This window comes from Tinamus guttatus, unplaced genomic scaffold (genome assembly GCF_059628265.1).
Source record: "Tinamus guttatus ecotype Peru unplaced genomic scaffold, ASM5962826v1 Tinamus_guttatus_pri_ptg000376l, whole genome shotgun sequence".
Lineage (NCBI taxonomy): Eukaryota > Metazoa > Chordata > Aves > Tinamiformes > Tinamidae > Tinamus > Tinamus guttatus.
The window spans coordinates 1020535-1162587 of NW_028288910.1; the positions used below are offsets into that span (position 1 = coordinate 1020535).

Consider the following 142053-nt stretch of genomic DNA (forward strand, 5'->3'; position numbering starts at 1 on the left):
TTTTATTTATTTATTTACTATTAGTGGTGTGGAGGTTGGGATTTTTATAAATAGCCTAAATTAAAGTGACTTCAGCCTGGCTGAAATTAATAGAGCTATCAAAAAAAAAAAAAAAAAACCCCAAACCCACTGTCATTATACAACAACTGTTAATTATTTACAAGCAAACTTCTGCAAGAGCAGTATTGTAGCTGTCAGCATTGTCATTATTAAAATTAAAATGCTTTGAGTAGAAGATAACATGACTCATTTAGGCTAAATGCCATGAATACTGAATATTTTTCTCCTTAGCAATTAGTCAGAGAGAACAATAGCATCTCTCTTTTCTACCACGATGTGTATTCCAAGTCTAACAACTATCTAACAAAATATTTATTTTCGGGGCTTTGTTTAAAATGGACACAAATTCATTGTAGATATTGAAATAAATTTTAAAGCTATTTTTTGTTTTGTTTTTCCCTCTACCATGAGGACGGGTGAAAAAATATTTGTAGTGAGTAAATTTGCAGGTAATGAAATATATGTGAAAATCTTTCGTACTCATGATATTGTTGGGCATGAGCATTATGTGCTTTAGAGTCAGGAGCACTCACTGCTGGCTCTGGTTCAATTTGTCTTTCCAAACATGTCCAGCTCTAGTGGTGGTTTCTTGTGGTCTTTGTGTGGTTGATTGTGATTCTTTTTTATAACGAGAAGTGGAATGTCAGAAGACTGTGCAGGGTGGCTAGAGGCAGTCTGTGGCTGTGTCTTTGTTTGCATGCGAACTTGCATCAGCTATTTCCTTGTTTTAGTGTCATTAATGGTGCATATCCATGGATCCATGAATGGGAACGCACAAGACACGAGGCACTGGCTGTGTCAAGGCTCGCAGCCGTGAGCAGGGCCAGTCTGATGATGCCGAGGGGTTGGTGTCTGGCCACGACAGCACCGTGTCACCCTCTCTTGCTTCAGGGTAAACCCTCCCTGTTCTCAAACTGCCAGGGTCTTTCCTGCGTGATTCTTCCTTTGCTGCTGTTTATTCTGCTGCTGTCTTTGCTGCTTTTCTTTAGGGATGCCCTGAGGATTCAGGGTAAGAGCAGGGAAGAACAGTAAGTACTGGGACCGCTCTCCACCTCGTGGCTCTAAGAGTTGTCTGAGAAGACAGTCCAGACCCACCTTTTTCAGCGTAGTTCTCAGAAGATGGCTCCTCTGCAAGTCCTGAGGACTCTGCTTAGCTATGGCTGTAGTTGGGCTTGAATGTGGAGGCGTGCTTCAATCCATACAAGAAATGTCCTATGAAAAACTAAGATTGTCAAACCCTTGGCGGGGATGTTGCTCGGGTGCTATCGCAAGTGAAAGGTTGGCTTGCGGGGAGGGAATCGATCTGTTAATTACTATTGTAGTTGCAGAAATAAAACCCAAGATCCTTGGTTATGCTCTCCTAGGCCAATGATTAGGTCATGCTTCCTCTTGAAACAACTTACCTATAGATAAGTTCTATAGATATCTAAATCTATAGATTTAGAATTTTTGTGTTCTTCTAATGGCTTCAAAGTTTTCAGTAATCTCATGGAGGTGGGAGAAAAGCAAGCTATATGTTTCATATACATATTATATGATAGTATACTATCTTCCTTGAAAGGGATACAGAGGACCCATAATTATGTTTTATTTAAAATATCTTTTTTAGCAGTACTGCAAGTCTTTGCTCATCCACCATTAACTTGGGGTTTGGTTATACAGGCTGTGCTGGAATGAACAGGAGCCAAACAGCTATTCCAAGTTTTACTATTAAAGTGGAGGATACGTGTGCCTGAATATGGATTCTGTGGAGCAGATTTTTAAAAAATACAATTTTAAATCCTTCCTGTGTTGTGAAAGGACAAAAGCACTAATGGGAATGGTACAAGCTATGCCTGGGCAAGCAGCCTTTCTGGTTTTCCAGCAGCTGCCTAGGAGAGGTTGACCTTCCAATGTGCTTTTCTGAGAGCTGATTCATTTGATCTGACTTTGCCTGTTGTTAGAAAAATGTCAGGGCTGCAACACCCCAGCATGGGGATGCTCAGGTGCATTGGTACCTGTGGCAAAGGGAGCCCAGCATCTAAAGGCCAGATCATGCACATCCACATTTAGGGTGGTCTTCAGTCAGAGTCTATTCACTGGGAGTCTGGAATTGGCTGATTAAAGGCAAAGTAAGAAGAATTTATGGATGTCCTCAAAGGAGGAGGAAGGGATGCCCAGCTTGTGTGCAGAATGCCTCGGGAATGGCTTTTCCATTGCAGCTGCCAAGCGCGGGGTGTTCTGCTGGCGGTACCAGCTCCTGGGCACGGGGTGTCCTGGGGCACCTGCACTTCTCCAAGCCTGTCTGAACCTCTGCAGTTCGTGAGCTACCCTGTGGGAGGACGGATTTCTTCTAAAGTGTCCCGTTCTTTTCTAATTTTTGTTTCGGCTAATCTGCCCCCAAAGACACTGCAGGGCTCCAACCTTCTACCTGGTTTCTGAGAAGAGGCCCCTTCTTCAGTTATATTAACTTCTGCAATTTCCTCGTTACTCTTAAACAAGTTATTAATTAACTGAATGTAACCACTGACTGTTGATAAATCCTTTTTAACTCATTCAAATTCCATATCAAGCTTTCCAAGTATTTTCACTTAAGCTGCCGGCGAAGTTGAGCTTTGTGAAGAATTAGTTCTGATCTGGTTTTTGAGTGCTGGAGCTGGGGAGTGACTGGAGAGAGGATATTTGTTTGCTTGATTCCACATGACAAGGCCAGGGGAGCTGAATAGGCTGCACGGTTGGGTTGAGGGCTGCGCACTGAGCGGTGGCGGGGGCTGTGAGGGGACTGCCACTTGGAATGGATTTTATCCGAATTTCTCTAGAGACCGACAGTTTGCCTTCAATTATTAATGTTTTTCAGAGGTTTCCCTTCTGAGAGGTATGAATAACTGACTTAAATATGCGTTCGTGTAGCATTTTCAATAATGAATACGTTACTACATCGAAAGCAGTTAAGTAGCACATCCAAATATTAAATAATGGAAGAGAGTTTTACGAGTGTGGGAAATGTAGCCTTTAAGTAGTGTAACTTTTTGCAGTTTTTTTATGTGTTTGCAGGTAGTACTGTTGTTACATGTATAAATGTATTAAAATGATGCTTTTCTGAAAAGCACATGGTAAATTAGCTTGAAAAAGCAGTGCCTGTGTGTCTTGGTGTACTGTAGCGTGTGTGCTGATCCTGCAGTGCTCCCCGTTCTGCTTTGGGCTCAGCAGCATTGCCTGTTCTTCCCCATGCTCAAAAAGCACTTTGTGCTGGCAGGATATTGTTGCCTTATGTTTGAAGAAAACGCAGAGTAGAGAAGGCACTGGCTCCATTAAAGCATTTATTAAAAATAAGCTGGAGTGGGTGGCCAGGGACCTTAGTGTGTTCAGCAACTGCTCGGCACTTGATATCAGAGACAGTGACTTTGTATTTACCATTGTAGCTCAATTTTTGCCTTGAGTTAAATTCCAGAAGACCTATTCCTGTAGTCTCCCCTGAATGCTCCCTCTTTTTTCTTTTTTTTTTTTTTAATATAAATTTTTATACGGTTTACACATTTTTATTGCAAGTCCTTTTCCTCTAACAACACTGTAGTGTTCAAAATTCATCACAAAGATGAAATATCATTGAAAAAACACTCAAACACAAACTTTTGAGAGCATCACTATGACAATGAACGTGTTGGTATTCGCTCCATTATATAATTTATAATATGTTAGCAATATGTTGTTTAGGAATAATATTTCAACATCAAGCTATTTAGAAATAGAAATCTACAGATCTATCTTGCTGATACTTAAAAAATGGAGAGCTTTATGAGGTGTTTTGTGTGGCATCAATGTGTTCTAAAGCACAGCGGTCAAATTTAAACCTTTCCAATTTCTTTAATATGCTGAGAATTGCACAAAACTGTCTCCACAGTGTATGGGTTGTAAAGCAGATCCTTGTTTTTAAAAATAGCCTTTTTGTATTAAGATATAAACTGTTTTCAAAAGCAACATGTGGGAAGCGTATAGGTGCATTCTTCTTCTACTTTGGCATGAATTGTGCCTCCAAAATCATCTCGGGGATCCAGGGAATCCGGTTTACTTACAGCAACATCTGACTTCTAAACCCTAGGAATTAAACCAGTTTATCATAGGAGGAAATATTGGTCTGCACGCCAGCTTGTATTTCTAGGAAGAATACTGAACTCTTTTTCAGAATGGGAAAAGCAAGGGAGCCTTGTAGTTTTTAATAAAGAGCTACATCTTAACAGAGGCTGCTTAATTTCTGCTGTGGACATTTTGCACTTGTTTGCAGCACAGGTACCATTTCCTTCGTACGAGAACTGGATGTTGAGAGCAAGTCAGTTCACAGCTCCTGTGACTGTAGCAAGGTGTTTCATTAGGGAAAAAAAAAAAACCCTATTCCCTAATTAGTAGACTTCATAATTCATTGTTTCGGCATCCTCGGGATTTTTAGACGACATGAAGTGTGGAAACCTGTCATGACAGAAAAAACGGAGAGGCACGTAGGAAACAATGGTTGTCTTGTGGGAAGAGCTTAAATATATGCAGCTGATCCCATGGGAACTGCTGTGGTCTATTCACCGTGTGAAAATGATGCTCTTTCAAAATAATCTTTAATCCTTTTCTTTCACTGAAAAATGTGAGAACTTTATTTGGAAATTTTAAAAGAGTATTTTAATAAGTAAATACTCTTCAAACCTAAAAATAAAGTTAGTAGCATAACATGGGGGAAAAGTTGTCCAAAATATTTCGTGACATTCTGTGGCGATCTTCATAAATCATGTCTGTGAATGTTCCTGGAAAATGTTCAGAGCAAAACTAAACAACCAGTGTATCCATGCTTGCTTTTCCCTGGTTGGCTACATGTAGGAAAGGAAGAATCCAGCAGTCTTGGAGATGATGCAAACGTACGTAACTGATCAAGGCATATCCTTTTCCCACAAAACTTTTTTTTTTTTCTCCTAAGATAGGAAATACACATTTCAAGAGAAGAGAATCCTGTCTCGTACACAAAGTAAGTTTGCTTTGAAGATAGTCCTAACCTTCCTTCTGTTCGTAAGTAAGTAAAATAAAACTAAATATTTCAAAGTTGTTGAAAACATTCACCCTCGCCCCAGACAGAATGTAAATCTAAACCTCTCTTTGTTCAATCCGTGCACGTGTGAATAACTTCACAAACTCCCGCAGGGTTTAGTAGAGCTGCTCTCCTATTTGCTTTTTTTCGTAGGACCATGTCCTAAATATTAAAGTCTGTATGGTGAAATGCACAGTCTGATTCCTGGCTCTATCATGCAGCTGTATTTTATAGTCTGCATACAGAGTGCTGAAAAGGCAAAGAATTACTGATATTGTTTTGCTTTCCCATAGCTTCTTTCATCCAGGGCATCCAAAGCACTTCATACAGCCCAGCACATTAAGCATGGCAGCATGTCCGTGAGGTAAGGAAATTGATTTTTTTTTTCTCTCTTTTTTTGTAGATAGGATAATCAAAACGTTGAGGCTGTGATTTGACCAAGGTCGCCATGGCAAAGCAAGGCCACCAGCCTCCCACTCCTTTAATGCAAGTCCCTTAATTTAAGTGGAATTCTCTGTGACATCTTTGTGTTCTGTGTCATTTACTTCAGGCCTAAATTGCTACTTAGAACTGGATCCTGTATAGTTTTCTGAGGTGGTTGGGGTGCTTTTTTGCTCTGTTCTCACAAAGTTGAAGTTTCCTTTTGCTTATCAAAGAATTGTTGGCTCATGAGGCAACTTGGTCCCTGAGTAAAGACAAGAAAGAGCAAGTGGGAGGTGCAGCTGCACCGCAGCGGTGCAGGGTGCCCTGCGTGGCCCGCGCCGCTGCCTCCGAGCAGAAGGGGCTGTGAGGAGCCCAGTGCATCGAGCAGCACCACCAGGCTCCTCCTGGAGCGCTGGAATTCCACTGGTTTTGGAGTCACCAGAGGGGCCTGTGGTTTGCACTTGGCAGCCTCTTGTCTCTGGATGCAGGGAATGTTGCTTGTGGCGCTTCTTGGTATTTGGGTTTTAGCAAGGGGGTGCATTAGCTCAGAATTTGGTTCTGTGCATTTAAGCTCCTCCAGAATAAAACTGTAAATTGGTGTGCAGTATTATGGTAATTCTCTTAGAAGCATGGTTCAACGGTTTATCAACCTTTAGGTGACTCTTACTTTGCAGTAAGTGATGTGGGACATACTGTAAAATTCATTTAACACTAAATGCAGGTGGCCTACACTTGAAATTTCTTACATTTGATGTGAGGATGTTCTCATACTTACGTTACTTAGATGTTGTGAGTATATTCTCATACTTATGTTACAGCTAAATGAGCAATATTGTGGCACTGGTCTACAGGGCTTCCCCAAAGCTTCAGTGGGATAGCACCATCTGGGTAAAACCTCCCAGCCGTTCCTTCGGTATGAATCCTTTGAAAATTGAGGAGGTGATTCTAATTTATTGCACAGTATGCTTCACTATAAATAAACTTTTTTTGATCTCCCACTTTCTTAATTTCAAAGGATTGAAATTTCAGCAGAACTGGAGTCCTTCCTAAAACTGTAGGACTGGGCTTATTATTTCAGAGTTCCACTAGCTCGTGGATGGTCTTAGGTCCACATGCCCTTTTACATGGAATTTTTATTGTTTCTCTGCTGTTACTGGAGGAATTATTTTGCAAACAGGCCAATTCACCTGCTCTAGCTCTGAAACCTGTCAGGCTAGCTTTATTCTGATTGCTCCTGATAAGGAGCTTTGGTAACAGCACTGCGAGAGACTCGCCTTGGAGGGCAACAGCTCCAAGGTCCCAGGGAAGGAAGGACTTCTGCAGTTTTCCATGAAATGGGAAACCAAGTGCTGAAATGAGAACCTGAGCTTTGAATTAGATGCAGCAACACACCGGGAAGCAGTGGGGATGGTCTGTGTTATACGCTGGGTCTGCGTGGCCATGGCTTGGAGTCTGTGACAAGCTCGAGGTGCTGCTTTGCTTCCACGTTTTGCCCATCCGGATCCCTGCCGCTCGGTCCCACGAGTGATGCGGCCGCGTGGAGCCGAGTGGGAGCCACAACCACTGCCGAGACCTTTCGCCTCCCTTCTGTCGCTGGCCGGTGCAGGACCCACCTGCACATCTGATCTCTGCTGATCTGGCAGATTCCATAATCTCCAGGCTATCCCAACAAGAAGTCACCGATAGATGATTTGAAATCTGATGAGGCATTTCAGGAAAATGACTCTGAAGCAGTTTTATTGTCCAGCCTGACCCTACTGTGGAGTGATGGAGGAGAGAAGAGTTAAAGGAAACTTTTTATAAGATATATATTGTGTTTCTCCTTAGTACCAGCTGCCTGCTAGTAGGAAACAGAATGAGCCTGTAGTGAGCAAGGAGGAGATACTTAAAGGACAATTTCTTCCTCAGAAGAGCTATACAAGATAAATCTTTTCAGCACTGTTATGTAACGTAAGTATTAAGAAGATTTGCTATAATTCCATTTCAGAGAGCTTATGGTAAGTAAATGTTTTTTAGTATTGTCCCTAATGTTGTCCATAAAAATTGCATTGGAAGAATCTGCTCGTAAGATAGAGAGGAGCCTTTGTGAGGAGCTGTGGTTGTAGGAGGGCGCTGAGCCGGGCACCCCTCGGGCCTGGGAAGCGGCGCCGCGTCGCGGAACGGCCCGTCCCAGCGACGGCTCCAGCAGAACTTCCTTCCCAAAGAGCTTCTGCACAGTTCGTGTGTGGATTTTGTAGCCCTGGTCATGAAGGGGGTTGTTAAAAGCCAAAATAAATTTCAGACCCTCTTTTGTGTTCATGTAAAGTGTTGCAGAATGACCACATTCATTCTTTTGGATAGAAACTGTGTTCTATGCTAGGTTTGCTCACCTGTTCTTCTCCTTTCAAACAGATTTCTGAGGGTTTTTCTTTTTTTTTCCCTTGCATTCTTCCCGAGGAAGGATAGCTTTCCACTAACACAGAGAGTTCTGTTTTCTCTGTTAAAAACAACTGCACTCAAGTGGAGTAGGCTTTGTATTTTGTCCTAGGAAACAGAGTGTTTCATTGAAAGATAAGGCCTCTGCATTTAAGTTCATTCTAGTCACCTGACTGAGTCACTGGTAACTTTTAGGCTGCTTTAGTCTGCGTTCCTGGCATTCCTCACTCCTGGCACTGTAATTAACAGCTTCAGGTTCACTGCGTGGAGTGGATTCCATAACTTTCCACTTGTAATGCCCTTGGATATTGCCTGTGGTAGCGCAAGAGCAAAGCAAATATTCTGCCTGTCTCAAAGAGCACAAACTATTCGTCTGTAAACGTCATTAGGAATGTCACTGTGGAGTCGCGAGCAGGTAACAAAAATCAGTTTGTGTCTAGCTGTTTCGAAGTTTTGCTTTCAAATTTGAGAATTGCTGAATGAGTGCGGTGGGCCCAATCTCCTCTGAATTTGCCCCATTACCTTCCGTTCAGTAACGGGTGTTTCATATCCTAATGATTGTTGGGAGAATCTAGCCTGTTATGCTTTGGGTTTGGGGGTTTTCTTAGCTCATATCTGCTTTTTTCTTTTTGTAAATTGAGCAAAAATCTGCCATAATGATACTAATAGATTTAGAGAAATTAAAAGAACTTAAAAGTAGACTTATGACAGATCAAACGCGGAGTGCCAACTATGCTGTTAAAATAGAGACCGTTTCAGTGAAAGATTTCCAGAAAGCTCTCGCGTTTTACATCGGTTTTGCCCTTTATTTGACTTTTATATTTTGTTTCTGAAAAATAGCATAAAATTAGAGTAACAGGCATTGAAAATGCACTATATCTCAAATAACAAGTATAACTGATCTGGTATGCTACAGCTCAGAGCTTTGTTCAGGACATTCAAAATGAACACGGATGAGCTGGGCACGGCAGTGAAGCCACATGGGCCAGCTGGAGGACCTGCTTGTTAGATCCCTGGCTGTCCTATGAAAATCAGTAAATATTCTCTATGATGTGTGTGAATGAGTAGAGAGAGAAGAGGGTAAGACTGTCTTTTTGATAGTGTGCTCTAGGTAACGTTTAGATTCATGCGAGATGTGCATATGTAGAGAGAACTCCCTGACCACCCCTGCAGACAGACGCAGGCAAGAGCTGCTTGAACCTGCTTCAATTTGGCTTCATGTGGCTGTGCCCACGTACGGCAGTGTCATCTGATGCAGACGCGTGTGGAAAACCTGATGTTCAGTGCCTTAATTCAGTTTTAATTTACATTTGTGCTGCCCCTTCATTGCTCTGTGTAGATTATGAATAGCTTTTTGGCTCTACATTCTCCTGAATTTTATATTGGCTAACATATGTCAAATCGCAAACGTCTCTCTCTTTCTTATGTAAAGCTACAGGGAAGTTCTACTCACTAGAAATGCGGAGTGTCATTTAGGCAATGTGAGCAAACAGAGGCAAACTGATCCTATTTTAGCCACTGCTTTTTGTGTATAACATTTGAAACTATCTCTTACTCTTGAAAAACCATGAATATCATGTATTTAGCATATGTCTCCCTTAATGTTATAATTTTATGTCAAATATCTGTTTTATATGTGTTATTTTATATTAGTACTCCTACACAGACACATACCAGTAGCTAAGTGGAAACTTCTTCGTTTAGAATATTAAATATTTGCATATCATATATATATATATATATATATAATGTGTGTTTATGTATGCATATCCATATAAAGGATGAAGTAAGATACATTTATCTCTTAACTTGGAAGGAACTTTTGACTAACAAAACAGCAGATAACCTTCTTCAGAGATCTATGAATTTATCTCCTCACCATTATAGGGGAAACAGTGATAAAATGGAATATACCTGTTGGCATAGCCTACAGTAGAGGCACCGCCAAGGAGGATACAAGATAGTGGCACTGGAGTGAGCAGGGGAGCTGCAGCAGCAGGAGGAAACCCTCGGGCATCCCCGAGCACCAAACTGCATTTCCCTGAAAGTGGGAAAAATAAATCCCCCTTAAGGCAAACATCTCCTCGGGGCTGCTGCCGTCACCAGCGCTGCTGCTGTCTCTGGCTTCTTTCACAAGTGTCGCTGCCACTAAGGTGACCTCCATCCTGCTGCTGCTCTGCTGCTGTGGAACTGCCCGGGGAAAAGGCGTAGTGCAGAGTTCCAGCTCCAGTGTGTGTTTTTGTGTGCCTCTGAAATGCACTATTTTATTTCTGCCCAACTGGAGGGCGACAGTACTTACAGGACTTCCCTAATAACTGCGGTTTTTCCCCCTTTAGATCATGACGAAGGAAATCTGAAGCAAAGACCTATTCCTCCAGCTCAGCTGATCAGTAGCCCCCTGGACCATTCCCATGCTGTGCTCCCTGGATCCCTTCCTGCACGCGGCGGATGCGACGTGAGCCATGCACCACCTCTTTGGGCTGGTTCTGGCCCAGAAGGACCTCTCGCGTGCGGGGGATCTCTTCTCCTTAGATGATACTGAAATCGAAGGAAGCATCTCAGAAGCTCTCGAACAAATAAGAATAATTAGTTCCTCTGTGGTAAGTAGAACCCTGTCCTTAATTATTTTGTATGATATTATGTGCAGGGGCATATACAAGCTAAATCTTTAAGATCCTAAATCTTACCTTTTGATTGGCATTCTTCAGTGTAAAATTAAAAATGTGGCTACCAAATTCAGTTCCTACTAGCTGATTCAACGTAAAAGCATTTTAAGTTGATCTTTGTCATAAGCTTTAAAACACTCTTTAGTAAAACTTCTTAAAGATGAGTAGTTTAACAGGTACACTGTGTGTGAGGTGTGCATTTGCTGTAAGTACTTCAGCAAAAAGTGTTCTGAATGAAAGGCTTACCATCTTTACTACCTTCTTTAAGTGCCATCCGGGGAAAAATAAAATGAAAAAGCCTTTTCTGCTCATATTCCCTATCTTTGCTCAGTCTGTGATGTTCTTTGAAGTGAGCTGGTCGTACAGCCTCTCAATTGGGTCCTTTGTGGTGAACGTTAGGAGTGTGTGTTTTCTCTTGGCTGTTAAAAATGTTGTACAGATTTGTGCAGGAGGACGTGGCGATAACAGGTTATATCATCAGTAAGTTATATCATCACCAAACAGTCCCAGGCCAGAGCAGTCCAGCAGCTGCTCTCAACTGACCTCCCCTGTCACCTCTTTGCCCCTGTGTTTTGCCTTTGACTTAAGATTAACTACAGTTTAACTTGGGCATAGTCCTTGGATCAGCCTTCGTTGCGTTGCAGAGACTCGAGCCTGCTGAGCCGTTTCAAAGGCCTGAAATCCACCTTTGACTGCAGAATGTAGCGCTTTGCAGGAGGGAACTGGAAGCTTTTACGAGCCTTGAGATAGTCACTAGCAGCCTGGCTGTGTTCTAAGAACAGCACTTTTCTGGCACGTTATAGCATGTGATTTTAAAATCAGTTTTGGCAACATACAAACCTCTGGCTTCCAGAGCTTTGATCACTGTGTTGCTGGTTGCCACAGGAGCTCTAAATCATCCATTAGGAAGGTCACTGTGCAGAGGCTATTCTTTTCTTTGGTAATTTCTTTGACAGCAATTCAATTTGCACAATCTTTCAGAACATTAATCAAGTTATTTTGGTTGTGGTTGCTGCTGTTTCGAATGTACTTCTACTAATCTAGCTGCAGACTCTCAGATGATGCAGAAATTCCTTCTAATGTATTTATTTGAGAGAAAACTACTGAATTTGTTACCAAATTTTTACAGACATACCAGTTTGGGTAAAACAGCTACTGCAGTCCTACTGCAGTCCGTACTGCAGTCCAAAGGCAATTATTTTTCTGCACTTTTAAGTTCCCTAAAGGTAATTCCCACTAGAGGGCATCAATGATCAATGAAATACATTATACTTTTTGTGTGTGTGTTCTTTTTTTTTTAACCAATGTAGGGCTGTTTGTTGCAATGTTAATATTCTCATATTAGAATTTGACAGGGAGCGCACATATTTTCCCCAAATGTGAGGAATTTCAGAGAAGTGTAGAGAGGACCATCCCACTTTCTGTATCCAGACAGCACCAGTCGCTGAATATGAACAGGACTTGGAACTTCCCTCACTTGCTTCTGGTTGGCTGCTTCCAACTTGTCCCAGCCAGCAACAGACTGGGAGCATTAACCCATTTGCCTGTTTATCAATACGTAATCCAAGAAGAAAATGTGTAAATGCTCTTCAACAAGTACAGGCATTTTTGGGCATACCAAGCAAAGCTCCTTGAGTGTGTCAGTCATGTATAAAGCCAGAGAGTTGCTCATGAGACAGGCCAAAATGTCTCATCTTCAGTGTCTCGCATAATGTCCTGTGAAACGGCAGCTCACACCTCAGCAGGAGCTACTCTAGCTCCGCTTCTGCGAGCTAGTGCGGAGTTTGGCACAGCCAGTTAAAATCATCTGTGCTTTACCTAGAAAAAATAAGTAATGACTCCTTCCGCCTGCCCCTTATGGTCATTGCTTTTTAGAGGAGCATAGTGTAGGTTAATCTATAGGGGTCTGTCTGTTCTGCGCCCCGTTCTCAGGGGAGAGGACTAGAATCTCTCACCCTGATGCCGTTTCTGTCACAGTGATAGTATTTCATAGCCACATGGCGTACGTGTAAATAGTTATGGGGGATTACAGGATTTTGTGATAATGCCTATTTAATCAGTTCTTATTCATTGTTGCATTAATACTAATTGAACCTAATTGTGTTTGCGTCAGGGACTCTGCGTGATGTGAAACATTTGGGGCCCTGTGTTTGGCTCGGTGGATATAACAGTTTCCCTTTGAATTGGGAGTGATGGGAGAAGAGGCCTGTGCAAGTGGGTCTTAGGTCTTGACTGTCTGGAAGCAAAAGGCCATGATTCCCACCAGAGACCACTAAAAACCATGTGATAACATAATACGATTATGGAAAAACAGCTTGTTTCATTTTAAAATTATTTTTTAATATTTATATTGAGATTTAAAGCTTGAAATGGTGAATTGTCTACAACACGATCAGCCTTTCTTTTTAATCATCCCAAACTTTTTGAAGAAAGGTGGATGTGAAGAAAACAGTTGCAGGAACTGAATCACTGTCTTAATTTCCGGGGTCTCTTTAAATGCTGTAGATTCAGTGGCCGTTGTCCTGTGTTTGCCCCAGGACTACCAGAGCAATGACAACGACCAGGCGGTGGTGGAGATCTGCGTCACTCGCATCACCAGCGCCATCCGGGAGACGGAGTCCATCGAGAAGCACGGCAAGGCGCTCGTGGCTCTCTGGGAGTCGTGCCTGGAGCACAACCTGCAGCCCTCGGGGAGGGACGAGGACACGCCGCACGCCAAAATAGCGTCCGACATCATGAGCTGCATCTTGCAGGTGGGGCGGAGTTGGCAGCGGTGCAGTATAACACACCCTGCAGCGTTCAGCACTGGCTTGCTTTTTTAAAGCAGCTGTACTTTGTTTCCTAATCATAGAATCATAGAATGCTTAGGGTTGGAAGGGACCTCTAGAGATCATCTAGTCCAACCCCCTGCACACGCAGGGTCACCTAGAGCACGTGGCACAGGACTGTGTCCAGGCGGGTTTTGAAGATCTCCAGAGAAGGAGACTCTACAACGTCTCTGGGCAGCCTGAGTGGTTGCATTGGTTTAACCACATCAACCAGTGGTTGCATTGGTTTAAAACCAAGAGGCTGACCCCAAATATTAATGTGTGTTATTCCATGTATGCAGAATCCGTTGTGGTGAATCTAAAGTTCTGGCAACTTTCTTATCTTTGGGAACATCTTGGCTGCTTACTGCCAGGTCTCATTATACCAATGTCCCATTAATTCTAAGCAATTTGCACTTCATGTAAGAATTAGTGGGAGGAAAAGAACTGTAATTTCCTGTAGTTACAGAAGGTTTTATTTGAAAACACTTAATATCAAGTCGTAGAGTATTCTTTGGCATCTTTAATGACATGAAATTTAGGTTGTCAGAAATCATGAGAGTAAGGAAAGTCTCCCTTAAAATTTTGATTGCAAATGTTGAGTCCAGATACAACACACACAACTAGCTTCCAAACTAAAATCTAATCTTGACCGTAAAACTCAATCTTTTGGCCTTAGCCAGTTAAAGAAGATTTACTTCTTAAAATATTGCTTTTAAATTGTCATCCATGTTTAACTAAAGCAGGTTTCTAAATGCAATTCCCCCTGCGATTATAAAGTTCTTTGGATGTCATCTGGAGAGAAGTTCCTTTGCCAAAGAAATGTTGGTTTGTTCACTGCAGTAAGGGAGGGAGGGAAAATGGTTTTTATTTTGGGGGCCTGATAGTCAGTTTTCAGTTCCCTCGTTCCAAAGCTCAGTTGTCTCCTTTATCTCATTGAGTGAGAGGTACCTCTCAGTCAGATCTTTTTAAGAATTGCTTTGCACTATGGATTATGTCAAAGGTGCTTCCTTAAAAGAAGTGAGGACATTATAAATGTGCATTTGCTTCTCTCAAAGGCAGCTTTATCAGCAAGCTCCTTTGCGTTTAAAAAAAAGGAAGAAAACGTAAGCTGAGTTTTTATATAATACGTGCGGAATAGTTGAAGTAATGAATATCTTACAGCTGGGTTGAATCTCACAGCATGTTGCTGTTGATACTAGCAGCAGGGAAGTCCCCTAGGTTTGCAAACTTCACAATACCGTATTTTTGAAATCTGTTTTTCATTGTCACCTTCACATTTTCCTAAGTGTGCTGACATGCCCTGATATTTACAGTGGAACAACTGAAGCCATACTCATCCTTCCATCTGAATTAATATCTTCCCTTACCTAAGTACTCTATCATCTTTATCGTGGGGGAAAAAAAATCCCATTCTTTGCAATTTTCTTAGAGCTTTTAAACCCCAGTCAGAGGGCCAGGCCTTATTTTCCTGTCCTTCCTATGTGGATTTCTAGAATATGACTTGGAGGCAGAAACTCTCTCCTACTCAGTAGTGCTTCTTAGTCAAAAGTAATGAGGCAGTATGTTGCTGTAAGCATGCTGCTACATAAAACTATTAATTTTTAGGCTTTTTCTCATTAAAGCGACAGTCCCTGGTTATGTAACACTTGCTGCAGCGAGCTGTCCTACGTGCAGGACTTGCCGGAGCGCGTTCCCGCTCGGGGCCGGTGCCGGCGCCGCGGCGGCCTCCGTCGCTGACAGGTCTCTGCGCTGGGAAGTCCTCGTTGCCACCTCTCCTTGGCTCCTGCCCTGCTTGACCAGCACAAACGCAGCCCTAATGAGGCTCCATCCTGCTCTCCGGGAGGCTGGTGGGAGAGAGGGGCAGCTGCTGCCGACGGAGGCAAAGGGCCTCGTGAGCTGGATGGGGAACAAGAGGATTTGGGGGATTTGGGCTCACCCTCCCCCCAGATCTAAATTTATTTTTTCAAGGCCGCTCCAGATAAGCATGTGTTAAGTGAGCGCTGCCTTTTTTTCCGCTGTTTTGTTGCTTTCTGTAACATCTGGGTCCCAGTGGTTGACTGTGATTTCAGATGCTAATTAAATACAATCATATAGCAGGATTATTTTCAAAAACAATGATGTAATCCACTTTCAAAGAGCTGGTCGAAGGCGACTGAAGATGAGAGGAAAGCAGCGGCTGAGGAGGTCGGGTCCTCAGTTACACACAGCCCATCTGCACGCGCCCATGGCGAGGGCAGCGAGGCCGACGCCGCAGCCGTGCTCGGCGCAGGGTCCCGCACGCGGAACTGCAGGAGGAACCAAGGGAACGTGAAGACGCTCCCTGGGTCACTGAAGACCGAATTTATCTGTGCTCAGTGCCACCCATAGAAAATTTCAGCTGACCCTGGAGTTCAGTGAAATGGGCTGGGATTTAAGAAAGGAAATCTTAATTAGCAGAGGAAAATTGATGATCGTGTAGTGAAGTGATTACCTTATGAGCAAGTCTGCTAAAGAGACCTCCCTGGATAGGTTTGATTTCAAAGTTAATGACATCTTTTTTTCTCTCTCTTCTGTCCTTCCAAAAAAAAAAAAAGGCTTTGTTTTTATTTACTTCACAAAAACATCATGAACCTGCAGTTTGGAAAGAGTTGTTTGCATTCAATGAGCAATGCTATAGGGTTTTAGTTTTGATTTATGGCCTTGGACTCTTGTTGTTCTTTGCAGCCATTCTCTTGCCTTGCTCTGAGTTTCTAAAAACCAACAAACAAATGAAACGAGAAAGAAACCTCAGTGCTAGGCTGAATGGAAGGGAGATCCTGTACGGAAAGGGTCCCCACAAGAAGTATCTGCTCTGTGTGAATGGTGGGTAAGGTTTCTGCCACCACAGGGTCACAGAAGGGTTGAGGTGGGAAAGGACTTGTGGAGATCGTCTAGTCCAACTCCCTGCACAAGCAGCGCACTAGGGCGCGTTGCCCAGCGCCACATCCAGACGGGTTTGAACATCTCCAGAAGGAGGGTCCACAGCCTCCCTGGGCAGCCTGTGCCAGGGCTCTGTCACCCTCACATCCATCTTCTCTGATAACGACAAACACAGAACGTGTTGTTGGAAACATTCCCACACTTCGCATCCCCACGCTTGCTGCTCCTCGGGCCGAAGGCAAGGCTAGCCATGTCATTAGCATATCCCAATGGAGTAGTTTTAAATTTCTTTGCTCTTTCCTTGCAGCCTAACTGCAGTGGTGTTACCAACATATAACCTCTCTCGATCTGTTTTTTGCCTTTTTCTTCTTTGATATATATATTTTTTCAATTCTCATCAGCATGAGACTTTTTTAATGATTTTTTTTTTCAGACACTTACTTTTCCATGTGCTTTCTTCTTCTTGCAGAATTACAATCGACCTCCAGTAATGGCCTTAGCTGTCCCAGTGGCCGTGAAATTTCTTCAGAGGGGAAATAAGGAACTGTGTAGAAACATGTCAAGTTATCTGTCGCTGGCTGCAATTGCCAAAGTGGATCTGCTGGCTGATCACACAGATGCCATTGTCAAAAGTGTCCTTCAAGGTATGAGTAAGTGAGATTTTTGCATTTTGTCCTGCAGTAACCATTAGGTTGGTTAGGTAGGCTGTAGTAGGATATATACAGACATACAAATACATATTGTTCATAAAATATGATATATGTGTTTTATACGGCCATATAAAATGTCCATAAAGACTTATCTATAAAATGTATCAGGCACAATCTAATAACAGAGCATACCAAGGAAGAATCTTCAGGAATATGAGTTCAATAAACCCTAATGACTGTGAAGTTTCATTCCAGACTAGATGATCTGAGGAGCAGGAAATCTATCTGTATGTGTTAATGCATGGTACTAATGGACTTCAAATTAGAAGCTATTATATGAGACACTAGTTACTGGGCTCTTATCCTTTCTATTCTTATCACTGGCAATATTCCAGAATTTAAATGGGATACAATAAAGCCAATTCTGTAGCAAAGCAGTCGGAGGTAAAATTTAAAAGCTTTGTTGTTTGTACTTTGTTCTTGTCTGTGTGATTAGCTTTAAGTGGAATTTGTTGCTAGATTCTGTAGACTTGCTCTTACAGTTTTTAAAATAAAAGCAGTTTTGCATAATTCTACAAAAGGAAGTCAAGTGTATTTGAAGCAGTAAGTTTACAAGACTTGTTAGGGTCCTATTACGGTAGCAAAGTTACAGCTTGTTAATTTTTTGGAGTAGGTGTGATGACTGTAAGTGTAGTAATAGCTGTGTAGTTTTTTCAAGAATGTCATTCTCAAGATATTAAGCCTTCAAATCAAATGTGTGCATTCTATATTTCCTCAATTTTTCTTTTTGGGAAATATTTTTATGGCATTTTATGGAGAGATTGCCAAATCCAAAAGTAATTTGTTGCTTAAGACATTGCGGTAAGGGTTTTTTTCTGTCTACTTTGTTTAAGGACAGACATGTGATAAATATGTATGAGCTATGCGATAATAGTGAGGGAGTAGAATCCAAGGAAAGAATTTTGCTAATAACTTACTAACCACACAGATAATTCTTTTAAGACTCATGACATTGCTATTTAATTTTTAACATTTTGTATTACCTTTGGGAATACGGTGCTTTCAGTGGGAAGAAGTGAAACAAGTTTGATATAGTCATAGGTCTAGGAAAAAAAGCAACAGAACCCCACAACTGTTTGAAGGTTTCATTAGGCCTCTGCTTGCTCTTTTTATGTATTTATATTATTCTACCAGCAGATGTTGCTATGGACATCAGAGATGGAAATTGCAGATTAGGAAAGGGCACTCTAAAAAGGCAAAATGCTCAGTTTTGCATACTGGGTTAATTGCACTGTGCATAATTCGTATTTCGGTCATGAAAAGGTTGGTTTCCAGCAAGCTAAGAACCATGGTTAAAGCCTAAAAGTGCTTGCTGAAGGGAGAAGGGAAGCAAGAGGATAATCTGCTAAATGTGGATTTGCAGAGCAGTGTGCAGACAAAGGGCCTTATTCTGCTGCTGTGCACGCTGGGCTCCCTCTAATGGCACTAGTGAAGCTGATAGCGGAATTTGGCCCCTTGCCTGAGAGCTAACTGGATTTTTGACTACCTGGGGCAACTGCTCAGCTGCATAATCAATTTCTTATCTTATTAGCCAAAAAAGAGCTCTTTAGGGAGGCTGCTTAACTACTCTGTTCCGTTTAGTGCGAACTCGGCTTCTGAGCACGTGGCTCTGGGTCCCGCGTGCGGCACCGACAAGTTCATCGGGAGACGGGATCGGGCAGATCCGTCCCTGTTTCCAGGGGAGAGCTGCAAAACTGCCCTATGGTCGTTGCTATAATCCAGGGGTGCCCTGGCTCCCCCATCTCCTCAAGAACATGGTTCTTGTTCTTCGCCCTTGTTCCTTCTCCGTGCTCTAGTTGGGCTGTGCCGCCTCTTCCGTGTTCAGAGCCCAAACTCCCTCAAAATACTAGCACTACTGTTTACTTCCAAACATCCCAAGCTGTGATGGCCAAAGAGTACCTAAATGGGGAAAGGAGGACGTGCTCAGTGAAGAAGAGACATTTATGCAAGCAGGTGTCACTCTTGTGCTTGGTTGGAGAGTCACGACGTGGGTCTATAGAGGTGCCTTAACCCTGCTCGTGTGCTTGACTTGTGGTGCTGGAGAGGAGGAGGCCAAACTGTGGGAAAGGTTTGCTTGGGATAAAGGGAAAAACAAAAGTGCCTGGAAGGAAACTGGCAGTTGAATGCGGAGAAGGGAAGAGCAGGAATTGTGCTTGGTGCCCTGCCAAACCAGGACGGAGATACCAGAGGCCGCTTCAAAGAGGAAGCGCTTCAGCTACGAGGTACCGCAAGAAGAGCCGGTAGGAAGGGCTCGCAGGAATCTTGTTGAGGATTTTGCTTGTTCTGCTGTATTTCACATAGATTTGTTTTCATTTAATAGAGGGCAGTGTACGGACTAAGAGGATCTGAGAGCATTGTTGCCCTTGCACAATGTTTGTCAGTATTTTTCTTAGTGCTGAAGATGCCTCTTCCGCTGGCAGCAGATGAGCAGAGGTTGTCTTTCATAGTTGCAAATTATTTGCAGATATTACTAAGTGTTTATTTATTTATTTTAATAATGCTAAACACTTAAATTGACGTGTGTGCCTATTGCATGGTAGCAGCAAATAGATCTGCTATTTTTACCTGGGATATTTTTACCTGAACTAAGCAGTATTGCCACCATGTCAGAACAGATCATAGCGCTGTAACTGTGCAGCATGAGCCTCCAGGATGGCAGAGCAGTGGAAGGTCCCTTGTCGTGACTTTCTCTTACTGCTTTCGTGTCAAGGGAGGAAGGATGCGGTAGCTGCGTGGTGCTTGGGGATGGGTGTAACGGCAACGGGGCAGGAAACTTCAGAGTGTGGTTGTAGAGAAATAAGAATTGCTTTGAATAAGACATTCACCGTGATTATTTGTTCAGCAGCTTCGAGGTGTGGTGAAGAATCGTTCCCATGTAAATTGCTACAAATTCAGCTCGTTATTCATTGCGCTCTGCAGGCAGTTTGCAGCCAGTGTCTGCTCTCTGAGTGTGCTTCTTACGTATACCGCATCCAGCCCTTCTTTTTTGCCTGGATGTTAGATAAGCTTGTGTACCCCGGGCTGAGAACTTCTGCTCCTGCTTGGTCTGTGAATGGCTTTGCCACTCCATGTTCATCACTTCTGTCTTGTGCAGCCCTCCTGGGAGTATCAAAAGCTGATTCCTTTGGACATCCAAACATCTGTTGAAGCTGAATATGCTCTTCTAGGATAGGCACGCTGAATTTTCAATGCGTGGAAGGCCAACATTACCTACTCGGTACTGATGGAGTTTGCCTGGGGATACCTCAGAAACAGCCTTTCCTTTGTCCCCGGGCCCTGTGCTTGTGCAGCCTTGGGCTGACACGTCATCTCTTTAGGAGCAGCTCTGTCCATACGGGAAAAGCCTGGGAGCGGGAGATTCTCCCATAGGGCAGCATTCACAACAGGGAAGAGTGCTTAGATTTCAGTCTTCTAGTGGTCTCTCCAGTTGTATGAGATATTGATATTTATATTCTTTACATTCTTTTTCTATTAGTAAGTAGAAACAATTGTGATTTTTTAAAAAAAACAAGGAAAGGAAAAGCTCCAAGCTCGTACTTATTTTCAGAGTTCTACTTCATGAAAAGGGCAGAAAGTATTACTTTAGTAAAGTATCTTTATTTACAGAACAACTTTACAAAAATAATTTCAATAAAATTATTACCAAGTGCATTTACAATATAATACAGCTGCCTTCTTTTTCTCAAAATGTAACATCAGATTATTATGGAGGATATTACTTTTATATGTTAGATCACCCCATGGCATAAATAAAGTTTCAAACAAGGAACTAGTTTTGTTATAGCCTACGAATTGCTACTGGTAATAAACAACGCGCTCCTGGGCTACAGGGTTCCTCTGTACAGTCTCTCTACACTATAGAAACGGGTGACGGGAGGCAGGAGCTGCCGTGCGGGGGGAGCTCGGCCCTGCACCCGCCGGGTTCATCCCAGCACAGATCCAAGGAGCCAAAACTCTGCTCTCAACTGGCCGCGGTGGCACTCGCTTCTATAAATCTGAAAGCGCTAAGCTAGGGAGACAGCAGTTGTCTGACCTCAAGAACAGCTTTTCCAATGTCATTCCTTGATGTGGTTTTTCAGTGTTTTGCCAAAACAGCAGGCAGAGATCAAATTCCATCTCCACGGTACCTCCTTTGGTAAACTTACAATGCTAATCTTCCTTGGGAATTTGAGGCTCGGGCTCCTAAGGCTCTGTGTACTTATACATATTGGTATTCTTCTCGGAGTTAACTATGTTTTTTGGTTCAGAATCTACTTTGTCAGTTTTTAAGAAACATACTGAGCTCCTCCGTATGGCAAAACTTCCGTGACTCCCCACCCGATGATGTTGCCCCTGATGCTGCAAGCATCTTCTCCGCTCTGCACGGCTACTTCTTCATTGCTCAGGACTCGGTCCCACATATTAAAGCCAGTTAATTTCCCTGAGAAGGCCAATGCTTCATCAAATCCCCCTCCAACACAGCAACCGTTCTTTTCCTGGCCGAGCTGCAGAATTCCTCCGTCTGGGACCGTGTGAGCGTCGGCGATTTCGGAGGTGGTGGCCACGAGCTCCCCGTTTACCCACAGCGTTGCAGTTCCATTTCCTGAGCTCCAGGCGCCACAAAGATGGATCCACTTCCCAGCAAAAATCACGTTTTGGGCCGTCAGCCTGTGCTGGTTACTACCTACAGCAAGCACCGCAGATCCCCGGCTGAGATAAAGCTGAATTTCGTATGGATTCATCTTTGTTCCATAGGAGAATACAATAGTTTTGTCCAAAATCTCAGTCGCTTTGAGCCAAATACAGGCCGTGAAGGAGCGGAGTGTCATGGCCGCAGTTGGGTGAACACTCCCAAATATCTTTTTGGAACGCATTGGGAATAAAATTGCTGTTTCGCACCCTGAAAAAGTTAGAGAGGAGAAAGATTATCTTATGTAAATGAAAAATCTTACATATAAAAAATATATAAATCTCATATAAATGAAAAACTGCGTATTTTCACATGCACAATGAGGACCTTGAGTTACGCTCGCTTCCTTTCAAAGGGAGCTGTGAACTGAGCTCCTCTGCTGGGTGTTTTGTAGCATGTGAAGCTCTCTCAGCTGCCGGCTGAATTTGCTCACTGCTCTGCATGGGAATGGGAATGACAACGCTCCTTCAGCAGGACAGGCCTTTCCTGCTGCTGCTGAAGGGTGTTGCTGGCTGGGACCATGAAAAGCTACAGCGAGGCTTGATGCTGCCTGTCTGCCTTGGTGGCCCCTCCTGCAGAGTGTGCAGAAGGCAGTGCCCTGGGCTCTGGAGACCTCGTTGAAGAGGTTCCCTCATTTCTGGGTCGCCTAGGGAAATCGGCGCTCTGCTCTAGGCCGTTTTGTTGGGAAGTTGAAGGTAAGTGGAGTAATACCTCGCTGTTCCGTGCGTGTCTTTAGCCTCTGTGTTTTTGCAGTGTGGTGGTAGGAGAACAGCAGTATTGTGGTAAGGGGTTGGATTCAGTGGTCTATGAAGCTGGAGATTTTGGGCAGTCCAGTGCACCTGTGATAACATGAGCTTGCAGATGAGGCTTGTGGAAGAGGGACACTGGGTAGTTACGTGATAGCTGCATAACACTTTGCTGTACTAGATACCTGAGCATCGTTCTAAGAGCGCCAGAGGGACCTGGGGCACATCCACCCGGTGCAGTGGAGTCTGGTGGAGCGAAGAAGTGCCCGGACTAGCAGGATTACCTAGGAGCTAGGTAAAGGGGGGAATGATGAAGCGACTTCCCCAGCCTTCCGCTCCATAGCGGGGCAGCAGAGGCCGGGACAGGCCCTGAGGGCAGCGGGAGAGCACGGATATGCGCGTGGATCCGGATATGCACGTGGGTTGCCGAGAGGTATTTAGGTGCCTATGTTTAGACTCCCTTTTGAAAGTCAAGCCCTAATCTTTTGTGTCTTGCTGTTGGTCCATCCGCTATCTGGAACGCAGGATGTGACAAGACAAGCGCTGTCAGCTCCGAGGAGCTGAAATGGCCCAGGCCACTCTTGGTGCTTGCGCGCTGGGAGCTGCATGTCAGGACCTGTTCTGGTCACATCGATGGGGATCCCTAACCCTTGTGCAGGTTTATCCTAGGTTAACTAGCACCTAGCACAAAGCAAGCTGCATTGTCTGCAGTTGAGACTGCTCAAGAGCAGTTTCAAACCCTGCCTAGTTCCCTGTCCTCTGTGAACATCTGCCCTGATGTTTTCTTGCAGCTGGTCCCAAGAGGCACCTCCAGCAGAGGAGGGTGGGACGGGCCCTGTTGGAAGGTGTGAGTGAGAAGTCAGGACAGTTGCTTTCTTTAGCAACTGATGGTCATTAACTTTCACATGCACTGGTTGAACGTGGAAATAAAATGAGTGATATTTTTAGAGCAGTTTGTCTGCCATCTTCAGTTAGTTAATATGCTGATAGTAGAAATTAGGTTAGTAAACCACTAGCAAAAATTCATGAAGCTTAGAAAAGTCATTGGGCATTTTGAAATGCCACTTACTGCTCTCTCATTGCTGTGTAGAACTGAATGTTGTAAGTGACATAGGGAAAAGGCAGCCCCCTGCTACAGTTAATCTGATTGATTTCCTGTTTAAGCAAGCTGCAGGATCAAAAATGTCTAGAAATATTTGCTTTCATGAATGAAGGGCTGTTTGTGTCTGTCAGGATTATGCTGATGCATTTTTTCACAGACTGCTTCCTTTGGACTTTGAGCAAAGTTTACACTCTATCATTCTCACTTTTGAGAGGGAGAGAGTGAGTGGGGGACAGTAAGTAACTGTAGGGGATACTCCTTAAAATGCTACTTAGAAACACTGTTGTGAAACAGCTTTTTAATTAGCAAGCTTTCTGGCCTTGTTATCAAGGACTAAATAAAATTAAAAACAGCCTCGCTGAAGAACAAATAGTGTGATTAGAAAATCCCTCTGGAGTACGTCTGGCAATAGTTCAAGATGTGAGAAATTAAAGGCAATTTATAACAGTTGCCTTGGAGAGAGAGAGAGAGAAAAAAAAAGTCTGGGGAGACCCTGGAAGTACTTAAAAATGAATCTTTAAGAAGAAAAAATAATACAGAAATATATATTCCTTATAGACTATAGAGTGACAGATGCTGATCTTTCTTCTGTAGTGTAAATTGGGACTAAATTCAGTAAAAGCAGAGGAATTAATCTGGATTTCCACTGATGAGACTGAGGTCAGAGCTGGTCAGGTTTGCTCTCACCTTGCACATACTGACTGGGAGGTGGAGGAGGAGAGAGTGCCTTTTGGAAGGCAAGATTGTTGTCTGTCAAAAGAACGTGCTGCATGGTCTACTCCCAGTACCCCAAAATGACCAAAATTTTATAGTAAACAAGGCAGTAAAAGCATTTTTTTTTCTTGCTTATAATGCTGAGGTCTTGCTCTACCACTGGATAGATTTTTGCCTTAGCTTGCAGAATACTTTGACATTAACTGTTGCTGCATTTGTGTTTTAACAGGCATTTGCAAGTCACTGCTTTTACTCTTTTCCATGGTAAGAAGCGCCTTAAGGAGTCAGTCAGTGCTGCCCGGGTGGCTGACAAGCCTGGTGTAACTGCTCGCCCAACTGTGTCTCTGCACACACAGCTGCACGGCCTGTGAGTGTAGGGGTTTTCCACTTCCTACTCTTCAGAAAACGTGCAGAGTTATCCAGTAGATAGAATTATATACAGCATAGTTATATTGTTCATGTAGCAATTTGCATCTATGCTTTTACACAGAGAGGGGTCTGTTCCGTCATCCCCAAGTTTCTGGGGGAAACGATATGTTGGGTATCGTATTACAGGGCATAGGAAAAATGAAACGAAACTTGAGATATGAGCTCATCCTTCTGCAGCCACCTCACTTGCTGACCAATAGAAACACTACAGAAGGGAAAAAAAAGTCATGCAATGTAACAGTTTTTTCCTGCTTGGGGAAAGCTATTCCGTCCTGATCCTTGCATGCAATGGAAGTGTCCTCCTGGACACGGGAACATGATGAGCTGCTGCGGGCTGGCAGCACCATCAGTCCTTGGATCTAGAGAGGAGAAGGCAGGAGCTAGTGTAGGAGGAAGCAGTTGCTACGTACGTGGAGAGACGAAGAGGCTTCAGTGACTAGTGAGAATGTGTGGAATGACCAGCCGCAAAGGTAAAAGGTGAGAGGATGTGTTTTGTAAGTTAGTCTGCGTAAAATATTTGCTGCTCTTTGGCAACAGTGTGAATGTGGGAGAGGTCCAGGAGGCACCTGGCTGGTGTACCCTGCGTCAGGACTTTGGTTAGACCCTTCTGGGACCCCACACTTGCAAAGCTCAGTGGTTCTCTTTAGAGAAAATTCAGCAGGTCTCCTGCTTGTGAATATACAGACTGCTCACAACTACCGTGTTGTTCGCGGGGTCCCTCTGGAGCGAGGTGCAAAGGAAGGCGCGTTCAGCAGGGCTGTCCTAGTGCCTGTTGGGACAAGCCCAGAAGAGCTCTCGGGAGCACGTGAGGCGCTGCACTTACCTGCTGGCAGGAGGTGCTGAGCTGCCCACTTCTGGGATGCCTTCAGGTCAGCTCTGGTCTGCTGTAGCTCTTTCCACAGCGCGTTCAGAACGAAGTCATCTCCGCTGCCGTGACCGAGCTTGTCCTGCTGCTGGAGCGCCGTCTCCTGGAGCTCCTCCTCGGGGCCGCGGCGCCAGGCGCTCTCCAGCCGGCCCAGCCTGCTGGACACGTTGCGGCTCAGCTGCAGGATGTGCTCGAGGACCTTGCTCTGCTCGGCCTCGTGCAGCCTCCTGCCTTGCTGAGCTTGCTCGTCGCTCCTCGCCAGCGCCTGCTCCGCCTGGGCCGCGGCGAGGGAGGTGGCCTTCTCCGCGGCCGCGGTGACCGCGCTGGCCACGCTGCCCGTGAGCCGGCGCAGCTCCGCCTGCAGCGCCTGCACTTCCACCTTGAGGATCTCGTCGATGGCCTGCAGCATCATGTTCTCCTTCATCTGCGAGTTCTCAAGCATGATGAAGAGCTTGTCCCACTCTGTGTGTTCCCGCTGGCAGTCGCACGAAGCTGCTGGAACGCAAGATACAGATGTTTGCTATTTCTTTGTACTTACGTTTACAGACAGAAGAGTTATTTAGCAAAGTCTGCCTCTCTGCAGCACTTATGTGCTCCAGCTGCCAGTGTGTCTATATTGAAACAGAGGTAAAGCAGCGTGCATGAGGTAAATTTAAAATGTAGTGCCATCCCCAGTATTTCCTGGGAAAACTGAAAAATAAAGAGTATAAAGGAAATTCCGAGGGACATTGTTCAAGTACTCCAACATTTGCTATCCATAATAATCTCCTTGTACAAGCGCATGCTTTTCCTTTTAAAAAACACAATGCTTGTAATAACTGTTATGAGAGCTAAGCAACAAAGAATGCAATTCCGCACTGGGGAAGAGAGAGCCAGTTTAAATCTACTTACTTTCCTCGGGACCAAGAACCGGACCTTCAATTTCATTATCCAGGTTCACATACATGAGATCATAGTCATCATCTCCGTGCAGAGCAGAAACAGAAGCCCTGAAAACACAAAACAGCATAAGCAGGGAAAGCATGTCTTGAGGCAGCATTCTCCAGCTGTTTCCTAAAAGTATCGGAGCCGCCTGGAGCTAAAGGTCCCGAGCGGAGACAAGACGCGGAGCGAGCGGCGGAGAGCCCCTAATAAATGCTCCGAGTGCCTCGGCTTGAATGAATGAGCGCAGCGAGTGCCAGGGTGTAATAGGAGCCCCGCGATGTTGTCCTTGGCGGGAGGCGGGGGGCGTGCAGCTTGCTCAATCGCACCCTGCAGCCCGCGGGGAGCGGGGCCGGCGCGAGGAGGCGCAGGCGCTTGTGCGAGCGGCCGCGGCGCCCGCTGCAGCGGGGGAAAGCGCCCGCGCCGGCTCCGCTGCGCGCCGCACACCCGTTCGGCAGCCCGTACAGCCGGGGGGCTGCAAAGGGCTGGTAGGAAAATAGCTCGACCTGCAGCTGGGTTAGACACAGCGTGTGGTTCCACCTAAACGTTGTAGCTTTTTCGATGGTTATATCTAAAACTCCTGTCTTACTAGCAATTCACTGTTTTAAGCAATTGAGAACCCAAAAAGTGCGATGGCTTGTTAGGATTTTATTTTTACATTCCTAGCTCTAATTCCTTATAATAACATTGTAACTCTGGATAACTCATTACCCCCAGTATCTTGTTTCAGGAGCCAGTAAATTAGCAGCTGGATGAGTAGCGTAGTTTCAGTTAACTTGAAAACAAAGTGAGGCATCTTTGAATTAAGCATTAATCTAATGCTAAATATTCTTGTTATTGTCACATTCTGTCTAAAACTACACGGTTTTCGTCTTAGGTTTTGGAAAGCTCAGTGAGTTAAGGATTATTTCAGGAATTGCTTGGGCAAGACCGAGGGTAACAGAAGGATGGTATAAATTACGTATTGGCTACAACATCTTTGGAGGATGGAGAAAGCATGTATCTGCTGTACATGTACATGCAGCATGTACGGCTGTGTCTGTTGGGTGTTCTGCATCCCCTTTTTTAGTGGGAATCTCTAGTTTAGTGCCTCGCCCTCATACTTGTGCCTTTACAGGACTAGGTGGTGCCACCTAAAGAGGGTCCTGCGCCTCCATGGATTTCCTGCGTGTCCTGCCTCCATCCATGGGAGATGCAGCTGCACGAGTGGTGCCGGGAGCCCTCGACACAGGGCACGTCCCCATGTCCAGCTGCAGGGAGCCCGGGGATGGCTGGGGGGAAGGATGGGACTCCATGGAGTCACCCGAAACGCGGTCCCCTCTCCCCATGTGCCGTCGGCTGTGCCCCCCTCCGCTCCCGAAGGAAGCGCGCCATTCTCAGTGTGTGGTCTGCCTGGAAAATCCGATCTGGAAAGGACTAGGGACAAGGGTGGCAGCGGGAGGAAGAGGGAGAGGAGGTAATTAAGAAGGTTTTTCCATTCTGCGGTGGCAAACACTCTGTCGTTCAGTTCAGTTGCAGTTCAGGCTCAGACAGGCAAAGCAGCATGGAGCATGAGTGAGGTACTCGGAGCCGAGCGTTGAGCGGCCTGGAGGTTGGAGAGCTGCACGTGCTCCAGTGTCCTGTAAGCTGAAGAGAGGGAGATGACAAAGAAATGGCATGGCCTGTTCGGTGTGTTTTCAGCAAGTGAGAAAATCTGAGAAAATAAAGAATTGGATCCTGCTTCCCTGAGTTGCAGGAGGAACAGACACAAGCAGTGTTGTCTGTTTATGGGTTTGTGTATACAGGCTATTCGGTTAAAAGCAATTCCAGGTCAGTGAGATCATTTAAGTATTATTCAGAAGCAGTGGGGTTGCTTCTTGTTTACCCTTTTTTTTTTTTTTCCTTTATTGTGGCCAGTAAATGTAAACCCAGTAATGTTTACTGGGTAGTAACTGGATGAAACTGCCCCCATTTACATTTGTACAATGTATTCCTGTTCAGAGAAGTTTCATGGCTGCAATCCATCATGTCACGTCAAATTACATTGATCCTTTAATGCAGCTGATATTTAAAATGGTTGTTTTCTCAGATGGAATAATTGCTGCTAATTCCCAGAGCTGACAGCTTGCTTTGCATGATATCCCAATTTAGGCAATAGCATGTCTCGGGTCGGTGTCTCATTCCTCCTTTAGGGCTGCCAGGCTTTGCTTTTTCTCCTTTCTTTTTTATTTTGGGATGAACTTTGCCTGTCCAGGTACCTGGGAATCTCATCTCTTGCAGTTGTTACCCTTGCTCAAAGGTGACTGGAGCTTCAGGGCCCTATCCCATGTAGGGGTGCAAGCACAGGGCATGAACGGCTTATTCTGCAAGCACTGAATTATCTGGAAAAGGAAATAATTTAGTGTATAAGCAGTAATAAAACTTCCCCGTTTCAGAGTAAGGTATAGAGAAGGTGTCCAGTGAATGTGTCTGCCTTGTCACCGTCTCGTTGAAGCCTGAGTCCGGTGGTGCCGTGCTGGGCTCTGTGGATGTTGCCCTGCCTGGTCCTGCTCGGTGGGACCCAGCTCTTGCTGTTGCCCTATTCAGCGATGCCCTAAGCTGCATCCCTAAGCAGGAGGATTTTCCGGAGGACCTCTGGGATTTAGGAGCAGGGGAAGAGGAGTTTTCAAGCAGGGATTTCACTTATGGAAAACAAGGGGTGTGCAACACACAGGCATTTATGGACTAGGACAACATGGAAATTCTCCACGTCCATGTGAATGATGTCAGGATGTGACCCCTGCCATGGCCTTTAGTGCTGCCCTGGTGGCCAGGAGGGCTCAGAGCTGTCTTCAAGGAGAAGCCCCAGAGGATTCAAACAAAATAAGTGCTTTGGAATAGGATGCAAAGGTCTGGCTGAATTCCTTCATTCCTTCTAAGTATAAGGACCCCTCAAGGGTCGTTACAAGCTGGTTTGACTGAAAGTTTGCTGAGCCTGGTTAGAATTATATTTTAGTTACTTCAGTGACTAGAGAAAATGTTGTGAGACCTCATGGTGTCCTGGGGTGTTTTTTCTATGTCTGGCTTGAGCTTGATGTGGCCAAGCCTGACCCCCGTATCCTCCTTCTGCCGTGCATGAAGTGACCTGTTTATCTTCCAGAATTGCAGGGCTCACATTTAAATGGGAGAAAAAGCAGCAGGCCAGAGTTCCTGTTCCTCTTGGAAACCAAATCCAACGAGACTGTAAGGACTTTCAAGGGTTTACAAAAATGATCCATACTATACAGCACCAGGCAGATGTTTTCCATATGTTGTTCAAGTGAAACTCAAATATATTGAGGCAGGCATGTACAGCGATGTGAAGTTATATATTTTGGTATGAGCCAGGGTTTCAAATTGAATTATGCGCAGACATCTTAAGAAAATGTGTGAGAGAGGGGTTTGCATATCTCTGTCTGCAATTGACTCTCTCTCTGGCTCCTTTCTATTCCTGGAAATGACATCCTTAACTATTTATGTTCAAATTTAGTGTCATGCATATTTAGGTCTCTTAATAACTAACTATTCTTTCCATATGATGGTTATTTAATTTAAATGTCTGAGTCTCAACAAAGGAGAAATATAGCTTTTATGTGCTTTCTGGCTTTTTTCTTTTTTTTTCTGATTAATTTAAGTCACACTTAGTCTGGTTTCAGACTCTGTGGAGTATCATGCAAATCTGAAAACTCATCAAGCAGCCACAAGGACATGATTTTGTACTTAAGACTGAAAATTATAATTAATGGTAAATATTTCCTACTCCCATATTATTATACCTCAAATAATTCTTCCTAGGTTATTTATTTATTAGGCTTCCTGACCCAGCGTGCATTTTTCTGCAATGAGTTTTATGCCTCCTTGGCTTTGTGCTGCTGTTTTGTAGAAATGGGTGTCTCCAGGTATGAGCTGACGTCCCGGGGTCTCCCTGGCTTTGGGATGATGCCCCAGGCGGTTCCAGGGCAGTGATTTTTTGGAGGGTTTCTGGTCTGTTCTGTTAACAGGGAACTCCATGCTGCTGCGCGTCCTGCCGGCCTTGTACGAGAAGCAGCCGCAGCCGATAACGCGGCACCTGGGGGAGCTCGTGGCGCTCGTGGCGCAGCTGGACCAGGCCGAACACCACCACCTCCTGAGGCTCTTCCACACGCTGGCCAGGAAGAAGGAGCTTGGGGTAAAACTATACTTGGGAAAAACCACCGCTCCGTGTTACACCTCCTCTTGGAGGAGCTTTGGTTGTTTGGGATAACTGGGTAGCGCCTGCCTGCTGGCTGCCCGCAGGACGGGAGGGCTCCCTCAGCGCACGTGACGGTGCTTTTGCACTTTGTTTCCGTGTAAGTTCTTCAAGTCCATTCCAGATCTTAAATCACAAGGGGAACTTTACAATGACTCTGCTGGACCAAAATGTTTGGTTAAGCCAGAGCTGTTCTCTGCCTTTTGGGCTGTTCGTGCCAGCTGAGTATTAGTTCCAATAACTACAATTCTGTTAGGATACATATATGTAAACATATGTAAATATATATATATATATATATATATAATTGTATTAAATAATTCATCAAGGAGAATTAAAATGAGTTAAGAGCTGATTAAAGCAGACACATGTTAAGCTCTTCCAAGTACTTGCTGCAAGAGAGGACTGTGGCTTTGCGAAACACACATTTTTAAACCAAGAAATACCCAGTTACCCATTCAGAACATCCCCAAAAGCCCCTTGACGTTGGTGGAAAGCCTCCCCTTGGCCTTGGTGGGTGTAGGATCTATCTGTAATATTAAAATGCAAATATTTATCCTTGATCCTCATAAGTTTTAAATTATTTCATTTTCATGCTGTTCTTTTTTTCTGTGTCATGTATAAATCCTAAATATTATCATTTATTACTACTAACAGTTTATTCAGACCACCCAAATTCAGTATTTTGCCAGTGATATGTATCAATTTGCTGAGACTGATAAGTCTCAAGAAAAAGCAACTGAAGAATGGGTCACTTCATGGTCTGTAACTACAGTGAAATATGTTTTGCGCAGGCGACAACAGTTGCACAGTTCAGAGGTCTATTGGTAGATATGTGTGTACATAGATATGCGTGTATATATGTGTGTGTAAGTGCAAAATAATCATTCACAACAGGGTTAGGTAGCTGACACGCTACCTTCTCTTTACTGCAGGGTTTTAAGGATCCTCAGCCTCTGCTGCTACAAGAAATGACAACTTGTCTGCACCATTTTCTGTGCATTGAGGATCTTGTCCTCCCTTCCCCCTTTTTATATTTCTTGGGCTGTTCTAGCTATTAACCTTGTCGTTTTGTTCAGCCTCCTGGGGAAAACCAGACATTTATACTCATACTTTAATTTACTGTATTGTTGGGGAAGACTAATTCATATGTTGTTTGACTCAATGAAGTGTAGGACTGGCCCAGAGCAAGGGAAATACTTGGTGAGGCTTTCTTTCTTTTATTTTTTTTTTTTTTCTTTTTTTAGCAATTGGGCATTAACTCACTTATATATGCATAACTGCAATGTTTCAGGGCTACAAGTTACCTTTATTCCATATGTTGAGCTGAACTCCTATTGACCTCAGGGATAGCTTTATGCAAAGGTCAGTGAGGCTAGAAAAATATCTTACTAAATCAAAATCTAGTGTTTCCTTTTTGTCACTGCGATGTACTGTACCTCCTTTGATTACATATATTGACAATCCATTTCTCTCTCTCCTTTTTTTTTTTTTAATAGATGCTGAAAGAGTGTATTCCATTCCTAATGAGACACTTAGGAAACCCTAATTACAGTGACATTATTTTAAACATCCTTACAGAAATATCTAGCTACAAGCCAATAGCCTTGGCCACTTTCCTTCCAATGCTAAAAGAAGTTGGTGAAAGTTTTCCAAGCTTGATTGGGCAAACAGCCAAGATCTTTGGGGCTGTTGGACATATTGATGAGGTAAGTTTAAAAGCAAAAAAAGTTTGTTGGTTTGGTTTTTTTTTGGCTAAATCTTGTACAAAGTAATGCCTCTGAGTATTTGTCTGTCCTCTGGGAACGGCTGGGAATGCTCCAGTCCCAGCACTCTGCAGCTCTGCAGGGGCAAACGCAGCCGGTCAGTCACTTGGTGGCATCTGTGTCACCGTCTCTCTTTAGATTGACTCTGCAGTGACTCATAGTCACTGGGCTACCAAGCCCCAACTACCCCCACCCATGGGCGATCAAAGGGTCTTACTGAGACTCCGGGTGTCCTGAGGACACCAAACTGATCAGATGTGTTTATGGCACGTCATGATTTCTACTGAGTTTCTGTATTTGTTCTTGGGTGTAAGCTCACCACTATTCATAGGCTGCAGCCTCACAGCGCTGGCCTGTAGAGTCAGAACAGTCTCCTGAATTCAAAGAGTTTCTGGTACATTATTCACATTTTTAAGTCTGTGGCAGAACTTGATTATTTATCTAGAAAATGAATGCTATGTAATAAACATAAACACTTACTGAAGTGTGACGGTGATGCCTATAGCACAGTAACTTGATAATTTATTTCAGCAAAAAGCGAATCCTGCGGTTTCCTTGTCCTTTCAGCAATTCCTTAGGCAAAACATGCACGGAGTCAACTGGAGTTTGTCTGTATAAAGGCTCCAGAAATTGGTCCTGTGTATAAATCCAAACTTGGCTCATTGACTATCTTAAATGTTTCAAAAGACTCTATTAAATCTTATTTTCATAAGCTGTCTATTGAAGTTTTAGTACAAGAGTAATGTCTTGGCTCTGAGGAAACACCAGTCAGTCTTGGCTTCTCTCTCTTCTCCTTTCTGTCCTCTCATCATCATCTCTTCTTCTCTCTTCCCACCTCCCTCTGGTGGTTCCCTTGGCTTAGTGATCATCACCCATTTTGCCATCACGTCCTGCTGCTTTCTCGTGGGTCCCATGTATAGACAGGCTGCAGAGTTCAGGGTCTTTCTTTAGCAATTTCTCTGCTAGAAGGGAAATCATTTACTCTGTGGCTAAATATGTGGAAGACCATTCTCCGTTAGCGGGTGGTTGGCTTCCTAGCTCAGCAGGCAAGGCACAATAGCTCCATATAAATTAAACAATTATTTATAAACTTTAGATCTTAAATACTCTAACTTATCAGTCGAGGGTTATTGAGTAATTATTGGGTAAATATTTCACTGAAGCTTTTGTCTTTCCAAATTTGACTTTTTAATTGTCCTTTGAGTCCCATAGAAACCAGTTGAAAGGGAGGAGGGAAGAAAAATGGCATCGTTTTCCTGTGCAGGGGTGAATCCTCCACATATTTGTCTTCTGCCTTTACTGTGACCGTTGCTTTTGTTTACAGTTGTTGAGATACAGATGATAACGTGCTCAGCAATGAGTGGCATCAGAATCTCCAGAGAGATTTTTCTTTCCAGAGAAAACAGTTTCTCTTGGCCCCGAACCAGGGCCAGTCCCCTTAGCGTCCCCGGGATTGTGCAAGATGCGGGTTGTTCTGCGCATCGCAGGGCAGCTCCCTGGCAGCCTCATCAAGGCACATACCTGATCCGTGAGGAAGGAGCCCCGGAGACCTCGGAGAGGGACAAGTGCCACCGCGCAGAGGTGCCACCGCGCAGAGGTGCCGTGCGGCTGCCTTGACGTGACCCGGGCACTCAGGTACAAGCGTCCGCCCCAGCCAGGCTCCTTGTGTGACCTCGGGCTCCGCGCTGCTAAGGGTGCAAACCGCATCCTTCAGGGAGCCTGAAGGGAAACCTTCCGTTGCACAGCTCTGACTCTGGGTTGCCTCAAAGATACTCTTAAATTTGACAGCTGCAGATTTAACCTGGGAGACTGTGGAATGGGGGAGCCGGATGAGAGCGGGCAGGATCCCAGCTGTGGCCTCTGGGATTCGGGAGCGGGAGGTGGGGCTGGAGGCGAGTTCCTCTGTGCTGTGGTTCTTTGGCACAGTAAATGTCATCGAGGAGTTACCAAACCCCTGCAAAACCACAGGAATTAACATCGCTTGTACCCAGCGTTAGTCCTGCCTGCGTGTGACGCTCCGTGGACGTGGTAACTGCTTCTGAGAGTGAATTGGTAGCTGGGTTAACCTGCACTTCTGAGGGAGCAGGAGACAGCATGTATATGAAAATAGGCTATTTGATAGGGATCACGCTAAGAGTGCCTTTCTGAACAAATAAGGTGTGGAGATAAATATGCAAGTAGGCATCACTCCTGTTTGATGTCAGAGCACTCGTTCCTCCTTTGGCTCTTCATTTCGGGGCCGCAGTGCCACCGTGGCTGGGCCGCCCAGCAGAACTGACCTTCCTCAGCAGCTGCCGCGGCCGGGCTGGTTTCTGCCCTGCACGGAGGAGGCAGCATCTCCCCGGGAGCTCCGGAGCCGCGTCCGCTGGCCTGCCGGGAGCAATTCCTCGCCGAGCGCCCTGGTGTTCGGGAGCGGGGCCTGTGTCCCGTGGCCTCCGGGCTGTGTCCATAGCAAGCCAGGAGCTGCTGGCCAGGCGGAGGCTGCGCTGCCACACGCAGCCAGGAACATCACCATTTGGCCAGGCCATATGCATTGGATGTGTTTGCAGCGGGCTCTGCTCCGGAGACAGCCCGGAGACCTTTCCCTGCGTGCTAAAAAAACATTTATAAATGCAGCATGACAAGGGTGGCAGAGGTGAACCTTCCCACGGGAGACAAACAGCTCCGTTCCCGCCTCGTTAGTATCTAAAATGATACCTAAGTAACGAGTGTGTCCAAGTAGTGGAGAAGGGCTCGGCAGAGTGGAGCAGCCTTTCTGTACCTGCCCACGTGTCCCCTCAGGATTGTCCTTATCCCCAGCCCGCCACTGTGGCGTCTTCCTAGAAATGCCTTCCTGAAAGGCTGCTTTTTCCTCCCTTTCTTTCCCTGTAGCAGAGCTGTGTTATACGTACACTCTTAGCTGATACCTATAGGCATGAATCAACATCGCGAAGCCCCTCCTGAGCCAAAGAAAACTGCAGAGTGAAACGATAGTGGTAACGTTGGAATTTTATGTATTCATATTTTATTTTACTGGGAGTTTACCTGGGGAAAAGAGGTGGTAAGAACTGAGGGCTGCCCCGTTTAATACAGATTGCAGCTCTGAGCAGGAAACGGCTTCTGCTGCCTTCTAGAAGCAGCCTCTTGTGCTCGTACTGAACGGCCTTCCCCACCTTGGCAGTTCAGGCAGAACCCCCGGAGAGATGAGAGCTTGTGGCTGAAAAAACATCCCTCTCTTTTCAAGGCCGTCTTGTTTATACACCCCGCTTCTCCTGATGTCACCGAGAGTCTCATGGGTGAGGCTGAAATACGAAGTTGTCCCTTAATCATAAACTTGTGCAAAGCAAAACACCATCATGGGGTATAAGTCAAATGGGCATTTTAATATTTTTTGCAATAGCTACACATTTTGAAACAATTGGAAATCACAATTTCTTCTGAAATCTGTCTGATCTCTTTTATAGTCTCCTGAGCCTGATTTTACGGCAAAGCAAAGTATTTTGCCACATCTCGTTGCCGATATTTTAATCTTTACCCACTGGCAGATAAACTAATGCCGTAACACAAGAGATGCTTATGATAAGGCATGCAAATGCACAAAATAAGCACTCTTAAAATAGCAGTGGGCTATGTATGTCCAGACAGGCTTTCTGAATTTTCGGGGGTAAAAATTGTGGCAGAGATAATGATGGCTTTCATGTTGAGCCATTCTGCTATGGTTTTGTTTTGCGGAACAGCCGCGTATTGTGTTACTCCCTGGAGTTTATTGTTCTTTTACCCCACTGCAGGCGAGTAGCAGCATTTGAGCCTGCCTGGAGAGGGTCCAGCTGGATCCAAGTGACATGAAAATGGTCGAAACCTCTCTTCCAGTTACGTCTGCCACACAGTTTGTTTAGGAAACAAAAATGTGTTTTAAATGTTAATTGAGCCTGTGTTTATCTCTCACAGGGAGGAATGTCTCCCAAATAAACTGTTGAATATGTACCAGAAAGTCCAGCTCTTTCAAACCATTGAGGAAATAGAGCTTTCCATCACCCCGCGCCATCCCAAACGTCGACGTATCTGTAGTTTTCCCCCATATGGCTGAAAGGAAGCAATTTGTCTGCTACACTTTTCCCATTTATCTTTGTCATGGCGCAGAGCAGCAGATCTTCTTTTGTTTGAAATGAGTTGACTTTTTTCTTTAAAAAAATGTCTCGCTTGTGATATTTAGGCAGTGTCCTGCCAAAATCTCCAGTGTTTTTTATGGCCCAGCTGTATTTAGAATTAAACTTTCAGCAATTTTTTCCCCCTGTTTTGTGGTCCCAGAAGGATACAGGTAATATCGCCGCTGCCCTGCAGTGCTCTGAGTGCAGGTATGGCACGTGGCTTCCCCTTCTTCCCCGCTGGCTTCTGGGAAGAAGAGACTTTCTTTGCTTTCCTGAAGTGCCTTTGCTTGCATTGCAGGGCAGGCCCGACGAGCAGAAGCTGCTCTTGTTCTTGCAGCGAGGCCGGTGGGTCAAACTGCCCGTCGGCACCTGATCCCTGGGCTGACCGCTTCCCTCTGCGCCTTTCCCACTCGCGTGTTTTTAGGCTTGGGGGCTGTAATACACTTGGGGCAGTTATAAGAAAGCAAGGGAGCCCTAGTACTATTCTTACCTCCAGGTTTATATTTGAGTATCTGAATTAATTGACATACAGACATGAATAGTTTGGATCGTTCACACTTGCCAGGGAGCGATGATGAAGTATTTTTGATTTGTGTTTTTTCTGTTATGATGGGAAGCAGTCCCTTTAACCCCAGCCTGGGGGGACCGGCCTCGCTGATGAGGAGGTGGGTGAAGCCCTCGCTCCGGTGGCAGATCCAACGGGCGCTGTGTGGGCCGTGATGGATGTGGCTGCCAGACAGCAGCTCAACACGCGTGATGGGGTCTTGAAACGAAGCCTCATCCTGCCCGTCTCGTTGTGGCAGAATTAGTCATGGTTCTCATCTGAGCGCTGCTTTCAAAGCAGTTGCTGTGAGAATGGGGACCCTGGGTGATTTGGGAGCTGCTTTAACGTAAAGCGTTGGGGCCTGTACGTGGAGGAAGGCCTGAGGCTGGTCTGATGGGCGCAGCGCAGGGCGCTCCTCCACCCGCAGGACACTAAGTCAAAGGAGTCCCATGGCTCTGGGTAGCAGCAGCAAAGACAAACTCTGAGGCAATACTGAGAAATATAGAGAATCGGTAACAGCAACCAGCCCAAAAAGGCAGGTGTGACTGGAAGGTCCCTGGTGGCCTGGAATCCGCGTGGCAGAGAGCTTTTGCGTTTGTTTAGAGTTGTTTTTATCTCCTTGCGTTGCCTAGGAGCAAGCCAGAGTGTGCCTGATATATTTGGTGAACCAACTGGCCAACATGGAGCACTCGTTTCACCATATTCTTTTGCTGGAAATTAAGAACCTCACCGACACCTTCTCCGGCATCTTGGGCTCGCAGAGCAGAGAGATCTACCGCATGAGCAACAGCTTCACTGCCATAGCCAAGCTGCTCGGCCGGCAGCTGGAGCACGACAGCATCCCAGGAGCCAGGTAAACGCTGCTTTCTTGCCATCAAGGGCTGTCTCTGTGGCTGTGGGAGGAGGGAGAGGCAGACGGAGTTTATATGAAGTATCTGCAGGCTGTGATGGATGAGCAGTCAGCTGGGCTCCCCGGTACAAGAGGGATGTGGAGCCTCTTCCCTCTTGAGAGGGTCCAGCGTAGAGCAACGGAGATGATGAAGGGACTGGAGCGTCTATTGAATGAGGAAAGATGGAGCGAGCTGGGCCTGGTTAGTCTGGAGAAGAGAAGATTGAGAGGAGATCGGATCAGTACATACAAGTACCTGAGGGGAGGGTGTGAAGAGGTTGGGGCCAAACTCTTTTCGGTTGTGACCAGTGACAGAAGAAGGAGTAATGGGTATAAATTAAAACCTAGGAAGCTTAAACTGCATAGGAGTAGTATCTTATTTCCTGAGAGGATGCCAGAGACCTGGCACAGGCTGCCCAGAGAGGCTGTGGAGTCTCCTCTGGAGATCTTCCAACCCTCCTGGATGCCGCCCTGTGCCCCGTGCTCTGGGTGTCCCTGCTGGAGCAGGGGCTGGACTGGGTGATCTCTAGAGGTCCCTTCCAACCTCAGCCATCCTGGGATTCTGTAAGTGAAACTAAGACGTACTGCGGCTCCCTGGAGTCGGTAGGATGCCCTCTCTGAATTGCTCGGGACAGCCCTCATACGTCGTTGCGGCGCGTGCTCAGTCATACACGGGGTTGTTCCTGGAGCGGGCAAGCGCAGAGCAGTTTGCAAACACACAGGAGAGACCGTCTTGAGGGAGGAACGCAGATACAAGGGCAGGCTCAGGGATGAGCAACACCAGGGCAGGGAGCTGTAGTTAAAGGATGTCAGTAGAAGTTGTAGCTGTGCTGTAGTTTGGCATCACACAGGAGGATCCGAGCATCCCGCTGCAGAAACACTGCCATTTGGCACGGGAGAACAGGGAAGCTTTTGGAGTCGTGACACCAAAAACAGGATGGAAAGAAAGCCCCATCTCAGCTGAGCAAGGAAGCCTGAAAAGCTGCGGTTAAAAGTGCGTCTGCAAAGTTATCGTGGCAGTTACTGTAAATGATAACCAGCAAAGCCTGCCAAAACAGAGCCTGGCAGAGCTCTGAGATAGGGGCTTGCTTAAAAAATGGAAAAGTATTTTCAAACTTGTACAAAAAGGTGTTCTGATCACTCAGCTGCTTTATAATGATTTGTTTCTTAAGATTAAGGCATTGTGAGCATTGCTGCGTTTGTCACAATAAGAATATAAGTGTCATTTAGATATGTGGCATAGAGGTCACTCTCAGTTAGGGAGGGCCTTATAATTAGCAGTGTGTATCCTGAAACGGGTCAGGAGGACACAATGGTAGGGTAATTCTGTGATGGAATTTAACACAGATGTCAGAAAACTCATAACCATGAAGGATAGCCTTGGAGACAGGCTCGGAGAGCTGCAGCCAAAACACTGAGGTCATTTGAGAAACAATTAGTTGGTATCCTGGAGAGAGGTAAAAATGAAAAGAGAGAGGAGTCCTGACACACTGACTCATTTTAAAGGCAGGCCATAAGCCATGCACAAACTTCACCTGGTGGCAAAAATCTCAGCGGAAATGCAGCCTTAGAACTCACTTTTTATTAAGTTTTATTAAGATAGCAAAAAGTTTAAAGTGAAATGACATATACGTTTGCCAAGCAAGTTAGGTTCAGCTACATGAAGAGTGTGCCTGTTGTCACTTATTGAAGGGGGACGGGAGAAGGGAAGATTGTCCTGTGTTATTGGAACAATAATGGAACAGAGCAGGAATTGAGGCTTCTTTAGTAATAAAGCACAATAATTATCCCGACAGGCATTACCAGCTGAAATGTTCTGATAGTCCTAGTCTGTGTTTCTCTCTCATGCTTTATATTTAAACAAACAAACAAAAAAACAGGAAAAGGATTTAATTAAAATTCTACTGACATATTTCTCTGTTTCTGTCTAAAATTATACTTTGCGAAGAACTAGAAACTGCTTCACCTGCACGTGTGTGTGCTTACGTACACTAAGTGCTATTTTCAGTGGAGAGTCTGGGGTGAGGAAAAGGGAGGAAATGATAACATTTCAGAGATTCTTTTTTTTGAAAATGTTGTTATTTTCCTTCAGAAAAAGAATCTCTACTGATTATACTAAGCATGAAGGGAAAAGACTTTCACTGTTTGCTTGTTTTAATTACATTTGCTTTTGAGTGACGTGTTTGAACATAACAATGTCTATAGGTGAATGAAAATGCCACTGTTGGATTTGAAACATAAAAGTTGCCCTGGGGTTGAGGGCCAAACTGCAAACGGTGATGCAGAGGAGAAAAACACACAGAAAATGCCCGAAAATCACCCCAGGGCTTCAGCGGAGTTGCTCAGACTTCATTGCGTTGTAAGTAAGGGCAGAGTTTGGCCTTAAGTCAGCAGTGAAAATCATTCAGAATGGAAGGTGGCCCCAGTGTGTTTTTGTTGTTGTTACTGTGTGTTTAAACATTTCTTTGGATAAATTGCTGCTTTTAGCAGACAGGGTAGTCCATGGGATAGAGCTGCCTGTGCCGTGTGTCTGGTCTGAGCGTAGCTGGAGGCAGCAGGGACACAAACCTGCTGCTCTGTGATGGTGATGGGCAACGAGGGGCTGCGTGGGGCCGTCTCCGGCGTCTGCCTCGCTCTGGTGCCGGCCCCGCATCCCTTCAAACCAGCCGCTTTGGAATTCCTCCTCATTCTGCATCCACCACTCAATTTCTCCTGCATCATCTGCCTCATCCTGTGGCTCTGGATCATTACATTTACATTTCGGACCTATATCAAACATAGTATCAATTACATCAGGCAAGAATAACTCTGGAGACAACAGCTTAGACTCAGATAAGAGCTTCCCACTGAGTGGAGTTTCATTTGACTTGCCCCAACGTAAGGGGGACCAGGCCAGGCGCAGGCATGGAAATAGGGTCAGTAGCTCCATAGCTGCTGTGATGACTGAGCTGCAGTGTTTTCTAAAGAGCAGCAATTCAGCATATTTGTGCTGCGAAAGGAAAACAGGATTTGAAAATGTGTGGCTAGATTATAACCATTCCTTTCAGAATCATGTGTTTACATAAGAAGAAACTGATTTCTTCAGAGTGATTGCAGGCTTGGATTCCTTTGACACAGGGAATTTTGCATGCATGTAGTGGAGAGCATAATTAAAACCATGTGATACTCTATTAGTACTGCCCCTTAACTGTCACAAAATTTCAAGTTATTCAATCTCAGAGGTGTTTTTTAAGAAAAAATACAGATTTTTAATGGACTGATCCAACCTGGAAGTCTATATGGTCAATTAAAAGAAGGAAAGGAAGGAAGGAAAGAAGGAAAATTCAATGACACTTCCAAGTCCTCGTTCTGAGTTAGAACAAAGCACAATAGACTCTCCCTGTTGTTATTCCCTTTAACGTGGGGGCTGGATGAAATTATCCTTTCTCCTTAAAGAGGAGGGCAGGTCCAGCATATGGCTTCATTTAGCGTTCATTTGCCATTCATATGCCTTTTCATTTTCCCTAGTATTTGTCCTTCTTAAATCAGCATTTGTAGTGGTGAAGAGAGCTGTGGCAGTACCTAAGACTCTCCTACATCCACAAGGGACTGCAGGGTGGTTTGATTGCGCCTTGGGGACCAGCACAGTCCCACGAGGGGTGTCTGCACGGCTGGGCCTCGCTTTCCTCCTCGGCACCGCGGGCTGGAAGCAGGAGCAGGAGGGATGTGCTGGCCCGCTGGGGATGTGCTGGGTCACCTCGCACGTCCTCTCGTGCTCTGCGGTCCGTGTCCCTTGTCATCGGCTGTGGGGCTGTCATGGGTCCTCCTCAGAGGCGACCTGCCCCACAGAGCCTGTACGCTGCGTGTGCTGAGTGTCTGAGGACACATCTCGAGCCGCACGCAGCACCTCAGCCTTGAGCGTGGTTATGCGGGACGAGCTAGTTTCGTTCCCATGGTTGTTTTTTGGGGCTATTTGGAAGTTCTTAATAGGCCTCACAACTAAGTTTTTGGGATTTCCACTGTCCTTGAAAAGCAGCCTGTCTATCCCAAGGTACCTGCCTCTTGCTTTGCTGAAATCTGCACTTCCATCACAGTGGAAGAGGTGATTGTGTCTGCGCTTGCTGAGCCACAAGGACCCGCCCTTGGTCCACTCATGTTGTTTCCATCCAGAGATAAAGCCCTGGAAGCAGCCACAGCTGGGGGCTGTTTTTAGCAGGTTATATTTGTGCGTGCTTCTCTCCCATTTTGAGTGCCCGGCTGGTGATGCTGAGAACGGTGCTGGTGGAATGAGGAAAAAGTCTTCAAATTAAAGTATCCATCCTGGCTTGCTTACCTGGTAAGTCTCGCCGGAGAATTTAAAAGCCAAGAACCAGGGAGCAGCCATAGCACCGTGGGGATCCTCGCAGACACGCTCCTTGGGATTGCACAATAGGTTTCTGCATCCTTTTCCTCCCAGAAACAGCCTGGGCTTTGGTGTAAGCTGATCCTGCTCGAGCAACCTCAGCAATGTACGAGCCGTGTTTTGCCAAGATTTCAAACAATAGTTTGTTTTATTGTCGTTGGAAGGGGCGGCCAGCAGCAGGGCCTGCCAGGCTCCCCGTCGTGCGTGGGGTGGAGGTGCCACGGGATGTTTCACGTGGATGCAGCCCTTCTTCCTGGGAACGAGTGCTCTGTCGCCTGCAAAGTCCATCGGTATCCCTTATCCTTGGGGTAGGGCCTCGAGCGGAGAAAGCTGGAGGGAGAGGTGCTGTTATAAAAGCCCTTTCTTACCCCAAATATCACAGGGGCTTGCTGGTTTGGATCTGCCATTCATAAACCTCATCAGTGCGTCAATGCCCTCTCTGTAGCCGAGGGTTTACGTGCATATATATGGATATGGAGCAGTTATTTTTGCTAGTGCTTAGTTCCCACAAAGAGAGCACTGTTGAGAGGGATTTGGGAGTGACATTATTCTAATAAACTAAATCTTGTCCCACATCTCCAGAAAGATTTCTCAGCAAAGGTCATACTGAGGTTTTTTATTACAGAAGAATATCTTTTTTCAGAATGTTCTGCTGTGTTAATATATTGCCTAAATTAAAAACAAAACAAGACAAAACTTGCTAACTCTCTGGAGAAATATCCTGAACTTCCGTTATCAAAACAAATGAAAACGTGCATTTAGTGAGGCACCAGCCTTGGTGGTTGTTTTTCCAACATTCTTTGTTTCCACAATTGGTGATTTGCAATTTTGGAAATTCTTAGCAGGCCTCCCAGCTGTGAGCAGGGCTTGCTGAGATGCTGCTCATTTGTGGCTTTCCATGTTCATACTTTACAGATCTGGCCATTCAGATGTTTGCTTCTAAGGGGGAAAAGAAAGCAGAAACAAAAACAAAAAATCTCTACTCAAAATTAGTCGGAAGCAAAATGAGCTCGTTTGGGAACTGTGGGTAGAATTAAAAAGAAATAACTACATACTGCGAAGCCCCTAGTTCTGTAGGAAGCTTCTGCCTCTGATTGCTGCACGGTCCGGGTGAGACTTACTTAGTCCCTGGGGGTGTTTAGGACGCAGTGGTTGGTTCTGCCTTGTGTTCCTGTGGCAGTCGGGATCCTGCGATTGCCAGGAGCTGGGAAGTGGCAGCGAGAGCACAGGCTGTTCCGTCCGCAGCAGCCAGCGCTGCTCCCGGGTTTGTTGGCGTTTCCTTTGGCCTAAAAACACCCCAAACCATGCGGGTTTTGCCTTTTCGGCTGTGTTTTCAGGTGGGAGAGCGCAGACCTCGGGGTCAGGCTCCCGGCCTGATGCTGGGAGGGCTGAGCCCCCTGCACGGGGCTGACGGCAGCGCTGCGTGCGGGGGGCGCCCGGCCTGGGGCTTTGGGGTGGGAGATGTGACCTGGGCGCCCGGCCTGGGAGCATCTCCCTGCCTGCCAGGGCTGGGGCGCGGGGCTTCTCTCCCGGGACTCTCCTGGGAACCCTCTGCCTTGCACAGACTGCAGTAATTCTGTAGAAACTGCACATATTTTTGTCAGACTTTTAAAACCAGAGATTTTTATAAAATCTGCAGTTAGCTCTGCTTTTGGTTTTTGAAAATAATGTCACAAGTCGCTGTTCAGTAAGCCTGGAAGAAGGGCCCGAGTTCAGTGAAAAAAAATTTTCTCCAAGAGATTTTCCCACTTGGCTGTCAGGAAAAAGAGTTGTTTTTTACGTAGGCAGATAGAGTACATGCAACTTGCAGTGATTTCAGAGAGGTTCCGTGTTTCTGATCCGGGTGTCAGAGACATTGAGCTAAAGGATGTTTCTGAAAATGATTAATTAGCCTCTAAGAAAGTCTCTGCTGAAACATAATTATTTTACCAGATACATTTTGCAGGTCAAAGGCTGAAATGCAGTGTCAGCATCGCCCTGAGCAGAGTGTGCTGGAGCTAAATTGTTGCTTTTTACTTCCTTAGGATAGAAAGCGATGCCGAAACAAAATCTGCTGTACCATTGGAGGATTTAAAATCTGTTATGAATGGAAAAGAAGAAGATGAAAAGCTGCAAGTTAAAATACAGGCTTTTGAAGAAAAAATAAGCGTTGACAACAATACTCCTGGCTCTGTGCGCCGATACAGTTTAGGGCAGGTTTCTAAAGAAGAAAGGAAGGATATGAGATTTAACAGGTATGGTTCTGCAAAACGCATGAGTGCTTCTCCTGCATGTCAGTTTTGTAATGAAACTTTATCCAAACACTGAGAGATCAGTCCTGTTCTGTAATACCTGTGGGCATCGTAAGTCTAATTTTGACCAAGTCGTACATGCATGAATTTAAAGACTGGATAAAATCTTTCTAAATTATTTACTTAACCTTTTCTGTGCCCTAAATTAGCATGAGGAATAAGAAATAAGGAAACGTACAGAAAACGCTAGAAACGCTAGCCCTCTCTTGGGTATTTTTGCTAGTAAAATATATCAAGCATTTGAGTCAACGTTTTTATCGAATATGCTGCATTTGTTAGGCCACTGGGGCAGCCCAGGTTCACGGGGGTTTCCTCTTCCTGCTGTAGTATTTGGCACACGGGATCTGCAGCGTTCCCTGCTGCCCTGGTGACGGGACATTGCCACCTGTGTCCTGTCCCCTCTTCAGTGCAAAGCAGATCCCTGGTCCCGGCTGTGTCCACAAGTGCATGCGCCGAACCAGCCCCCGGTGGTCCTGGCCCCCGGTGCCTTGGAGCAAGGAGATGGCTTTGGAAGAAGGGATATGGAGAAAAGAGTGGGTGGGGAGGAATGCCTTTCCAGGGATGTTCAGCACTGCTTAGCATTTCATGGAGCTGTTCAAACCGGGGCAAATCCAAATTTCTTCATCGCTTCGCTTCTAGCCTTCCTACTCATTATACAGATTTAATGCTCGGCCTATAGGCATGGAGGAACTGGAGGCTGAATCTTATTTCAGGTTAAGTTCAGTTAAATTGCTGCTGGATAGCATTTTTATGATGTGATCAATAAAGCACATAATCCAGTGCTGTGTTTAAGTTCCCTATAGATAGCTTGGCTAGTTCCTCCCATGCATACAGATGTTGGGATATATGCCTATTATTTGCTTTCATTTGCTTGTTAAATCTGTGGTTTGAGTTTTGCTATAGGAAATGCATGTTTATGAAAAGGTATTTGCCTCTAGCTAAATTAGCCCTGCATTCTGCTCTCTGAAACAGCTGCATAAACGTAGCTTGGGAGAGGGTACGTTCAGGTGATGTTTCTGTGCTTGCTCAGCGCGCTGTGTTCTGTCTTACCTCTATTGCAAACCAATTCTCCTTTCCTTAACACTTTCCAGATCCAAAAGTCTGGCTTTGCATGCAGTCCGCATGAAGGTGGCAAACACGGACACGGGACAAGACCAGGAGAACGGGGACATAAGTGCTGGTATCTCCTTTACTGAGATCTACATTGGCCAAGAAAATGATAAATTACCTTTTAGTGTTGATGCTGAAGAAGTGCAACTGGGGAATTCTTTGGTTTCTCGCCAAAGTACCGATTACACAGAGTCAGAAACTCTGCCAGAGTCTGCTAACGAAAAGATCCATGAAGGCAGTACAGAGACAATAAGGAATCCTGTGGAATACCAGGATAAGCTCTACTTGCACTTGAAGGAAAACCTGGGTAAAGTGAAGGCATATGTCATGGAGATGGGGAGGAAAATTCCTATCCCTGATCAGTGTATTATCGAAGGTAAGCAGTCTGGGATACTTAGATTTCAAGAACTTTTAACACCGTGGTGAAAGTCATGTCACAGAATGCAGGGAAGTGGGCCACCAAGATCCTCTAGCACATGAATGCTCATGATGGGGAGGTACATTGCTCTTGCACAACCATGTCATTTATGAGTAGCAGCTTTTTTTAGACCTCCCAAGACTCTCATTCTTTTCCTTCAGAGACGTAATGCAGCCTCATATATTCCATATTGCCGTGACCGTGTCTGCAAAGATGGGTTTTTGGCTGTCATATAGGGAACCTAAAGAGAACCCTCCAGAAAAGAGCATGCCCTGTCTCAAAGTGAGCTAAAGAGGCAGACTCGTTAGCTCGGGCCGTCAGAACCCGTGGGGCCCGACGGCGGGTCAGGTGCCAGGGGGAATGTGCCTCTTCTGCCTGTCTCCTCCTGGCCATGAGCCAGTGCCAGGGCTGCATTAAATGGCCTGGGAACGTTGGAGTGCTCCGTACTGTGGTTTGGGCTGGGCCAGGTACTCCTGAGAGAGGAGCTTCCAGCACAGGCTCATACTGAACCCTCCTGCTTCACCTGCTGCCTCGGCCCAGCTCTGCGTCTCCTTCATTAACGTGAGCCTGTTCAATCAGCTGACTTACCAGAATTAACTTGCACCAGAGATGGTGCAGGTCAAGGATCTCGATTCCACATATTGCGGCCGATAAAAAGCTGCTGAAAGGCACCAGAAGGAGAAGCCTGGTGCTCTGTTTTGGGCTGGAGCATCCCTCACCTCTTCCCGGAGGTTGTTAATGATTTCTGCTTTCATCAGCGTTGGATACTTACTTTCAAGTGCATGAAAGCTGATTATGAGGGGCAGCAAGATGGATGTTTGTAACTCTTCCTCAGGGTAATATTATTTAGGCTGGGTTGTGAAGTTCTTTCTTAGACTGAGCAGCAGTCACTTTAACAGGAATCTACGTGCATGTAACCACTTGGTGGTAGGTGTCAGTGATTTATAGTCCAACTGTTTGCAGTTCACAGAAAGAGTAGCTGAATCAAAAATTAATTTAATTTCCAGTCATTTATATCACCTCTTACTATGACAGAAAATATTTCCTCTGCCCATCAAGTATCTATTTTAAAAGTTTATTTTGTGCAGAAATTTCTGAGAAATCTTATCTCAGCTTTTTTGAATCTCAGCTTATTATTTGAAATAGCTCGTTGGTAGAATTAGTTGTGTAACTTTCGCTGCATAAAATTACATGGGAAACTTGAGACTGGATGATCTCACTTGGAGAGCTGAATGCTATGGCCTTGCTAAAATTGAATACGATATGCTGAATATTTTAAAATATATTGCTCAGCTTCCTTTCTAAAGCACCTAGTATGATCATGTTGTAAGCATATAGCTATTTCCAAATTCATTCAAACTATTGTAATTTCCTGGAAGTTCTCAACCAGCATTCTTAAGGAAATTCTTTGAGTAGGGACACATGTGCAGAACGTAAAATTTATGTGACTCATTCTGCTGCGCTCAGAGCAATGCAGCCTGCCTCATTACGCAGGGGACGGTGTTGTTAGTGCTTCACATATTGCATAAACCACTCACTGCAGAGCGTGGCCCTTCCTGGACTGCTCTGATTCCTGCACACCATCCAGCCCCCTTCAAATGTGTCTGGTTTTCTTTTTAAAGAAGATGTTTAGCAAATATGAAGGTATGAAAAACAGGAATTTGCAGAAGGTTTTCCAGATGCAGAGGAAAGGGTTACAGAATGACAGGTGACATTCAGTTCCATGCCTAGCAGCAGGAAAAAAGTGAACTAGACAAGAATTACTGAGGAAAATAGAGACATCATTGTAACATCATTACATCTTTTCTAAATTAATTGAGGTCTGAATGTTGAAGGATAAAGTAGACCTGTCATGGAGAAGGGTGACAGGGATAATGGGAGACTTCCATAGGAAAGAAAATGAAATGGACTGGAGCTGCCCAGCCTGGCGAGGGGCTGTCTGTGAAGTCCCGTGTGATGTGGGGGGATCAGCTGGGTGCGGTGGCTCGCGGGCCTTCCTCGTACAGTCGTACAGCTGCTGGAAAACATACAGTCGTCAGGAAGCCAGTGCGGAATATGCCGGGTAGGGATCTCTTAATGTGGAATTAAACAGCAGAGCTTATTGCCATGGGTCATTATGGCAGCGGGAAGCACACCTGGTCTCAGAAGTGGGGAGGCAAATTCACGGACTCGGTACACACAGGGGTGATCAAATTGGTATCACTTCTGATTCGGGGAATGCCTGGGCCACATGGCAGCGTGGGGCTGTGAGAGCAGCGGAAGGGAAATTATTGCTGTAGGTTTATTCTGTTCTTACACGCCTTGCTTGAACTTCCCTTTCATCCGCTGCTCGTAGACACTGCTTGAATTTTGTGCCTCGAGCCAGCGCTGCCGTTCCAGCATTCGTCTGTAATGTGACCATTGCAGGGCAGCTGCGTGTGGAGTGACAGCATTTTATTTGATCCACTTGCATGCTGGAGAACTTGCCCTGCAGGTATCCTGCAAGAACGTGGAAGGAAACTGAGGGAAAGCAAGGAGGGTACTCAGAGGTCAAGGAAACATTGGGAGGAATATTGAAGGTATTGGGTTGCTTAACCAAAAAAGGAGAAAACTCAAAGGGCATGATCACAGTTTTCCATTGTGTGTAAGACTGTAAAAGGAATAGCCTGCTCTGGACAAGATCAGAAGTAATGATTTCAAATTCTAAGAAAGACTCAGCTTAAACAGGAGAAAAATCTCTCTGATAGCCTGACAAGAGTGTGTTGCCGGAGGAGGACACGGAGGACTTCTAAAGCACATTGAACCCAAGTTATCAGGGCTGACCCTGGCAAAGCAAGGCTTGTAGGTTTGACAGATCTCAGGAAGGGTTAGTGTCCCACCAGATACATTTTTTTTTCTTTTTTTCTTTTTTTTCCCCAGTGTATTAGTTGGTTTAATAACAGTTTTCACTTCTGAACCTTGCCTTACTCGATCCTTAGACCATCGTTCAGCTATGCTGCTGCTACAGCTGGAATGTCCTAGCTATTTATGACTGTGAGTGGGGGTAAGGGACAGATCTGATGACCACCTGAGTCCCCCTGCACGTCTTTGATTACATCCTGTGCTCCGTAACATTGTCTATATTTTACACAATTTTCCTTTTTGCTATTGATTCAGACATTTGGTATATATTTCATAGCCCTTGCAAAATATTTTTGCTTGACGGGGTGTGTTTTGCAGTCTCCTTGCTGATTTATAAGTTCATTCAGTGGTTTTTCTCCATCTCTATGGGCTATAATATGTTTTCATACCATATTTCAAAATTTATGTATTACTGAGTTGAGAGATAGTTTTTACATTTTGAGGGTGGATCCATAGTAAGTCTAAGTCATCAGTCAGCAACAGTTTATTTGTAGGTACCTCTATGTGCTTTGAAAAATTGATGTGACCTCAGGTCTGTTGTCCCGGTCAGTATTTATTATTTTAGATTGCATGTGCTTCATTCAGGAGGAGGCTGGGAATGGAGTGATGAACGTACGGCAGAAGCGATGGCAGGACGGGAGCTGCTGCCTCCAATGTCTTAGGCTGAGAAAATGCCCAAGTTGAGGGTGCTCTGAAGAACAGGCACGATACAGCAGCTACCCAGATATTTGTATTTTTGCAAGAAAATGAGCATTTTGGAGCTAACACTGCAGTATCATAGAGGATTTAGAAGAGGGTAGAAAGAAGGCATCCGAAACCACAAAATACCTCTTTTCTTTGTAAACCAACGCTTTGGTTCGGTTCCTGTTTAGTTTGAACCAGTTTCACAACTCTTATTATGTCTTAAGACGCAGGAGACCTTCTTTTATGTGACGCCCTTTGCTTCAGTCATCTTAGATTACCCTGAATCTTTTCCTTGGAAAAATTGCCACCGTATTTGTCAAGCGCTTGAACTTTCATGGAGCTGAGCAGAGTAGTTTTCATCCGCTCACGTTTTTCCAGACGGTTTATGATCTTGGGTCTTACCAATAGCTCTGGGATCCTGCAGAGGCCCAGAGTGCTGGGCCATGATTTGAAGAGCACTCCCCAGCTTTGTTACTGCTTTAAAGAGATCCTTGATCCTTTCTGCTTTTCTTGGTGGCACTTTCCTCCCCTGGGGAAACCGGGATGGTTCCACAGGTTCCTTTGAAAGGTGCGGGTGACATTCCAGGATTAGGTGGTGGTCGTGGTCTGGCCTGTCCGACTTTTGACTTACCCCTCTTCAGACATTCAGGAGTTAGGGATCAAGCACGTGGCCTGTCCCAACTGTGTCAAATGGTTCATGGAGTCTGTGCAACTGCTCTTGTTTGTTGATAATCTGAGGGCAGATCCCTTTTTCTACTCCAGTTATGTCCACTCTTTATATGGTTGGGATAAAATGTTACTATGAATGCATAGAATTAATGCCTTAGAACTAGCAGGAGGATCAAGTGAGCCATCAGAAAGAAAACATTGGATAATACATGTATGCAGAAGATACTGAAGGATTTGCACATCTAGCCTGCTTGACCTCTCCTGTGAAGGACTAGAGCTGTGGGAGATATAAAGTGTCATTCAATTCTTGGTCACTGAAGCCACATCAGAATCAATTCCCAAAGGCGACGCCATGCAATGAAAAATAATATTATAATCATGCTGTAGTGGTAAGTCATTCCTGCCTTCTTGTCGCTCTATAGGAAGAAATATAAACAGCAAACAGTTTATAGGATTAACGACAGGACTCTCCAAGAGGAGGAGGCAGCGGCTGTGGAAACAGGTTGCAGTATCCTGGCCCGAAATCTGGTTGTGATTACGTTTTGTGCTCTACTGAGAGATAATTGGTGCCATATGATGAAGTAGATGGAAAAGATCCCTGCTCCCCTGCAGTGCCTGCCTCTGCGCCGCTCTGATAAATGTAAGCATTCCATAAGCCAAGGCCTGATGCGGAACAGATGGGCCCCTGCTAACGCGCCGCGACCACGAGGTTGCACAGGCTCGGGCCAGTGTTTCCAGGAATCGACTGTGTTTTCGCTATGCCAAAAAATATTAGTTGGCATTTTATTATATAGAACTGGTATTCGCTTTCAAATTCATCCCAAATGTGGGAATACACTGTGAAAATGGAAGTGCTAACTCACAGAGTGGTGAGCCTCTTTGCAGTGGTCTGGATCACCAAATTCCAGAGAAATTCCCAACTCAGCAGGGAGAGTAATAGGAACATGAACACACTCATAACTTGCAGCCCTCTCATATGAGACAGCAGCAATTTATGTGCCTTTTACACCTAATTTGGAAGCATCAATTTAAATATTGAGAAATAAACTGCTCTTCAGATACATTTATGTGGTAGTTGATTTCCTTTGAGGATTTATCATCACTCTCCTGGGGAAAAAAAAAAAAAGAAAAAACAAACCCAAGAACTTTTACTTCTGTGATTCTGGAGGCGAAGTTTCTGCAGGCGCTTTCCAGCTGGGAGGACATTTCTGCTGTGACCGCTGGGTCTAGCCCCCAGCCGTGGTTTAAGAATTGGAGAGAAAACCAGATTTCACCTAGAGAGCACTTCGTGCAGGGAATGAATCCTAGGGGGATGCCCCAGGCTGGGAGATGGAGCATTTTGTGAAGTTGGCGGGCTTGTATATTCTCAAAGGTGACTCTCCCTGCAAATTTGCTGAACCCAGTGCATTAGCTGTGTGCTGTGCAGAGCCCATTACAGTAATATCTCGTCCAGAAACATGCGGATTTAGTGGCAATGAAATCTCGTAGTCTCAGCTGTGGCACACAGAATAAGCTGTCAGATTGCAGGGTCAAAATCCAAACAAACAAAAAATGAGGTTTCTTGAAGCTAATTGCTTAAAAATTGCTCTCTTTTTCCCTCCGTAAATGTATCTGTAGTTTGTATACTCATCTTTAATCGAAGACATCAGGCCAAGGAAACTGAGGAAATCGAAATGGCTTGAAAGTGGGGTGTTGAAAAGTTGTCTGAATTTCTTACTATCTGCTTGCATGTTTATGGGTCATTTTGATTCTCTCGGGAAAACTTATGGGAATACTTTTACTCCTATTAGGAAATTTTATTGAAAAGTAAAGGCTTATCTGTGCAAAGCAAATAATGCACAAATTGTTCCCCAAACCAGTGGTTATGGTACCTGCTGCTTGCGCCAGCGTGTTAAGCTGAGGTAAACAGTGAGCGGTGACTCTGCTGGTGAGTCCCTGGGTTTATGGTTTGCTCTTTCCCCAAGCACAAGCCACTGAGCAGGTAATTTAAAAATTCCTGCCTCTTTTCCCCCATTCTTGTAGAAAAACAAGTTGGTGCTTGTTATTTCACTAGAAGTTTGAGACTTGCCAACAGGCGTGTTGAGAAGCGTTCCTTGAATGGAAGTTGTGTTTCCTTGGGAGCCTGATCAGTCTCTCAAACCTGGGGCATTAGGGGATTTTGCCATATAAAATCTAAGCTCTGGGATGTCTCATTTAGAGTTTGCTCCCATGTGCTTGAGCATGGTTTTATTAGGCTTCCCACCTAATAAAAGTGCTTTGCACCGGGCTAGCGGCGTGTCCTGGGGTGCAGCGGTGCTGATGGCATCCAGACCTGCCTGCTCCGTGCCGAGCAGCCCCAGCGCTGGGAAGTGGGGCTCTGCTTCCCGCCTTTGCTGCCGCTGCCAAAACGAGGGCCAGGAGCACATGGAAAACCCTGAGATTCTCCCCGAGAGAACGGGAGCCTCCTTTCTCCAGGGAGCGACGCGGCCGCGGTGGGGCTCGGCGCCGAGCAAGGCTGCCCGTGCGAGGCAGCGCTGCGGACCCAAATACCACCTTGTTTCCTCCTTTACTTCCAGGGTAATGCCTTTAGACATCCTGCCAAGTACTAGGAATTTCCTTGGTCCAGGGAAAACAACTGCATCTGTTATCCAGCTCCACAAGCTGGCATTCCTCAGCTAGCCAGACAAGTCTGTCTGTGCTTTCTGTGCGTTTTTTCCCTACATTCAGAGCTTCTATGTGTCCAGTTAGTATAGAAGTGCTATTAGAGTCCAGTTAGTATAGAAGTGCTATTAGAGTGACAAATACAATGGTAGAGCTAGTGTTTCCATGATCCTAATATAGGTCAGATGGGACAGGTTACTAATGCAAAGTTGGCATAGACACCCTGCTTCAAATTTGCTTTCTGCTTTTAGAAGTGACAATAATTTCTGAAGCACAAAACTGGTTCTAAACTCTGTAAATGTGTAGCTTATATGTGAGTGGCATAATGAGCTTAATGTCCTCAGGGAAATTAGTTAATTTTTTCCTTCCTTTCTCCCTTGCATACTTTTGACCAATTATTTTAAAGAGTTGCAGATCCATCTTTGCTGTGATTTGGACTTCATTGCTTTAAATCACATCAAAAGAATCTTAAGTCAACATTGAATTACTGGCACTTGCCAAGATTTGGTGTGTGCTGGGGAAACCGTTGCAGAGCTATTAACTTTTGTTGACAGGAATCTCGTACGCGCTGTATCTCGCTGTTTTCCTGGAAGTTTCTCCGGAGCTAAATCCATCTTCCCTTACGAGGCGAAGTCGGAGTGAGCGGTTACATGCTTCCACCGCAGGGATTACACCGGGATCCGGGAAGTCCGGCTGTCTCCACCTCTGCAGCCTGGGGCTGCTTTCTGCTCCCTTTCCCCAGGGCTTTGCTCCTGCTTCAGACGCTGCCGTAAAGGCTGAGTGTGGCAAGGTGGGACCTGTGCAAACGATGGGGTCTTGGCTGAGCTTCCCACCTGGAAACTCCTGCCGATCCCCGCGTGGCACCCAAGGGATCCCTGCGCTGTGCAGCTGTGCACACCTTGGACGTCCCTCCTGATTTTTACATCAGCAGCTTTGTGCATGTACTTTCCTGTAATGGGAACTGAGTTTTTTCACTGTCTTATTCCAGGCTGCAAGTGATTCCTTGCCCCTCTTTCCCTCAGTTTGTTTGCTGCCCCGTCCTGGCAGAGCTCCGGACTTGCTCCCTGCTAGGTCAGGCTCCGTGCTCAACGCGCCTGCACGTCCCCAGGGCTGGGGCTCCGACCGTCTGGCCCACAAGCGGCTCTCCTGAATCCTGCAGCTGCAAATTGCTCTTGCTGTGCTCTGTTAGCTCTGCTCTAACCTCCCCAGAGCAGCCCGGCTTGCGCAGGGTTCGCGTGCTTTATATCGCACTGCAGCGAGGGGTGGGAAGAGTATGCAACAAGAGGCTCAAGGGGCTCAAGCACGCACCGAAGCTGCCAAATGAGAGAGAAAACTGCCCAAATCCTGGTGCAGTCTGGCGGAGGTGGCCTTGGTGTCACCACGGGCAGGTGCTCGGTGCTGGTAGCATCCAGCCACCTGCAGTTGCCTCCCCGTGCATGGTCAGCTTCAGCATTTGCAGCTGAGGAAACAACCGCTGTGCTCGAGCGGAGCAGGGTGGTGGTCGCCAGCCCTGGCCGTGGCGGCGGTCAGTGCTTTACGGTCACCTTTAGCTAAGAGGGATTTCCCATAATGAAGCATTAAACTTCTCACGTGGACTCCGGCCAAGCTTCCACCTCTAGTTGAGTGTATTGAAATTAAGGGTTTTTTTAAGCACGTGTGATGCTTGTAGCAGGGGGCTTGAGTTTGGACCGTGCTTTTGGAAAAACATCCTGTGAACAGCCTCCTCGGAGGCATCGTTTAGGTTTTGTGCTTTAATATATGCCAGGGCTTGTGGCCTCTCTGATGAACCTCTTCAGTTTCTCAAAGCCCTTCTTAGCCCTGGACACGAACACTGTCAGGTTGCTGGTTTGTGTAGCTGGGATAAACTCATTTTTTTCCCCACAGTTCCTGTTCCAAAACCTGTGGTTTTATGCCCTTTTCCTGCTAAGAAGAGGAGGAGGGGGTGGCATGTTGCTTGTGGGTATGACATTTCTGTGGTCTGCAGCTAAGCTCGTTTTCCTTCAGAATTACAGCTCGGCTTAGCAGAATTGGGCAGGACTCTTCTTTCGACGTGCCCTGGGACGTCTCCAGAGTTCTCCTCAGCTCAGATCCTCTGTCGTCCTGTTCTACTCGACACCGTTTTGATTCAGTCCATGCGGTCCCCGTCCGAGGAGGCTGCACCACCCTGCTGTAGCCCTGGCCTTCCCTGCCTGTATTTTGTCTTTGCCTTTCAGTATCCCTCTTTCTGGGCCCATCTCAGCTCATGCCCCTTCCTACAGATAAAGATTAATTAACATCTCCCTTTCAGGCTTTCAGATAACCCAAGATTCACCTGTTCCTGGTGGTACCTTGTAGACGTTCCTCTGAGACAGACGGGTGGTTGCCATCCGCTCAGCTGCAGCCGGGGTAACCCACTTCTGTTGTTTGGTCTTGTGGACTCCAGCTTGAATCTGCCCCTGCGTCTTTACTCCTCAGATGTTTCCTCCTCAGTGAAGCTGAGGGTGACTGAGTGCCGTCTGGCCACTTGCCCAGAGATTCCGTGTTCTCATCCCGAGTCCCGAAGTGCTGGTGTTCTCCACCCGTCTGTACCTCTGCTGTAGTCATTTCTCACATGCTGTGTTTCTGTGTGAAATACTGAATTTATTACCCTTCTCCTATGCTTTCACATCTTGCTTACATAAAAGCCGTTAACAGCAAGTATTCCGGGATTATCTATGGTTGGAGATAGAGGCTGAGAGCCTTCCTGTCTGCTTACGCTCGTGGCCAGTAGATCCAGAGGGATGTGCTAGTTAAACCATCTCCCCTGAGTCGTTCTCAGCAAGTTGCTACTAATTTTTCCAGACACAGTGATTTCTCGTGCCCTGTGTCACTTCTCTAGCATGCGATCCAAGTGGTCGAGCGCGCGAGCTCCCGGTCTGCCTGCATGGGAGCAGGGCAGCTCCTCCCTGCGTTGGCATCAAGGTCCTCCATGTAGGATTTGTCCCTTGTTTTCTAAGACTTTTCACGTTGAAGAGCTGCGTGTTGCCATTTCAAGGGGTTAAAAGTGATGCTGCTATTTAGAGTTAGTAAAAAAGCCTCGTTAGGTTGTGCCTTACCTGCTGTCACTATTACGACTAGTTAACCAAGACAAAAACACAACACAGTGCTATAGTTGCAAAATAGAAGCGTGCATCTCAAAGGAATTTATTTACACTTAGGAATAGCACAGTAAGCTCAGAACAGGTAAAATTATGGTATGTGGCACACAGACTGCTGTACCGATCCCGAAGGACGCTTTTGGAGTGCGTGCAACTGTGTGGGTGGTTCACCTGCACACAGTTATGCTGCATGCACATGGTTGTTGGTCACACGGTGGTTTGTCTGCACACGGTGGTTTGCACGCGGTGGTTTGCACACGGTTGTTTCTCTGCACACGATTTCTCTGCACGCAGTTGTTTGCACACGGTTTCTCTGCCCATGGTCTTTCTGCACACGGTTTCTCTGTATGGGGTGGTTTGCACACGGTGGTTTGCACACGGTTGTTTCTGCACACGGTTCTTTGCACGCGGTTGTTTGCACACATTTGCACGCGGTTGTTTGCACATGGTCTGTCTGCACGTGGTTGTTTGCACACATTTGCACGCGGTTGTCTGTTTGCACACGGTCTGTCTGCACGCGGTTGTCTGTTTGCACACGGTCTGTCTGCACGCGGTTATTTGCACACATTTGCACGCGGTTGTCTGTCTGCACACGGTCTGTCTGCACGCGGTTGTCTGTTTGCACACGGTCTGTCTGCACACGGTTGTCTGTTTGCACACGGTCTGTCTGCACGCGGTTATTTGCACACATTTGCACGCGGTTGTCTGTTTGCACACGGTCTGTCTGCACGCGGTTGTCTGTTTGCACACGGTCTGTCTGCACGCGGTTATTTGCACACATTTGCACGCGGTTGTCTGTTTGCACACGGTCTGTCTGCACGCGGTTGTCTGTTTGCACACGGTCTGTCTGCACACGGTCTGCCTGCGCATCACCAATGGTGTGAGTAGAGGGACTTGGAGGCAACCGCGAGAGCCAGAACCTCTCCCGGCTCTGGGCGCTCACTGGCACCATGGCTCAAACTGCCCTTTTTAAAGAAAACCCCTGGATGCTCTGAGGTGCCACCAAGCGGGGCTGCCCAGCGAACACATCAATGCGTGCGGTGCTGCTGTGTGCCCTCTCCTGCCTCGCCGTGCCTTAGGAGTCGTTTTCCCGCTAGGAAGCGAGCACTTCCCTTAGCAGGGTGCAATTCCTAGAGAAAGCAGCTTTTATCCCAGTGCGAACTCGGCAGGAATTTCATAAATGTCAGGCCACATGTAGCCATATCAGGCTACTTCCTAATACAGGATGTTTTTTTCCAACAAACTCTTCAAATAAGAACAAGGGTTAAACAGTTTTGACACATTCATCTGGTTTAGTAAGCGCCCAACACGTATAGAGTGCATGAGTGCCTCTTAAAACGGGCGGAAGGTAAGTGCTAAGGCCTGACTGCAGGCCTGCACCTTCTGCATTTGGGGTAGGAATTAAAGCAATAGAGAATATGAAGTTTACCCAGAATCTCTTATTTGTGGTTGATAAATTGGAGTATGGTTGGACTCTGGCAAATACACCGGTGGGGGAATATATCTGCAAGTGCTGCGTGATTGCACATGCATTAACTTAGACTTATCGATTTCTTTTATGAAGCTGATTTTAACATTATGTATATTTATTTCTAGATTCTGTTAGAAGTTGTGTAGCGAAGTTGTTCTTCAGCTGTCCCCTGAAGGGCCATTACTGCCTCTACAGTAAATCCAGTTTTACCCTCGTCAGCCGGCAGCCTCCGCTGTGGATCCATATCATGTTTCTCTTTCAGCAGGTGTGTGCAATACAAATTAGTGGCACCTCTATATTGTTAACGTTATACTTGGGGAAAAAAAAATGTTTTAATTGTTAATTTGTTTAAATATGCTTATAATCCAGTAATAAGAAGGGAACAGGTTTATTATTAAACTTGCCACCAAGAGAGTACCTTACAGTAGGCTGATGTGATTTTGCAATTTGGGGGAAATTTCTGTTAAATATAACAACTTAAAAGTGCAGAGTGCAAAGTCCGAGAAAGAACCAGTGTGGGACCAAACCTCATTGTCCTTTTTCAGGCAAAACTTCCAGCAAGCCCAAGGTGCAGCCCTTTTCCTTTACCAATACTCAGAAAATTGGGATTCATTTTTTGTGGGAGCAGAACCAAGGCCTTAGATTCCAGCCCAAGGACGGGCTGGAAACAGCATGGTTCGGTTTTGTGTCTTTGCAAACATGCTGCAGATGCAGCATTTCCTATATGCTCCTTTATGGAAAGGAGCATTCAACCTTGCTGTGCATCTGGGTGCATTCAGTGCAGGGTAATTTATGCTTTTCCTTTGTTTGAAATCCCCAAGCTTTTATGTCCTGGAAATACAACTATGATTAAATTAAATGCAGCATGCTAAATTCAGCCCTGGGATATTTAAGTCTGTGAAATTGCACAAGAGATAAATTTGACATAAAATATATTTATAGTGTGTTAATAATAAGTTAAATGAAATGCTAGTGATAAAAATGTAGCTTTCAGCAGATTTGTCATAGATTCATAGTCAAAAGAATAATATATGATTTCAAAGGATTTCCATACAAGTTACCCTATTTCTATTCATCTTTTTGCCGGCTGCTGTATCTCCTCTTTGGCAAAGCGTTTCCTTCCCGAGATTGCGGAGGGAGAGTTTTTCTTTCAGGTGTCCAGAGCAGATCCGTAATTTCACAACTCTGCTTTCCATTTAATTTAAAAAATGCTAGTGACTAGCTACCTCATGTTTCGCAATGCTTCCGTGGAAGTTGTGAAACTGCAGATTATTAGTATGTGTTCAGCAGAGCAGCTTTCGGCCACCGGGAAGGGGAGCATGTTCCCATGAAGATCCGCTATGCGGAGAGAGATCCACAGCTTACATTCTTGCAGCTAAATGCTTATTAAGAAGAGGAGCAGAGGTGAAATAAGGGGTGATCCTCAGAGAGAATGTTTTGCAGGGGTGATATTTGATTTCACAGATATGCTCATTAAAATCCCCCTCCTCCTGCCCTTGCTCCATGGTTTAGTTTCTGCTGTCAGGGGGGTGGGTGTTGCCGTGTCTCACAGTGATCACTCGTACCTCGTTTACAGCCCCTCGTGAACTGACCAGACACTACCTATTTGGGCTGCAGTTTCCTCTTGCCATGTGGCTGCCTCAAGCTGACTGGTTTTTAGCTTTAATTTGGACAAAATGATCTGCTGTTTCGGGCAATGTGGCTGGACAAACACGTCGCCTTGGCCACGCTGAAAACTCCTGGTGCCCTTTCCTCTGGCAAGGCCTCGCTGGGACAGCGCCGCTTGGCAGCGGGTCCTGCCATCCCTGCAGAATCCTGCCCAATCCTAAGTAAACCACCAGAGCCTTTATCTTGCCATAGACGTTGCCAATTTGTGTAAAATCTAATGGAAATGTAGGTATCCCAACCCCTTCCAGCATGGCGGAGCGATGCAGCCACCAAGTTGGGTCTCTGGCCCAGAGATTGGAGCTGTTGCGATGAGCTTGGCTTATGTGATGGGTTGGTGGCACGGGGAGGACGGGGCATTGCTGCGTTTCTCCTTGGGAAGAGCAGAAGGAACCCGAATCCACGAAACCCATGTTAAAAGGACGCTATCCATATTGTGAAATGAGGCATTTGAAATCTGGAACATCAGATGTGCTTGCACATGCCTGTCTCCTGCATGCAAATACAACTTTAATTACCAGGTCACGTAAAACATTCAATAGAGGCAAAAGTGCTCAGCTCTCACAACTGCAGTGGTATTCTTTTAACATTGACTTTGTGTGCAGTGTATGAATTATTATTATATTCAACACAACCATGAGAAAAATTTCAGGCCACATAAGGTCCTTGAAAATAGGTCACTTTTGAGATGCTAGCACCCAAACTAGCAGAGGCTGCACCTTGTACTGTTTCACCTTGTTTTGTGGACGTTCAGGAGGTGAAACTTCTTGTATTCTGGCAATAAGATCTGCACTGAACACGTTGCATGAGCTTCTTTCTCTTGCATTTTGTCCCAGCGCAGCTCGGCGCAGCTGTAGTGTAATCCACTGTGGTCACGAGCAATCATTGCAGTTACTCTTCCCCACGAGGACCAAGCAGGCCCCACTAAGCCTTTGCAAACATTAAACAGTGTTAATCACCTCTTAACTTTAACTGATAAATGACATCTCTCTGTCTCGCTGCAAAAAAGCAGTATGTCTGAGATGTCCATCTAGCCCACAGAAGCCAGTACTACTAACGTTGTGTTAAACCAACATTTAAATGCAAACATGACATGCAACTTGCTACGCATGCTAGTAGTTGATGTATAATCTTCAGTGAACCAGAAATCTTAAAGACATATAATGTACTATGAAAATACTCCCCTAAGAGCAAATGAAATATTTGAGGATTAATCTAATTGTGTGCATACGGACCTATTGCCACTCCTCAGAGAGAAACGAACTCATTCCTTGTTATTTTGCATGACTGTCCCGTTATGAAATAAGAACAAGATGCTGTTTATTAATGACCAAGGAAAAAAGGCTTGAAATGCTGTTCTCAATACTTTCCTCAGAGCCTGTTTGCAGAACCCTTGTCCATACACAGCAGTCCTGTGCAGGTCCTGAAGGCCCTGTGGGAGAAGACGCAGCTCAAGGGCACACACAGTTTTGAAACCGCCATGATCCAGTGCACATTTCCACACCAGAAGGTAAGCGTTTTTTCTCTGAGAAAAATAACCCCAGCAGAAGAATTTTGCACTGGCTTTTAGAACTATTGTACAAAGATCTTTGCTGTACTCATACAGTGAAAAACAAACCTTCCTTTCCTTTGCCCTGCCCTTCCTCCTCCCTTTTTTTTCCTCATTTCTTTTATTTTTCTTCATTTTTCTTTTTCCTGGTTTCTTCTCATCTCTCGCACAGTACATCTAAAGCTGTGCAAGTCATAAAGTCCTTAGCAATGAGAAATTAGGGCCAATCTCATCGCCAGTAACGGCGATGGCATTTTTATGCTCGCTTAAATTAAGGAGAACCAGTCAACATCTCCTCCTTGCTTCTGCATACTTAAGAACAAATAAATAAATACATGAGCTACTCTTCCAGCATTTCCAACATAAACAGTAATTGCACTGGCCAAAAGACAATGAGTTTGGCTGTGCAGGTACGACAGGAGAAGAGCTGATCAGTGGGCAAGGTAGGGTTGCCAATACCAGGGTCTGCCCGGGCAGCAGAAGGGTTTGCAGTGATGCGCTGCTCTCTGGTGTGCCTTAGCTCTGCCTTTGTCCAAGCCTCACGCGCCAGGTCCTCTTCCACTGGAGGACCTCGTGGCTGTTCTCATCTCCTTAACCCAAACACTCAGCTTGCAGCAGGGCTGAAAAGCCACCGCCAGCTGTGACGTTTTCATGCTCTGCAGTGGGTCCGTGGGGTGGCTTTGTGCTGTGCTTTGAAAGGCCTCCAGCCTTGTTCTCCATCCCTCCTACGCACAAAATTGTTCCTCAAGTGGTGAAAACTAGTGATGCCACATATGGATCTTTTCCTGCTCACACTAGCCGTTTCAAGCTCTTGCTTCAAATTAGCTGCCACTATGGGCTGTTTGGCAGCCGCTTGGAAAGTCATCTAGTTAGAGTTGCATTTTATGAGAACGATGGTTTGCACGTGCACCATTAGTTACCCCCATCAGTTTAAAAGATTACTCATTGAAAGCTGTTTACTGTCTCAAGGATTTTAGGGAATGCTGTTTCAAAGCTATTAATCAGGCTTCTTGGAAGAGGCCGCTGTAGGTCTGTGAAACAAATATCTACTTATTCCTGAACATCTCCATCCAGCTAAATTGGATGAAATGAATTGTCAAACATGATTTTAAAATATTTTCTCTCGGAATATTTTAAGCATAGAAAACGTCTGACTGAATAAGATTAATTTACTAAGGTTATGGCTGATTTAAAAGCAGAGGTTTTGCTAAAAACACCTTCTGAAACTCAAAGATAATTCTGCATTGAACTGGGAACTCCTGCTGTGACTTGCAATGGGAATAGGGGGGTCCCCAAATCTGAGTCCCAGCTTATGGGCCAGTTACACTTCAGCATGTTGAAGCCTGCACTAAGTATTTTAGTAGCTTGTGAAATCCTAGCCTGAGTCATCTGAAGGCATTAGAACTGTCTTGCTGCTTAATAGTGGCTTAACTTGAGACCACGCCAAAAGCTGCTAGTCAAAAGTCAGAGCTGGTTGAGTGTGAAAGAGTTTGGGTGAATAAAGAGATTAGAAAAGAACGTTTCTTCATGGGTAGAATTAGATGTAGTACATCATGCATAGAAATTCTGCAAAATACATCCCGCACCCTGGAAATGTGATTACTCTCCAGAGTCTTGATTGCATAATCCTACTGCTGTTGAGATACTAGCATTTGACCTATTTTGGGAAGTTTCATCACTTCATGACAGTAACAGTATCTTTGAGTTCCCAAAATAGTTGAGCTAGAAAATACGATCCTGATCCTTACTGATTTAATGAATTAAGTAGCGAGTAGAACTTTGGAAACTCTGGGAGTTGTAGATTACGTAACGTCCTTGAGGAGGAAGACAGCCGAGTCAACGTGCTACATCTGACATGTTCTGTGTTTTGGTTCTGCTTCTAACAAAACTTCAGTGAGTTTACTCAGAAACATCCCACTGAGTTTTCTGGGAGCAAAATCGAGGTCTACTGTAAGGAAAATTTCTTTTACGCTCCCAAAAAATACTAGCCAGAGGAGCCCTCGGCAGTAGATTCCCAGCATGACCTAGTAGTGATTTTGCTTGACAGTCTTCCTGTTATTAGTGGAGCTTAAAATATTACAAATGATTTGCAAAATCATTGTAGTTGTTAATATTATTCTTCTTCCACTAGTGCAGAAAGCAAAACTGTAGATGTGTGGCTATTTTGTTAAACGTAGTACTTATCATAGAAATGTTTTTGAAATGTGTTGATGCAAATGCAGTATCAACTTTCTGTATTATATTCCAATTTTATGAGTCATGTTCCAGTACCTTATCAAGGAACTTCTGTGCTGGATAAGCACGTGGGGTAAGCCGGGCATAGCCTTACGGAAGTGAGCAGGAACCGTAGTGCAATTGTTCTGCGATTGCTCAACCTTTACCCTGCAACACTGAGCTAATCCAGAATAAAGGAATTTGCACATTTTTATATAATTTGGAAAAGCATTTTGCAAACCTGGAGAATAATATATTGCATCAATGAGCTATTCCAGGCTAAATTCTGAGAATTATTTCCAGATTTACATCACTGTAACTAGTCTTTGGATTTGGCCTGAATATGTGTGTGCAAGGAATTTGCAATGAATACCTAGCTTATAGAAAGAATGTCATGTATCACTGTGCAGTACGCTCTTGCCACAGAAAATATTTATACTACACTGCTTAAAACGTGCCAGAAGTAAAGTATTTCCAGATGTACATCTTCACAGATTTCCGTTCAGTTGCTTCATAGCTCTTTATCAAAGTACACACAGGCTACATTATAAAAACTAAGCTGGTTTGGAGCTCGTAGCAGAATTCTTTGTGTTGACTCATGCTGTGTCAGAAGAGGGACATGGTGACTACTTTATGAGCCCCGTGTGATCCCTAGGATGGTCTGTTGTTGAGGAGCCTTGCAAGAGAATAATTAACATTCTTAAGCCATCGTTATGTCTCTGTTTGCTGTCTCTGCTCACGCAGCAGAAAGAAGCGCCACATTTTCACAATGGAGACACTGGATTTTTCAAGTTAATGTAGTGTAAGAATAAGACAAATCTCCCCTCTTCCACTTTGACTTTTACCATGCAGCCCTCTCCCCTGCTAAAATAAGTGGCTTATTTCAGGTTACTTCCACTACTACAGAGTGGAAAGGTAAGTGTAAGAAAGATTGTTGTGTTGGGCTTTCAACACATATTTGTCTTCCTTTTGATCTACTGATCACACCACTGACTCACTGCAGCAGCTAAAGAGATTTTTCACAGGATGGAGAGGTGCCTGGAGGTATTTTTGATTCATCTGTTATTAGAGTGCCCACGCCAGCTGCACTCGGAGCAAAACCACCATTGTTTTGTCCGTCTCGTGTCCTCCCAGAACCTCAAACCAAGGGAGAGCAGAGCCAGGACATGTCAGGGCAGGGCATGTTCCTGGCCACGACTGTGGCACCTTTCCTTACCCGGGGAGCTTCTTGATCCGGAACCTAAAGCAGGCAGGAGACCGAGAAGCTGGAGAGCAGTCTGGCTCTTCAGCTCTCCCAGGGCCTCCTGCCCACGAAGTCACCAGCCATGAGTCCCACAGCAGCGTCTGGTGTCCCCAAAGGCAGACGCTGCCTGAGATCTGCCTTTGGCCGACTGGCAGAAAGAAAGGTGACGTTCAAGAGTAAAACAGTGGAGCTTTACTGGCAGTTTCCAGCACCTGAGTGCTCTGGGGCAGAGCAGCCTGTGCAAACACACCAGGCCCTGTGCGCACACTCCTAGAGAGGGAGGCTCAGCCTCGTGCAGCAGTAGCTTTCACTCCCAAATGGCAGAGCAGAGCGAGGGGCTGGACACCGAAGGGGAGCCAGCAGAGTAGCATGGGCTCCTTCCGCGTGCTGAGCCGGGGAGCAAGGCCAGCCTGGAGAGCAGCTCTTCTCCAAGGAGAACATCTCGAGGATGTTCTTACTTGAAAGTGTCGATGTGGAGGGCTTGGTGTGTTTGCAGAGCCGAGGCAGTTTGAAGTGTCACCAGCTTTTTCTCCCCTTTCTTCTGGCAATTCTGCTGCCCCAGGCTGAACTCTGCAGCATGGGCCATAGGAAAGCTCTTCGGGCACTTACATGGGGCACCACGGTGTGACGTGATGTTGCCGTAGGAAGGGCCTGGGGCAAGGTTGCAACCAAGGCAATGAGGTCCCCTCAAGCTGCTTCGGGTCTTGGGAAAATGGCTGCTTCCCGAGTGTGTCCTAGGTCTGGAGACACTGAGGAGGAGAGAAGTGGTGCCCTTGGGCCTCTCCTTGGAGCCACGGGCTTTTCCTCGCTCAGATTTTGTAAATGTTTTGAAATAGATACATGTGGAAAAGGCCTGAATCAAACACCTCTGTCCTTTGTCCAGTCTTGTTCCGTGGGTTGAACTAATGTCCCTGGCAAGAGGAGGATTTTTTTTCCATTTACTGTATGATCTGTGTAAATCCGTGTTTTCTTTGGGCTTGCGGGATTGCAAGAGCTCAGCAGACCCCACGCAAAGAGAGGGGAGAGTTCTCGGAGCCGCTTGGCAGCGTCTGCGTGTGTGGAGCGAGTGGCTGAGTGTTGTTTAACTCGAGTGTTTGCTTAAGTGCGAGGTCAGAGTCGTTTTTAAAATTCAATCGCTGGGTTTAAATTACACTGAATTATGCAGCGTTATTAATTGTCCAAGAGCATTCTCCATCTTTTCCATGCTTGCAACTGCTAGTGCAGTTTCTGTAGGCTTCTTAGATGGAACTGGACATTAAGTTTTCTTTCAAGATTCATCATTTGTCTTTCCGTGACTGTTCTCGCTGCCTTCACACGGGTATGTTTGGTCTAACACAAACTCGCCCTGTCATTGCTGCGGTTTGGGAAGTAAACATTCATATTAGGGCATCAGTGCTTCTCGCAGGAGAGTTGGGTGGAGAACCTCCATTCTGTAGCAGTGATTCCCAGCTGAGTGCTGGGGATGCTGCAGAGACAAAAATCCCCCACCAGACCTCTGCCTCCCAAAGACTTGTTATATTAGCTGCTACTGATGATAGAGAGATGTGTCCCGTTTAGTACGTTTGGCCAGGCAGGTTGTTTGTCCACATGAAAAATATAAAAGACAGCACTTGTTCAGTCCCGATGCGCTGCCCTTTGTGGTTGGTTTTATGAGCTGTTAACTGTGCAGAGTCCACGTGGTGAATGGCTTTGGTTTTTCTCATTACTGGCCTAGGATCTGGACCATGTACAGATGCACCTGGAAGAAGTGAGGTTCTTTGATTTATTCGGCTACAGTGAGGAAGCAGGAACTTGGCAATGTTTTATGTGCAATAATCCCGAGAAGGCAACAGGTAAGTGATCTGCATTCATTACTGATGTGCTTTGAGCAGGGGAGATTTATTGCTGGCAGGCGAGCTCCTAGGATGGATGATGCAGCGTAGCTCACAGAGATAACGCTGCCTCTCCTCCCTCTCTGCAGTCATGGTCGTGATCTCAGGGGAGAAAGCGAATGGAAAAGGGAGAGCAAACTTCCAAGCATAAAGTAGACAGCCTTTATTTTAATTGGATTCTCCAATAAACAACTCATCGCAGCTTCTCCGGTGAGATTCGGAGTCAAAAGCAAACCTTGTTTGGTGTAGGCTTGGAGGGCTGCAGCCCAAAGTTAGTGCAGACTCGTAAATCCGCACAACTAAATCCCCAATAGCTCTTCGGGAGTGGGAGCGCTATCCACCCGTCTTGTCGCGTCCAGATAACGGAGCATATCCTGCGCAGGAGACACGTCTGCTGGAGCACGTCCCGCGTCCACTGGAGACTGCAGTGGTTGCCACATGTCCAGGGAAGGTGCCGAGAATGTTGCCCCCCATTCCTGTTCTCCTTGGCTGACAGGGCATCCCTGGGCATGGTGGCGAGTGTTCTTCCTCGCTGTTATTTGCTTTAACATAAATGAATCCATGGTATGCACCTTCTTAGGAACAAGCTAATACTGAATAACAGCTGTAGCACCTCCCATATACAGGAAAACAGGCTGAATGAGAAATAAGCTTTTCCCAGGTAGGCGGTTATGGTGACCTTTTTTTGAAGTTTTCTGATACCTTTGTGCGGTAGATCAGTGATTGAGATTTGGAGGAATGGCCTTTTGTTTAGATGTTTTTGCCACTCTGTGAAAGCCTGCACAAATCTGGCCAAGAATTTTGAATATTTTAGCCAAATTTTTGAATAATGGCCTTCAGCTATTTATTTTAACAGCTAACATCTCTTTGTATTACATCAACACTGAATTCAGTAAGCCTTGTCAGTGTGCCAGGACCCCTGTGGCAGACCGGACTGTCTGTACTCGTGTTTGCGCGAGTTTCACCATCTTCCCCATCCGCAGCCCGCGCGCGGCTCCGAGCGAGGCGCAGGGACCTCCAGCTGACGCTGCCTTGGTGGAGTCGGGTTGCTGCAGTTTGCCCATCGCATCAGTGTGAGGCCTGCATCACACTGCAAGAAAAAGGAGTCTGTCATCTCACTAAAAATTGCAAAGCAGAATGGGGTGGCTTTGCCTTGAATTCTCACACGCGTTTGTCCAAAAAGGAGAGTGGCTGTGAGAAGCCACCGGTTTTGCAGGTAGGGCAACAGCAGAAGAGCCAACAGACCACACAGGTCCTGCTACAAAGGCAGGAGGTGGCAAAGCTAATCCTTGGTGGAGACATGAGGCACTATTTCCATGTTTATGCCATGGATTTCAGTGATTTTGATTATGTCACTAGACTGGAGACATCAGAGGGAAGTTGACATGTTGCTGCTCTTTTGCTTCCGTAGCCAAGTGCTGAGAGCTCCTAGATGTTTCTGAGAGGGCTTTAGAGGCCAACGCAGATGGGTACTGCTGTCATGTCTGCAGTGTGGACCCCAGATGGCAACAAAAAGGGCTTGAGAAGACAACAATTCCTGAATCCTCCCTTTCTCCTTGGTTAGTATGAGGAGAGCTTACAAAAGCGAGGACCGTGTGTGTCTGCCAAGAGGCACTAGGCTTTGCTGTCAGAGTACTTGACCTACATCTTGAGCAGAGTAAACTGTATATTGTGCTTGACTCCAGTAGTCCTTGGGAAGCAAGAACATAACACATGGAGCATGGGAAGCAAGGACTCTCGGAGCGCTCTCTCACTTATTTGTCATTATTTTTGAATAATTTTCCGTTTTGTGTTGAAAAATCACACGTGACGCTGCGTGATTTTGGTGTCACGATATGCACAGAAATATGGGGGAAGGTCATTTCCCTCCCAAGGGTTAATCTCTTGACTAGATGCTGTGAAAAGGCAGCAATGAATTTTGTGCTAATCCCACTTTTCTCCATGTGTGAATAAGAGTTCTGCGTTTATACGTTTGTGTAAAGTGAAAGGATCAGTGCATGAAGCCCCCGCTCTGAAGCTGACAGGTTTTCCAGTGGCAGGGAAGGAGTTCCGTGCTTCCCAGGGCAGTTGTGGGCTCGGCCAGCTTGGCGGTGGGTAGGGGACCGGGGCGGAGGGTGCTGCTTGCTGCGTTGGACGGAGCCCTTCCCGGGAAAGCCGGAGCAAGGGACAGGAGATCCTTTCCTGGTCAGGTAGCGGAGACCAGGGGCTACAGGGGAAGGGGTTCCAACCCGCAGACGACTTTGTCGCACCTGGATTTCTTTCATTTCTCCATACTACATATCTACATAGTATACGTAGGTACTGCCCCTGTAAAACACATTGCCTCTTCTAGGAGCGGAAAAAGAAATGTTTCTGGGGGCTCGACTTTTATCTGGCTTGCATTTGTATCCTGTCAGCTAAACCCCCGTGGAAAAGAAATGCTAGTAAAGCATTGGGATTTAAGTGAAATATTACCTTCTCAGCAGATGTAGGAACTTTTGACTTTAAATACGCTTTGCTGAAAGGTTTTTCGGAGTTGGTTCCTAACCTTTTGACAACTCCTCATCTTTATTTGTGCATTTTTTCTAAACTGCAGGTAGCAATAACATTGCTCTCCCAGTCATGCCACTTAACCAGCTCCAGACACAGGGTTTGCACTTGATAATGACTCTTGACATCTAGCAGCTTTCTTCTCTTCCCCAAAACAAAGAGCAATCCAGCAACGGTCCTGAGTTCTAAAAATGTTTGGTTAGATGAGGAGTTGCCAAGGCCTCCCAAATGTGTGGAAAAGCAGCGAGCAGAGGAGGAGGCTCCCAAGGTCTGGGCAGAAGATGCTCCCTGGTGCTGCAGGAGGGTCAGCGTACATGGGGGAGCGAGGAACACGGAGGCAGGGGAAGAGAGGGGCTGCCAAAGGCATCGGTAGCAACAAGGCCACAAGAGGAGGCAGCTGTAGGGGTGGATAAGTCGGGGCCACCCAAGTGCTCGCGCGGCAGGAGAGCACGTGGTGCCACGTGGGCCGCAGGGGAATCTGCGGCAGAGCCACCAAATCTGCGGGGCCGTGACGAGGTGCTGGCGTTGGTGACGCAAAGCAGCGAGCACAGCAGAGCGGGAGATGCTGCGGTGGCGTCTTCGCTTTACAGGATTTGAGGTAGGCAAATAAAAGGGATCTGAGCTCTCCTTGAGCTGCTAAGAAATGTAAAGGACATGAAACATGTTGGATTTTTGTTCCGCAGTGGGACAGACACTTTCGAAATCTCAAATACTTCTGAAAGACAAGCAAGTCATTCCTCCCTCTCAGCAATGCTGCTTAATGACCAAATTCTTCTTAAAGAAAGAATTCAGAGGCAAATTCTTTTTCTATTATTTTCTTTTGGTTTTTGTTAATGCTGGGTTTTGTTACATTTTTTGGATACCGTGTTGCAAGATGCCATTTATCCTCAAGACTTAGGAAAGGATTATGCCTTAAAGCCTTGATCCTGCCTTAGGATGCCAGATCAGTGAGGGTTTTGCAGCTGTAGCTTTGAGAGACGCATTACGTTTGGAGACGAAGGTGATGAGGAAGGAGGCCCTTGTGCTTAAGCAACACAGTGGATGCACCCGAAGTGGCAGTTAACCCGGAGAAAGTCTGAATATTTCTCATGCATTCTTGTCACTGCAAAGCATTTCTTAGACAACCACATTTTTCCAGAAGTGCTGTTAAATCATCCTGAATTGGGTTATTGTGTTGTTTTTTTTTCCCCTGCTACCCTCCAGCCGCGGAGGAAGAGGGTTCCCACGTAGCCCGCTCCCCCGACCCCGTGTGTGCGTGTCCTCTGTGTGCAGATGCTCTCAGAGCTTTAAAAAGTTAGGCTACTTTTTAAACAGTGTTTGTTGGAGCACGGCTACAAGGCATTTGAAATTTTAGTCAATACAATATGCGGCTCTTGCTAGGAAAAGCTGGCTCTAAAGAACCTCATTTCAACATAACCTTCTGTATTGACAGTTGGCTTCACAGGCTCTTGCACAAAAAAACATTCAGTAAAACCACTTGATAGCCTAGGAGGGAATTGCAGTACATTCCATATTCTGGAAGCTTACAAAGAAATTGCAGTAATCCCTGTGGGCTGCAGAAGAGACATTGTGCCCATGGGCAATGATTCGGGTAAAACTGAGGCTTTTTTATGAATTCCTCTTTAAAAAAGCAATTCGCTCAGAATAGCCTACACCATATTAACTTCTGAATACATTTATCTTTTGCTAGCAGTGGTGATTATCTGGTGAACTGAAATATCCCAGCTATAATGCTTGCTTGAAAATTATAAAAAGTGGCATTCAGTAATGTGTCCTTTCTAGGTTTTCAACAAAACCAAATGTGGTGATTACTGAAAGCGAGTGAATCCGTATTCCCCTAGGTTAATTTCAGTGATCTTCTGCTTACCCCACACACATTCCATTCTTTCTCATTAAGCAGAGTTTATTATCATTAAGATCATTCATGATTGGATTGAATTTTTGTGGACGTTTGTGCGTTTCATCAAATGCAAGATTTAATACTTTGTTTTTATCTGACTTGAGTTCATCTTGGAGGTGGTTCGTTTTTTTTTTTTTTTCTCTCCCCTTTTATTCAGTACCAAAACTGCTTAAAGATGGGTGCACTAGAGTTCTGCAAAGAAGGCAAGACACAATTAATACAATATAATTCCCATGGGCAGTTATGTTAAGAGATACTTACACTGATTTGGGAGTTAGTCTCTGTATAATGATATGTTTTAAGAGGCAATGGAAATTACAGTAAATAATTTTCCATTTTTAGTTTGGGTAATATTTTCGACTTTTTTATGTGTATTCTGCAGAAGAAGTTTTAAAAAGTATTTAGTATAAATGTATATACTTCAACTTCTGTAACTCCATTTTCTTAGCAAAAGATCCCCTGATTTGTGTCAGCATGCCATCCTACAGAGAGATAGAAACACAGTGGCATTGCTTGGTCGCTTACTTTGAGCTCCTATAAACCAGTAGCCAAGAAAATCTAGCTCAATGTTTTTATCAAAGAAGTGTCTTCTCTTTGGTCTATATAATCTTTTCATGTTTTTCTAAAGATATCCAACCTTGATTTTCAAAAGTCAGATGAGAGAGAACTCATGGCCTCCCTAAGTAGTTGCTCAGGTGAATTGCTCCTTGCTACACTACAAGTTTATTTCTGGGATCACATTAGGCCCTTCCCTGCTAGGGTGATAGTGACAACTATGTGTAGCCTTTATCATGTCCTCTTTTTATGTTTGCTTGGGCAAATTAAAGAGAATCCTTAGTTTCCCCGTGATACGAAAGATTACCCAGTCCTAAATCATTATTGAACCATTTTTATAAACTCTTGGCAATTTGTATAGATTCGTGTGAGTTGCAGAAATCAAAAGTAGAAATAACAATAATTCAGATGAGTGTAGGGAATGTGCCCACTCCCATTGGTAGTTGATTGCTTTTTTTAAAGTTCTTCTAAGTGTATGAAAAGTGCATGTGCTTCTTCCGGAAGAGCCAGGTCCTGCGTTTCCGTGGCCGGATGGAGTTACTCGCATTGTGATCTCTCTTGCCAACGTAGCTCCATGCGCTTACTCCAAACTTGCGCCAGGCGTTCACTGCACATTCGGACAAGAGTTGTGCAAGTGGAATCCTGACAAGGACTCCGGGACAGCCTCTGAAAGGAGAATGGTTTTGATAAGAGGCCAAACTAAAGCAGCAGATAGGAAATAAGGGCTGTTTATACACACCAGACTTCATCTCAAATTCTGCATCCAGTTTTGGATCCTCTCCAGTTGACAAACTGAAGCAACTTCAGCAGAGGCCAACCAAGGAGGCTGGAGCAATTGGCCCCTGAGGAGAAGCTGAGACAAGGGGCTTGTTCAGCTTGGCCTAATAGCAGCTTGTTCACACCTGCACCAAGGTCATGGAGAAGATGGAGCCAGGGTCATCCCGGGGTGCACGTCGGGAGGATAGGAGTCAGCAGGAGTAACCGGAACACGAGGGGTTCACACTCGATACAAGGAAAAACATTCCCAGCATGAGGAATATCAAGCATTGCCCAGAGAGGCTGGTGAGTCTCCATCTTCAGAGTTTTCAAGAGTCAACTGGCAACACAGTGTGACCCCACAGCTGGCCTTGCTTTGAGCCCAAGGTTGGACTAGACACTTCTGGAGGTCCCTTCCAACAGCATTACTCTGATTCTGTGAAGTTAACTGCACTGAAAATAAGCAAAGGGGCTTGTAAAAATATTGAAATAATATAATATTATCCTTCACAAATCTTTTTCTTCTAATCGTACTGTCAGACATACTGGCATCTACTTCGTTATGTCGTCTTTGGAAGCTGACGTCAGAGCTCCCCATGGACCTCTTTGTGGATGTACATGAGAACTGCAGCTACAGCGTTGGTTCCAGCCACGAGTGCTTTAAAGGAGATCAGCATTTCTTTAGCAAATCCTACTTTTGGAAGACGTCGGCCGTAAAAATCCACTTCAGGCCAAAACGGCACATTAAGTCCCTTTCTCGTGTTGCTTTCCTGACCACCAGCCATCTCTGTGTCTTCTGGTCTTTCCAAGCTTTCCAGCTTGTTTGTTTGAGTTCAGATATGTTCCTACTGCAGAGCAATCAGTACCAGAGCTGCGCTGAAGGGAACCAGGAGCTGGGAAGTTGCACAACATTCAACTGCTCAACAGTATCAGATCACTCTTATGCTGCATCTAGCTGTTTCTGCAGCTCGCATCATGCTCTGAGGTGGTAATTCCTGGCACACAGCTACATGTGTTCTTGGGGATATCCAAGGAATATCCGCCTCGGGGATACCTTCTACCAAGGAACCGCATGCAAGCGTGCACAGCAGCATGGAGGTGGATCCCACCTAAGAAGTAAAACAGAAGTCTTCAAGAAATAAGTTTTCAGAATCAGAGCTCAGTTCTTAACAGTCACATGAATATACAGCGAGCCGAGTGGCAGAGCGTGGGACGATGGGGCTGTTGGCACTGGGTGTCACCAGGGCAGGACTTTGTGGAGGCATCTGCACAACCAGCCATGATAACACAACAGCTTGGTCATCAGTTTAGGTGTCATTTACAACCACCTATAGCAGCTTAAAACTTGGAATGTCTTCCCACAAAGCCACCTTTCCCGAGCACCTTTCAAGGATAACTAATGGACATCCTGGAAAACTGGGCCTTCCCCACCCATCTTAGCAGCACCACCAGTCCTGTCCATGTGGACAATTCTGGTGGTCCTAGGGCCTGTTCTTCTGCAGCAAAATATCTGAAAAATGCCATCTGGGAAAAGAGCTTTTTATTTTCTGTCTCAGAATGAATTATTATCTTCCCCGGTGCTTGGGAGTCAGTGGTTTTTGGCAGCATTTGGGGTGCGTTTTGTGCCTTGTTCGAGCTGCATTTGAGCCATCCCTGTGGTGCTTGGGCAGCTCGTGTGCGGGTGTCAAAACTGAGGAGTGACTTTAGAAATGGCAAGGTGGCAGAAAGCATCGTGTTCCCAGCGGGCAGGGCTGGGCGATCGCGAGGCTTTGCTGTTTATTTTTTAATGAAACTGAAAAGGTTGGCTTTTTTTTTTTTTAATGAAATTGACTGTTAATGTTAAATCTTTGGAACAGCCCTAAAGGAAGACGTAGAAAAGTGAATATTGGTTGAACAAGGAGTGATTGCTACAAAACGCAGGGCAAGTCATCATGTGCACACTGGATACGGGCGGGCTGAGAGAGCCCGTCACTGTCTCCACTGGTGCTCAAAGGAGCTGTGATTTGGTCCCTGTGTGACACTGGGGACACCAAGCCCCTTGTCTCGCCATCCCATTTCCCAGCAAAAAATCCCTTCTGGGCTGGAATTTGCCGTGAAATGAAAAACGATTGATGCTGATTTCTGTGGGGCCTAGTTTCTGAGCTCCGTTTGGAAGTTGTAGTTCTAGCTCTGTATTTGATCCTAGCACGGTTTCGGGAAATATGCAAACTCTCGCAGTTGAGAAAGTCGTATCTCTGGACTAGACTATCCTGTGACAGGAATATAACTCAGCATTAAACTATATGGTGTGGCTTTAAGACAGAGGGACAATGTGAAAGCCCAATTTTAATTGTGTAGTAGCGTTTTTGTGGAGCTGAGGAGCCGCTGGGAGGGGTGCGGTGGGGACAGGGATGCAGCGACCAACAGAAGTGGGAACAAAGGTGGTAGATGGAGCAGCACAGGGAGCCGCTCCAACAGCGAGGCCGCCCACTCCGACGCGTTCCTCCAGGCACTAACCCCCGCGTCTGTCCCCTCCCCAGGTGTGAACCAGGACGGGCAGCCTCTCATTGAAGGGAAGCTCAAGGAGAAGCAAGTCCGCTGGAAGTTTATCAAGAGGTGGAAAACTCGCTACTTCACCCTTGCTGGCAACCAGCTGCTTTTTCGGAAAGGAAAATCCGTAAGTCGGAAGAGCACCGGTTTGCTGCTGTGTTCCCTCCTCCGCAGCACCATTTCCCAGCGGTTTTTAGCACTCAGCCTTCTGCCTTGCTCTCTTTGCGCCGTGTGGCTGCCTGCAGCCAAGGGTTCGCTCACTGGGTTTGTTTATGCCCTTCCCTGTGCGTCAGGAGCGTGAGATTTTCCAGGGTCCTGCTGGATCGACGTTGCTCTTGCGCAATTAAGGGCAGTCACGGCTGTGCGTGAGCAGCCCGGGCTCGGAGCCGCTGCCTGCAGCGCTCCCCTTGCACGGCCACCAGCACCCCGGCACCGTCACAACGTGCAAGCTGGGGACCGGGGCCCGAGAACCCTCCCCACTGCCTCGCTGCACCTGAGGGCCACGTTCTAGGGAATTTCAGAACTTCAGAGGGTTGAAGAATTATTTTCAATCTTGTCTAGGGATTCCTTCTTTCATTGAATAAGCACACTCTCAGCAAATCCTGCTCATGTAAATACGTATTTCCATTTGCAAAGAGCACGGTAAGCGCTTGGGTACCAGGCGTTCACGGGATCAGCAGCGTCTGGGGGAGAAGATCACGTCCAGCCCATCTGGAAAGGCCCCTATGAAACATCTCAGGGTGCTCTCCAAAACCAACAAACAGTTCACTCGGTAACAAATAAGCAGCCTGCTTTTAGACATTCATAACCAGTCTTGGGATGGTGGCATTATAATGGATGCTGCTTGTAGAGGAAATGCAAGGTTTTGTAAGGCGAGGAGATGTAGAACACTTGTGTCTGCAAGGAGCTGAGCTTTTTGCCTTCACTTCTACCTTCATCTAAATTCCCAGCAACTCAGATAAAATTCTAGTGAAATTACTTGAATACAGGACATCGAGTATGTTACAATAGAATTTGGTCTCCAGGAGTTATTATTTCTCAGTTATTAGGAGCTGACTTTGTTCAGCTTTTCACAAGGAGAATTATGCTAAATAGTCTTTATTTACAAGAGCTCTCTTGCAAGAGCTCTCTTAGATAATCCCTAAATAGCTGCATTTTCCAATTATAGTCAAACCTTAATATTTTTGGTAAATAATCTTTATTATTACAGAAACCTAGCAAAGCTCTTTAAGCTTCTCAAGTGGCTTTCCGAGTCCCTTCCTTTAGGAAACGTACCAGGGTGTTGAGCCTGGAGGAGGATGCGCCTGGGCACACAGGGCAATGCCTGAAAGGGAGTGTTTCATCAAACTGCCTCTTCCTCAGCTTCTAGTGGCTTCTTCCGAGGCTTGGGTTGAGACCCCGAGGATGATGCGTACACACGTCGTGAGATAGGTTCAGGTCTGGCTGACGTTCACTTTTTAAAGGGTATTTGAATAATTGTCATTTTCCTAACAAGTCGGTTGCTAGGAAATTGAATACCCGGCTTCCTCCTGGGACACGATTAGCACATGGAAACCAGCCCCTTGGGTTTGCCCTCCGTGAGGAAGCCGTGAGGAACGTGCGATGCTTCCTAGCCAGATGAAGCCAACAGATTGGCTTGTTGAACAGCAGCTTTTGCTCCAAGGACATAATTCATATAGATTAATTTCCTCCTTTTTTAACTGGAAAATCCAAGGCTTCTTTGCTCCTTTAGAATAGCGAGCCCAGGCTGCCCAGCGCATCTGGTGTTTGTTCTCCCCATTGAAGCTGGCAGAGGATGAGGATCCTGCCCTTCCTCTCTGGCACGGTCAGGAGGCCGGCGCTATGTGGGTGTTTTGACTGCGCAGGGCGCAGAGTGCAGAGCAAGCACAGAAGAAGCATTGTGAGGCAGCCAGCTGGCTGGGCCTGGCGAGTCCTTCGGAAAAGTCACCACGTGAACAATATTTGCTCTGTGTGAGCAACTCTATGGTGGTGGGTGAAAGGCAGGCAGGAGAAAACCAAGATGTGAGAGGTCCCAGTGCAAGCCACATCCTCAACTCTTGGAAAATTGTGGTAAACTCCTTCCCCAGAAATGTGCCGAGGGGGCCATCAACTTTCTTTAGCAACTTGAGGTCAAACCCAATGTGTGCATGACAAATAATGAAGAGAACGTGTCGTCTTTGCTAGATGGGGGCCTAAGCCTGAACATCTGGCTCCCAGGGCGTGAAGTTCTGGTTCTTCTTGGAGCCTGTAATTGCTTCGGATCTCATGCGATACAGTGCTCACCATGTTCATCTCGAGGCTGAGCCTGCTTAAACTCGGTGTGTAAAGACTTGCCTGGGCTGGTCTTTGTGCAGCCAGGGGAGCGGGGACAGGTACTGCTGGGCCCTGGTCATGCCCAGGGGGTTAATGCTGCCTCTGGAAGCACTAGCTCCTGTACAGAGACGGTCATGAGTTTTGTCACCAGAAAGGAAAGTCATTTTGCCAGAATTGAAGGTGTTAGTGGGAAATTATCCGTTCAAAGGTAACTTCTCAGGAGAGGGATGGGATCACTAGTAAAGAGTGAATGAGGTAGGTAAATAACCCACTCCAAAATACTTAGCAGCAGCAGGGCCTGAGCCGGGGAAGATGCGGATCTGGGCTGTGATCTGCTGCCCACGGACCAGGGACCACCCTCGTCCCGGAGAGACCTGTGCAGCGGCGGCTGTGCCGGCGGCGTCACCCGGGAGCTGCTCTGGTGAGTGGGGAATTAAACAGCGTTTCGGCCAGAAAGGCCCGGGGATTCAGCACTCCGGGGAACGCAGGAGACCCTGGCTGCAAGTAAGACCTTCCGCCCAGTGTGGAAGAGCTCCAAAAGTTGGGCAACTCAGCCCATGGATTTATTATGAAGGGGAGGAAATGGCAGGTCAGTCATCGCTCCTGAGTTGGAGATTCATGATCAGCTCCTAATCCAGCTCTCATTCAGATCCTTCCTGCCTTCCAGCTTTAGGAAAACCGGCTTCTGAATTTTGGATTAAAACTCACTACCCTTCTAAGTAAAAAATACAAGAAGCTCTACAGGAGGTGCCTAAATACCTGTGAGGAATCAGGGCCTTGGGCTTGAACTTCTCATTTGGAGACCACATTTCATACCTTACAGATCTGCTCTTATAGATCTCTTACTGAGCTTACAGATCTCCTCTTCCTCAGGAAACTTCCACAGCTTTGATCTGGGAACTCTTTTTCTGCTGCATCATATTCCCATTCTTATAATAATGCTAAGATTTGTAGACTTACCTACTTTCTGCATTTTCAAATAAAATTAAATTGCAATGTCCTATATCTTCATTTGTTATGAAAAAAAATGGCATGATTTCCTTCATGTTCCTGGACCACACTCAAAGTACCCATTCCCTTTTTTAAAATGAGCAGAAGGAACTTATTGTGCTTAAGAGAGTCTCCAGGGCACTGCCTGATTTTCATGCCTAGGAAGTATTTTGCCATTGACCACACATAGCTGATGGGCTAAACATTTTTGCAAATGTGTGTTCCAAATGTTTTTATTTTAAGTAGTATCATTTATTTTTAGTAAAGCCTCCTTCTTGTTCTGCTTTTGAAAACACATCCCAAAATGTAAAAGTAAATGGAATTGGGGAATGGCTAAAGTTTGGGAATTGTCTGGGGATGCAGTAGAGAATTGTTTAACCGGAGGGAAGTGGCTGACACATTGATCTATGTAGCACTGCCTTCAGAAGTGACTTTGTGGCCATCCGCCTCCCTGGATGACACCAGTGTTCAGAGGCCAGCTGACACGCGGCTCGTCAGACTCTGCCTCGTTTGCACTCAGGCAAGAAACCCGTGGCCAGGTCCTCAGGCATCTTTAATAAAGGTCACCACTGTTTAAAGCCAGGGGAAGGGACAGCCCAGCCTGGATTAATAGCTGAAATCATCACCATTTTGGAACTAAGTAGTGCAGATGCAAAGGACCTCATGGCTGTGTGTTGGTGACCCGCCGATGGCTCTGTTGAGCAATCCCCCACAGCAGTGTTTGCCGTGGAGCGCTTCACTTTACGAACGTGCTCTTGTTTCTGTCCCCTGTTCCAGAAGGATGACCCCGACGACTGCCCCATCGAGCTCAGCAAGGTGCAGAGCGTTAAAGTGGTGGCGAGGAAGCGCCGGGACCGCAGCCTTCCTCGGGCCTTCGAGATATTCACCGAGAGCAAGACGTACGTGTTCAAGGCCAAGGACGAGAAGAACGCGGAGGAGTGGCTGCAGTGCCTCAACGTGGCCGTGGCGCAGGCCAAGGAAAGGGAGAGCAGGGAGGCAACCACCTACCTGTAGAACCACGGCACCCGGGCTGCTCCGCTCTCGCAAAACGGGAGCGGGATTCAAGTCTGGCACCATTTTGGGCACAGCAGCCAGCGGCACAGATCACCCCCGGCCATACTGCCAACCACTTTTACCTCCAGACCAGGGTAGCCACATGCAAACTGATCAGCAAGAACGTCCCTGGCCCTGGATAACTCCTGGCTCTTCGGAAACTGCCAGGAAGCCATTGGCTGGCATGGATCAGGGATATTTCTGTTTTAATGCTGCACCTTCAATACATTTTGGTAACGCTACCAGATGACTGACTGCCATTGCCCAGGAATGCCCCTTGGCACCACCAATGTAATGGTATAGGAGTAGCTTTCCCATCCACGTGAGAAGGGCAAATTTTATTTAGCCTGTTTGCCATAAAACTAGAAAACTTCATTAGAAACCAATGTAGATCCCAACCTGTCTGCCTTTGCTCCGGAGTTGAGCGAGGCAGCAGTGGGACAAGGTACCCTCGGGAGCATCCTTGAGCACAAGCTCCCTGGTGTTTCAGGGAGAACCTGCTGGCTAAGGAAGGAAGGAAGCTCCACCCAAAAGTAGCTTTACTTTATAGCTAACATGCAGCAAGTCTCCATTTTAGTCTGAAGGAAGCCAGAGGACGGAGCGCTCCTGCAGCTTCGTCTCCACGTACACGTTTCCACTTGTTTTGCGTTTGCTGGAAGCGCAGCACATTGAAAAGGTTAATCTGTGCCCAAAGTAAGCTTACGAGGGAAAAATCAGCGTTCAGGGCTGGTTTTTCTCTCTTTGCCTGATTCAGGCAGAAGAATGCATAAGTGATTATAACATAGCTGTTTCCTTACCTTATTTTTCTTTCTAGCGAAAAAAAAGAAGAAACTATTCTCAGCAAAGGCATTTGCAGAGCAGTGTGCAGCTATGCCGAGTTTCCATGTGCTGTCATTTGGGCAGCTAAAAGTGGGGCAGCCGTTCACTACTGATTCTTTCATCTTTCCTCATTCACTTTCTACCTGTTGGCAAAAAAAAAATCCTTTGGTTCTTTAATCTCAATGTATATTATCCTTTTTACTGCCTGTGAGTCAGTGAAAAAATCAAATTTGTTTCTGTATTTCAGAAAATTTCAAGTGGAGCGATTATAAAGAGCTAAAAAATAATGTTAAATATTTAAATGTTTTGTTTTTCCCTCTTTCTCCTCCTTTTCCTCCGCTTGTCACTGAATGTAATTTTTAATGTAATTATTTTCTGTGTTTGTAACTTTCCAAAATTTGTCCAAATCTGGAAAATATCCACATTTGTTTTTTTTTTCACTCTCATATGATTCAAAAGTTAAAGAAATATAAAACAAAAATAAATAAATAAGCAAAGAGATAAAAGATGAATCTGTGGGTGAAGAAATGAACTTTAGCAGTCATTCGAAGCTGAGTAGAAATAAAAATTCCTGCTTTGATTAAGACGTAGGAATAAACCCTGTCAGCGGCTGAGGTGGGGGCCGCGCTCCGGGCTCCCGCGCGCCGGCGCTGGTGGCGGCGCCGGCAGGTTTCGCTCCGGGCCCCACTGGCCCGGGCGGCGCGGGGGTTTCCCAGTGCCCGGTGCCTCTGGAGCGCGCTGCTTCCTCCCAGCCCCATCCAAGGCACTTGCGTTTCCCAAGTATCCCTCCTGCTTCCCTCTTGGGAACATAAATGAAGCCACGAAGCTGAACCTGGTTTTAACGGAAAGAGCAGACGTTCAAAGGGGAATTTCCATGGTCTGAGTGACAGAAAGGGAAGAGGCTTTAGTCATTTAATTTGAAATACCTGCACCACTTACCAGCATACGAGGCACCATGCAGTCTAAGGGAGCGCCCTGCAGGCACCAGGTTAAATGCAGGTTTATGGCCTTCAGTTCCAGCACTGTCCTGTACAAATTCATGTGTGTTTACCAAGTAATGTCACTGGCTTCTGATACACTCTGATGGCCTTTTTTTTTTTTCCCAGAAAAACAATCTCTGTGATGCCAAATTCTGGCCTGCCACCTCTGTACTGCATCCTGAGTTTAGTCACTGGCTTATATGCCCGGGTACAAACATGGGCGTCATGCATGGGGATGCACAAATCAGGACAGAAAACCCATCCTAGGGTCCAGTGATTCCTGTATCCGAGTTTGGGCAATTCCAGCACTGCTTCACCTGCCTTCCTGCAGTTTGTCACCAGCCTTTGGCTGCCAGCAGTCACTGACATCCCTCCCTGCAGCCCTGGGGACCGAAGCAATAGGGAACACAGAGCTGCGTGGTTGGAGAGAACCTGGTTTGGGGGCCAGAGAATAATTACATAAAGTAAGAAGCTTAGCCACACTTCTTCTGTCTTAAATTAAAACTTGGAATAAAATAAAAGAGAAATTCAGCTGGCAACTTATTCTAGTTATCCTCCTAAAAGGAGAAACACAGAAATCATCAATCTAGTTACGATGAGAGCAAGGAGATTTAGAAAAAAAAAATCCTGCTGTTGCAAATTTTCTTTTGGAGCAAATATATAAATAGCTGTTCTTGGTTCCTTTTAAAATAACATGTATTGAAACAGTCTAAATTTAAACAGCACTGCCCTCTGAAGTGGGAGCGCAGAAGTCAGCCCTGATCCTATGGGAAGATGCAGGCGCCTTGGATATAGGGCCGAGTCCCGGCGGAGCCGTGTGGGACTGCGGCTCTGGGAACAGATGCAGCCGCTCCCAGGTGAAAGGTTTGCAAGATCCGTAAGGAAAATAGCTACATTCACCCAGACAAGTAACACACAGTGAGTGGTTTCTCTAACAAGCTTCACCCCTTCTTCTATTTTTTCACAAGCAAATTATGCTTGGTACCGAATAGGCTTGTTATTCACTGACAAAAATCTGCTATTCTTTCTTGCAGAGCCTTTCTTGTTGTTGCAAACTGCTGCTTCTGCTTATTTGACATCTGCCCTGAGCTGGCCAGTTTTTACAGGAATATTTCTGTGCCCTGACCAGCTGATTAGAACTTTTTGTTCGGATGACAAACAAGAGTGGTGTCCACAAACAAGAGTGGTGACCACAAACGCTCCTTTAAAACCCCCTTCTTATTAGAACGTCGTTTCCTCCCCACTGTTGACCTGAAGGTGCTTGGAAATTCAGACTGATGTTTGTGGCCCTCCTGCAGGGCTTGTGGAGGTTGAAGCAGGTCGCACTCTCCAAGCCAACCGAGCAGCGATTTCCACGGAAAGCTCTGCCCTTCGAACAGAGCCCGCGAGCTGAACACCCGGCAGGCTCTGTCTGCCCGGCAGAGCTTCCGTGGGACTTTTCCCAGCTCCACTGGACTGTGTTCCTCGAAACATGAACCATAGGTTGTGCCTTCACAGGGCTCATTTGTGAGAGGCGAGCCCGGATCTGGGAAGGTATCCAAGGATATTTTACCCAAAGTTCCTTCGCAAACAGAGAGCTGCACAGCGTGTCCAGCAGGAGCAGAGTAAAGCAGCACTAAATGCGGAGATACTACATATGTGCATCACAGGTATCGCGAGGATAAATGGAATAAGCAGGACATGATTTTTCACTCGTATGTTTTCCAGCTTTTCCGATCCCGAGTTCAGCAGCCCTTGGGAACAACCTTGCCTGCTTATTGCTCTTATTGCTGATAAGTTTCCTAGTTTGTCTTCATAAAGATGATTGATACTCTGGGTAAAATCCTTGGCCTCACTGAGGTCAAATGCAAAACTCTTGGTAACTCGTAACCGGCTGGGGTTTCCCTGCACTCACTGCCCGCCCAGTCCTACCTGTTGCAGTAACTGAACATGTCTCTGAGGCCCAGGGCTACCTGACAAGGTGACCAGACAGGGCTCCGGGGCTGGAGCCTTTGGCTGACGTGACCTTAACGCTGATTCCTGCGCTGGGACCATCCGCTTTGGCCTACGTCGCTCCTCGTGCCTTGGGGCAGTTGTGCTGATCCGGGCTGCTTTTCCCACTAAAATGTTAGGAGTACAGGAAATGTTAGGAGTAAGCAAGAAATAACAGATCTTTTAATAGGAATATTATTTTTTTTTAACAGAAACATGTTTCCATCAGTTAGTAATTATTTAGATTCACCTGCAGAGAAACTAGACATTGATGAATTAGATGTCAAATTACAGAAACATTTAGTTGGCTCAATTACACCATAAATCTCCCCGTTGTCTAATTAAGGGAAGAAAGAGGCAAAATGAAACTTGACTTATTTGACTGGCCCATTGAAATGACCCGGAGGTTTCTGAATGGCCCCGAGCAGCCTGACCTGGGATCTTTCCCGCCGCGGCCCTGCCGAGCGCTGCCGGCTGTGCCTGGGTGTCCCACGCCCCTCCGGGCTGCCGGGGGTCCTGGCAGCCCAGTGCCCGGCCAGCTTGCCGTGACCATCAGGACGTCCAAAAACTGGCACGTATTTACCTCCACAAATGTGGATGCTCTCATGTGGATGCTCTTGTCTGTCTCCTGCGAGCGTAACGCTCCCCAAAGGCAATTCTGCTGTTTAAATGCGACTTCTGGTGCATGCTGAGATTGCCTGGTGGTTGTAAGACAGAAGTGAGCACAGAGCCCCAGTCTGTCTGCACAGCAATAGCCAGAGCTGCTTCGTAGGAGCCAAGATCTGCTGGCTGCTCCGTGCCCTCCCCTCCACTCCTCCTGCCTCTTCCTCAACGGGGAAATCAACCTGGACATGGCAATTCCTGTATGTCTTACAGATAAAGCGTGAGGAAATTAGAATTTGAGAGGGTCTTTAAAAATCAAACAATGTCTTTTGTTGCCAGGAAGCCTCGGGGAATAGGCATATCCAACTTTCTTTCAAGAGAGTAAAATAATTATCCACTTTGGGCAGCATCCAAGGCCATGCTGACTCGTTTGGAAACCTTGTGTGGGTTTGTGGCACACAGATAATGGTGCAGGGCATTCCTGCTAGCAGTGGCCAACAACAGTTTAACCAGACTGGAGCTACTCGCATATTCTTGGCTATCTGGCAAAGCCCTGAGGCCGTAAAATTCTTGGAACAGCCTAGAAGTGCCACGGAGCTTAAGTCGCACACATGCAGATGTTGATCTCCCAAGACCGAATTCATCCCCAAACCAGCCAAAGCAGACCTCTAGTTTGCAGCATTTCTGCCCACATTTGTCACCTGAGAGGTGTTGATTGGCCGTCTCTCCCCTGAATTCAGTTTTAAGGCCACGACTGTAGATAATTAAGAAAGTGTGATAATAGGAGGGTCTCTGGTGACTCCAGGATATGAACAAAAAGAACCTTTGCTGGCTGCTGGCCATGGAAAGTGTGTGTAGCAGTAAGACGGCCCTTTGTTTCACATTCCTTTGTAAATGATAACTTCATACAATCAGGTAGCACTGTTGTTCAGGGATACAAACACATATTCATTGGAATGACTCCCCGCTTAAGAATAAATAACAGCTGGACGCTGTGTGCCACAACACGCAGAACAGATTTGTAACCAAAGATGTTTGGTTGGTTGTGGTTTGGGGCTTCCAGCCCAAGTGCAAACAGTTCATGGCAAGTGTTTTGTTTTCTTCTCTTTTCTTGAGCATGCTAGCTAGGGTGACGTTTCCTTGCTTCGATGCAGGTGGTGCTTCAGCAAGAGCAGAACGTGGTTTTCCCAGCTGTCGATGGCTGTGCTTCAGCTCGGCCGTTGGAACCACCTCTGCGTTTCGGGTGGCCTCGCTGGCACCGCCGCACCGAGGTCGGCTTTGAGCCCCGGCCAGCGGCTCCCTCGGCGCTGGACAGCGAGGGCTCACGGGCCGCACGGCCGCCAGGCGCTGCCTTCACAGCCGAGGGCTCGGGAGCGTTTCCCAGGCCGGGCACTGTTGAATCCCTGCTCCCAGCACTGTCTCATCTCGCAGGAAGATCCCCTAACTGGCTACGGGGCCGAAGCCAGGAACGGCACCGTCACAGGAGCCCTTCTGCAGGGCTTATCACAAGCCAGGCAACAACTCCAGCTGTGGAAACCTCTGTGCCCCCAGGCTGGTGTAGGATTCCGTCTGTTTTATCTTCATCAGCTCCTGATAGGTGGTGATTTCTTATTACCATATTTACCATAGGGCTATTGAGGGAAAGAGCATCTCAGACAGCACAAACGAGCAGCTTTTGGGAGCTAAAATGTTAATGGGCTCAAAAGGAGCATGGACAGCACACGAGGGAGAAATCTGTTGTAGGCTACTAAATGCCTAGAAATCACCTCTGGTTCAGGAAACCCGTTTTGCAAAGCTGGAGCACACCCTGGCTGTGCTACCGGTTCTTCTGCCACTCCTCAGTAATCCAGTACGGTGGCTCTCTCTTCTTGATAGAAGTGAATCTAAACTAGAGCAGAAATAAATTAAAGCAGGACCACCTTGACTCTAGCCATGCTTCACTAATCCAGTGTGATCGATGACTTGCCCTCCTGTGCTGCAGAAGGGCCCTGCTCTGAACGGCTGGGACCAGTATTCCCATTAGAGAAATGCTGGAAGGACATTGTCCACTAGCACCTACAGGTATGTCTTTAAAGCAAATACAAAAATCTGAACTACAAAGAGTCAAAGGCACTTTCTGAACCTATCCCACGTGTGTACCGAACTGTGGCTGATACGTTTGGCTCTCTCCTGGAGCACGTACAGTCTCTGTTTCACTGTATTTTCACCATATGTCATCCAGATCCGCATCCTGCATGATGTGTCCTGGCTGGCCCAGCTAGTTCAAGATTTCCAGAAGGACTAACTGGATTTCAGAGGAGCTCCGCAGTATTCCTAAACCCAGGACTGAGGAGACCAGAGAGACCTACCCTGTACCAGGCAGATGTCTAGCACTAATAAAAAAAAAAAAAAAAGGTAGATTACATGTCTAAAAAGCCACAAGACCCCTCTTAGACCTAAAATCTTTCCCAAGACCTGGGTAGTCTGAACGGTTCACGGGGGGACAGCCCACGCACATGCCCTTCCCCAGGGCTCGGGGTGCTGAGGGCTGCGCGGGGGAGCCCTGCCTGCCCTGCCCGCTGCGGTTTAATGACGGCTGCAGCTTTCGGCCCTGGCTGTGCTTTGTACTTCCCAGTCAGGATAGGGCTTTATGTCTCGAAGAGCTGCTCAATCAGCATGTGGGATCCTGGTGTGTACGATAAACGGGCGTCCATAATACCCTATACTCTTGACTTGTGCCACCGGCTTCCCTCATCCTTCCCTGGGGCTGCAAACAGCTGTTACGTTAAACCCACCCTGGTGCTGAAGAACTCGCCCATCCGCCTGTTTCCCCTAAAACTATTGCCCCAGAACAGGGCTGGCCCAGTCTTGAGGTCACTGACGCACCACGTACCCAAATCACAAGGTTTTATCAAGGTGGAGCTTGAATGCAAAGACGCTTCACAGGGAAATGAACTGAAGATACAAAAGCTTAGGAAGCACCAGCTCCAAGATCCCTAGTTTCAACTTATTGCTTTAACCAAAGTATTTTGGTGACTAAAAACATAGGTAGAAGGAGAGATTGCTAAGAGCAATGCAGAGCAGCTGCCTCTCCTTTGAAAAGATCTCACAGTTTTAGGAGATAAACCACTTCAAACTGTTTGCTTTGCCTGATGGACAATTGGCCACTTGCTTTGGTTTCTGTTTCCTGCTTACAGAGAGGAAAATAATGATAGTCAAGTATTTGCTGGGGAGGAATATTTGTGTGTGCAAAGCTATTCCAGCCGGAGTTCATCAATAGCTTGGTAAAGCCCTTACAGCCATCCAGATATTTGTTTGGGCAAACAAAAGGCAGCAAATTGAATAGAAGCTGAGCATTCAAAACTATTTCTGCAAACTCTTTCTGCTCTGTTGAGTGCTTCACATCTGGCTGTATCCTGCTTCATTTCATCACTAATGAAAATGCATGTGAAAAGCAGCTGCCCTCTTCAAAAAGCTGATTTCTGCTTTTGGGCTTCCCTTTCTGCTATCTATTAACTCTCCATATTCACAGGAACTCACTTTCTCATCCGTAGCCTCCTGCTGCTCCGAGTGTCTTTGACAAGGGCAGTGGGACGGGGGTGGGGAAGGATGATGGAAAACATTATGATTTTATCAGCAGCCTGTTGTACATACTATTATGAAAGGAGAAATAAAACCCACGTGCAAAAGATCAGCCTTGGTAATAAACTGTGAAGCCCGTGAGCCTGTTAGCTGTAGGACGGGCTCCGACGGGCTGGATCCGCAGGCGGAGATGGGAGCCAGCTCCCTGCATCCCAACCCGGAGCAGGAGATGAGGCAGGGGCTCCCGCTCGGCAGCAGCCCCTGGACTTCCACCCGCACGTGCTTCAGGGCCCGCTAGCACGGGCGCTTGTCCTAAGCACCGTGTTTAGTAACAGGAATTTGCCCCATCCCTCTTCAACGTCACTCAGACTTTGGCCTCTGCAACGTTCTGTGGCAATTAGTTCCCCTGTTTAATTACATGTCAACTGATGATTTGAGCACCCTCACCTGCATGGCTGTTAGTGGCATCGCGAGGGCACGTGGAAGCACCTCTGCCATGGTCTGTGCAGAGGCTTCCTGGGCGCACGGGGACACGTGGGGATGGGACGAGACGGGATGACGCAGGCATCAAAGGGACCTGCTTCAAGGCCACTGGGCTCAGGGACATCTGAAGTCATATCTGAGCATTTAAATACAAAGGGTCTTCGCTTTGCTTCAGAAGGAGCAATAGTGTCACGCGCCATCCAGTGTGCTGTCAAACTACACCATAATCTATGGAAATGCGAGAGGCATCCCCCTCCCCCCCAGATGCAGACAAGGGGCCTCCTGAAGTCCTTATCCAGAGCCCATGAGCACATCAAGGGTGGTGAGCTGCACCTGAGGGCATCACGTACCCGTGCTGATAAGCTAAATGCATCACGGCTGCTTCCCTGGGAAACCTTCAAGGGAGGGAGTCACCGGGGTTCTCCTGGGCGTTACCTGCTTGGTGCTGATGACCCCGGGGTGAGAAGAACGTGCAGGAGCAGGTCACTCTGTGCAGCGACACCGAGAGGTCAGCAGAGCACAGCAGAAACTGAGCAAACGAGGTCTGCCTCTAGCGTGGATGTGTCCTGGATTGCAGAAGTGGCAAAAAATAGTTGCATTAGCATCTTTTCACCTCTGTCAAAGCTACTTGTGTCTGTTCCTGTCTTTTCTCTGCATCTTTCTGGCCTGTTTGGCATCCCCAGGTAGTGGCCAAAGCCCAGGTGCAGGGGACTGTGCAATCCTTGCATGCACTACAGGAGAGCAAACTAGGGACCCCCTTTGAAATGGTGAGTATAGCTTCATGTCTTGTGGGCCTGGGTCTGTCTGCAGACTGCATTTTGTCTCTTCCTTTCAATCTTCTTCTAATCTGTGGCTCTAATACCTGCATAGCAATACCTTTCCTTCCACGTCTGTGTCTCTGTCAGTCACTTTTTGCCAGTCACTCCTCTTTTCATTTTTCTTTTACAAAGTTTACCTCTGTTATTTCCATCTAAAAGATTGAATTGTGATTAATGGAGACAACGGAGCAGTGAACGCTTGGGATTAAAGTGCAAAGTATAGGTCACCTCTTGGTTTCAGGAAAGATGGGCCTTGCCAGAGCAAATCCATCAGCCGGGGTGTCTATTACAGACAGACACTGTCCCTTTATTTGGTAGGGAGGCTCTGGAGGGCTCCTCTTAAGGAAGGTGCTGCCAAGTAGCTGCTGGGAAGGTGTCAGCACGTGGCAGTGGCCGGAGGGCGCCCGCCACAAGCAGAGCTTGCAGTGCCGCCGTCCCGTGCGGGTGACACCCAGGGTGACCTGTCAGCCTGGCAGGAATTCCCACTAAAACAGTAGCTTTCATTTTCCAGCTCCTTCCTACGAACTTTCCAGTAGCAGTTCCTTCCTGCAGCTTTATCCCGCCAAACTCCGCTGGGAGCTGCTTGTGTCGGTGATGAGCAAAGCAATAAGCAAAGTCCCAGCTGGATGTGTCGGGGTGGAAAGTGTCTCTGTAGACCTTGTGAATCACCGAGTGATTTAGTGGCACCCAAGGCTTCTGCTCCAACATGATGCCTCCTGCAGAGAAAGTCCACAAGCGCTGTGGATGCGCTGCGTTCCTGTCAGGCCTGGTAATTTTAGGAAAGGTCTAGATTTGTGCGTGTTGTTTGGATGACTACATTTTGGATTAACAAATACAGCTTGATGCGAGGTCCAGAAATGCCTCTTGTCCACCAAGGGATTTCAGCAGCTTGTTAACTGTTAACAGACTGTTTAGATACACGTAATCTGATGAATCCAGACACTGGCCGTTGGAGACATCTCTTGTCTCTTTGGCTGATAAGTGAATTTATACTCTGCTACTGACAGCTGGAGGAAACAGAGGATCTCCTTGTTAGTATTTTCTAGTGCAGGAACGAGGACACTCAGATGGTGGATGGTCCCAAATGCAGAAAGCGTGTCCAAAAGCTGCAGATTTGTCACACGAAGCTCTGGGTGCTAAAATTATACATGGGTTGACAAATCGGAAATATTTTGGTGAAAAATCTCACCAAAAGTAGAAAGACAGCAACTCTGGCCTACGAAACTCTTGAATTTGCTGAGAGGATGCCTGAAGGAGTCACTGCGTGGCTAGTTCTGGTCCTCTTCACTTCAACAAGCTGCAAGAGGGTTGCTTCTAAGGAGCACAGACTCTTAGAGGAGGCCTTGTCTTGTTGCACAGAGTCACTAAGAGAAGGGAGCAAATACCTGCTCTGGAACTATGTATTAGTGGTGCAGGCATGTGAAAAATAGGACTGTCCAGATAGGGGGCTTTGGCTCCAGTGGGTTTCAGCTGGTTTCATCACTTCTGTTTCCTACTAAGACCCAGTGCAGTAAAAAAACAGTAATTATGGTAAACGGTGAGGGTCTTTTTGGTAATGATGTAGGCAAACAGTCTTAAGGGGGACAACTGATCTTTGCCAGTCATTTTTATGAGTTTCATCACAGTACAAAAGCAAAATCATGGCATTTTCCAAGACCGTGTAGAGTCAGCAAAGTCATTTTCTGATTCAAAATTATATCAAAGTGACAGAAAGTCTTTCTTCCAACTCTGCTGGTAACATTTAAACACCTGAGCCTGAAATGCACAGACTGTGCACATTTTCTGAGCTAAACTGTGTAGAGTGACTTGTTTTTTGATGTGTTTCTTTCAAGGTAGTGTTGTCCGAGACACTGTTTGTGTTGCAAAGCCCTCGCTTTGAGGTGCCTCCACACAACAGTGTTTCTCCAGAGGTGGTCAAGCCCCTTCTCTCTGCAGCCAACTCCCCAAGGACCAAAGTGTCATTAAAAAAAAAGTTAATTTGAATTTAATCAGATATAATCCATTATTAGCACAGCCATACTTACAAGTAATGCAAGATAAACACAGTGTTTCTCTTGTGAACACCTCTGGTTAGCTTCATTCCCTGTCACTTGTTCGGTGCCTGTTGCCACCCTCGCTGCTTAGGTGCACGATTAACCCTGCTAATTAGGTTCATTGCTAATTAATGTACAAATCCGCATCGTTGGTACCGCTGGAGCGAGCCGACAGGTCATCTTGCAGGGCACAGCTGCTGCTCTGGTTTTCTGAACACCTCGAAGTCTAGATACACGTATGGTCAAACGTAAAAATATTACTAAATTTCAGTTGCTTTTTTGTAGTAAAGTGCTGCCTCCTGCTGGGCAAAAGGTATTATTATAAAGCCTTTCTTTAGTAATAATTCTGCAATTTACAATAAATTATTTCTTTCACCCGAAGTTTAGGAAAAGGCATTCTAAACATTATTTGTTGCACAATTAAATGGAATAATCTTTAAATAAAAATGTCTAGCCCAGAAGGAATCAAGCTAACTCCAGACACAAGGGCTGCCCAGGAAAATACCTCATTATTTTGAGCCGGAGTACACGTTTCCCTGGACATGGAGGGACACCGGCACGCGGGTGTACGTACCTTGAACAGAACAACCACGGTCAGTCCAAACCCCTCTGCTCGTGCAGCAGGGCAGAGGGTGCTGTGCTCTTGTGCATGCACACGTGTATTTGCCACATCTGTTTGTCGTCGGCTTCGGGAAGTATCAGCAAACGAGACCATGGATCTTCCCAGGACCTTGATAAGGTTGATCCTTGAGAAACTCCTAATCCAGGCTGTGGTCTGTTCCAAAAATAAAGGATAGAATTATTACATTACACTGACTAAAAGGAGAATTATGTTAAACAGAAATCCTACTTTAATTTGCATGACTCTACAGGTGGGGAATGTGGATTGTAATGGTATTAATTCCTATTTTTGTCAATCAGTGAACAGAATGTTCATTCACCCGAGTAAACGACCTGCTAACATTAATATTGAGGTCATGCCCTTGTTTCTAATTAACCGGTGCTGAAATTACTCTGGGATATGTCTATAAATATATATCTTGGTCTTGCCTTCAGTAACGCAGAGCATCTGCCCTTTGCCAGACTCTGTCTGGCGTCCGGGGCTTTTCTTAACAGTGCTGAAAAGCATTTGGGAAAGTTCTGCCCCAGTCTACACTTCTACACTGATATATATATATATGTGTGTATATAAATATATATATATATATATATACACACACACACATATATATTTTTCCTCAGCCCTGCTAGGGGGGAGACAGAGCTCTCTGGTGACCCAAATTATCCTTTTCTTCTCTCTGCAAGTGATTTGTGGTCTATCCATGGCAATACCTTGTGCTTAGTTAATACTGCAGATGGTTATATTAGCTAGGAAAGTCTTGCCTACATACTAACAATTAAATTTCCTCCTGTTTGCTAGTGAGGGTCTTGGCAATGGTGTAGCTATAAAGAACCGCTCGCCCTTCCTGTGTCCTGTGTGCCTGACCTGACCCAGAAATGATCATTTTGTGCCTCTTCTGCAAAGCTGAGTCACCCCACTAGATGGCATGCAGCCACTCTAAAAGCCCCCGATAGGCTTCTCTTATAAATAATTAAGCATAGCCACATAAAATTCACCTCTGAAAAATAGCTGTGGGAATTATGTTTGCACTTAGAGTTACCCTTGTAGAGTATTCTGAAGCTGCACTAATGATCACGATGTTATTGGCAAGGTATATTATTAATATTTCTTTCATGTAGTTATGACCATGAGCTACAATTAAAAACATATTTAGTGTTTTCTGCCAGAATAGTTAAAGGTGTCTCCCTAATTGTTACCCTGTCACCTAACTGAATGAGGTGTTCTTGGTGAGGTGACGTACACAGTGTAAGAAGTTGGGCTGTTTTTTGGTCTAAAATGCCCTATTCCAGACTTAAGGACAGAATTCCTGTTTTACTGCAATCAGTGGGAAATTTGCCAATGACTTGATAGAGCTGAGATGTCAACTTAAATGCTGGAAGAGAAATAATATCCCTGGTGGAGGAGCAGGGATGGAGAGGGAAGGCCTTGATTCTTTCTTTGCATTATTCTGTATGGAAAAAAACATCAACATTGTGGTTGATAGTATGCCCCCAAGTGCTTTATAGCAGAGAAAAGCTAGCAAAAGCACAAAGAAATGTGTGAGCAGCTCGCACCCCCTTACAGCACTTCCTACGGTAAAAAAGGAAGGCAGCTGACGTGCAGCACCTCCTTGCTGCTCTGTGCTCTGCTGTTTGCCAGCTACCCTCGAGTGTTTGCACACCAGCTGTAACACAAACACTCGGTTCCGCGCAGAGAGCAGCTACACAAAGGACTCATTTTTACACCAACAGAGGGGTAAAAGTTCTTGTTCCAAAATGCAGCCGCACAACGAGAGAGTGCACGCCCCAACCTGATTTACTTAAAATCCTCTCAGGAAAAGCACTTAGAAAGAGTTTAAGGAAGTTTGCGCAGTCTGAAAGCTTTCTTGTTGGCTGCAGCTTTCGGGGGTCCCCGAAGGCCTGGCGTGCTAGAGCTAGCAGTGTTACTGCTGAACTTGTACTTGTTCTGTGCAGCACCCAGCTCAGCAAACAGCAATATGCAAAGGGCCCAAGCGGTGAGAGATTTGCCTGCTATTTGCGTGTGACGAAGCCGAGGAGATGTTTGTGTGCAGGGGAAGCACCTGGCAGGGGTGCCCGTTGCTCGGTGTTTCTGCAGCTGCTCCGGCGGGCGCCGCTTCCGAGCGCGGCCGGCTCCGGAGAGCAGGATGCGGCTGGGGAGCCGGGCTGGGGCTCGGCCTCCCGCTCCCCGGGGGCTGCTGGAGCCTTTCCTCCTGCTGGGGTGTCTCGCTGAGGCTGCCACGGGGCTGCGAAAGCAAAACGCTCCGTAGTTGGATGTACACGAAGCAAGACGAGGCTCAGTGCTGCGAGCCTACAGAGCACTGCTTGGTCCCACACACACGCTTCCATCAGAGAAAGGTTTAGGAAAACCCCCTGGGGCCCAGCCCAGCATCAGGACAGTGTGTGTGAGGTTGGGACTCGCAGGCTGCTCGTGTCACAGCTGGAAATACTGAATCCAGGCGTTATAGAAAGAGCTCCACAGCACAGCACGTCCTGCATATGCCGCTCGGCTTCCCAGGCCAGCATCAGCCCCTGCCTGGTGAGAACAGGGTAACCCCTGCTAAGACACCATAGCCTCATCGTTCTCCTTTAAAGCTGCAGACTCGTGATGCAACCCCTAAAAATAGTCCAGGCCTGCCCCGCTGGTGACAAATATTCTCCAGGATGAATAAGAGCTAAATCCATCTCCCTGATGAGCGCCTCTCGAGATACAGCCTGTTCTTTTCCATCCTGCCGGAGCTCGGCGGTGTTGGCACTAGCGGCTCCGCTGTGATGGATTCCAGGTTAGCGCTCGATCCGTCACCTCTCCGCGCGCTCGCCTGTAGCTGCAGCCTGGTCTGACAGGGACGCACCCGCAAGGGCCGTGTTTGCCCCCAAAAAGCACCTGCACCGGAGGGCTGCTTCATAGCAAGTTATTCGGGGGAAAAACTTCAGATTTTAACTCACAGTACTGATCTGCTCCTTTCAAGACCAAAGTAGGAGCTTAGGGAAACATTCTGGGAATGTTTTCAGAATTGTCACCATTTCTCTGAGCTATAAATTTGGATTCCAAAACTGACGTCCATCTTTCTCAAAAATATGTGACTTTTCTGAAACTCTTAATTTGACACAGCAAAAAACTATAATTATTACTCCAGCCTGAGTTAAATTTCATTTCCACATCTTTTTGTGTCAAACTTTCTCCTTTTTATCAATGCAGAGTCAGGATTCCATACTGCAAGTGCACAGCTCCCAATTAGAAGCTGTAGGAGAGCTGATATTTTCAATTGGGTGAGAGATAATTCCAGATTCTCAACTAATTCATCAGATTCAATACAAAGAAATGAAGCTCTTAAATGAACTCATTAAAAAATACATTCTACTTTCAAAAATCTTGCACATAAAAACTGATTTGAATGCAATTGGTAAAAATGAGTGCCTGATCTATTTGATTTGACCACAGAAAATGAATGGATTTTATTGCTTAATGTCCTACTCCAGTTTTATTATATCAATCATTGTGTGAGGAAATTAGAATTTTCTTACTTCTCCCGAACAAACCCTTTCTCTTCTATTAAGGTAATTACATGTAGCCAGTTCTTTGCTGAGAAATCTGTTCTTGTATTATCTTTAGTGAAGCATTTTGCTGACAAACCTATAAAATCATCGGGGGGTGTCAGGCACTGAGATTTCCCACTGGAAAATGCTGAGAACGGAGCTGCGTCCTAAATCCAATGTCTGCTGCACGTATCCGTGTGTGCTTCTGCAAGGGAGGGACTGCTAATGTGGGCACCCTTTCCTGTGGATGCCGCAGCAAAATAAATCATTAACATAACTCCAGGGCTACCACTTATCTGCAGGGCTATTGCAGATTGTTTGCACTTCTTTTTTTTTTTCAAAAAAAAAATGCTACAGGAAAGCTTTTCGGCCCATCTAAAGCTTTTAATTGCACAACAGCTGAGAGGACAACACAGCGCTCAAATTTACTGACTTCAAAAATTTGTATGCGAAGAATTTTTAAAAATGGTACCAGCAGGTTGAGCCACCTGTAAGAAAAGCAAATATAGTTTTTTAAAGCGTCTAACTGTAATATGGCGAAAGAGAGCAAATTACAACCAGTGCAGTATGGGTGTGTGCATGGAAATAAAAAGGCACAGGCAAATCCCGCCGTACTGACGGGCACCTGCTGTTTGCAGCTTGTTTTCCCTTCTCATTCCTGACCTCCCTGCACATGTTGCTAACTGCTATCAAGTGAGAAGGAGCTGCCTGCCCTCTGCAAATACCAAGGAACCAGGATGTTCTCACTTGCAGAATAACCCCAGACTGCTCAAACCACGGCAGGTTTTCCGGAGCTCCCCTTTTTGTTGTTATTTCTTTCATCTTTAGGACACTCGGGTGACTCTGGACTGCTTTTGCCATTGCAGGTGTTTAGCATTAATAGCATGGCTTCCCTGGTCTTTTTTTTTTTTTTTTTTTGGCTGTGCAATGCAACACAGAAGAATGTTGGAGGTTTCCAAACTACTTGAGATGTCCCGGGCTGTCATGGTGCTCCTCCAATCTGTGTAGAGCTCTTTTTGAAGTCTCCGGACTGTTAACATACATGACTAAGGGAGAGGGCTTGGGAAAGGGCTGGGAAAAACAGGGGCACAGGAACCTTTCCCGACTGAAGCGCAGTCCTGCCAGGCCATGGCCCGCACACACACCACCTTCCAGCAACAGAACAACCCAGGAGAGCAGCTGATGCTGCCCCAGAGCACTATTCCAGGGGCAGCTACCAGGCTGGTTTCAAACCCCAAACTACAAGTGGGAAGAAAAAGTAAAAGCCAATGTGACTCTGTGGTGAAAATTCGCCTGTAGAACTAGCGATGTTTTGACTAAATAAATGCTAAAGCACGCCGCGGCACTCACTACCGAGCACTGGCTGCTCTCCAAAATGACGTGAGGTCACTCAGGTACCTCAGACATGACGTGGAAGCACCTGTGAAGTCCTCGCAGCCAGTGCCTCAATTCTGCACACATTTTCTCCTGCTCTTGATTAAAACTGCGCGTTTCTACGTCTCTACGGACGCCCTCATGACGACATCGCCCGTAACTGAGAAGTCACCGTGAGCTCCCGCCCGAGGGAAACCCGAGACGACCGCGACCCCCGGGCCCTCACACTGCCCCGCGCAACATGGCGGCGGGCGGCGCGCTGCCAATCACCCCCGGATGCCCAATCAGCGCGCGAGCCTGCCCGCCGGGGCGGGCCGCGTGCCGGTGATTGGTTAGTGCGGCGGGGAGCTAGTCCCGGCAGGCGCGCAGGGATACGCGGGACGGCCGGGCGGGACGGGCCGCGCTGGCTCCGGGCGTGAGGCGACGTCGGGCGGCCTGGGGGAGGCGCCGGCAGCAGCGGGCCAGGAGGGCCGGCTCCGCACGGAGCACGCCGGGCTGCTTTTCCTTTGTTTTCGTCTAAATAAAAATTTTAGAGGGCTGGTTGGATGTCTCCGAGGCTCCGGTTTCGTCCGCGGGCAGCTCGCAGAGTCGTCACTACGCTATGGGCTGCGCTGATAACCGAAACTGCTCTCGAGCGGCACATGAGGCTGCGCTAAAAACATGACTGCGGGGAGTGCAGCTCCCGACGCCAGCAGCACGGCTCTTCCCAGCCCCTAACTCTGTTCCTTGGCTATAAATAAAACGCATCCTACGTGGCACGTCTGCCGACAGGGAGCACAGCCGGGCACGGGGCCGCCTGGGGTGTTTCGGGGGCTGAGAAGTCACGAGTGAGAGGAAACGCGGGGCGCTGCGTAAATCCGGCCTGTTCCGCGGCACCCCCGCGGAGGTACAGGGGCACGCAGCACCGCGGCCGCTCCAGCCTTTTCGCCCTAATAAACCCACTCGGTAGGAAACAGGCGCGGGGGATGTGTTTTCTTACGTTGTTTCTGTTTCCCGTGACATAAAGTCCCCCGAACACCACAGCTGCAAGCACCCCGTGCTGTGCAGCCCCGGGCGAGCTGTCCCCCGCCCGTGCCCGCTCGTGTCGGACGTGACCCCCGCTCGATGCCGCCCCGTTCCCCACGCGACACGCGCGGACTCTCCGGCCGCGGGGCGAGGCCGCGCGGCGGGGGCGGGGCCTCGGCGGCAGCCAACCGCGGCGCGCGGCTCGGCGCACGTGACGCGCGGCGGCAGTGTGTCGTCACGGCGCGGGCGGGGCGAGCGCACTCTTTTCGGCGGGCGGCGGCGGCGCGCGGAGGCGCCGCGTCACTCGCGCGTGCGCGGCCCCGCGGTGCGCAGCGCCGCCGCCATCATGGCCTCCGCCGCCAGCGCCCAGCCGGGCCCCGCCGCCGCCGCCTCGCCGGCCGCCGCCCCCGCCGCAGCTCCCCCGGGCATCCTCATCGGCGACCGGCTCTACTCGGAGGTGTCCCTCACCATCGACCACTCGCTCATTCCCGAGGAGCGCCTCTCGCCCACGCCGTCCATGCAGGACGGGCTGGACCTGCACTGCGAGACGGACCTGCGCATCCTGGGCTGCGAGCTCATCCAGGCGGCCGGCATCCTGCTCCGCCTGCCGCAGGTGCGCGGGGGACGGGACGGGACGGGGCGGGCGGCCATTGTGGTGGCGGGGGGGGGGAAGGCGCCGGCCGGCGCCTCGCACAAAATGGCGGCCGCGGCCTGACCGCTCCTTCCCTCCCCGCTGCGTGCGCAGGTGGCGATGGCGACGGGGCAGGTGCTTTTCCACCGCTTCTTCTACTCCAAGTCCTTCGTCAAGCACAGCTTCGAGGTGAGCACGGGCGGCGGCGGCCAGCCCCGGCCATTTCCCGGCCCCGCGCGGCCCTCCCGCGGATAAACCCGGCGGCCTCCGGGCCGTCTTTCTTCCTGGTTACATAACCCTGTTTCTTAGCGAAGCGCTTCTCGATTCTTTCCAGATTGTTGCTATGGCCTGCATCAATCTCGCTTCCAAAATTGAAGAGGCGCCTCGTCGCATAAGGGACGTGATCAATGTGTTCCATCACTTGCGCCAGTTGAGAGCAAAAAGGTAAGATTAGGTTCATAATCGCTCTAAGCACTTATTGTCACTAATACACACTGCAGTTCTCAACTCACAGGATTTTTCCAGGCTAAGTTCAACGACCTAAAATTGAGAAGGGATTGAGTGCTCCTTGGCTGCTGCGTAGGCAGTGCAGTGCAATGCTGGCTGCTTCCAGTGGGACTTTGACTCCTTGGTAGACACGTTCTTCTTCCTTGACTAGCTGCGAGTCTTGAGTGCTGGTTGCAGTTTTAGGCCTTTTGCTAGTTGTATTTGACGTCTTAATTCATGACGGGAAGTCCCAGGTTTGGTTGGCCAATTAGTGAGTTGCTGCATCTGTTTCTTCTGTCTTTTACCCATATTTGGTAGTTCTGATGATGATTTCTTGTTAGTGTGCTGTCATTTGTGTGGTTTATAGTGGCAGTAAAATGTCTGTTTAAAAGGATTGAAGTTGAATAATAGTAATGATTTTTACTTGGAGGAAAAAGAGAAGGGGTAAAAATGAAGAAAATGTGGTTTGGCCTGTGGTGTTTTCAGCTTTAATGGCATCCATTCACTCGGGAATGTCTAAGTGAGTCTTGGAAGCCAAATAAATCTCTTATTACTGAAAGTGAGACTTGTGCTCTTACAGTACAGCATGTCTGTGTCAGTCAGTGAAGCTGGAACATGAACTTGATCTGTATGTGGAGCTGGGTGACTGTCTCTTCCAGCTGCAGAGCTGTTCTCAGCTGTGAGTGTTTAGTAATGGCTTTCTGAGCGTAAAGGGCTGTGAGCTTTCACGTGTAAAGCAAAACAGTGTCGTTTGTTGCAGCAAAAAATGGGCGAAGGAGTTTGCTAAACTGCGGTTAAATGCAGCACCTCTTTAAACTTAACAACTGCAGTTAAATGCAATAGTACTTTAAAGTTAACACGAGGCAGTCCTGCAGACTTCTGTAAGAGGTTCTTGGAGGCATGTCAGTTGTGATGGACAATAAGATGATTATAGTTATAAAGGAATTTTGTTTTCAGTTAGCTGCCTAAATAAACTTTCTTCCTCCCCTGTATTGCTAGGTTACCATGGGAATTGAAGCTGAGTATTGTATTACCTTTTCTAAGTAGTGTAGAATAGAAACCCCTTAGGGAAACAGGCTGTTTCTTGGTATATTATGTGGGTTCTGTTTCTTTGCTGCAGTTAAAACTTCCTCTCTTTTTTTGGCCTTGCTTTCAGCTTTTCAGAGCTAGCTTTAATTACAAGAACAATGATTGCTACTGTTGTTTGAATGGAACTTAGCTTTGTTCTTGCTCTTTTTTTTAAGTTGTTATCCCTGGTAACAGGGATAGTCTTGCGAGTTCTGTGCAGTTATGCTGAATGTGAATTCTGTGGTATTATTTCTTACCACAGTTAGGACAAGCGAGTCTGGTTAATTGATTACTGAAGCTGCTTCAGTGATTCTTAATGTCCTGGCCTTGAACCAGACATTGGAGTTAATTGATTATGCACAGTGCTTTTCTTTGCAGCGAGAATACAGATTAGTTGTTTCCTTGTGTATTGGAAAGGATCAGAGAAAACTGAACTTAACCTGTGAACTTAAATCTTTTCAGCCAGCCTGTTCCAAATCAGAATGTCACTTATGCATGTTACGTGGTGTCTAAAACTCCTCATGTCGAGAGAAATCATGCACTGCTATGACCCATTGTTTCTGGAGAGATGGATATTTTTGCTTTTAGATTCTGAGTGAATCTGCATGAAATTAATCTTAAAATGTTTAAGTCTGACATTCAGGCTTGCTTTTTTTTCCCCTTTTTTAACAAGCAGGATGTAAACATTTTTCTGTACTTTTTACAAGATTACAATTACATAACCTGTACACGTTATTAACTTCAACTCTTTTTTCCCTTGCAACCGACTATACAGCGACCAGCTACATTTACCAAAGCCTGGGTGATGTGGAGTGGTACATAAAGATGAAGCTGTCGTCATGGCAACAGTGAGTGAAGTATCGAAAATCCCCAAGGAGAAGCCAGTGCTCTGAGAATAGGTCACTGGAATCGGGGGACAAACAGGTTGGCCGCTGGTGAACCATTTGGAAGAACTCCTGTATCTTGTTATAAGCTTTTTTCTTTGCTGTCCAGGTTTTTAGAATTCTAGCTTGATCTTTTTATTTATTTACTTTTTAAATTTTAATCTAAAAGCTAACACTTAGGCCATAGCTAGTTTCTCACACACAACCCAAAACTGAAGCAACCAGTTAGGCTGCTGTAATTTCTTTTCACCTCTAGTGTAGTGTTTCTGTTAACTGAAGCTCTTAACCTGCATATGAAGTTTGCATAGTTTCAGTAGGCTTGCTTGCTTTCTTAAACACTTCTGAGTTCTTAGTTCAACTTTCTGGCTCTGTATAATTGCAGTTTTCCTAGAACTTTTACAAGGATGCAGAAGCCTTGAATTTGTAAAACTATTTATATACACAGACACATAAATGGCAATGTAAGCAGTCCCTTGTATGTAAGTGTTTGCAGAACTGGAAATTGCATTTGAATTTTTGTTTTACAAGGCTTGTTACCCGTTGAGTTACTGACAGGTGGTATTTCTAATACTGAGAAATAAGAAAATGCTGAATGTGTTTTGAGCAAGCACAATTTCCTCTGAATCTTTCATGAGTGTATGTCATGGAGTATTGCATGTAAACTTGTGTGCATGGAGAAAAGTTCCTATTATGAAAAAATTTGCTTTATAAATATGTGCTGAAACATCTGTGTTTGAGCCAAGTACAACCATTGTTTAATATGCAGAGTATAGTTGGAAGTTGTTTTTTATTTATTTCAAATGTGCCTGAAAGCTGCAGAAAGTCCTTACAAGGCCTCAGCCAAACCAGTGTTGGTTTGAGATGTTCAGGCAGCTGCTCTTCACTCCTGTTGTAGCAATCAAACAGCTTCATGCAGTTGTGTTGGGAGTAAAATTTGCCTTGAAGGTGGCCTGTACTAATCAACAATATTTAGTGTTCTTAAAACTGTTCTTTATTTAAATCTCCACAGTACTTGTATTTGCAGTGTTGGGGACAGACACAGAACTCGCCTTCTCATCTCATGTTGACTTGTGTAAGAGATCTCTGGTCTTTGAGATGCTGCTGTTGTGCTATATTTACTGGAAGTATTTTAATGTTAGAAAAAAAAAACTACATGCAGGGCACCTTCCTCTGTTAGGCATTGCAAAGCCATGGAGTTTCAATATTCACCACATGTGTAGCTGTGTAGAGAATAGAGGTTTTGTTTGTCAGAAGGGTTTAAAAACGGTGCTCTGAATTTATGTACATCATAACACATACTGCAGTATGTTTGTAATCCTGTGGGTGGTTATGCTGTCTCTAAATGGAGCTTACAGTTTCACAACCAAGTGTTGGACTGACCTACCAGAATGGGCCTTCTGTGCTCTGCCTTGCAATTAGAAAGTCTTGCCCTGAGCTCTTGTGCTGATTTACAAGAACAGGTTATTCAACACAGTGGGCAAAGCTATATAGGGCTTTAAGCTTATATTTCACATAAAATCTTAAATTCTTTTTCTTTTACTACCTAAAATGATGACTACTTCAAATGATTACTATTTGGATTGAAGCAAGTACAGTATGGATGTTCCTCTTCCCCTTCCTCCTGTTTCACTAGGAAATGGACTTAGAAGTTTTTCAAAAGGAAACTCGTGAATTGTATTTAATATAATAATGTATAAATTTAAAGCTGCAGACACTGGTGTTCATGGTGAACTGCTAAAGCTGTTAAATCTTACAGAAAGGGGAACATCCCTTTTGTCAGTGTTAAGGAGCAGTCAAGTCTTATGCAGGCTTACACTTTTGCCCAAGTGAATAAAAGCTGCCTTTATTCCTGGGGTTATTGTTTAGATACTGCTTGCTTAGGTCTATAGATCCCTAAAATCTAGGCAAGCATGATGATCTGGAGTGATGGAGTAAAACACACATGGAAGCATCTTAATCCGGAGTTTCCTATCACTCTGGTTGAATAATCAACATCTATAACCAAAGCAGGAGCTGGCTGTGCTGACCCTGCTGCCCTGTGGGATGACAGCGGGTCTGCAAACGCCGTGAGCCTTGCAGCCTTTCCTGGTGCCCATGTGGCTGCTGCCGGGTGTTTTCATAACGCTGACTTTCTTACGTGGCCATTGGAGTTGTAATGATGATGGTGCAGTTGTACTGCCCCACTGTCGATGTTTGGGGTAAAAGTTCTAGCTGCCTTAGTAAGTTTTCTTCATTGCTTCTCATGCAGTGCTCTGCTGAGGAGATGAATTGAGCCTGGACAGCTAAAACACTTCTGCATTGGTATGTCTTGCAGGTCTGGTCTGTTACATTAGAGGTTTCTAAATAATAGTCTGTAAAGCAATATGAGGGCATATACTGCTTAAAAAATGCAGTTGATTGATACTGACCCACTCGCAGTTTCACTGATTTGAAGAACTTCTAGGTTGGTTCTTCTGAATGTAGCTTTGCACCCTGAAGTGATATGATCAGATTGCCTCTGCAGTGTTCCCCAATATCAGGATAAAATCACAGGCGCTCTGCTGGAATGCTCATGTTAAATAAACATTGAAAGTTCCCCTTCTGCAGTTCCTCTTCTAAAACGATATATATTTAACTAGGTTATCTTTACAATGGCTGAAAACAAAAGCTTCATGGCCTTGCCGTGGTGTAGTTAAGTGTTAACTGGAGAAGGGACTCCTAAGCAATGTGCAAAGCCTTCAATCCTTAGGAAGGAGAAGCAATAAGAGCAGTACCCAAGGCAGGTGTGCTGCTGGGCACGATGCAGCTTAACTTCAAGCCTCCTGTGACCCCTTTCTCAGCATTTGGTGAAGAGCAGGAGTAACTTGGGCTTTTACTGAATAGATATACAGCATAATGCTTCTATTTCGGGGAAGTGAGATGGCTTGTGGTATCCTGTGACTAATGGTAATAAATGTCCTTCTGAGTGGCTGCAGGAGCCTTAATTAGCACAGACTGGATTATCAAGGAGTCTCAACTCTGGGAGCTTTAGCCTTGTGGTTCAACTGGCATTTTCTTCCTTGAAAAGAGGTAGTTTGAGTGCTCCTCCTTGCTGGAGTACAGTGTGGAAAGTGTGATCCACTTGGGGAACTTAATGTCAAAAAGGATAAATTAATAGTGAAAGGTTTATCTAGTGAAACAAACATTATATTTTGATTCTCTTATATATTACTCTTTTGATTCAGTATAACATACAACTTGTTGAAAGTGCTTACGGTGCACTAGGCTTATAGTGCAAACAGTAGATTATTAGAGTATAAAAAGCTGCTAAAAACACTTTCCTGGGTTGGAGAACATAATGAAATATGAGAGAGATGATACCAGTAAGGCAAAGGCTGCTTCTTGTTAGGGATTAAAATGCAGCATGTAGAAGGATGAAAAGTGAAGTTGAAATCTGCTTTTAAAAAAAAAAAATGTGCATAAACTGTACTGGTTAAGAATGTTTTTGAGACTTTAGGCATACGTTTTTGAAATAATCAGGAGTTGACTTGGTAATGTTGGACTTACAACTCTTTATTTGAAAAGATTTGTTTTGAAAATGTTTTAAACAACAAAAATGGACAAGACTGATACCACGTTGGTGTTCAGAACCAGAGCAACAGATCTGTCAGCACAATAAAATCCTTCATTTATTAGGCTTTTTTTTTTTTTTGTATGTCATAGTAGCAGGTCTGCCTTGTTCTGATTCCAGGTTTCATGTTGTCTTCTGCTGCATGGGAAACTGCAGTATATAAAGCACGAACTTCCTGCTTTAGATTAAATTGCTACAGAGCTCTTCTGGCTTGCCCTTGCTTTGAAGCACTGCCTAGCAGAGGTCACTGTCACCTGCCTTGCCCTCGCCTCCATCGTTAAGTGTAAAGGTACTTGAAGATCTCTGCTGCAGACTTCCCTCTTGTTCCTGCAGCTCGGTAGGTGTAGTTTGCATACACAATAGGAGAAGATTATTCATCTTTAGCCATCTAATCTGTAGTTAGTTAAAAGCAGAAACTTAACTAGCTTAGGTAAACTTGGACAGCACAAGATTAATGCTTAAACTTGCTTGCAGGAGTTGAAAACCGGTTTCTGTTGCCATTAGTTGGTTGGAAGGGAAAACAGAGTTGATGATATTTTGGATATGCAAAACAGTTTTGATTTTATTTCTTGCAAACTGTAGGACGCCAAGCCCCCTGATACTTGATCAGAACTACATAAACACCAAAAATCAAGTAATCAAAGCAGAAAGGAGGGTACTGAAGGAGTTGGGATTTTGTGTTCATGTCAAGCATCCACATAAGGTGAGTTTAAAAAAAAAAAAAAAAAGTCACTGCCTTGCTGTCATCGTTGTGATGTGTGGGACAAGAAATACATGTTTTAAATGACTTGGTTTCCTCCTCTTTATTTCTTAATATTCGTAAGAAGACTTTTACCAGAATGTGTGGGCAAATGGCCCTATTAACTTGGGCAGAAAATGCTTCCTTGTGAAATGCTAAAGGTGATGTTTTGTATAATAGTAAATGGAGTTGTCTGAGCCTGGTTCAATGACATGGGCTTCCACTATGTACTTAGAAAACAGGAGGCAACTGTTAACAGAAAACTGCTTGTTTATAAACACTTACTTTGCTACTGTTGATTTCTATGTTAAAACTGAGTCTCTTTTTCCTTGCCCCCCAGATCATTGTTATGTATTTACAAGTCTTAGAATGTGAACGTAATCAAACCCTGGTACAGACAGCCTGGTAAGTTATTTTCCATTCTTTTCCTAGCCAGGAAAATAGTAGCAGAAATAACAAGCCTGATGATCCATATGCAAAGCAATGAGATGTAAGTTACTATATAAACACATACATTTTTAATGCGTGCTAGTGCTTGTTTCTGCTTACTATTTTCATGGCTTGATTCAACGATTTTCATGGAGAACTCAATTTAACTTTGTTCTTTTTTCTACTCTTTGATTAAAGGGTAGTCCCTGATGGTAAGTCATAGAGCTCTGCCCTCTGCACCTCAGCCCATGACCTGGGGATGGCCTGTTTGGCTGCCCTTCTCTCCAGCCATCCCAGTGCAAGCTCTCATCCGAGATTCACTGAAGTGGTCCATGGCCAGCGGGCAGCATCTTCTAGTTCTGTCTGGGTGTCAAAAGGATTTGTATATTTGCTTTTAGAAGTAACTGTTCAAAATGTTTCTAAATGTATTTGTTGCCTAGCTACTGTATGCTGTAGTGTATTTAAAGGGCACATGGACACGTTTGGTAGACTTTCTGAGAACGTGAATCTAGTCGACTTAAACGTGCTAAACTTGAGTTTAAAAAAAGATAGCAGTGCATGCAGCATGTTCACTTAGAAGCTATACTGGGCACTGTTTCCTGTTTAATCAATACTTAATGACTGCTGTTTGTTTCTTTCCTGTAGCTCAGGAACTTAAAAATCATGGGAGTCTCTGCTGTTTAAATGTAGTTCTTGGCATAAATTGCTTGGTGAGGCCATCGTGCCGGAAGAGAAGTATCCTAGTGAAGTAGGAGGTTGGCTGCTAACCTGTTAGATCTTTTTCCAACATGAAGATTTTAAGCTCAACAAGTAAATTGGATGCTTCTCTTGCTGGATGAAGTTAATGTCACTCAAGACACAAATAGGGTTTAAATGCAATGTTCTGTGGATTTGGTAGGCTGTATCTAGCCTCTGGAAAATGGTAGGTTATAGACATACTATGCTTACATGCTTGCATTTTAAAAGTTACTCATTTTGAAATAACCACGGATATGGGTGTTTAAAAGCAAACAGCTGGACAGATACAAAGTACTTGTTAAATTGTTAGCTCAATGGACACTTCATAGCACAAGTAATATATCTGGGAAGAAAATATTAAAGGCTATTAACTTGCATTGGGATTTCCAGCAGTGGCAGTGGTGCATGCCTTGTTACAGAAGTAACAAGTGTAAACATCAAATATAGTAGTTCTAAAGAAACCAAATGTTTATTATATTAAAAGAAAAAATAATAAAGTCAATTGAGTCTCCAGTATTACCTCCTAAATTAAAAAGACACAACCTGAATTCCAACCTCTTATGAACTTTTTATTTTAGGAATTACATGAATGACAGCCTTCGAACAAATGTATTTGTTCGTTTTCAGCCAGAGACTATAGCATGTGCTTGCATTTACCTTGCTGCTAGAGCTCTGCAGGTAGGTATTCACCATTTTAGCATTGATTTTTATTGTTAGACAGTCTGTTTCCCAGTAACGTTAGTGAAAATATGTGAAGTGGATCTTGTCTGTAATATCTGTTAAGAGTTAGTTTTACTTTCAGATTCCACTGCCTACTCGCCCGCACTGGTTCTCGCTCTTTGGTACCACAGAGGAAGAGATCCAGGAGATCTGCCTAACGACGCTGAAGCTCTACACTAGGAAGAAGGTACCTGCAGAGTTGTTGTTTCTCAGTTCACTGCTCGGTCCAGCTCAAGCTCCCCTGTGGCTGTTTCCATGTTTGGGAATAGCTGCATATGGATTTACTGCTCCAAAGGGCTCCACTGCCTGAGTGTTCATCTCTGTAGGGAAATCAGTGAGAGAATAAATGGCAAGCTAGACATGATTAAAAAGAGCTTGAATGTTTTTGAGGAATGAGATGAAAATGTGAATTGTGTTCAAATTCTTACTGCTTTGTTACTGTATGGTTTTTTGTTTGTTTTCTACAGCCCAATTATGATTTCCTGGATAAAGAAGTAGAAAAGAGAAAAACGGCACTACAAGAAGCAAAACTGAAGGCAAAAGGCTTAAATCCTGACGGAACTCCAGCACTCTCAACACTGGGTGGCTTTTCTCCTGCATCCAAACCATGTAAGCTTGTTCTTTGTACAGAAACTTGCACCGCATTTTGGGGATGTTTTAGACACTCATTTTGAATGTACTTCAGAAAACTCAGTTTACTTGTTGAATTGTTAGCTTAGCTTTCTTGAACCAGGAAGCAAGGCAAGCTTAAACACTAATTTTAAAACCATTCATTGGTAGCTTGAAATAACAAATGAGAGGAACCAGTGTAGAAGCTTCACTCTAATTCTGCTAAGGAATCATACAGTGAATGTCTCTCTAAGTAACCCTGGAAATAACTGCGTTGTGAAGAGACTCGCTGGCTTGGGGTCAGTGTTATAATTGGCTTTGATTTCTTTTACAGCAGGAGTTTCTGAAAACTTCCTTGAGGGTTTTGGCAGGGGTGGGTGCTCTGCTCAGGCTTTGGAGAAGGAGCGTCTCCAACAGGGCTGGTTCTGCATTACAGAACCATGCAGCTTGTGGCCTGGGTCACTCAGTAAAGCTGTCTGAACTTTGGTGAGGTGGAGAAGGAAGGGTTTGGCCTTGGCGTTTCGTGACACTTACTGATGTGTAAGGGAGCAGCAGACACAGCAGGGCTGGTGAGCTCCGCTCCTGTGATGGGTAACGCAAGGCACAGGCACTCATTTCTTGCGTGGTCTCTGGAGGATTAGAGCACCCTCCAAGAGAGCCCTGTGCGTTTATAGTCGCTCCTCTTGGGGAACTGCGTGTCTGAACTTCCAGGGGCCTTTGAAGTGGCCTGTGTAAAGGTCTTGCTAAAGGATGAAAGCCCTTCCTTGCCCTTCCCCTCCCTAGAAGGGGGACTTAGGTAGAAGAGCGAGTGAAAACAGGACCTGTGGGAGCAGATGGGGTTATGGAAGGTCTCTTATTAGCTCATGGACAGAGGGAAGGCTGCTGAAAAAATGTTGATTTTTTTGTGTTTTCACTGAAAACCTGAGAGGCTGCCGAGCAGGTCCCAAGGCAGCACTTCTGTCTCGCTGTCGGCAGGACGGGAACACGTGTAGCTCTTGTGGGGGGCTCTTCCATGGAGGAACTCGTGTTCAAGGCGGCTTTGCAAGGCGCTTGCTGGGGTTACAGGCCATGGCCTTCCGGGTACAAGGTTCTACCTAGTTGATGCTTTTTTCCTTGCATTGTCCTGTTGTGCACTGTGAACTAGATGGTTTGTTATTTTTGTGCTGTTAATCTAGAAATGAAATCTGTAATTCTCTTGCTTTTCAGTCTCAGTTCTTTATATCACATTGGAAATGAATAGTCAAGGTAACAAGCTGTGTATCTGTGGCATTATAAACTCAGATTTCTTTATCTTGGCACTCAAGACCTGGTCTGCTGGGCTCCAAAAAGCAATCTGCAAGGCAAGCAGCAAGACCCAGTGTCCTTCCCAACCTCCTCCAGATTTTGAGAGGAAATGGTGTAGATACAGAAGATGGGTGAAATAACCTGTTGTTCCTACTAGATAGAGGAGAAAGATTTCATGCTCTCTTTACAACTCCTCAGTATATTCTTAAGCAAAAGATGGTGGATACAAAAATTGATTCAGTAAGCTGAATATATTGGTATTTGCCCAGCCAGTGAGCACTCCCAAATTATTTGGCAGAAGTGTCCTGTAAATGTAAAGGGGGAATGAAGTAGTAGTGGTCAAGTTGATACTTATATTTTATGTACATATTCATAAAGGTACATAAAGAATTACAATATGTTTATGACAATGCCTGTGAGATGTCACCTGACTTTGAATTGCTTGATTCTTAGCTTCCCCAAGAGAAATAAAGACTGAAGAGAAGAGTCCAGTATCTCTGAGTACCAAAACCATTAAAAAAGAGCCAGAAGAAAGGCAGCAAGCTGCAAAGAGCCCTTACAATGGGTAAGTAAAAGTCTGACCAACAGATTTCTGGGCTTAAAAAATTCTCAAGTGCAATGCAGTAAAGTACTTAGTATTTGCATAAAGTAACACAGAAGTGTAACCCTCTCTTCTGGTTTGTCTTTTTTCTTCCTTCTAAGCATGAGAAAAGAAAGCAAGAGAAGTAGGAGCAGCAGAAGTGCTAGTCGATCTAGGTCAAGAACAAAGTCAAGGTCTCGATCTCACACTCCTAGGAGGCAGTAAGTGCTTTTTGTTTGCTTCGTGTCCCGGTCAGCTCTCTGGGATATTTTGGGAATACTTTTCATCTCAAAGCAATGAGACTGCTCTGTGTTCCCTGTCCTGAGCACCTGCTGCTGGCCAGCGCGTGCGGGAGGCCGCAGCCCTGGGCGCTGCGCAGCTCTGCATCAGTGTGAGGGCCAGAGTGCCAAGAGCCCTGGCCTGTCGTGAGAGGAGCTGTGGTTTGTCAGGGGGTTTGTGGAACAGTGAGTGAGCGAAGGGGGCTGTCACCCTTACAAGGAATAGCCACGGAAACTGTTGAAAATGAGAACTTTGGCACAGGATTCAGCCAGTTTACAGCAGTGATGAAGCCCCTAGAACAAGGCAAACTTTGTATGCTGCAGGTTTCTCCCAGGTGTGTGGGACAAGGGCTTCCTTCTGGTGCAAGGGGGTTACACAAAACGCTCTGCCTCTTTGGTGCTTTCTCTCTCTACATCCAGAGCAAAGATGGGCAACTGCCAGTGAGTAGATGGCACAAGTGACAGTTGCTGGCCTTGTTTTCTAAGAATCCTCTCCTATTCTAGGTGGGAATTGCCAGCTTGGTTCTCAATAGTATGTTCCTCTAGGTATTCCTGACTTAAATCACTAAGGAAAAAGACAGTGTCCAGTTTTCAGGCTGATGTTGAAGGAAAGGTTCTTAACAGGCAGAAGGAAGAATTGCTCTGTTTTGGGGATAGGTTTTGGCCCTGTTTTATTTCCTTTTTTTAAAGGAACTCCTCTCCAAAAGGCATGTTCTGGGAATGTCAGTAGCATTTATCATAAATCTCCCCTTGGGAGAAGGTGTCTCATGATTTCTTCCAGTCAACTTGGAAGATTTCCTAAATAGGAAAAAAGAGTCTTTGCTTTTTCCGCCCGCACTAACCCTGTGTCCGTTCCCCGCCAGCTACAACAACCGGCGCAGCCTGTCGGGCACCTACAGCTCGCGCAGCCGCTCGCGCAGCCCCAGCGGCAGCCCGCGCCGCCACCACAACCACGGCTCGCCGCACGCCAAGGCCAAGCACGGCCGCGACGAGCTCAAGAGCGCCAACCGCCACGCGCACAAGAGGAAAAAGTCCCGCTCCCGCTCGCAGAGCAAGTCCCGCGAGCACCCGGACGTGGCCAAGAAGCACCGGCACGAGCGGGGGCACCACCGCGAGCGGCGCGAGCGCTCGCGCTCCTTCGAGCGGCCCCACAAGGGCAAGCACCACGGCGGCCGCTCGGGCCACGGCCGGCACCGCCGCTGAGCCCTGCCCAGCCTGTACATACCGCAGCGACGGACTCGTATGGACAAGAAACAATGAGGATCTGATTAATTTAAAGCCCAATATCTAATTTTCTAAAATGCGTAGAACACTTTTCTTTTTTTGGGGGGAAAAGATCTGTTACCAACTTTTGCACATAATACCTTAGCAGTATCAAATTGATGGAAAACAATGATCAGGTTAAATTCTATGTATTAGAGTTGTGTATTGTTTATGAGAACTGGAGAATGGATTTCTGTAAAGAGCAAAACGTACCTTATTTTTATACGAGCCAATTGCAGACACTTATATTTAAGTATAGTTATTTGTTTAAACAATGGTGGATACTTTCTTACACTGGTTTTAGTCTGCATGTGTTAAAAAGATTTTTACAAGAAATAAAATATAAGGCTTTTTTTTACTGCCTGTTGAATGTCAGATTTTCCAAGTCTCAGCTGTCTCTTTGCTGGTGCCTGGGGCTCTGCTCCTGCTCCCCAGGGCCCTGAGGCTGGGCCTGCTCTGTGTCCTGCACCGTGGTGCCCCCGCTGCTGCATCCTGGCCCTTTCTGCCCTCCTGCCGTGTTTTCCTTGGGAACGTGTTGGCCCCTGCTGGCAGCGGCAGCCCAGGGGAGCCTCTGGCCCCAACTGATGTCAGCTGCCCCTGTGCAGGGCTGTGACTTGGGCAGCAGCTCCAGAGAGCTGCACTTGCTCCTGTGGGTGAGGATGGGGCCCTGTGTGGATGGGGGAAAGGGAGCAGGAGGGGTTCCCCTTCCTGCAGCAGGCACTCGGGTAGGGGCAGTGCGGAAAGGTGGAGGGGAAGGTGGCTGTGGCCTGGACATGAGTGGGGGAGTCCCCAGGGCTTGGGTTGCTCCTGCAGCTGTGGATATCTCATTTCCTAGCAGGAATTTGTCATGGAGCTGCCACCTGGGAGAGGGGAATGGCCCTGGTGCTGCACGAAGGGAGTCTGGTTTCTGTTTGCCCAAAAGAAGGGGGAGGAGATAGATGCGGTCCAGAGTCCAGGTTCATGACCCACTGTTACCAAGACACAGGCAGGAGCCGCTGCTGCTCCGGTGGACGCGGTGGCTCCTTTCAGGGCAGCCGCACGTTAAAGGTGACTCCTCCAAGCGCTGCTGGACAACAGGGAGGCTCTCGCGCAGCAGCACGGGCGGCTCCAGCTCCCCTGAACGGGAGCGCGTGGGGATGGGAGCGAAGCAGGAGGCCGAGGGCCCGGCTGCTGCGTTGGCTCCTGCACCAACTCCCCCCTTCTCCCCGCGCTCGTCCCCTTGCGCCGCTCCGCAGCACGGAAGCTGAACTTCCCGGGAAGCCGGAGCAGCTGCTGCCGCCGCGTGTCTAGACACCATCTGCTCCCAGCTGCTCCCGCGGGACCCGGGCTGCTCCTCAAACACTTGTTTGCGTCGGCAGCAAGGTGGGAGCGCGGGACGAGGGGGGACGCCTTGCGCCTGCGTGAGCGTCCCCGCTCCTCCGTGCTGCCGTCTGCAGCGCAGAGACCCTGCAGGCAGCGGGGCTGCGCTCGCCTGCCCGCGCTCCCCTCGTCACCACCCGCTGGATCCCATTAAAAGTCCATTAGAAAACGTGTGTCCCGTTGGAAGGTGACGCTGCGTCATCGCCCCCGCCGCGCTCCTCTTTCTGCGGCGGGGTTTGAGCGGCAGCCGCGTGTTTAATCATTAACCTCCCCCTTGCACGGAGGCTGCGGCGGCGCTCGCTGTGCCCTTCCCCGCGCCCTCCTCTTCCTCCGTGCGTGCGAAGGGCCGAGGCGGCTCCGGGCGCTTCCCGGTGCCCTTCCGAGGGCCATGCGGGGGCGGCTGCTGCGGGGGGCAGCTCCGAGGCCATGGAAACGGGAGCCGCAGCTGCAGCCTGGAAATTTCCTCCGCGGAACCGCGCCAGCCCCAGCGTGCAGGCTCGGAGCGCGACTGCCCTTGTGCTGCAGGGCCCTGTTAACTATTCGCTGCGTTAAAGGGTGCAAAACCCACCGTGGGCCCCAGAAAGGGAGTCACTGCTCATGCTGTCGCTGGGCAGGCCGGGGGCCCCGCACAGTTCGGCCCCTCGCCTGCCGTTCGGCCCGCGCGCTCTAGGTGGAAGTGTTGCAGAGCAGCCCAGGCCGCTGCGTGCAGGCGCGCACACGCACAGCCTGCTGCATGCACGCACAGCCCGCCACGCGCGCACAGCCTGACGCACAGTCTGCCGCACGCACAGCCGCGCACGTGCACAGCCGGAGCACGCACTGCCGCGCACGGGCAACCCCGGTGCACACACCGCCGTGCACATGCACCCCGGTGCACACACTGCCGGGCACATGCACACCTCATGCATGCACAGCTGCACACATGCACCCCTGGTGCACACACTGCCTAGCACATGCATACCCCAATGCACGCACAGCTGCACACATGCACCCCTGGTGCACGCACATCTGCACTCCTGGTGCATGCACAGCCGGGCACACGCGCACACCCATTGCAGCACACATGCCCTCTGCCGTGCACATTTCCTCTCCTGCAGGAGCAGCCTCTTCCTACCCCACCACTGGAAGGAGCCCACGGAGGTGCCGGGCCCAGCTGCCCCCAGGTTTCCTGGTAAATGGTTTTCCGTGAGCACTGCTGAATTTCACCCCATTTCTGCCATCCCTGATGTGACTTTCCAGCTGTCCTCTGCACTGATGCGTTTTACTGCTGTCCGGGGTGAGCTGCAGTGACTACAACCATGGCCATGAACTGGACGTGTCCACCTGCCCCCCTGTGCAGGCAGCTCCGCACATACAGATGCACATCTGCACACATAGCTGCACATCTGCACACACGTCCCCTGCTCCTCGGGTGACCCGGCCGCCGGTTCCTCCTGCAGAGCAGATGTTCCTCCCGTGCAAGCGGCCGCAGACCCTGGCGCTCACCGCGCGCTCTTGGGCACGCAGAACCGTCACCTCCCCTCGCGTTGGCCTCCCGGAGCGTCCCTGGCACACATGGCTCCTGCAGGGCCCTCCCTGCTCTCTCCATGTGGAGCCAGGGCAGCAGGGACAGGTGCCTGAGGCCATTTTTAAGCAAAATTCCCATCAAAAAAAAAAAAAAAAAAAAAAAAAAAAGCTGTGGCTACAATGTAGGAAATGACATAAGGAAATCCATGGCAACACAGGAAAGCAAATCGGGATGGTCCAGAACGGCGGCGCAGCCTCCTCTCCTGGACATCCACGTTTAGGCCATCGGTGGATAAATCCCTTTTACCAAGATAATAAAAAGGACGTGGGACACAAGGGGTCTGGCACAGGTGCACCTGTGAACATGAGTCCTGGTGCCAGAGACCAAGGAAGGAGTCACGGTCACTTCACGGGCCCTAAATCTGGGCTGGGAGCCCGGTTTGCCAAACAACCTCATCCTGGAAACCGTGCAAACCACGGGGCCACCTGCATCCTGGCACGTCTCCCAAAACTCTTCCGAAGTCCCCTCGTCCAAGGCCACCTGCCTTTCCTCTGTTTTAAGGCACAGAAAGTGGAACATCCCGTGCACAGTGTGAACAGATAAACCCCAGTCCCGGTCCTGCCCTGCTGAGGAGGAGCTGCAGGCGCCTCAGAACAACTCTACAAACCCCCAGACACGAGGTTGACGCAAGCGGGGGCCTCGGCCGGTCGCCTGTGCATCCCCCTCCATGCCCGACCTCCTCTGGACATTTTTCAATTGCTACCGATGATCCTTTTTTGGGAACTTTCCCCCAGATGCCCACATGGTTTCTGACTAGTCCTGCCTGTCTTTTGCTGGCTCCCAATGCTCACCAGCATTTGCCCTTCCTCCTGGTTTGCATAGTGGCTCCTGTTTTTCCTTATCTGTTTCATAAATTGCTTAACGCTTTCCTTTGCTTTTCAGGAGTGCCTGATATGCCCACAGACTCCAGCACTTCCCAACCAATCCCAGCACTGGCAAATACAAACAAAAATAAATGTGAGAACTGCTAAAAGGGGAAGAAGGGGCCAATATGTTTCTTTGCCCCACTCTGATCTCCCCCCAGCTACAGCTTTGAGGCAGCAGGTGGCCCGGGTCAGCTCGGGAAGGAGAAGGATAAATTTAGCGATTTCCGTGTGTGAAAATGGGGAACTGAGACTCTGCAGTTTCACTGCAGCGTGCCGGACTGCTCCCAGAGCAGAGCGGGCAGGTACGAGCCAGCAGCCAGAGCTAAGGCCCAGGCTGCAGGGGCCAAGGTTTTGCCTCGGAAGCCCAGGGCTGCCGCACGGAGCTGGGCTGCCCCTCGGTGGGCGGTTTTGCTGGACGCAGCACTGCAGACCCGCTCTGCTGCGCACGGCGCACACGGGCAGACCCTGCATTCCCGGCCTGGTTTTCCTCCGTTTTTCCTGGATGGCAGGAGAGGAGCCGGAGCGCCCGCGCGCTGCAACCCGCTGCTTCCAAAGCAGCCCCAGGGCCCCTCTCAGAGCGGCTGCGCTCTCCGACCTCTGTGTCTAACGCTCCTCTCCTGCCCTTTGCCCAAACGTTGTTTACATCATCAGAGCCCTTTTACAGGGCCGCCTGGGTGCAGTGATTACCCTGGTGTTTGTACGGAGCCGCTCTTTACCTTTGACATCAGGGAATTCATTCCAGGCTTTGAAGCGTTTCCAGCAGCAGCTCCGCGACGCGGCGGGAACGCCGGGATGCTCTGAGTCAACAACGTCCACGGCTTTTCACTCTTACCTGTTATTACAATGCAGTTGTTAACTGAATTCTGTGTTTTCTTCCAAATGGAAAACAAATAAACAAGTAAAAAAAAAACAGAATTTGTACATTCAGTACCATCAAAAGGGATCTTTCTGGCAATGTGAAAAATTTTCAACATCTTTTTGGAAACAGCAGGTTCCCCCCCAAACAAACCATTTCCTGCAAATCTGTTCATTTAGTCAACTAGCAAAAACTGGTTTTGACAGGCTAAAATGGCTCCATGCCATCACTCGGATTCCTGACATCTGGAAATCGATTGATTTTTCAGAGATTAAAAACCTGTGCTGTGCTCAAAGCAGCCAGGCCCGGGCGCGGGTAACGGGAGAGCAGGAAATAGATGTCACCTGCCGGGAGCCCTGGGACTGCTCTTTTCATCCCCAGTGCTGTGACGCACACGGAATGAGAGTGCTTCAATTTGAATTATTTTTAAAAGTGTGCAGAATCAGAGGAAAAAGCCAAAAAAAAATGTGCAGGACAGTGACACGTTCACGGCATCGCTCAGCGCGACCCCAAGCGTCGCTGCTGCGGGCGACCGCCCGGCGCACGGGAAGGAGTCGCACCCGGCACTGACCTGAACGCACTGGAAAGTCAAGGCTCCAGGTGGGAAAATGCAGCCCTGGAACGTCTGTCACACACTTATTTTGGGCGACGGGGGCCGTCCTTTGAGAGCTGGGCGAAAATCCCCACCTGGAAGTGTCCCTGCTCGCTCCGAAGATGCTTCCTCATTACCTGGGAACAGTTCACGGTGCAATGCCAGATGCTCAGATATTCTACCATGCAAATTACAATTCCAGAGTTAAAATCTCCTCAACATAAATCTTTGGCAGTGTCCTTTTTATTATCCTACACATATTAATCTTGTACTATGCTTTCAGGGTAGGAAAATAACATATAAATCCTAAGCATATTTGTTTATAATATTCTATGTCATTCCAGTTACAGATGCAGGTTATTCTTTCCACAACAAAATAAAACTTAACTGCTTGTAACAATGAAAGACAAAACCTATCATCAGATTTTTCAACAAATCCCCTTTTAAAACAATTAAAAATAAAGATGTGGGAGTTTTGCCTGGAAAGGAAATCCCCCCCCGGGGGAACAACCCCGCTCTGGTTTCCATTCCCAGCTTGCTTCACATGCTGTAGTTCTGGTTATTCAGTGTGGTCTCCCTTTGATTAACAGGGAGCATTTACTTTTTACTTATTTAAATATAGCAAATATATAAACAGGCACTAAATATTTGACACTTCTCTGGAATTTAAGGCTACTATTTTATAAAAATAAGTGGATACATTCGGTAAATAACACAGTATATTAAATAGCATATTAGATACCCTATTGTGCAAACAGGTAGTCTAACAGCGGGCTTAATACCTCTTGGAAAGATTCGGCCCCATGCAAAGCACTAGTCTAGATGGGGCAACCATGCCAGCTCTGCCAAGGAAGATGCCAGAAACCACGCATGAGGCAGGAACAAGACATATTTGTTTTAAGCATGGCATTTTTATCATGTACCCTTGTGCCATGAGTCCCAGCACCAAGGTCCAGCTTAGGAACACCCCACTGATAAGTGGCATTGCTCCTAAAAGACAAGCTGCCTCCAGTAAGTTGTATTTCCAGCAGATTTCCAGCAGATTCCGGGGCTGCCTGTATCCTCAGTGGTGCTCCCTCTCACTCAGGTTCATCCCCTTACAAGAAATGATAAGCAGAACTTTCCCTCCTTACCTGGAATTAATGTAATTCTTTTGGAAGCTCATCACTGGTGACAGAGACATTAATACAGTTAGTTTATTGCTTAGCAGCAGGAGTTCAGGGTTTCTGTGAGGAGGGAAAGGGAAATACTGCCCTGACTCGACTCGATTCATGATTTATATCCTCCCTCATGCTAGAAACATGACTCCTGCGACCATTCGCGCTATTTTATCCGGCTATTCCTTTCCTTATAATTTATGAATATACAGCCTCTCTTGTATCTGCTGATACTACAGTATATAAACCCTGAGAGAGTTGGCCAGAGCCCGGACGTCGGATCCGTCCTGCGCGCACGGCTCCAGGATGGACGGTTGCTGCAACATGGAATTAGGGATCTGCCAGGACAGAGGTTGGAATCCCATCGGGATACTCGGCTTGTCACAGCTGTGCTCTGTCTTTAAGCACAGAGACCTGCTGCACAGTGGTGGTTTCCCATCTGTGGAGCAGCCCACAGGTAAAAATGTTTTTCAATGTGAAGATTCAAAGACTAAACTTCAGAAATAAGACAACAATTGGCATGGGTTTCATCATGATATCTATGCCACAGCCATACAAGTCAGTAAAATAATGTAATAGCATTTACTGTATTTACATGATTTAGGGATTCTTGTAATACTGTGAAATATAATTGTCGTTCATCTACGGATTTTATTTTAAAACCTACGTAACAGAGATCTGGAACTCACCACTTTATGAACTGCCTTAATGAGCATCTGTTACCTTGCCACATGAAGAGTGCAGCTGGAATAACCACTGTCAAGCTCAAAGAAGCTAAGATCCTCCCTAAACAAAGAAAAACAAGATTACCACCAAACAGAAGGGGACTGTCTGGCTGCCCTTGAAACAAGTTCTGGGGAGTGCTGTGCACCCCCTTCCTCTGTGCGTTTGTGAAATTGCTGGAAAAAAAGGATTTCACTAGTGTGGTGCTTCAGTGGAATCATTTTCACAACTTCTTTGAAAATTCTATCTTTCAACGCCCTTCAGAAAAATATAATTAAAATTGCTGACATTGGTCAATAGTTCTTGCAAACAACTCTGTTTCAGTACAACTAGAGCAGCTCCCCCGAGCGTATGGACAATAGAGGATCGCAGGATGCAGGGGACAGCAGGATATACCTGAATCCAGGAGGAGAGCGAGGCTCCTGGCCTCGGGAAAGGCAAGCTCACGGCAGCGCTCCGGCCTCTGTTCAGCAACACTGAGGTGGATTTTCAGGCTACGGCTCTTGGATAAACTCTGCTACCACCAGAACCAGCAGGAGTTACTGATGGTTTCAATGGGAACAGAAGTTGACTATGATGGCGGACGGGACACGGGGGACGCTGCTGTCACCTGCCCCACGTGGAGCACCCCGTCACGCGAGGCCACGGGAAGGCCAAGGTTCCCGGTGTGACCGGCAGCGCGTCCGGGCCGCGCCGGGCCCTGTAAGGAAGCGGCTCCAGGGCACCAGCAGCGTGCCCGGCTCTAATCCCAAGCAGGAACAGCTAATGCCAGTCAGCTGCCTGGTGCCGCACGCCCTGGGAGCACCTCCAGCGTTTCCTCCTGCCATTTACCTCCCGTGACACTGCAATCCATGACACTTCCGTGCAGCTCCTGGACACCACGAGCTGCAGGGTCTGCTCTCACCCGCGGGCCTCAACGCCCCGAGAGCCTTTCCTGGGACCCCCAGCAGGTCCTCACCCTCCTGAGCTCAGGGGCTCCACCTGAGCTCATGCCCAAGCCGCAGGCCTTGCAACGCTGCCTCGTGCTGTCTGATGGTTGCTGGGCTGCCACCAGGACCTCCCAACTTCCAAGAGCAGAGCTGGCTTCGTAGAAGAGCTGCTATTGCCAGGCTAATTTTCTGTCCGCAGGGTTTGCACTCCATCAAAGATGCCTGGGACTTGTTTGGGGTTTTTATGTTCCAAAACAAACCACAGTTCCATCTTTCAAGAGGTAAAACAAAATCCTGGTTCTCTTGTGTAACAGTTCCCTGCACACGGCAGCTCGCCTGCTTTCAACTTAATGTGAAGACACTCGTGCATTGCCCTGCAAGGGGCAACCATCTTTGGGATAAACTATTAAGTCTTCAACCCCTTCCTAATTCCCGTGGCTTGAAGACATGCCCCGAGGTGGAGGGAAGTTAAGTCCCTGAACAACGTTTAGTCTTCTTGTTAGTGCTAGCACAGTGATATATATTAGTCCATGGCTAGTTAAACTCATTGGCCTAAGCATAACTAGTTGTAAATATGATGCCACTCAATTAAACAACAGCAAAAATCTGATGCTAACTGAACATATCACATTTTCACTCAGAAACAAGCGGCGGAATTACACTGATCAGCACCTGAAATAGAATAATCACAGTAAAGTGGTTAAGGGAAAATAATAGCAGAAATTGGCAATTATTTTAAGTACACCTCTCAAAGACGCTCTTGCTGGAGCAGCAATACTTTTCTAGTGTTCTTATCTTGAATTGCAGATACCATTTAATTACACTGATACGCAATGGATGAAGAAACATTATCACATCAGCAGTACACATACACACAAGTTTAACTTCAAATCGAGTTGCAGAAACGCCCGCATTGCATTTGGTAAGATGAGGCCCCAGAGCTGCCCGGTGCCTGGTCCGTGACGGCCCGGGAGGCTCCCACGTCCTCGCCGTCCCGCGCGCTCAGAGCTGGCTCAGCTGCCTTCGAATAACGGCGGCGACGCCGCTCCTGGGCTCGCTGAGCGAGGAGGCCGTCCCGCGCGGCGCGGGGACGCGCGGCAGAGCCACGCTGCTGCCGCCGCCGCGCCGGCCGGGAGCCCCCCGAGCTCTGGAGACACCCCACTGCCCCGAGGGGCTGGTTCCCTTCCCCGCGCCGGGGCTGGCGCGGCCCTTCCGTCCGTAGCCATCGACCAGAGCGGCGCAGGAGGTTAGGCTGCCCTGGGTAAGGGAACACGGCGATAACGGGAAGTTTCCACTGAGCTTTTTCAGTTCCAGTACTTGTTCCCTGGCTTGAGTCAGCGCGCCGGTCAGCTCATAGCGTTCCTCACACTCTCTGCGCACCGTTTCCTGGAGAAGAGTGTTCTGCAAACAGAAACAAACACTGGCTTTACGAAGCGCTCCTAGTCAACGCGTGCCCATTAAATCCTGCAGCCCAGGGCCGGGGTGACGGCAGGGTGCTCCTTCCAAAACCACACGATGCAAGCAGAGCCCTCATGCTTTCTCTGCAGGTTGCACAAGGACACGTATCGGAACGCATGCACCCGCCGCCTCTCCGAAGATGTGAGGCAGGTGATCAGAAGTTACTCCAGATCTCCTGTCCCAGCTGCTAACTAGGGGGAAAACAGGGAATCCCATTCTTGGAAAGGAAAAACCGTGCATGGTGGGGAAGAATGCCACCACTGAAGTAGATACCCATGGAGCGGCAAAACAGTTTAACATATAGGGGTGGATGCTTAATAATGATGCCTATGTATGTAAAATAAACCTACAGTGCCTGCATGCCTAATGTTGGCTAAAAAAAAAAAAAAAAATAGCTATAACAAGGACAAAGCCCTCAAGTGCAGGCTGGTCATAATAAAAAAGTGCAGTAAAAATTTAAACTTTCATAAAATAATTGTCCAAATGTCTGCGAGGTCCCCGGTTTAATTGGCACGCACGTTCTCCAACACCCAACAAAGCTACGGCAGGAGCGTTGACCTGATCCCGGGATTTGACAGGGAGCAGCTTGTGGGGAGCGGGGCCTCGCGCGGGGAACGTCCCTGCAACGCGCTGGGGCACGAGGAGAGCAATCCCAGGTGTTCTCCAAGGGGACCAGAACCAGAACCACAACACTGCGGCCAGCACTGACACAGAACCAGCTCCAACAGCTGTTCTCTAAGTGCCTTGGGTCCTGTGTTGTAGCACTCGGTTTTTTTTGTGTGTGTGTGGGGGGGTGTTTTTGCTTTTTCCGGGGCTGCAGCCAGCAGCAGGGCAGGTCCCGGTGCTCCTGGCCCTGAACAGATATTGGGTGTTTAGGGATACATCAAGGGCGCTGCTACTGTCCAAAATTATTTCTAGTAATGTGACAAACTACCATGGGGTAAGATTTGTTATGAAGCTGGTTTCAATTTTTCAAGCACTTTTATCTGACCATTTCCTAATATAACCATATCAGAGAAGGAACTACACTTAAGAGTGGGGGGGAGGAAAAGAAAACATGAAGAGCTGGAGGAATCTCATAACAGAGGATAACGCGGTGTTCCTTATCCTACTAAGGTTCCTTATCAGCATCTGAAGGCAGCCTTTCTTTCTCGGGCTCTTTTCCGTAATGACATGACAGAGTGCCTGCCAACATCCTCCTGATTTCACTACCGCAACGATTTTGAACCTTTTCGCAGCAAAAGTAAACAGCAGCCCAAGACCTCATTAATTTTAGAGTTTCATTTTGATTGTTTACCAATTTTCCCTGGTACTAATTACTTCGGAAATTCCAGTCTAATCTTATCTATGGTCACTGATTCAACTGCTTTCACATTTCTCAGAGAGTAGTAGGGCTCTTCCTCCTCCTTCCCACTGTTTTCCAAACATTCAGCAAACGGCTATGGCAAGACCTATCCAGTAGTCCAATTTCTCTTCACATTTGATTCTTCTCTTTTTGCGCGTTCCTGCTTTACAAAATATGGATTTTGTAATCCATACAGGATTATGTGGGAGGCAGGACAGACCCACAAGCGCGTGGCACGATCCACAGCAAAAGATATCATCTCTGCTGCCCTCCTTTGAGGGCAGGACTGTGTCCATTCCTGCTTACAGTGACAGCATGCAGGTTTTTCTTACAAAACACCTCTAAAATAAGTAAGAAAATGGGGAGGAACCACCACATTCTAAAAATAAGAACTGCCCACGTTTTCTACTTTGAAAATATGAAGAATTCTTTATGTTTATATTCATGTTTATGTATCCTGATGTGATCTGATGCTAGAGGCTAAAACTGAAATATCATATAGGACTTGAAAAGGCTTTTCTTTCTTTTAAAGAATAAAAAAACTTGCTAAAAGGATTGCCCAATTAAAAATTTCACATATTTTGCAATACTTTCTATTTATGAAACTGTCATGGATTTGATTTACAAATCGCTGAGTTTTAAGGAACTTTTAAACTGTAGGTACCAGGGTCCAAGAACATATGCTTTGAAAGAGTCCTAGAGATTACATGTCTCTAAGTAAAAATAGCAAGGCATTTCTGCAGCCATGGTCCTACCTCCTCTTGAACTTGACTCAAATTGTGAATCAGCTGTGTTCGCTCCTGTGTTATTTTTTCCAGTTCATCTGACTTCTGTTTGATTTCTTTCCTCATACTATCCAAAAATGATTCATTATTGTTCTTTTCCATCTTCAGCTGAAATTCAAGCTCAGTAATTAGTCCCTTAAGGCTCTGAGTATCTTTTTCCTTATCTTCCTCTTTCTCTGCAAGTTTGACCTGGGCATCCTGCAGCTTCTTTTCAAGAATTTCCACTTCCCTCCTTAGGTTATTGATGGCACTGGATATTAATTCAGGTATCTGCAAAACAAATACTGCATTAATCTACATCTAGTTCCTTTATTTAGATATGTAGACTTAAGTATCAGGCAAATGTTAATTTCAAGAGAAAAATGTAAGTGCAAACATACAGGCCCTCACACATCTTAAAAAAAGCTTTGAATTTACATAATATCTTCAGAGGATACCAGGGATCTCTACAGGTAACAAAACTAAAGAAAGGAGCAAGTAAATGGCGTGTTCAAGATGAAACAAAGAAATAGTGATATCTATGGGAAAACTTAATTTCTTTTCAGCAAGCCAGTACTTCTGCAGAGTTTTAAAATCATAGTCAAATTACCGTAAATCAAATCAAATGACCTGCAAAGTGAACTATGTTAAACTGTTATTTTCAGCTCTTTAAAACATGGTGTAGTGTAATGAATTTTATATATAATTTCATAAATTTTTCAAAGGCTTACATTATTTACCACCACAAAATTTTCTGTTGAGTGTTACACACCTTCTTCTGGAGCTCTTCTTGATCCCTCTGATATTTTGCTATCATTTCTTGGTATTTTTGTCTTTCAGTTTCAAGTTCCGTTCTCGCTTCTTCCTTCACTTTAAGGATAGCTTCTTTGTGTTGTGCTTCACCTTTAGCCAGGTCCAGTTCCAGCTAGGAAACAAGTGCTTTTAATGACATGGACGGACTCATCTTAAAATACCTTCCAGATTCCATGCTACCGTAATGAAGCGACATGAAATCTGGCAGGCTCAGCTTTTGCACGCTAACCACACACAGCCCAATGACTGCAATTATTAGGCTCTGGCAATTAACAGCTCTCATCTCCACGGACTCACGCAGCATGGAAGTTTCCTGCTCTCCAGTGAATAGCTGGCAGCCCCGGGAAAGGGTCTCACAAACCCTGCGGCATCTCAAGCGGTGCTAGAGGCCTAAGCCCACTCTAAATCACTGTGAAAATACTATATTTTAAAACCTTTAGCTGGTTCTTAAGGTAGATGCCTTTCTTCTGGAAGCACTTGCTCTGTAAGCAAAAGTCTGCCCATTGTTATTTGCCAAGGCTGCAAACATATTTCAGAGCAAATACCATATACTGCACTAACAACAGGCCACATGAGCTGAATATTAAAGGCATAAGAGATTAATTCCATCTTTCTTATAAAGGCAGTTTTGTTCATGCCATGGCATTCGGTTTGGTCAATGAATACCAATTCCCCAGATGCCCTGCTGGTCTCTGCTCGAGGATCCAGTGCGGGGAGCGCACGTGCTGCCGCCGGGCCCGCGCTCCGCTCAGGAATGCGGCGCACGTTAGTTCTGCGCTGCTGTTTCCCCACACGTGCTTCCACTAAACCCCGTCTGTCCCAAATATCAAACAAGCAGCAGGAGCAGCACATAAGGAATTGCAAGTAAATCCCCCGGAGCTCAGCACGGCAGGATGTCTTTCCTTGCAGGCACTGCTCATCCGGGCATGCTGAGCCCGGCACAGCTACTGCAAGTGCAAATTTCCAAAGCTAAAGGCACGAGGAGGCTCCACTGCCTCCCCTGGCCCTGAGGAGGTCCGGGGAGGGCGTCTACATGGGACAAGGTCAGCTCTGGAAAGGGGAGTGAAAGAACTGCACATCCTGGACAAAATAGTCCGGTCCTTAAAGCACCAGAATAGGCATTGATAGTAGAAATTCAAAACTGAAAATTCAGCAATGGTTTCTAAATAAAATAAAAGCCTGGATGTTAAAGGAAATGCTGAAAGCAGCATTTTGAGGAATATTTTCACTAAACCTGCATGTTAATATTGCATTATTGCAGGCTGAATTCTAATAGATTTACTTCTAATGTGCTAAAAGATTCTACACACTCTGATAAACATACACAATACTATGCTAATTACTTTATTAAATAAATAAATAAATAAACAGAATAAGCCTACCTATAATGTTCTAATTTCATACACTAATTATGAGCAAAAAAATAAAGCAGCCCCCTCTTTTTGGGAAAAATAAAAATATTCACAATTCTGGGCATGGATCAGGCACAATCCTCCACTTTGAATTTGCTCAAAACTGGTGTATTAAAAAACCCTCAAAATAGACCACAATATTATTACTGTTATTATTACCACTATATTATATATGTATTCTCTGCATTGAATATTATAAAAGCAGTTTTTTGCCTTTAAGCACTTAAGTTAATACAGCTGGTATCCATAAAAGGCTGTTGGCCTTCAACGGCCTTGCTCTGCTTGAAAAAGTAATGACTACGAGTAGCTTTAAAACCACTTGCATGACCTTCATTCATTAAATATAAAAAATTAAATATTAAAACAAATGTTTTCATCAATTTTAAATTTCTTTCTGAACAAGGTTTATGTCAGTTCCATCACAACATTTTAAGGGCTTTTTTTGTCTGTTAAATAAAAATTTGGGACACTTTATACTTAGGCAATCACACAGCAAAGAAAAAGGATTTTGTCTTTTTCTCACATTTCTGATGCTTTTGTCTAACAGGACTATTTTTTAGAGCACTTGATGTGCCTGTTTAAATGGCTGTGATCCCAAAGATTTTATCTTTCTTTCTTATCAGTTGGACAATATATTTTGATTACACAGAGAATGTGACCTCATTCTGAAATTATATCTTCAGGTGGAAAGGTTAAGGAATTTGAAGAGAAACGTAACTGATCTTAATTTGTAGCAGACCAAAATTGCTTCTAAGACCAAATAAAACTTTCAGGCACTTACCACATCCTGAAAAAGAAACCATGACGATTAAAATTTTGGTAACAAATTTTATAAGACGTGGAAGCGTTTCTGGTTAAAGCAATGTTTACATGCTTGTAGTTCCTGGCAAGTAATTCCCTAAATCCTGCTAAGACAGTGGAAGCTGGACTCCCAAGTCCTGGCTTGCCTGCAGCTTGGACTTTCGCAGTACGAACAGAAAACACAGAAAAATTCCACCTGCTCTGCAGGACAGGGCAAAAGATCCTGAGCGCAGAGCCTAGTGAAAGGACCATGAGAAGGATGAGCTGCAGCGGGTGCCACTGCCAGGGTGCCCCTGAGGGCCCACGGGTTACAGAGCAGTGACAAATGCCCCAAAAACCTTCCCAGGCTCCGTCCCTGCTCCTGCCATGCTCCCCATGTCCCTTCCTCACCCCGGACACCAGGCTCCTGTCACAGCTATCTGCCTCCTAGAGACACACGGCATCAGCAGGAATTCTGCCTTCCTCTCCAGCTCTGTGGTTAAGGACTCGGCTGCCTTTGCTCATTCGACAGCTGCAGAGAGCCCCAGTCCCATTGGAGCATCTTGCTTGCGTGGCTCCACTTTAGTGTGCACATCCAGGCCTTTAAAGGAGAGGCCATTTCGACTGTTATTTGTTTTATAGGTTTATTTTACAAACAACAAGCTGCTGTTCAGAGTCACCCCGGCTGTAAGCGGAGGGTCTGTGTTCTCCCCATTTTGAGAACAATGTGCAACCCCTTTTTTCCTATGAAAATATTTCCAAATTACATGTGTGCTTTTCTATGCTTCTCTCCTAGATAGTTAGTTGTTACACTAGCTGCTAGAAGTTATGTCTATTGACATATCTGCACTCAAGGAGACAGATGCCTGGCTTACCCCATGGATCCACAACAGCAGCTAGAACCAAAGGAAACGAGAGGTACCCGCTGCATCCCCAGAATTACCTTTGCCCTCCGGTCATCCTCGCTCTGCAGCTTCTGCCTTAACGCTTCCTGCAGCTGCTCTGTTCTGTTCTGATGAGAAATCAGCATTAACTCCCTAGAAACCACAAAAACTCACATGTAAACAGGAGCCCTGCCTAGCTGAGGGCATGCCACTTGCTTGCAACTCAGTCTTCTGTGACAAGGGCTCATCTTTTCCTCCCTCTCTAGCATTGAGTACAGCAAACCCTGCACGCCTGTCTGGAGGCACAACAACAATCACTGTTTAGCACTGGCATAACACTGGCACATGCTTTAGAACCTCATTTTTTTAAGAAAAAATATTACTGAGCTTTCTTCCAAACTTACCTGCATAAACCTTAAATATCTTTATATTTCTCAAGTCAAACTTTGGAGCACACTAAATAACTGCTAAAATATGTAAAAGAAATTATGATATTTAATGAACTTCAAGTATTATTACGATTAACTTTTAAAAATGGAAACAGGTTTTGAATTAAAACCACTGAGTGGTTGCTGTTGTTATAGGGACTGCTTCCTTTGTGAGGCTTGTAGAACAGGAACCCTGGAGAGATTGAATTCTTGTACCTTAATTATAATTTACATTACACTAAATTGCAGACAGTTGCTACCAACTGTAACAACACGTGTATCCAAGCTTTAAGTAGACGGGAAATCGTCTTGAATTAACAGGCAATATGTTTTTATGCAGGTAGGCAAATTATGTAATTAATGGACATGTGACATACTTGTTTCAATAACATGTTTTACAGACATAATATCTAACTTTACATGCACCTCACTAGTCTACTATTTTACATGCATTTAAATGTTAAGATCAGTCCTTGAGAGTAAAATTATGTTGGAATCGATTGGAATGGTAATAGAATGAAACAGAAGAGCAGGACAGAAGAAGTGTCATGGGATAAAATAAACTGCAATACAAACAATTTCATGGGAACTTCCAAAATCTGTGCAAAAAAAAATGGGGTATTTCATTTAAAAGTGGACTGCATTATATACTTCAAAATATTGTTTTTGCAAACTTCCTTTTTGATCTAAATCCCTATTTTTCTAACTTTGTCTCATTTTGCTGTGGCAAACAGCTAGCTTTTATTGCAAAGACTAAAGGAAACAAAACTGGTAACTGGGAAAATTAAACTGTTCATCACTTAATGTTTTGTTTTTTCACGAGTCACAAGGTTAAAGTTGGCTTTTTATTGCATTGCAACAACCTGGAATATAGCAATATCACTAAAAACTACGAACATTCCTTTTGCTTAAAAATTTATTGGTTTGAGACAGCTACTCCAACGTGCTTGGCACAAAGCATACCTTGTGTTTGACAAAGGTTCATGATAAAAGCAAGAAATGCTGAGTATCTGGCAGAGAAAAACCAGGCTGAATGTACAACCAAATTGCATTACCTGGGGTGAGTCTGCTCTGATTACCTGTCTTGTTTCAGCATCTCCACCTCTTCCTCCGCCTGTCTGAGGAGAGATTTAAGTGTTTCTATTTCACTGTCTGTTCGACTTGTTTTTCTCTTCAGCTCTTCTTCCTTCCTCTCTTTCTCAGCCACTTCTTCCTGCAAACGCTTGCATACTTGCTGGCAGATTAACAGTGATTCCTCCTTCTCCTTTAGCTCTTTTGCAAGCCTACAGAGGAAATAAAAATGTATCAGCATCGTAGTTGTTATATTCTTGTTTGCAGACTGAAACTAAATGGACTAAAATAATTTGTACAACAAAAAGAGAATGTTAGGCAAAAGAAAATGTATCTATTTATACAAAGGCAAAGGTAAATCTCACAACTAACACACAACTAGAAATTGAAAATTGTAAAAAATGACTGTATAAAAAGCTATACTAAAATCATTAAATTCTTCACTCTCACTCAGACATGCACCTACATTATGTTATGCCACATCATTTTAAAACTTACCTCGATTCAGAAATTCCATTTTCGTATTTCATTTTTTTCAGCTCATTTTGGCAGACATCAACTTCATTTGATTTCGTCCTACGAAAATGTTTAAAAATGCACAATTTCTCCAAGGAAGTGACAGCTCCTTCATTTATGCAATAACTTGAGTATCATTTATTAATAATCCAACTTTTTATTTTCCATTATAAATAAACACATACTGAACAACAATCACTTCCAAACTATATCATTTTATGGTTTTGTGAGTCTAAGCAATATTTTATAGGTTATCTTTCCCTCTGCACATTTTCAGATAAATAAATCACAGAAGATACCAATGGTTTTCAATTTCTGCTGTCCCACACCATAGTATTTAATGGTGCAATGTTAAATACACATTTTTATGAAATCCCTATATGTGATCGCATAACAACAAGTGGCAATGACGTGTTTGAGAGATGCTCTTTTCTTAGCTGGTGCTCAGCCCGTGGGAGTAGGTGTTAGTGAAAATGTGAGTAAAATTCAAGTTTAAATAAACAAGTGATGGGATTACATTGGTAGTGTGTGAAAAGTGAACTGTGAAACTCATTCCCATGGGATCATCCTGTGGAAGCTGGAAGAGAAAAAATGGATTTAGAAGAAGACAAATTCATCAAAAATAGGTTCTCTAACATAATTAAACTTCTGTAACAGGATGCAACCTCTGACTTCAGAAGTCTCTAAACAGACTGTCAAAGGATTTATTAGGGGAAGGACTATTTCATATTTGCTCTGTTCTTTTTTTTCCTAAACATCTGCTAAGGGCCACTGCTGAAAATAGGATTCAGCGGAAGATGAACTTTTGGCCTAATTTATTGCGACGGTTTTTGCGTTCGCGAACTTGGAATGGTCTTCCATTCAGACTTCTAAATATAGCCTTCTAAGAAATGAATTGGCCGTGGAGTTTCCAGCTCTCCCTAGTAATAAGAGCACTAATGTTTGTGCTGGGCTGTCCGTGGGGGCCGTGGTGCCAGCGCAGGGGACAGAGCAGAGGCCGGCGCGAGCTGCGTCCGCGGAGGCTCCGCGAGCTGCTCCTGCAGCTCCGGCTGCTCCCGCGACGGCGGAGCGGGATCCGGCCCCGTGCACGTGGCTGCTCAGGGCTTTCACCCACGGAGGTTTAAAGAGCGTGCGTTTAAATGTGGAGAAAAAAAAGGATTCTTCAGAAAGCCGGGAGTTTAGAAACGCAGCAGTAGTTCAAGGAAGGGGTTTTACAACCTGCCCGGTTAATCCTGACACATATTCTTCTAACGATTCCAAGTGGAAAATTAGACTATTTCTAAAAGTTATTTCTTGTAACTGCAGAACCAGCCCCCTGCACCAATGCGAAACAGCAGCAGCCTCAGAAGTCCTCAAATTTTTGTCTGCGCCTCCCACAGATTTGCACAGTCTCCTGATGCCATCTGATCCCCATTCCTATGGTGACCATTTCCAGGGCCATCATCTTGGCTCAGGACATAAACCAAGGCCACGAGTTGCTAGAATGGATGCTGCTGACTTCAGGGGCCTTTGCACCTACACCTCACTGCTTTGTATTTGTGAATAAGGCAGAAAATTCCTAACAGTACTCTGAGTACCCCCCATTTCCTGATGATTCCTGGGCATGAACAACCTCCTCTCCACGTAAGAGCAGCCCACAGTCCTGCAGAAGAATTAGTCGGGTACAGGGGTTCTGACCAAATGACACATGAATTTAAATTTTTCATTACAAAAAAATAAATTTAATTCTTCTTTCAACACAGAAGAGGGATTTATGTCAACTTGCTGATTTCAAAATAAATTTATCTTCACCTTAAAACAAAAGAAGATTCATAATTTGCATTTTTGAGTCTGTGAGTGAAAAGGATAAAGACAGAAAATTAATATGCTCAGAAAGATCTATGGAAGGCAAAAGGCAGATAACAGAGTTCCAATGACTCTAGCTAGCACTCTTAACTAAGATAATTCACATTTTCAGTGTAATCTCAGACTAATCAAGGATCACAGCTCTTGTTGCTGCAAACAAGAAGTACAATCCTGCAGCAGAGATGAATGTTTCAAATAAGATGTGGATAAAAATGAACAAGTAATGATTTAGTAGGTAAGAAGGCTGGAACTGTGAAGGCTTCTCGTCATTATGTCATCATTTCACCAATTAATAACCATGGTTAAACCTCATATTTATATTTAAACAGATATAGGATATGTTATTTTACTAAACTGCACCCATATTACATTGAAATTTTAATACTACACTTGGAAACCCTTTAGCGTGTCTATAGCTGTGTTGATGAAATCTTTTTTTTCATATTTAATACTTGTATTATCACTAAAACACCTTGTTGCTAGGCACTCTAAATATTTGCAACCTTGTTATGATCAGATTCTCTGAACAGAGGAACTGAAAACAGAAAGTACCTATCATGAAAGAATCATTTAAATTTCAGGAAAACCTATTAAAAATGTGATAATAGCTGGTCTTACGATTGCCCTTACTCGCTCATTGCTCTGGAGTTTAGTATTCCAAGTAGTAACATTTATTTTCACTACTGTGTTATAAAAGCTGATGCTATTTCTAAGTTTCTGCATATTCTTATTACACTCTTCCCTCCCCTCGAATCCAAATAGTCCCCCCACATGCACTTGTAGCCCCTAAGTTTGGTGGCTTCACAAAGTTTATCCTAAGCTTGAGCCTAAACAAAGCGTCGGAGGCAGCTGATTTAGCCCTCCCCTTGGCTGGATCATTAAGCACAACTGGAGAAAGGAATCCGGCTTCCACGGCTGCTTTGGAAGCAGACAAACCATCTCCCCCTTGCTCATAACCCTGTGAGACCCCGGGCCGAGCAGCAGAACGGGGCCGCTTACGTGAGCAGCTTCTTGTAGTGCTCCATCTCCGCCGTGACCTGCCGCAGCTCCGCTCCCACCGCCTCCGCTTGGTTAGTTAAACCTGAAATTAAAACACGTTGCTTTCACCCCCATGTCTATGAGAGGATTCACTTGGGCCCACGCTGCACCCCAGGGAGCCGCGTTCCCACCTGGAGCTCCCCTTGCAGGGCCGTGTGGTCCAGGGCAGCACGGAGCACCCGGCCCTGCAAACGCGACAGCGGCCGGATTGGGGATATTTGAACCAATTTGTGCCCACAGCCACGCAAGCAGATGCCTACGTTTCCTTCTGAATAGCAAATTATTTTTACTTGAAAAGTTGGAATGCTGTTGCACTGCTATAAACTCCTTTTTAGAAAAGGATTTTCGTTTTTATTCTTAGGCTAGCACACAGATTCCATTTATATTACAGAGCTGGTTTCACATTACTATTTTTTTTTATTCTGCCAATGAAACATCAAATTCAACTAAATGTAAACGAATAATACTTTAAATCATAAAAATAACTGCAAATAATTCTGAGAGAAAAAGAATATAGGAGACTGGCCATGAAAATAAGCTGCAAATGCAATTACATATCATATAGTAAAGCTGGTCTAATGCTCTTCTCTATTTTCTCTTAGACTGTCTTAGATACAGGTTATTGTTCTGAACACATTATCCATTGGTTTCAATCAGCCACTGCCCTCTTCTAGCAGGAATTCCAGTCCTTTTCATCTACATGATTGGATTTTTTTCCATTTAGGAAAAAAAAAAAAAAAAGGTCCCTAAGAAAATACTAAGTATTGATAGATGTGGTTAAACATTGCCCATTCTGTAGAGTCGCACTTAAATGCAAAACTGACAGATTTACCCTGTCAGACACTACAGGGCTTTGGCTTTGCTGGCTTCAACCTTCGGGCAATCCCGGGCTCCCAAACAGGGAGCTGCAGGAATCAGCCCTCCTGTGGCCCTGGCAGCAGACACGGCGATGCCCAAATCCCACCCATCAGCTTGGCACAGGAGGAATTCTCCTCTCAAAAAACCCAGGGCCGATCCGAAATCCAAGCTCTTCTCCAACCGAGGCACACCCTGGAAGCAGGGCAGGACAGAACACTGCAGTGAGCCCAGAAAGGGAAGGGAAAGCCAGGGTTTTCCTCCAAACACAGTAGCAGAGCAGAGGAGCTGACCTCGGCACACAGAGCAGCCAAGGGCTCCCTTTCCAAACCTCTTAAGTATCCTCCAAGAAGCCAAATCTAATGTTGACTCATATTCTTAAGGTTATTACTTATGACATGAGAACTCATGAATTTTTCTAACTTTTACTATGTGCCCTTTTCTATGGCAAAGGTTTTGGAGCAAAACACCTCTCAGTTGCGGTCACTCACAGTGACAATGACGACCCGGGACAGTCACAGAGCGGGCGCATTCCCCAGGTGCCAGCCTCAGAAACCTAGAGGCCATAACCATACCTGGTTTGGGGTGGTTTGGCTTAAAAAGGGTATTCTCAAACTTATAAACTCCTAGGAGATTTTGAATCAGTTTATTTGCTCCAATAGCATTTTGTTTTTTCCCTAAAGAGTATGGGCTTTTTAGTCTCTTTTTAAGAACTTATCACTTAGTAACTGGTTGTCCACAAAAAAATAAATCAGCATCAGAATGGGACATGTTTAATAAACTCTCAGTGAGTAGAGAATACACAGTGTTTACACTAGACTTTCAGAAGCTTTTAAAAAAGTCAAAAAGCGTAAATAAATACAGTTCTACATGAAACCACATCTTGTGATGAAAACGAGTCTCACCAAAAACTGAAACTCCCACACGGAAAACGAGCCTCAGAACCCTGCCGAGACCGACCCTTCGCGGAGCACAGGCCGGAGACACTTCCAGGTTTTCAGCAGGGTCTGTTTTCCCACGACAACACTAAAAACAAATGGAAAGTGAAGAGGCCTGGCAGAAGATAAATGAAGCAGCCCACACAAATCACGCTAGGGTCTGGCGGACGTGAAGGAGCCTCCCGCCGTGGCGAGCTCCCAGGAGCGTTTCTGGGCTCTCCGGGACACGGCGCAGGACATGGGACAGAGCCGGGACGTGGGGCAGAGCCCGGCGGGAGCAGCTGGCCCAGGGCAACGCTGGAACAGCTCCCAAAGGCTGTTCCTAAGCCATTAGTACGCGGATTCTCCTGAAAAGATCCACTTGTTTGAGGTGGTACAATTCCGCATAGCCTCACTTGGAAGGGTTTGTTCTGGGGTGATTTTCACCACGTATTTGTCTCCATGGCTGAGCTAACAAGTTATGTGGCCAAGGACTGGTGTTCAGGAACAGACGAGGTCCGAGTAGTCTCTCCTCCCTTCCTGCTTGGGATAAGGCAGCGCCCTTCCCAGCTCCGCATGGTGGAATCCCGGCACCTGGAGCCACCCTTGCTACCCGGATCCGCAGCCTGCGATGCCCCGAGCGTAGCTGCCACCCTGCCCTGGCCCCAGGCGCTCCGGTGACAGCCTCTGTGTACGAGGAGGCTGTGCTGTGTGACAGGGCTCCCTGGCAAAGCCTCCCCTCAGCTGCTCCAACGCTCGGTGACAAAGCTGCTATTGTGCCCGGCGCCCCGGCGGGACCCGCGCTCCCCGCGCCGGGCACCCTGCCTTTCCCCAGGCCAGGAAGCGGGGCCGGGGACACGCCAGGCCACCTGCGGAGCCCTCCCTTGGCTTGGCTCCTTCCCGGGCCGTTCCGAGGAACCGCATTGTTCGCCACGGCTCCCAAAGCTAAATAATTCAGCTCTAATTTCCTGCCATTCAGCCTGACACGGGCGGATTAAGCAAACGGCTCCGAACGCCTAGGAAAGAAGGGGGAAACTTTGGCTTCAAACACCAAGCAGATGTTCGACGGAACATGTGGGAACAATCTATCATTTATAACAGCAAATCCTACCGCCGCGCGGCCGCTCCCTGTGAGCGGGATGAAGGAGGAGCAGAGCCCGGCAGCGCCGCCGGAGCGGGAGCCCGGGAAGCGGGAGGGCAGGGAGCACCGCACCAACACCTGGGCCTGACACTTGTTTTCTGAAAACCTCTCAGTTCTGGAGGACTTCTGGTAACTACGAGCAAGGGTGGCCTTCCTGCCCCGCCACTAGATTTGGAGCATGGAAATGAGTCCCGGGATAAAGGGAAAGGGGAGGGAGCGCTCGCCCGCTCCGGGTGGTCTTTCGGCTCTGCCTTTTCTCTCCCTCCGTTTGTGTGGGGAAGTTTGCACAACGAGCGAGCACGGGATGAGGAGATGGATTCAATTACGGAGCCGGTTTCCACAAGTTTTCCCTGAGAAAGTTCCCCCTGGAATCATGGGAGCGCTGCAGCAGGAACGTGGACTGTGCGCAGAAACCTGCGGAGACTGAACAAAACCACCTTCCAGCAGGTCTGAAGGACATAAAAATGAGGAAACTAATAAGGCGAACGCAAATGGAAACTTATGCTGAAAACTTGCTGAAAAAGAACAAAATACTATATTCAAATAGTTGTGTGCTCCTGTAATGAAAATAAACATGCAGAATGTAAGCAGAATCAACAAAAATCATTCCTGCTTTCAGTATCAGTTGATATTCATTCCAAGGGGGTAAGAATATTTATTCTAATGTCAAAGAAACTTCCATCCTGGTCCGTTCTGAATCAGATTCCTCTCACTATTCTTCGTGTTTTATTTATCTTGGTGTCTCCATTCACCTTACCACAATCACAGACTATGCAGACCAGCCGTTGGAGCGACTTTGCTCAGCAGCAAAGCCAGGTTTATTCCTGGGCACATTTCTCGGGATACGCAGAGACCTTCCCAACACGGCACGTCTCATTCCAGGCATTAAACGAGAAGCGAGGGTTCTCCCTGGACCCTACACAAAACCCCAGCAAATGGTTTGTTTGATCATTTTTCCTGCCATTAATCCATTCTTCTAAAGACAAGTTGGGGTTTTTGTTTCACTTTTCCTTTTTCACCTGGTCATTAGGGAAGGAGGACTGGGAAAGCCAGTGTAACAAGCCTTCCGGCCTGGGTAAAACCCCACCGTATTTAGTATGAGCTTTTCACAGCACCGTCACTTCAATGACCATTTCTTCCTAAAATATGAAAACTGGACGTCCCCAGCGCCTGTTCCCCAGCTTTCCGACACGGCAGGGAGGTTCCTGGAGGCCCATCCTGGTGCACATGGACCTGACGGCACCACGACCACAGGCTTTGGGTCCCCAGCAGCCTTTCCAACACCCCGCATCGTGCTCCCTGCAGGGAAAAAAGCACCGGGAATCACCCGCACCGGGTGAGCGGCGACTCTGGAAGCCATCAATTTTCCAGCTAATTCACAGCAGACTTGCAATGATATCACTTCAAAAGAATGCATGATGAAGCCCTGCAATTTTCTGCTTTTCCTGCAAATCCCCCTAAAATTCCAGGATACTTTCTGAAACACTTGGTCTTATCCGAATGGAAGGCCGGGGGTTATGCCCATATAAGAAGAGGTCATCCCTTTCAGGGAGCTCGTTTCTCCGGAGCGGGTCTCGCGCTCCGACCGGGAGCGCAGCCGCGCGCGGAAGGGGCAGCTCTGCCGCTCGTGGCCGCGGCGCAGACCTACCCCGCAGCTGGCAGCGAGTCCCTGCTCCTAAACGCACACATGCCTACACAACCGATCTGCTTCCAATCTTAGAAACAGAGCCCACGGCTCACTCCCTGGTGCTGGATATCAAACTGATTTTTGGCTAACCATCACATCACAGCGCATGAAAAATGGCACAAAGAGAAAGCAGTTTCTTTTCCCCCTCTTCTTAAGCCTTGTTGGGAAAAAGCGACCGGCGGATGGTCTGGAGGAGACAGGGGAGCGGGGCTGCGCGGGGCCGTGCGGGGACGGCTCCCACGTGCTGCCCGCTCGCGTCCCGCTCGCCAGGACCCTGCGGGCCGAGCAGGGGAAACGCGCGGGGCGGCAGCACGGGCACGGCCCGGAGCACTTGGGTTTGATGAAACTTTAATGGAGCTGAGCGTGACTCACAGCAACGCTAGGATGGCCCGTGGTTACACAGTTCAACCTTTGCTCAACTCCTGACACTCGGTTATTTGTGGTTTTACTCCACTCTTGCAAAATGAAGGTTCTTCCTGTTCTATACCCCACCTTCCAGCTGAAAAAACTTTTCCTCATGTCCTGGATGAAGCTCCCAAGCTACAAGCTGTGGCGACCGTGCCTTGACTCACCCTCTGCTGCTTCCCAGAAGAGTTTCCATCCGTCGCCTTCCCGACTCCCAGGGCGCTCCGACTGCAACTGCAGGAGCCCGGGGCCTCCTCTTGGCCAAGGGGACAGGCCCGGCTGCCACGTCCTCTCCTCAAAGGCCACAGGCCCCTGGCCACCTTGCACCCCTCCAGGGCACCTGCGCCAGCTCCTCCTTCCCCGGCCACAGCAGGGCTCCGAGGTTGGACACGGGATCCAGGCAGGGCCTCTGCTGTGTCAGTGGAGGGGGATAACAACTCCCTTTGCTCCAGTGATGGCATTCCTCCTCGCACAGCCCAGGATGGGGCTTGCTTTGGGACAATTCATCTCCATTCATGAATAATGAGAGTTTTGATTCACACACGGTGTCTGCAAGACTCCCTGTGTTATCCCAGATCGAGATGACAGTTGTTACACTGAGGGACCGAGTGAAACCTCCCTGGGCTGCTGGTGCAAGAAACTGCCCTCATCCTGGAGTTAAGGTCTTTGGAAAGGATTTGGTGGAATAGAGGCTCAAATACAGGAGCCTGTTGCCAGAGAGGAACTAAGGAAGAGGGACAAGATACAGCCTAGCGATGTTCCAGAGATGTGCAGAAAGAACCGGAGCAGCACGGGAGCCAGGAAGGCACTTGCAGAGGGAATCCAGGAGAAGGGACAGAGAGCAGCAATGCAGGTCACGGCAGGGAGCAGCCTCTGACCCCAGACTGAAACTCCTTAGCATGTTAATGGCACAGCAAAGAAGGAAGATACCTAAAATATTCTCAGGTGCATTTATTCAAAATCCACAGTAGAGGAGCTGTAAGATAAATATTAAATATATACAACAAAAAAAAAGTGTCAGACTAAAATCAAATCTACCTCACTATATGCTTTTTTAGGAGACCAAAGAAACGAACTAAATACTAAATTCCTTGAGGGTATAAAAGAGAAATAGGTTTTTGTTTTGTTTCTATACAACATTTCAAGTACTGCACCCTTTCAGAGAAGTTACTTTTTGTACACACGAGAAAGTATCTCTATTTGAGAGGCCACGTCAGCGACTTGCACCAAGGCCGTCTGGAAAGGGCCCCCAAGAAAACTCAGCCCTGGAGATCAGAATCCAGACCTGGACAAGGGCATCAGGAAGTCTCTGAATCCCTGAAGGCTGCCAGGAACGGAGAGGATGTGCCAGAAAGAAAAGAGGAATCCAGAAAGGGAGCGCCCGCTCCTTATCGCGGAGCACACGCCGCTGCCCTCTGCTCCGAGCCGCACCGTTCCTGTTCCTACACAAACAAGCACAGAAACACCAAGCAAATACCCGATTCCTGGCTCTTTTTGGTGGTGCAAATCTAGATCCCTGGCAGTGCCTGCAGGAGAACAACACGGGTGTTACAAGTGTCCTGCAAACACCAGGGAATCCTGCCCCAGGCCTCAGCGAGCGCCTGCCCGCGGCCCCGATGCTGACTCGACCCCTGCCCCAGCATGCAGGGGACACTGCAGGGAGTGGGGGACACTGCAGGGACACTGCAGCGTGCGGGGGACACTGCAGGGACACTGCAGCACGTGGGGTTTGGTCCTTAGGCCTGAGTTTTTTTGGATGCACTGCCTTTTCAAGCCCAAATCAGGATCTAAGGAAGAACGTTCCTACATAACACCCCCTATATATTAAATCTGATTAGAAATTCAATAATTTACCTGCTAGCTAGAAAAACTGAGGGTAGGAAAATAGAGCTTCTGACCATCATTTTCCCTGGAGATGGATTTTTTTTCCCCTACAGTATTTATAAATCATCTATTTCATCCAATGGAACAAAAGTAATACCTTTCCTTCAACACGGACTCCTGCTTTTCCCAAGTGGAAGCGAAGAGGGCTCCCTCTGCTATGATAAATCATACCATAACCTAAGGTTTCCCAAGCAGCTCGCTGAGAGCACTAGGAAGCTGTTCTCCCATCGCATTGATGTCTTGCCTCTTTCATCTCCAGGATCCCTGGAAGGTGCTAATGAGCCCCTGCTCCCTCTGCTCCATTTGCTGCATCCTGCTCAGGCACCCGGCGCTGCCCTCTCCGGCTCGCACCCTCCGCATTCCCAGCTGGAACCCATAAAAACTATCTCAGCAGCTCTTAGCGTGAATAGTGGATATTTGAACTGCAGCCGAGTGGAGGAAACTGCAGGAAACTACTCCCTCCTTGGAAATTTCAAAGTAGGCCTCTTCAAAGTGGTCTTTAAGTGTCATTAAGGACACTTCATATACATGAAAATACTGTTCCTGCTTCCCACGAAGAGCATTAATGCTGCCTGCTCCAGCTACTGGCTACTCCCACAGCTGCCTGCATTTTTCAATCAACTCTCATTAGTCTTATTATGTCAGGAGACTACTGCAAAGTTTATATTTAGCACCGTAAATTGACTAGGCAGCAGTAGCATCAAAAGATTTAAAAGGAGAGACTGCATGTCGTGGGATGCGTACAGAGGAAAATCTGCAGCTATAAATGGGCAAGGGAAAAACTGCAACGGCTGAAAAATTGTGCTGTATCTGTGATTATGTGAAAGAAACGATTAGATGGGCAATAAAAATGGAAGGAGGGATGTTAGATCCTGTCTCACAGCAAGGTGCATTCCCGAAGCCGCCGCTCCAGGCTCTGCTGGGGCTCGAGCGGTTTGGGATGTGCAACGTGGAGCTGAGTGGTGACACACGGGCTCTGCGGAGGGTGACACACGGGCTCCGGGAAGAGCAGCGCGAACCCGGCCCTCGCAGCCACCTCTTTGGCAAGAGCAAAGCCACAGGGAGCGTTTGCAGGCAGTCACATGAAGCTGGGGAAGCTGCAACGCTCCTTTACGGCTTTGGCAGCGGCAATAACTCACACTTCAGCAAAAGTGCACAGTCCAAGGAACTTCAAAACGTGGACCGGAGAAACGAAAATCCCTGCAGAACACGCACACTGCAAATCCTGAGGCTTTTGTCCTCTTGAAACACTGGAATATTTCAGTCGGGAACCAAAAAGGGTTAATAACTTCAAAAAAGTTTGTGGAGAAAACAAACAAACAACAACAAAAAAAAAACAAGGACACTGGCGCTGACTGGAATTTCCTACACATTAATTTTATATTGTGTAAACCCACCAGCTGGAATTGATTTTCACTAAGATCCAAACGAGGTAAAACATATAATTCTTTTTCCTCCTGATTTATTTTAATAAAGTGACAAACTAGTGCTATGTTTGATGCTTGTACCAAGAAAATACTGTTTCTGTTTCAAAAAGAGCATTTTGATGATCACCGGGCTACCCAGCTTTACTCCCCAGCCAGCAGTGAGTGCCATATGGAAGGAGCCCACATCTGCATATGGAAGGCCATTTAATCATCAATTTTGGAAGAAGGGGGACACTAAAAACGCCTGAGCCAACCCCTGCAAAACCCCTCTGGATATCCACATCCAACACCTCATTGCTTCTTAAGAACCGCTTCACTACAGAGTGACTGCTAGATTTTATTACTAATAAATAAATAAAAAGCTGACTTGCTTAGGTGATATTTTAGCAGTTCATTAATATTTTGCCAGCAGAACCCAAACACTGGGAATGAGTTTCATATACCACGCTGTGCTTGTGTTTCCTCCCCAGAACATCTACTGCTTCTTCATAAGCACACATGAGGCAGCTTCCAAAGATCCCCTCAAAAAGGACAGCGAAAACGAGCACTTACAGATGTTTGTTTGCAGGACAAGAACACGGATACCTCTGGATACCTCTCCTGTAAGTGCTACTAGTGGAAAGGTCCTGATGAAGCTGCACGCTCATTGGAAGCCTGTGTGGAAGCCTGTGTGGAGCTACACACATTTTCAGCGCTGCCAATAGGGACCAGCTGGAGACCGAAACGTAGAACACGAGTACAACCGTCTGGTGTCCGGTTCCGTCACAGCGTTCTAGCTTAAGAAATGAATTAAATCCAGATTTTCAGGAGATAGGCCAGAAAGCTATACAGAGATATGGTCTTTAATGCTTTGGAATAAGATATGCGGTTTAGAGGGAGGAATATCAGTTCATTCTAAAATCATTTAATTTTACTGAAAGATAAAATCAAATCACTGCCTTATTATGCCCACATGTTCTGAAGAAAGCTGTTGATGTCATTATGTAGACTGAAATTTGTGGCAAATTAAATTTATGCAGAAAATACTGTATTTTTTATCTCCATCTGGAGAAGGGGCTGATAAATCAAGTGTACAAGCTTTGAACTGTATAAGAAATACGATAGCAAATTATTTTTCATGGTACGTAATGTACATACAATCCTAGATAAAGGCTGACCAGGGATTTCTATATGCAATACTGGCTACTTTTATACTTACAAATATCAGTTCTGAAAGGAACTGATAGGAAGGAATGACTAAGGAACTGAAAGGAATGACTAAGGGAGTAGAAAAGCTCCCAAACAAGGTCTCTGAGAAGCCTGGAATTTTTTATCTTAGAAAACAGACCAATAAAAAGCATCATAAAAAACAAACAACACATTGAGAAACTAAAAATGAAAATAGTGACTAAAAACATCTTTTGCTGATCCGCTAAGAAAAGATAGCAATTCTCCATGAAGTTAAAAGGTGGGAAAGACTGAGAAAGGGGACGTGTTTTCCCAAAGTGTGCAATCACACCCTGGGACACGCTGCTTACGGGAACTACTGAAGCAAAGGAGTTTAACTGAGTTTCCCTTCTTCAGCCCTGTAATCACAGCTCTGCAGGGCTGTTGCAGCAGCACAATGACCATGATACTAAAGTATCATGAATGATACTTAGAAAGATACTAAAGTGCACGTTTCAAAGCTCAGGAGATTCCCTTATCAGGATCAAGGTCCTCCTAGACAAGGAGGAGATACAGGAACCTGCCCTGCAGCTCCAAAACACAACCCGAACCCGGAGCTACCCGGCACGCCTGGCAGGGACCTGGCAATCCACTGCCAGGAGCTAACTCCACCGTTCTGAGAATTCCCTGTGCCAGGAAGGGAACTACAGCAGCCTGGGATGAAGCAGCACCCGACGGGTACCACCCACAAGGCATTTTTCATCCAGTAAAAGGAAAAAAAAATAAAGACATATTTCCATACAAACAGAATGTCAAACTATAGTTGAGAGGTAGTTATTTCTGCATTAAGGTTATTTTATTTTTATTTTCCTTCTGAAAAGCGCATGTAAAATATGCTTATATTTTCCTCTTCCTCAGTTAGGTAGCATGTTTATTGTGAAAATTGAAGATCCAATAGGGAAAGATAAATAACAAATAATCTGGCTGCCTTAGGCTTACCAGTACTTGTGCCTATTTATTAAAAAAAAAAAAAAGAGAGAGATAATAAGACATTTCTACCTAGAATATGTAAATAAGTAAATAACAAAATACAGAATATTCTAAAATGCTTTTTAACATTTTTGAATCGTAATGTAACTTCAATCTCAATCGAAACATACAGGTGTGTATTTAGACTAAATCCATCCCTGTGAGGGGCCTAGTGAGAACCTTACATGCTACTTTGATCCTCAGAATAAGTCTACAAAGAACAATCTTGCTGGATACGTTGCTGTGTGATACCTGTGGTCGTCTACTTCTCAGTCTCACCTCCAGCATTATCACTGCAACTGCAGGATTAGCAAAACTTGTTCATCACGACTAGCAGTAAGCACTACTCTGAAATTTGAAATTACATACTGTGCATTAGACAGCACGGTAATTACGGTGCCACTGCGATGACTCATGATGCCTGGAACAGCACAACTTCTATATGCTCCAAATGCCTCTAAAATGTCTTTGAGCCAGCGCTCTGAATGCCATGCTGCTTTAAAAAGAACACCATTTCAAGCAATACTAACTAAAAAACCATAATAGCCTTTTTGTAACAGGTTAATGTCTCAAAGCTGAAAAGACCACATAATTTTAAGTGTTATCACTGTTCTTACAGTTTTCAAGAGGGCTTTCTAGATTCCTGAGGCAGAGTATTGAGACCAAATCATGAAATAGACTCAAGTTTGATCAGTCTAAGAGAAAACAGCCTTAGTTCGATACCATTTTCTTTTCCCGTGAGTGTTTTGCACAGCAATTCCAGAGCCTTCTCCCCGACACTTGTAGGTAACATTGACAGATAGCAGCACAACTATTATTATCACCATCTTCACTACTGCCCTCCCTCACTTTTTCTTCCACTCCATCTTCCTGACTGTGCAACATGCATTTTTTATGAGGGCCTCATTTGAGCCAATTAGTACTCTCACAATAACAATTATAGATGCTTTAAAAAAAAAAAAAAGCATTTCATTTTGTTTGGATCTTGGTTTGAGGCATCAAAAACCTCTTACCTAACGTTTCTTTTTGTAGTTCCCGACACCTATTTTGCAGCTCACTCTCCTGCTGACGTGAAGCTTGAAGCTGTTGTGTTTTCAACTCGACCGTATCAGCCACCAAAGTGAGACGTTTCACCTTTTCTTGGAGGGACTCATTCTCTCTCTGGGATTTTGACAGTCTTTGATTCAATCTGCATATTTCTGGGGAGAA

General features: G+C 46.2%; 4 protein-coding genes across 6 annotated transcripts in view; 2 read left to right on the forward strand and 2 right to left on the reverse strand.

Moving 5' to 3' along the window:
- Positions 1-10404: 10404 nt before the first annotated feature.
- Positions 10405-78815, forward strand: VEPH1 (ventricular zone expressed PH domain containing 1). Of its 3 annotated transcripts, none has more exons than XM_088530455.1 (13): positions 10405-10542; positions 13146-13361; positions 16786-16960; positions 30471-30637; positions 32197-32406; positions 37767-37987; positions 44429-44638; positions 45787-46181; positions 57809-57948; positions 60724-60864; positions 66069-66186; positions 74485-74621; positions 78575-78815. In XM_088530455.1, exons 1-13 carry the CDS (start codon positions 10405-10407, stop codon positions 78809-78811), a joined length of 2505 nt encoding a protein of 834 aa, XP_088386581.1. In that variant the 3' UTR covers positions 78812-78815. The 3 variants fall into 3 exon arrangements, with proteins under 3 accessions (XP_088386581.1, XP_088386582.1, XP_088386583.1); XM_088530456.1 differs by having other exon boundaries at positions 60724-60858; XM_088530457.1 differs by lacking the exon at positions 44429-44638.
- On the reverse strand, positions 20961-26688 carry PTX3 (pentraxin 3). The gene is made up of 3 exons (XM_088530458.1): positions 26443-26688; positions 25510-26046; positions 20961-21905 (listed from the first exon to the last, which is right to left on the reverse strand). The coding sequence occupies exons 1-3, from the start codon at positions 26588-26590 to the stop codon at positions 21292-21294; spliced, it is 1299 nt and encodes a 432-aa protein (XP_088386584.1). The 5' UTR covers positions 26591-26688; the 3' UTR covers positions 20961-21291.
- Positions 78816-96989: 18174 nt separating the features above from the next.
- CCNL1 (cyclin L1) lies at positions 96990-110307 on the forward strand. The gene is made up of 11 exons (XM_088530459.1): positions 96990-97265; positions 97398-97472; positions 97618-97727; positions 103893-104013; positions 104390-104454; positions 105795-105894; positions 106019-106123; positions 106404-106545; positions 108283-108394; positions 108532-108630; positions 109551-110307. Exons 1-11 carry the CDS (start codon positions 96999-97001, stop codon positions 109888-109890), a joined length of 1536 nt encoding a protein of 511 aa, XP_088386585.1. The 5' UTR covers positions 96990-96998; the 3' UTR covers positions 109891-110307.
- An 8694-nt stretch (positions 110308-119001) lies between these two features.
- The window catches only part of LEKR1 (leucine, glutamate and lysine rich 1), a 42436-nt gene continuing 19384 nt past the window's right edge, over positions 119002-142053 (reverse strand). Inside the window, exons 5-12 of the mRNA XM_088530474.1 lie at positions 141858-142043; positions 130315-130396; positions 127453-127530; positions 126963-127166; positions 125515-125608; positions 122339-122491; positions 121558-121857; positions 119002-119400 (exon numbers count right to left, since the gene is read on the reverse strand). Coding sequence (XP_088386600.1) covers positions 119002-119400; positions 121558-121857; positions 122339-122491; positions 125515-125608; positions 126963-127166; positions 127453-127530; positions 130315-130396; positions 141858-142043 — 1496 coding nt within the window. The remainder of the gene's footprint in view (positions 119401-121557; positions 121858-122338; positions 122492-125514; positions 125609-126962; positions 127167-127452; positions 127531-130314; positions 130397-141857; positions 142044-142053) is intronic.

Bases quoted from the DNA above. Each gene is read 5' to 3' on its own strand.
- VEPH1 (XM_088530455.1), top strand. From the start codon at position 10,405: ATGCACCACCTCTTTGGGCTGGTTCTGGCCCAGAAGGACCTCTCGCGT. The intron at 13,362-16,785 runs GTGGGGCGGAGT...TTCTTCTTGCAG, and splicing joins TCATGAGCTGCATCTTGCAG to AATTACAATCGACCTCCAGT. The intron at 74,622-78,574 runs GTAAGTCGGAAG...CCCCTGTTCCAG, and splicing joins TTTTTCGGAAAGGAAAATCC to AAGGATGACCCCGACGACTG.
- PTX3 (XM_088530458.1), bottom strand. From the start codon at position 26,590: ATGCTGCCTCAAGACATGCTTTCCCTGCTTATGCTGTTTTGTGTTTTC. The intron at 26,047-26,442 runs GTAAGTAGATTT...CTTGCGTTCCAG, and splicing joins GGTTCTTGGTCCCGAGGAAA to CAGCTTCGTGCGACTGCCAG. The intron at 21,906-25,509 runs GTAAGTGCAGCG...TAACTTTTTCAG, and splicing joins TCAGCACCTCCTGCCAGCAG to GGTGCGAAACAGCAATTTTA.
- CCNL1 (XM_088530459.1), top strand. From the start codon at position 96,999: ATGGCCTCCGCCGCCAGCGCCCAGCCGGGCCCCGCCGCCGCCGCCTCG. The intron at 105,895-106,018 runs GTAGGTATTCAC...TTTTACTTTCAG, and splicing joins TTGCTGCTAGAGCTCTGCAG to ATTCCACTGCCTACTCGCCC. The intron at 106,124-106,403 runs GTACCTGCAGAG...TGTTTTCTACAG, and splicing joins AGCTCTACACTAGGAAGAAG to CCCAATTATGATTTCCTGGA.